The sequence below is a fragment of the Pseudopodoces humilis genome, chromosome 2 (genome assembly GCF_049639895.1).
Source record: "Pseudopodoces humilis isolate 2021_Gansu_Grassland_sample_001 chromosome 2, ASM4963989v1, whole genome shotgun sequence".
In the NCBI taxonomy this organism is placed as follows: domain Eukaryota; kingdom Metazoa; phylum Chordata; class Aves; order Passeriformes; family Paridae; genus Pseudopodoces; species Pseudopodoces humilis.
This window is the reverse complement of record NC_142201.1, coordinates 25070960-25196183: the sequence shown is the minus strand read 5'-3', so window position 1 is coordinate 25196183 and position 125224 is coordinate 25070960. Positions and strand designations below refer to the sequence as shown.

General features: G+C 36.8%; 1 protein-coding gene across 8 annotated transcripts; it reads right to left on the bottom strand.

Annotated features, from left to right (window-relative positions):
• Positions 1–7809: 7809 nt before the first annotated feature.
• ATP11A (ATPase phospholipid transporting 11A) lies at positions 7810–123477 on the bottom strand. Of its 8 annotated transcripts, XM_088067939.1 has the most exons (32): positions 123225–123477; positions 67388–67510; positions 56306–56395; positions 55109–55189; positions 53514–53621; positions 50593–50721; positions 49979–50082; positions 47336–47386; positions 45839–45903; positions 45376–45457; positions 44004–44154; positions 43056–43253; positions 41378–41551; positions 39845–40008; positions 39495–39566; positions 37679–37752; positions 37331–37434; positions 35365–35546; positions 34622–34873; positions 32585–32759; positions 31256–31358; positions 30851–30996; positions 29827–29886; positions 28397–28524; positions 26566–26701; positions 25980–26003; positions 20803–20868; positions 20419–20522; positions 18470–18635; positions 11927–12033; positions 11223–11287; positions 7810–8848 (listed from the first exon to the last, which is right to left on the bottom strand). In XM_088067939.1, exons 1-31 carry the CDS (start codon positions 123261–123263, stop codon positions 11236–11238), a joined length of 3510 nt encoding a protein of 1169 aa, XP_087924065.1. In that variant the 5' UTR covers positions 123264–123477; the 3' UTR covers positions 7810–8848; positions 11223–11235. The 8 variants fall into 8 exon arrangements, 7 of the variants coding, with proteins under 7 accessions (XP_087924065.1, XP_087924059.1, XP_087924050.1 ...); XR_015774652.1 differs by having other exon boundaries at positions 11223–12033; XM_088067933.1 differs by having other exon boundaries at positions 7810–11287.
• Positions 123478–125224: the final 1747 nt, after the last annotated feature.

Genomic DNA, 125224 nt, shown 5'->3' with positions numbered 1-125224 from the left:
AGCAGAACTAACTATGGCAATATGGCATGAAATTTTCTTAGCATCACCTGTACCTGTTTCTGCCAGTTATGAAGTCTGGAGGGGCTACAAAATGACAACAAGTTGGCTTTCAGGAACAGATTAGGTGAATTGGGTCTATCAAAAAATCTGAGACCTTTATTGAGCAACTGATCTGAACCACAGCTTGTACGGAATCAGAAACTGTCTGTGAAATCATAGTAATGTACTGAGAAAAAAATAAGATAATTAAGACTCAAAGCTGTTATTTGCAGAAGTTCTCCAGGGTAAGTTAGGGAGATTTTTTAAGCACATCAAGAATAAAATATGACTATATGTTGACTATATATTGACTATATGACTATATAATCAATATATAATAATATTTTATATATAAATATAAATATATAATATTTATATATAATATATTATATAATATATAATTTATAGTATTTAACATATAATATGACTATATTATATATGACTATATACAGACAAGAAGAAATTCCTTTTTTTTTTACATAATTGACAATGAGTCTTTTCTTTATAATTATAGCAGAAATTAGTGAATGATGTAAACAAATTCTGATTAAAATTAAGGCAAGCTAAAAAAAACCCCAAACTGAGCAATAGAAATGAAACACAGGACTGAAAAAATTATTAGTGGCAAATATAGTGAAAATGTGAATAAACTGGGAAAAGGAAGAGTCAACACTTTAGAAAATCCCATTGGTAAGCTGCACAATTCCATGTTTTTACAAGATGTGAGCAAAATATATTACTAGAAAATCTAACCTGTCTTCTTATTACACCATGAACATTAACAGACATGACTCATAGGTTCAGGGAACACTATTGCAATCATACTCTGCTTTCTTGATGGCATAAAGTATCTCCAGAAATTCTTCTCTCTCTGGTATGAAATATTTACTTTAATACAAATCCTAAGAACTTAGTAAAAATAGCATCAGTCTCTCCATAAATTTTAGAAAGACTCTTGATTTCATGGTTCAGCTGAAAATTCAAGCTGAATGTGCTAGGAATACCAGCCATGGTAGTCCTTTTAGCCTATAGTAAGTTGGATTTTATGCGAAGAGTGCACAGGAACATTCAGCTCGTTATGGCTGGATACTCCTTTTGTGTCTGCCAGAGTTCTTGATGAAACACAGGACAATTGCCATAACAAATGGGAAAGGAATTGGCTTGGGCAGGAATCAAATGGACAAGACACTCAAATATGTGCAGTGAATAGGAAGAAAGCTAATTAGCTACAAGGAAAAAGCTTTGCACACCAACTGCTCTTTGATGCCCTCCTCGAACTCATTTTAATCAAAAAACAGTGTACAAGCTTGGGATATACGAACCAGATGGTCCAATGAGAGACTTCTGGTCACTACTTGTGTGAAGACACACAGGATTCTGGAGATTAAGTCATCCTTTGTAAATCTCCTACCATTTATTGCCATAATTCTCTGAACCAGTCACTGGGGAAAAAAAAAAAAAAAGTATAGATACACTCCAGTCTTGTAAAGATGTATGAGGAATGAATAAACCAGGACAAACATTATCTCCAGGGAATTGGGTAGTAAAAGGAGAATCCTTTGGTGGGACCTTCCTATTGGAAGGTACTAGGAACATAGCAACAATAGGGGGGACCAAGGGAAACACAGCTAATATGGAGAAAGTCTCTCATTTGCATGGCTTCAAAAGGGCAGATTAAAAAATTCTTCTGACCTTATGAAATCTGGAAACGTTTTTTTTTCTGTGCTTTTCCATTCTAATTGAGCCAACACTGTGGACAGCATTAGCAGCAAAAAGAAAGCAGAGTTCTTGCAGTGGATGTGCTGTAGCTACCCTGCACAGCAGAGCTTCCAGAAAGGGCCTGGGAGAGCAGTGCAATCTTAAATGCTTGTCACAAGACAGAAGGTGGTTTCATGCAGGTATAGGGAAATATGCATCTCTCCATATCTTGATTTAGCAAATACTCATTCTGGAAGTGGCCGTGGAAAATCTGTCCTGTTGTTTACCTGGGTGGTTGGCACAGAATCAGACTCTTTCACCACTCCTGGTGCCTGTAAAACATATCTGACATGTGGAGCACATGATCCTCTTTCCTCTCCTCCCTTCCTTCCTTTCAGGGTAACAAGTTAGACAAGGTCTCATTAGTGGTCCCACAGCTGTTAAATGTACTGGGAGGACTGGGAGATTTGACTGTAGACCCAAGTGTCTAAATGGAAGGAGGAAGATGCCCTGGCTAGAGATTTGGGACTCTGAAGGTGCTTTGGTCCTACAAAACTCTACAGCTTCAGGCTGCAAGGTCCAGACTTTGTCAGCTAAATAAATTAGTCCTAGAATGTGTACAGTGGACATGTCCACAAGCAACAAAATTCATATGGGAGGGCAAAGATCTAAGTCCATCCCGCTAATGGCTTGTGCAAGAGCCCCAAATTCTACCTTTGCTATTCACATTTCAAATTTTGTGTCTCTTTGTTGTTACAGTGACAGAAGGCACCAAGAATATTCGTTGGGTTTTTTCTTTGTCATGGATGCAGGACATCCTTTGGCATGTATGTTTTCTCTCACTCATAGTTACTTTTTTCCTTAGCTTTCCCAAGAGCTTAAAAAAAAATAAAATTTAAATAATTAATGGAGTTCACTATGGTTATGCACAGTAAATTATATAGTAAATACAAACACACACAAACACAATGCATACAAAAGAAGTTAGGTTGAATGTCATGATAAGAAATATGTTGCAGGTACTATTTGTTTTTATTTCACCCAACAGGAAATCTCCTGCTGGCTGTAATGGAAGCTTAGACACCTGCATTCAACAAAAACAACGCTAAGTGCCTGAACCTGAACCTCACATTTGGCTTCTTGGATATTTTGAGGTTGAGTTGTCCAAATACACAACTCCCACTTAATTCTGCTTGTGCAGAGAAGAGGCAGAGAGGGAGAGGGGACTGGAAAAGTTCCTGGGACCAAAGACATGGTGTGCTTTGGTCTGCAGTATGCGAAGCAGGGATTTCAAAGTCATAGGTGCTCCTGTCTTGTTCTGTGGGAAATACAATCTAGGTCAGTTTTGGGCCGTGCACCATTAAACAACTGAGATGGAACAATGAAGACTCATAGTAAAGAAAAGAAATTGTTTGGAATTGAACAAAAGCCAAGGACTTTCTTTAAAAATATTAGTAGACCATATTAGTTTTGAGTGCATCTGATGTGGTGGTAGAGAATAAATGGATTTGCAACCCATGAACAGAGTGGTGTGACATGGCAGTAAGATGAAATGTCTGTGAACAGTAATGTAAAAGGGTGAGGTGCAGACAAATGTTCAAATGGACATTAATCAGATTTACAGGTGAATCCATATGAGAGAATGCCTGAACTCTACTGTAGATCAGTGAAATTTATTTTTATGCCACTCTAATTAACTTTCCTAACTCCCAAGCTGACATACTTTCATGTAACACCTGTAGTGTCCACACAGGGATGAGAAAACACATCAGTGACAAGAGTATCATGGGATTTATAGTGCCTGGCAGCAGTAGCCTGGGCTTTTTGCACATCTTCTTTTCTCCCTCAATCAGTAGAATTCCAAACTTAGTGTCTTGGCTCAATACCTGGATATAAAATTAATTATATCAGGGTTGGTTAAGTATCGCATCTCTGTGAAATGTAAGGGGAGTGTAGATCTTCACATATTGAAACAGTTAAAAAGTTAGCAGTGTGGTTGGCAATTAACCTTATGGAAAACACAAGCAGCTTCTAGCAACAGCTCTTAAACAATGAGTCAGGGTGGAGCCCTCTGGAATGAGAAGATTCATTGGCAGTGAAATTAAGATAAATCTCAACATTCTGTATTTCAGTGTTCATACACATTTGGAAATAAAGTGTAGACAGATGGTTCTCATGAACTACATCTGGATATATGATGCCACAGTTGAGTGCATTATATAATCATGATTAATGCAGAACCAGATCAGTAGGAAATCAGAGTGAAATTTGTCTTTTGGATATGGGTAAGAATTTCCTTGGTAGCACTGGTGTAAGAATTTACACAGCCATTCCCATTCTGTGCTAGCATAAAGTCTTTGTGTATGTATGAAAACAGACCTTTTCTCTTGTCAAGACAAAAGTATAGAACACAGGTAGTTTGCAATAAATTAAGTGGGTTAAAAACTCCTTTTTTCTCCCAATACCTTCAAATCACAATTTTTTATAAGGAAAAATAAATTAGTAAGTCCCACGAGACCATGTATCCTTTCAGAACAATTTGAATGAATGAACTCAATAGGGAGACTTAATTTCCCAAACATACCAATTTCAGTAAAGAAAAAGAGAGATGAGCTTACTTTGAGTTTATTTGCTGAGAAAGAGGCCTGGGAAAAGCAGGATGAAGATGAGTGATTATTTCCCACATGAGATGGGGAAACAGTGTTTGTGGTGTTTATGTGCACGTGATCAAATACTTTTGTGTAAAAGCAACCAAGGTGAGTAACCATTGTGGTGGTGACCATGTTGCTTCAGATCTGCTGGTTTACCTGCTGAAAATTCCGCTGACAGAGCATGAAAAAGAGAGATCACTCTTGTTAAAATGCATGGAACTATGCCCAATCATAAAAGGAATGGGTTATTTTCCTTTCAGAATTAAGCATGGTATGTTACACAGACTTCTAGGGGAAAGGGAAGTACCCCAGCATGTCAGGTAAGAGGCAAGTAAGGGGAAATGTAAATGTATGTACACCATTTTCTACCTATAGAGAGAACGAAAGTTGAGCAGGCATCAAAGTTTGAAACCTTAGTTAAACTCCAGATGGACAATTTAAGAAAGGTGGATTCCAAATCATCTGCTATGGGTCATATTTGAGAAGATAGAGAAGCCTAACTCATGTTACAGTACAATTCACAATGGAAGGATCTTCAGCTTTTTTTCCATCTGGACTAGTTCCTTTCAGCACAATGATGCACAAACGTGGCTTTTGTGCTAAACTAATACATAATTTGGACTTTCTAAGAAGAGTCACTTAAAAGCCAAGTGAATCCCAGCTGTTACTGAGCTCTATCACTGCATCAGTGTTAAGCTTTGTGATCTTGTGCCTGAAACCGCTCAGGAGAAGAAATATTTCTTTCTGGGCTATAAATTAAGTCAGAATAAAATTATACACACTACCTCTTCATAGCTGGGATTAGATTTCCACCTCATAAATGCTGACAACTTTCTCCAGCTATGCAATTTTGTTCATCCTAGAAGCAACCTGTGCAGTACTTCCTAGAAAAATGCTCTTCTAGGCTGGCTACTTGGTTGGAAGTGTTTTCTGAAATGAAAGTCAGAATACCACCTGATGGCTTCATCCTTGGGCCAGGATTTGTTTTCCTTTTCTTTTAGACCCCAGTGTTTATCAGATGGCAAGATTCAGAGCTTTCTAATTTGGTTAACATTTCAGCATGGAGCATCTTTACAAAAGATGTCTGAAATCTCAAGGTAAGTTGTTGATGTACTTTTGAAAAAAATATTTACATTCCTTATCTTGTTAGGAAGAAAAACAGAGCAGTTTTTCCCACGTTAAATAAGGAGAGACTCAACAGTTCTCCCTGAAATAGGAAGCCTCAGAACCTAGCACGATACTGCATCCTATGTATTTTTAAAAGCATGAAGCACCATGAGATTTCTTAATTGAATGACCTTGAAAACAACAAGTCTTCTGGTGGTTTAAAATTGAAAACTGTTTGTCACCTTTAAATGGAAAGCCAACACTTAAATGATTAAGACTCAACATTATTAATTTACTGAAGACTTTCCAGGTAAAAAAGAAAGATCATGCAGTGCAATTTTCTTTTAAAAAACCTTTTAAACCTAGATGGGGACATTAGGCACCTGATAAACTGATCTGCATAATGAAGGAAGCTAATGGATTATTTGGTTTTATCCCTATCTTATCACTTCCTAGTGTAAATGAAGCCTTTAAATGGGTATATGGGTTTTGCTTTAGCATTTGAATAAAATGGAAATTAATACACCTGTATGTGCAGTGGAAGCACACAACAACAAAGCTTTAATAGAATATCAAATACCGTTTCTAAATTCCTGTAGAGTATCACCAGAGGAAATCAGAGTATTTGAAAAACAAAACTAAGGAACTTCAGTCTGTCTCTAACCTACCTCACTTCATATCAAGATAACCTTCAGGAAAGATTTTATAGAGCAGTGTCACATATATTGCAGAAAATATTGAGTAGCCTCACTGTAGAATATAAAAAAAAATTAATTAAAATTATGCTTACTAAAAGAGCATCATTTAAAAGATAATGGAAAATACATGGTATTTGATTGAGAATATTGTTCATCACTTAAATTATTTTTCTATCCTTTTTTCCTTTAAATAAGAAAATGTATTTTTATGTGCAAAATTAAGTTGTGGGGTAACATGTCCACATGGGTACTGTGTTCTTCCTGAAATCCACATACATCACCACATTATTTTTTTCAAAAACAGTTTCAATGTAATATTCTATCTAATCACAATTTATGCTTTTTTTTTCTTCTTTGCATGAATAAAGGGAAAAACATCTTCCATATTTACAAAGCCCCTTCAAACTACCTTCTCCGGAAGTTCATTCAGAAGAAACACAAAATTTCTTTATGTACAAAAAGGAGATGGGTACAACATTCTTGTACTGTTTAGATAAAAATTTCATATAAATACAAACCCATTCCTCTAAATTCTTTATTACATGAAGTGCAAAATCAATATAGAAGCAAAGGCCTAAGCATTCTACATATCCTCAGAGCAGCAGAGGGAGGGACCAAACATGACACCCTGAACTGCTTTGTGGAGGCTGTCTGGGATACCTTCACCCTGATGGAGCCAATGTACTTCGGAGCCTGTAATGGTTTTGAAACTGCAGGAAGTTCTGTTAAATTGTATCACCAAACAAAATAAAATCATGGTCTTTCTGTGCACTCAGCCTCTTCTGTAAGAATCTATGAACACTGCTACCAACTCAGATGTCAGAGCACAGTTTTTTAGTTTAGCTTCTTTAAATTGACAACACTTCAAAAGAAAAGAGAAATAGCTCTGGGTACCTCACACAGCAGAACTGTAAAGAAATGTGCTGCTCATGTGTAGCTTATGAGTTTACTTTGGAAAGAACCTTAGCACTGTGCAGGAGGAACAAAGCTCTCCCGGACTGGTACCAATTTCTGTTAGTTTTGGAACAAGCCCTCATCCCCCAGCTCATGTTCCAGTCTTCTTTAAATTTCTTTTTATTAGCTTGCTTTTTCAGCTGGATACATACACTCTGGAAATCGCAGAATTACAGAAGTGGTAGGGTTGGAAGGGACCTCTGGAGATCATCCAGTCCAACCCTCCTACCAAGGCAGGGTCACCTACGGCAGGTGACACAGGAACGTGTCCAGGTGGGTTTTGAATATTTCCAGAGAGGGAGTCTCCACAAGCCCCCTGGGCAGGCTGTTCAGTGCTCTGCCAATCTCAATGTAAAGCTCTTCTTCACGTTGAGGTGAAACTTCTTTAGTTTATGGCCACTACTCTTTGTCCTGTCGCTGGGCAATGACAGAAGGAGCCTGGCACCATCCTCTCAGCACCCACCTTTGAGATATTTATGTGTATTGGTGAGATTCCCTCTCACTCTTCTCTCCTCTAGACTAAACAGGCCCAGCTTCTGTAGTCTCTCCTTGCAAGAGAGATGCTCCAGTCCCCTTAAATCATTTTTGTGGTGCTCTGCTGGATCTCTCCAGTATGAGAAGTAAGCGTGACTACAAACATATTCAATAACCAAATCCAACACTTGTTCTGTTTTCTTTATATACTTACATTTTATTACAGACTAATATGAAACCATCTCATATTCATACTAGAATTACTGTAATTACTTGTGAGCAAACTTAAACCAGTCTTGAATGTTTATATTTATTGCAAGCAGATTTGTATTTCCTGCTTATATACTCTACATAAGGATTCAAAATATGGCTGAATATAAACAAGTTATATTTGGTTGTCTACAGAAATAAAAGTTAAAAACAGTACTGAAAAGAAACTTTACAGTAATGTATTCACACACTGACTCTTCAAATCAAATAAATGAAGTAGTATAGGATAATCTGAATATTAGATTTGAAGGCTGATTTATTTTCAAATAAATGCACCTAAAATTGTTCAATTAAAAATGTCAGTATTTGGTGCTGATGACTACAGACATCTTTAATGTTTAAAGCACAGATAACTACCCCAGCCCCACAGAGCAACTTTCGCAGATTCTACTTTACATTAGATCATGAAAGAACCTCTAAAATGCAAAGTGTACACAGCACAGAATTTTTGTCCAAGACAATGCAGACTGAAATCTTGTGAATTTTCATAAGATAAAAAATTAAAGCTATATAAACTGATTTTTTTATTATTCTGTAAAGTAGAATCATGTATGTTTTCACTTTTGCAATACTTTCACAAATTTCCATTAAAGCTTTTTTAACAGAGACAGTAGCATGAGCATAAGGATCCCACTGGCTTCCAAAAGAAAAGTAGTGCAGCTCCTCAATTAAGCTATTTTTTTCCTCTTATTTTTGCAAGCCAGTTCGGTCAAGACAAACAGGCTAATGCAAGCAAGAAAGTAAACTGTAAGCTTTTACATTAAGTGGCTGAACAAACAATTATTGTACATGGTAAAACAAAAAAGATCTTTTGCCACAAGCCACTGCAGGAATATATGAGCTTCTGTGGCCAAAAAGCTTAAAATACTTTCTAAGTCTTCACATACATTTGGTTAGCGCTTACCAGTTTCAAGACATTTTATAGAAGCAGTTATGGAGACGTTAATGCTGTTAAAGCTGCAACAATTTAAACGAGGCAAGTTAGAAGGTTACACAGATTTTTAGACTTTTCCTTTCTTTTTTTTTCTTCATACTTAAAAATCTGTCTCCTCTCAGTGTCCCACCCATTATCAATCACTCTAATGCATTTTGATCTAATTTATATTTTTTCATCTTTTTATCTTTTGCAGTAAAACTCCCAAGTTAACACCTGGTGCAGTGGACTAGGTTTACACGGCAATACTAACAGGGACTGAAGCAAAAACACATCAAGTGAAGCCAAGTTGATGTTTTATGTTCATTTCATTAAACAGTCTATTTTAACAAACAAACAGCACCGACTTTTAAAGGTAAAAGTATTGCTAAATCAAAGCAGAAACTTCCACTTAAATTCAAGCATTCTTTCTCCTCCAAAAAATGACATGTTGAACTAAAATTTCCTCAAACAGGTATACAGGTGTTTCAGCCTGAACAATGTTGTCAACAATATCTAAGTGCAGGGCTACATGAAGTTTGCAATGAACTGCTTTGTTAGTAGGTAGAACAGGAATGCAGCATTTTCAAAAACATCAAGCAAAAACTTCCTTATTTAAGGCTAAAAGATGGAACTCACAAAGTAAAAAAGCAGGAGGTTTTATTGAGTAAAAAAGCTAGCAGTTATAATATAGGACTGCAAGTACAGCGCTCTAATCGCTTATACCACAAATCCCAACAAAACATCAATAACTTGGGTGAGACTCAGAGCAACAGATCTGTATTTCTAATTTGACATTCATTAGAATTTTAACATTCAGCCACAACTCCACTCTAAGCTAAATTTAAGTGGCCAAAACTTATAGTTATAAAAAAAGCCTTCAAAACATATACTTAAAAAAAAATAGAAATGGTGTGTTAACAAATGTATGCGTAAAACAGATTTATAAATAGCTACAGTATGAAAAATATTTCAGTGCAAAGGCAATTTTAAGATTTCTAAAAAATACATTACAAATAATTTGTTAACTACACACAAGAAATTTGTCACTGCTACTGGTATAAAATGTATACCCATATTAATTTCTTAAAAATATATACACCAGTGTTTTATGTAGGGGACGGTTCTAACTGACCAACATTCAAGTCTGTAATGGCAAGTATATGTACACACACCCACACATGTGTATGTATTTCAAAATGCTACTGCTATAAGAACATTCTTTGAAACTTAAAAGTGCTATATGTTAAATGATAAAAAATCTTTATTTGTGGTGCTCACTGTGAGGCTTTAAAATTCTGTTATCTTTGGTATACTGAAGATTTCATAACTCACTTTACAATCTCTGCTTGACCCAGGGCATTTTAATAATAAATCACTGTTTAATACAAAAACTACTCAGAATACTCTGAGGAACATTTCCTAGTAAGTTAATTTCTCTTTCATTATAAAGTAAAGTAGTAAGTAAACTTATGTTGCCTCTGTTTTTTCTTGTTAAATCACAAAAAGGGAAATAACTTTTCTCTGCCACCCTTGTCCATGTGAAAGACAACTAACAATGTCATGGCCAGGTCTTCCAATAAAAGCTGCAGGTCTGATTCCAAATATTTTGTTTTCACACTGAAATAAATTTTTAGGTAATGTCCTCACAGAGGTGTTGAATGAGGATGGCTATTGACCAGTTGTAACCACTAAGCTGAAATTGACTGGAATTGGGTTACTCCTTCACTTATTTTTGCACCCCAAAATAAAACACTGGACTAAAGAAACAACACAAGGATGCAGCTAATAGTTGAATTACTGCAAGGTAATGTTTATGTAGCAGAGAACAGAAGTGCAAGTTGGCTGTCATTCTTAAGGGAATTCAAACAGAATCCTTGCAAACTAGTTTCTATATCCCAACTGTGGTTCAACTGTCAGTCAACAGTTGTGTGTCGCCTCGTGGGGTGCTTGCAAAAGCTAACAGTTGTATGCTTTGTAACACATCTACCAAGCCCATTAGCCAGTATCTAACCATACATGCACACAAAAAAAAAAAAAAAATTAAGAGGATGAATCAAGACAGTAAAGGATGCTCATCCAGAAAAACAGCTTTTCTTCTTTTAAGGAAAAAAAAACCAAAAAACTGTGTCAAAAAAATCTTAGTATATAATACTTTCTGCTGTATATATTTTACAATCATAGGGATATGAGGTGAGAACACCAGGTAATGTGCATCTTTGACAAATTCAAAGATGTTTTAGGCAAAATGCTTACATTCATTTTAAAAGTAGATACCAACATTGGTGATATTGACCTATTTAACAGCCAACTTGACTTCATATTGTGTGTGCATACTCTACACAAGGATTGTTTTGCCTATCTTGCTACAGGGGAAAACTAACCAAAACCATACATAGCCCTGATTTGGCCACTTACAAGGAAGTGAACATTAGAGAGTGTTTCTTGAAAGCAGATTTGCACAGAGGAAACACCAGTTTGTTCTACAAAAAGAGCAAAGAAAGAAAAAAGGACAGAGGAAGATCAGAAACAGCATTTGTTAAATATGCTTTAGGAGAATTCCATTTGAGATAACTGAGACAATTGCTCCTGGCTGAAAATTAAAACTGTTCATCTTAAAATGTAGGTCACTGACTGAAATTATGCACTTCAAGTAACAAAGAAAATCACTAAAGATGACAGAAGTAGTAAATACACAGAAGTCTTGACATAGGATGAAAATAATTTTTAGTGCTACCATTCTCACAGTACCAGACTGTGCAGATTGTTCATTGCTCCAGTAGTTCAAAACATAAAAAGAGGCCTATTGGCCTGGAAGGGTTCATACTTCTAGCTCTTGATCCTGTTTGTCTCAACACTACCTCAGACAGCGGAAGCCACATATAGTTTAATATGTTTCTGTGACATGTTTGTTTCCTGAAAAAATAAATAAACAAAACCACAGTTTTTAAAGGCTTGACTTGGTGTTCTTTCATATGGACGTTTCCAAACCTGACCCACTGTAGTGGTAGCCTGCACTGGAACGGCAATGCTTATTTGAGTAGCCAAAGACAGATGGAAGTACTGAATAATCAATGCCTCTCCACTGCGTAAACATCACTTTTTTAGAATGAGAATTAGACCTTCTTGCTGGGGAATTGCTGCAGTCACTGCTCCTGTATCTTGGGCTTTTCAGACAGGCAAGAGGTGTAAATTCTGAGATGTGCTCCCGACAGTGCCTCGATGCATTCTGTTAAAGGGAAAAAAAAGAAACAAGTACAGAGTAAATAGACAATCTTGGAACCAAGGGTATATAATTGTTTTCTTTCATAGGACCACTGTCCCCTTGGTGTAATAATACCTTTCCCTAGATCACCACTCTGGCTACTTGTTTCGTATGAGTGTATAATCCCTTGTGTTGCTTTGCAATCAACCAGTTTCAACATGATTAGTTTTATATTAAAACCTACAGAACAAGCCATGCTTTTACACTTAACTTCTAAACCTAATAATCAGCTCCTCAGAGAAGAGAAGACACAGATGCCTGCCTTCAAATGGAAGTGTTTTAAATCAATGTTATGTTTCATTTTGGAATTTCTGCCTAAACTTATGTAGAATTTTAAGACAGGACAGATTCAAGTACTTTGCCCTGTACTTCCAAAGAGAGGAAATTCTTTACAGTCAGTTTGTGCTAACAGACGAAGGTTCCAATACTATCTTGGTCTAATTACCCATTAAAATTTATCCTTCTCACATAATCACTCCACACTCTGGCAGAATTGCCACTTCCGCTCAGGAAATGCTCAGGACTACAGAACACCACAGCTGCATGACAAGAGTCTGGACATGTGCACAAACCGAAAACTAGCACAGCCCTTTCCCCAGTAAGTTTATAAAATTCCTTTCACTAAATGCAGATACAATTCACAGGTATAGAGGTCTGGAGGTTTTGTGATGGTATTTAATATATAAATGCATTATAAACACGGTTCAAAGCAATGTTATTAATCTCTCCATGAATGCTATATAAATCAGTTAATCCTCTATTCTTAATCATCACCTTCTTCCCTGTTAACCAGAACACAGTAGCAAAAGGACAAAATCACAAAGTAAATATTAATAATGTAACTTAAAGAACTTTGGCTGCAATGTAACATGACACTAATGCCAATCACAAGCTTGAAATACTACTCTTGCATAACCTAGAGCAATCTGAAAGCTCTCTTAAAAAGAAACTCTTGGAAAGGTCACGAAACTATACTAAACTGTTCACCACAGTGAGGCCTGGGTTCTTTCAAACACATATAGACCAAATAGCAACATTATTACATAAAAATCAGGTAACAGATTAGCAGATTTGCTTTGGAAATGTAAGAGGGAATAGTCATGCTGTCTGGTAGCTAATTTTCCTATTCTTTTAGCTAGAAAGTGAAGCATTTTAGTTACCATAGGTAGTTCTAAAAATAAAATGGTTTTTTCCACACATGGCTTTGAGACAAGAGCCTTTACCAAGCCTGCAGCAAATCAAGGAAGTTGGTGTTTTCTCCTACTACTTTGTGCAACAGTCATTAAAAGTAAATTGGCTATTTTAGCTATCTTTCAGCTACTTTAAAGTCCTACAGCACACAGAACACATGACATTTGTCCTTTCCACATACTGCAAACTTTGCACGTTCACTTAGTTCTTCATGTGCTACTTTTGGAGTCAGGAGAGCATGAAGGGACTGGAACAGCCACAGCATCCAGGTGGGAATCATGAGAGTCAAGAGTGTACCTCCTTAGTCGTTTGTGTCGTCAGTGGCATAGCAAGGAGAGGATGTAAAGCAGAGAACTTCATTCTGCTGGCCTTAAGTTTGGGGAATTTAGTTCACTGCTTATGCTGCTGTCCCAGATATTCAGCTAAACTATCACACTTCTCTCTTGATCTGAGGCAGTGAGACAGCAATGCCCTGGTCTGTACAGAACTGTGGCAGACACCGTCAGATGCACAGCCCCAGTCTTCTGACCCAAGGTCCTATTCACAAATAACTCGCTGTGATTATCTTCACATGTTACCATCTGCATTTGGTCTATATACGTATTCAAGAACATGAAAGACGATGGATAAACTGCTCGTGGGTAAGAATTACCTCTGACTATGTGTTCTACACTGTGGTGTAATGTGAGAACACACTGCAATAATGACTGCAGCTCTTATAGAAGAAATGTCATACAACACCTATACATAACACAATGTATTTATAAGATATGAATATGGGTATATCTATTTATTGGCTTGCTTTACATGATTGAGTTTCTGAGACAAAAAGATCTTACCTGTAGCATGGAACATCTCTTGCAAAATCTAGGCTCTCCAAGTAAAACAATGATTTTGTATCAATACTGATAAAGTACATCAAAAACTCTGGAGGAAACAGTTGATTTTTAAATAGCACCAATAGAAATTAATCCAAATTGGCAACACAGACAGTACTGTTACCTAGCTTTGATCTAATTATGGCTCGGAAGGTGAAAGATTTCCTTCAAGAAGTGGCCCATCGCAGTTCGTCAGTGCATTTTGGGCTGTTTTATGTCTCATACTCTTCTGCAAGGATGAGGAAAAACAGTGAGACTCTTGCTGAATACAAGAAATGTGAATGAATTGTACCATTTGGTAACTGTTATAGCAAAGTCCTGTAAAAGTGATGGATTTTCTGACAGATTTAAAAAGGAAAGGTTATCCAGGTGTAAAACAAGGTTTCTATTTCTGGATCCTTAGATTAATCATTTGAGGGTGTTTTTAATTCCATTTCAAACTCTGTTAGAAAACTACTCTCAAAAGCACTAAACTGACTAAGTACTGTGGAGTGTGTGTCCTGCCCCTCTAATAACAACTTGCACTGAATGGGAGAGGTGGCTGTGATACGACCAGGCCAAACTGATCCTACGTGAAGGTGGGGACATCCCGCTTCACTACTCCCCAGAACTCCGGCACACTGAAGGGAGTGCCCCACACAGAGGTGATGGAGCGGTGCTAATAAAGGCTGGCTTACAGCTCAGTCATTACACTATGGGCAGAGAGGGCTGGGAGTTGCCAAGGAAACCTCTTCCATAGCATTCAAATATTGCAACAGCAAGATCCATTGCTTTGTTTCTACAGAGGAGGAGCCTGACACGTGACAAAGGCAGCAGTTTCCTGGTGAACACTTTTCTAGCGCCCAGTGCAGTTGTTCAACAGCAGCTAAACCCACTGAGGAACAGAAGAATTATGAAAACCCAGAGAAGCTTCCCCAGGCAAAAGACCACTTTGGGTTTCCCCAGGTGCAGAAAAGGGTAAAGATCTTATAACATGGTTGATGGCCCAAGCTTGTGACTGAGTGAAAGCGAAGTTAAGAAATCATCAGTCAAAAACAAAGAGAAAAAGAAAAATCTTTTGTAAAAAGGGATGAAAATACAGAAGTCATTTGCAGCTCAGAAATTAAAAACCTGGTATTTCAGCTACCAAATACTTGGAATTGCTGAAACACTGTCAATCAAAGTGAAAATTATAAAAATGGAAATAGGATTTAATTTACATTTTCCCTACAGAGTGGCTGAAATTCTGCTACTAATGAAAGAATAAAGTAAAAGAAAATATAATCAATGTAGATTGGATATATATAAAAAAAAATACTCTATTGCTTTTTAAAAGTTAAAGCTGAAACCTCGCAGCTGCACAATCACCAGTTAAAGCACAAAATTCAGTTTGTGTCATTGCGCCAGAGTTGCAGAGACTACAAGAAATAAGCAGATTTTGATCGAAATTACCAAAAGGCAACAGATTCCTCCAAAGCTTTTGCAGAAGTAATGTTTTAGCCCAAGAAAGACAACAGTTCATATGTGTGTATATATATATCAATATACATGCACACGCATATATATAGTTGTATGTACATATATGTATGTGTATACACATACATATGTCTATATATATCTATATATCTATAAATCACAGAAAAGCTCTCTGAAGAAAAACCCAGAGCTATATTGTGGTATGTTTAACAACATCTGAATGTTAATGATCTTAAACAATCGCTCACCACACATTGGAATGACTCTCAAATAACTGAAAAATTTAGAAGTATAAGAACTGCTTCAAAGGCTTTATGCATTCTTCTTGCCTGAGTAGAACTAATTTAGTAACTTGGGAAATGGTCACTAGTTCTATGTTAATCTTTTCAACTGTTCCCAAAGCCCTTTTGTTATAAAGAAAACAGTACCACTTTTAGGAATGCAGTAAATTTAAAAATAATTACTTATAAGCTCAGTTCAAATCAAGCCTAAGGCACTTAAGAGAATTTTAGTCAGAATTATTGATAGTGAAAAAAATGTATTTTCCCTCTGATTTATGTAAATGCAGTATTTTATTTTATTGACTATATATTTTTGAGGGGGAAAGAAGGAAGAAATACATTTTTTATCTTAACCATTTAAGAAAGAAAGATATAAGATCTGCAGTGAAAACCAACAGTCTCTGAATATTAAGTAAAAAACAGTTTTCTTGCAGACTGTAGGGGAAACAAGATTTACTAGCATTTCTTCTACTTTTATATTAAATAATGTCATAAACTTTCAGATCTTGAGCTGTTTTCTTTCTAGAAAGAACATGGAATTTCATAAAAGGGAACATAAGGAAAGCTCAAAATGCATGCTTGAAAAAGAAAAGAAGTTGCATTTTCTAGCAGCAGAGAAGATACATTAATATATTACAAAGACTGCTTAAGTGGTTTCCAGTACCACATTTTGTGTACTATGCTAGCAACATCAGCCTAATCAGAATTATCACTTGTTGGTGTGGCCACCATCCTACTTATTCAGGTGCGCTGGAAACACAACATGCATTCATCTACATACAGACCAATGATTAAAATGGGGACATAAGAGTCATAGATTCCTGAGGCAGAAACTATCTGTAAAATGCAGCAAGAACAGTGACAAAAATTGATATTGACAGTGAGGGACTGTGACAACAAATACAATCTTTGAGAAACACAGAAGGAAAAAACTATACTAAAAATATTCCTCAATATATAGTTGACATGAATCACAAATGGAGATAATGACTATGGTAAAAACTTCTGATGATAAACTTTATAAAGTCCTTTGAATGAAATGGCCAAGCATGCAGAAAGGCAGAAAAAAGTCACCTTTTGTTCCTTTAGAAACTTAGACTGCTTGAAGTCTGAGAAAGCATAAAGATGGTGGACTGCTCAACAGAAAGGCACTGATGTTTAGTCTGATTTCCCCAGAAGATTGTAGGAAGCAACCGAACACATCATTTATGTTTAAAGCAAGGTAGCAGTTATTTAGACAAAGCAGATTGGAAGACAGGCAGAAGCAAAGAGAGGGAAGAAGAAACACAAGCAATATAACTGGTTAAAAGTCACAAATCTTCGATTAAATATTAAAAAAATTAATACTGCCAGTGTAGAGCCCACAGTCTGCTTTACTATTGGTTCATTTTACATACTAATACACAATGTCTGTAAGAAATGCTACAATATCTTTGTTAGGGCTTTTTATTTACTAACTTGTTTCTTTACCTTAACCCTTGCTCATTCTCTCTCTTTAGACTTTTAAATTAACTATTCAGAATCTATACTGAGGTCAGCTCCTTCCACAAGTAGCACATATGGCAAAGAGACATCTAAGATCTCCAAATGAAAAAACATTAAATACTAATCTGCCTAGGAATGCTTTCCTGCTATTCTTTATTCTTTCCTGAAGTGAGGCATTATTACACCTGTACATTTTAGGAATACGAAACAGTGACAGAGGGTTTTACATTTGACACAGGGATATTTTTTTTCCTTGGTAGCAATGTTCTTTATTCCTTTTCTCTTCATGCAAAATACTTTAAACATCAAAATGCTACCTAATCCCATCTGTTGTTGGTAACTCATTCTTTGAACCTACTGGTGGCAGCTGATGGGCTGAAAAGGGCAAGGGCAGTTACATTAAAGTTCAGCACTTCTACTGTCTTTCATGTTCTAACATAGATAATAAATAAAAGTTTACTGGGGTTAAAATACTAGAAACATTTTCTATTCATGTCCCCAGCATAGTACCATAGTTCCCCCATAGAACCTGGCTTCCTCTCCAGCCTTAGAAGAACTTGCATGTATTTACACAGTCATTTCTCCTTTTGGGCTGATCAGATGAAAGGAGAGAATAGATACTAAAATCCTCTTCCCATTGGAACAGCAAGGCACATTTTTGTACAAATAATGGATCAGAACACGCAAAATGTAAGTGGAAATACAAGAGGAAAAAATTATTAATAGGATATGAGTAAGTTTTAATGCATATGTTTTTATAACAGGTATCAGTATGTTATGAGATGGAAGTGCCTCTTAGCTACCCTTATGGAAATCCCCTTGCCCTTCTCCTCAAATCAAAAATCACGTTGGGCCACATAGCTGTCTCCTACCATCCTCATCAGCTGATTTCCCTTTGGTTGCTAGTATGGAGGCACAAGTGTTGCCCCAGGATTCAGGTTAACACCACCATATAAATAACAGGCAGCTTCTTTCACCATATTGCTCAGACACCAGAGATGGGGAACCTCTGCTCTAATCTTATCTCTGATCTTGGCCTAGGTGATTAGACACTTGTAATACCTAACCTAGGGTAAAAACCCTAACTTCACAATGTAAAAGATTATTTACCTGGATTCTTTCTGTTGCTGTAGGCCACAACTGCCTGCAAAAGACCTTCTTCAGAACATCTGGAAGAAGGCTGACAGTTATGAGCAGAATTATACCCAGCCACGCAGGACCACTTGACAGCATTTGCATGAACACATAATACATCCTCTGATAATTGAGAAAAGGCCTGTGAGGAAAAAAGATAAAATAATTATTAAACTTTAATACACAAAAGAAAGGCTGACAGTATTAAATACAAGAATTATACCAGTGATAAAATACTTCAGGTTCAGTTTCCCAGTTAGTGGGAATTCATCCATCCCAGTCTTCTCAAAGAGAGAGCTAACCATGCACCATCTGGAGATAACTACCTTCCTTTTGTCCTCCAGACTGCAGAAAATATCATTCTGTCCCCTCCCTGCCATAGTGTCTCTCCCTTGCAAAGATACATTAAGTTCATTCTTAACGTGTTTATGCTCTTCCATGTATCTTGCTCCAGCTATTTTCCACCTTTCTTCTTAGTGTCCCACCCACCATTCCCCTGGTCTTTGCTAAGGCACACTGCTTTGCATGTATCCTCAGAGTAAGGCTTGTTAGCCACACTTATTTTCATACCTCTCAGGCTCCCCTAAGCATCTCTAATGCTTTCATGTTATGCTCCCCATCTTATTCACCACACAGTTATCTAACCACACTATTAATACCTTCTCTTCCCTATCTCCCTGTATCCCATGCAGTTGCATGATCATTAAAATGCCATCACTGTATGGCACTGGGAGCCAGAGGCCATAATCACTGAGAGCCAAGATCAAGGGAGTTTGCTATAACACTGCACTGCAAAACCAGTAGGGCAACTTCCTGGCAGTTTTCAAAATTTCATAGTATTTGCATACTAAAAAGGTAACTAAGACAAAATACACTTTTATATGCACATAGTCATATCTCTAATGCACAGCAAGGCTGGTTGGATAACATTATCTGGGCAAATGTCACTTCTGCAAACTGATGCTGAAGAAACTGAGATTTGACCTTACTAGAAAAAAGAAGAGTCAGCTAAATATCCAAGGACTTAAGAGGTAGTTACTCATTTGCAAAAGACAAGCTAAATACAAATCCTTTCTCTAAATTAAATGGCATCTTAAACATCAAGCAATAGTAAGCCCCCTCCTTCTCTGTCCCTCAAAATACCCTGTATACAAAGCAGAATGACTCCAACAGTAGTTAAAAAGATGGCCTTGTAAGTGGGAGCTCTACAAGTGTGAAACAAAATTTCCAACTCCTGATGGTAATCAGGAACACCAATGAACTTAATTTGTTCCGACTTGATTTTCTTTCCAAAAATTTCAGTTTCAAGTACACAGAACTTTTAATAACAAAACCCCCCAACACTTTAAATTAGCTATGCATAAGAGTTATACTAATTCCTATAAAGCTTCTTACCAACATGAATAAGTAGATGATCAGACACATACAGTAACTCCCCTTTGCTAAGTAAGGAGGCAAAACAATGAGCTCAAACACAGGACTCTTAGACATCCACATCACTTCAATTTTGAGTTCTGCTCCCTGTCTCTAGTTTTGACTGCTACAGCTAGCTTCCAAGACAAGCCCAGCAGGTAGGTGGGTAATCACCAAGTGCACAGATGTCACCTGTTCTGTGACATTTTGACTCAGAAAGGCAACACTGGCTCCTTGAACCTGCCCTTGGGCTGCTTTTGACTGACACTACTGAGATAAACTCAGTGGTAGTCTGGGGTCTGATATATTCTTCTTGTACTCTTCTTTAAGAATATTTTAGCAGACATTCATTGATAGAAGAGCTGAACACTCTCCATTTAGCAATTATGATGGGTTTAAAATAGAGTTCTGCATTGTATAAAGGCTAAATTTAATTCTGTGAGAAAAAGGTGAAATACAACTTTATGTTTCTGAAACAACTTTTGCAATGTAATTAATATTAAAGTTCATACCAAATAATTCCTCCCCAGAGCAGAGAAAAGACAATGTAGAATACCAGTGATCCCCAGATCACAAAGTGATTAATCCACGTCCAATAGTGTGTATCTAGTGCAAGCTGGAAAAAAAAAAATATATGATGTTATTACTAACTAGACCCAACAAGAAATCCCAGCAGGAGATAAAAGAGAATTATACCTTTTGAAAATAGGTAAGATTTCTACATATTATTAGTTAAAAAGATCTTTCAAGTTTGAGCACAGTTAAAAGGCAGAGATAGCAAACTCCCTATTTAAAGTAATAAAACAATGCATGGTGATAGAAAGAAACCAATATAAGTAACAATTGAAAAACAAGTTTTAAGAAAGTTTCAGCAGATAAAATATAGCATACCTTACCTTAAATGTAACCGTGAACACAAGCACAGTAAACACCACTGTTCCAAAGGTCCAAGTTCCAAACACCTATAAAAAATGGTCCAAAGCAGTTATAGGCAATATTGTCCACTATGTTGTGAATCATTCAGAATAAGTATTTTAAAACTTAGTATTACTTTGTATCATGAACTGACACTTGAGCAAAAACTGAATTTCTACATGATCTATCCAGTGCAAAGTGCTCTGGTTTCTTGGTCTGGTATGTACATCCCTCAGATTTCAGACAGACAGAAAAAGACCACAACCAATGCTCTGAACGTGAAGTTCACACATATATTTCCTAACAGAAATCAAGGGTTGCACAATTAAAAAATCACTGAGATTGGAAAATGAACTGTAGTCATATCATCAATCTTCTTGGATGTCATCTTTTTTCTGATTTCCTTTCTCTGATGGATGTCCTTGGCATCCAACAATTTCTTGGAGGTTCAACAGCATGTTATACAGATAAGCATAAGAATGTTATAACCATACAAGTTCACAAACGTCCACATATGTTTTAAGATAAAACACTTTTAACTTGTGTTTGATTTTCTTTCAACTTGCACACTGACATAAAAACACCTCTGCTTTTCAAGTGGGCAGAAATGACCATCAATGCTGATTCAGGGAAGAACTAGTGGTGAATACTGTCACAGAGGATTTCTTGGACTTCAGTAGCTATCAGATGACCAGGTTCAGGATCCAGAGAAATACTGGGAAAGTAAGCAATAGTTAGGACACTGGATTTTAGAAGAGACTGTGTTTGATTCAGGATATTGCACCCACGAAAGAGAGGGGTCCAAGAGATCCGAATTACTTTGAAACATAACTGTCGAGATCTCATGAACTCCCTTCTGCAGTTACAACTTCAGGAATGAGACAACTTCCATGCAGGCTTGGAATTTCAGCAGAAGATCCAGCTGCCAAAGGATGTTACTGCATGGACAAAAAGGCAAAATGGAAGCATTCAAGAGATGACCATGTGGGCAGACAGCAAACAGCATAAAAGCAGATGAACAAATCAGACAAAACTCAGCTCTAACTAGGATTACTAGGGGGACAAAAAGGATATTTACAGACATCCTTTCCTCAAAGGAAGAATGCAAGTCTGCTGATGGAGTGGGATAAGACAACCTAGTGGAAGGTTTCAAAGAAAATGCTGAATTACTCAATACTCTGGATATTAGTCTTCACAAGCAAAACCTGCTCCTTGCAGTAAGCAGCAAAGATTGGGAAAGAAAGGAGCAGGCAACAGTGCGGGACCAACAAGGATGAGTTTTTTTAAGGAGGAAAAGCAGTGGATGCAATATATTTTGAATTTAGCAAAGCATTTGACACTTGGACAATAAGGAAGCAGGGGCTGGCTAAATGGACTACTAGTACAGTTGAAAACTGGTTGAACCACTCGACTCAAAAATCCTTGATGGATGGTTGGCTTCTGGTAATCAGTCAATCACACTGGAACAGCAACTGGGCTGGAAATTGTGGAATATCCCTGTCAGTAGCTGGATGGTGACAGAATATCATGAGCAAACTACCAGGTGGTATAAAAATAGAGAACAGCTGAAATAATGAATGACAGTTTCAATCCAGAGGGACCTTTGCTGATTTGAGAAGCAGGCTAACAGATACCTTAGGGAATTAAATAAGGAGAAGTGCAAAGATTTACACCTACGATGGAGTAGTGACTGGCTGTGCAATGGCCCTGCTGAAAAGGAAGTTGCAGTGGGGTTTTAAGGACTCCAGGCTGCATACAAGCCTATATTGTGCTCTCCATATACTCCATAAGGTAAACTGCACAGCAACTGGGAGGAACATGGCCACTGAACAAAGATATTTATTCCCCTGTTGACTCCTGCTACGGTGAGGTTGAACCTGGAACACTGTGCTTGGTTTTGGGCCCCTCAGTTCATGAGTGATGTGAAAAAAATCGGAAATGATCAGTGACAGGCAACCACGGTGTTTAGCAGCCTGTAACTCTCCTGCAAAGAGGGGTGGAGGAACTTAGTCTGGTGAAGAGAAGGTTAAGAAACTGCCTACAATTAGCAGCTGCCTACAAATACCTGAAGAAGTACAAAGATGAAGAACTGGAACAAATCCCTCTTCAAAAAGAAATATTTTGCTTAGGTATTGTGAGAAATTTTTCCATCATGAAGACAGAAAAACATTGGAATAGGTTGTCCTGGAAGGTTATGGAATCTGCAAGTTCAGAGATACTGAAAACCTGAAGACTACACAAAGCCTTCAGCAAATTGATTTGAATTAGCCCGGCACAATGAGTTGAACTGGATCATGTCTAATATATACTTTTCTGTATGAGCTCACCCAACATTACATGACAGGTGGGAAGTTGATCATACAGATATGCCGCTGTGCAAAATATTTTGAATGAAGACCACGGCCAGCACAGGACATAAATCAGTAGAAAGCTAATCTAAGATAATGCAATCAACTGGGAATGAAAAAAAAAAAGAAAATAAACAAATGACTGGCCAAAAGATTAATTATTCTCAGTAATCATTTCACTATTTTAAAACTACTTACTGTGTGACTGAGTCTATTGAACACTAGATAAAATTCAGAAAACCTTCAGCATTTTGATCTTTTACTTTGATATGTAATAGGCTCACGTCATCATTGTATTTTCTGTGCCATATAAACACCTATGCAGTTAACACTGGAAAGGAATCTGGATCAACAACGTCCAATCATGCTGTTTACCAACTTTCTTCTTGCAGTTAAATTTTACAATGTTCTTGTGTCATATGTAGCATCTGTTACAGAACCTACTGTCAGTCTAAGTTTCTGCACACTGAACAGATTTGTCCGTATCTGCAATTAAAGCTGCTAGATGAAATTAAGAATTCGAAACAACCTTCCCCTGTCTGTTTGTTAGGCTGGATAGAAAGCATTTGTCTGCAACCAAACCTCTTATCCACCCATCTTACTGACTCAGAAAGTGAGGTCCCAGCACAGGGACAAAAGCTGCTACTTTGGTGCAGAGAAAGGTAAGTGAAGTAATATGAGAAGGTGTGAGTTACATAAATTCACAATGTCTTCTTAGCACTGAATGTCTCAAGATACATGATTCATGCCTTCGGGAAATGAATCATTCTTTTTAAGTCTGTTAACATCTAGTTTATTCACGAGTATTTTTCTTCCAGCCTATCCAAAACTTCCTCCTCCTGTGACTGTATTTGTGGATCTTCCATGTTCCAATTCAGCATTCTGCTCACCTATCTTCCTGCCTGTTGTTTTGTATTTCTCATTCAGTTATTCCTTTTAACTTGGTCTCCCTCAATCCAGCTTAATTGCATTTAATGTACTCTGTATCAAATGTTAAAATAAAGAAAATTACCCAGGAAATACATTTTATTATATGGGTAAACTAATACGATGTTTGCAATCTCCTATGACTTATACAGTGCCTCTCTTTCTTCTTACTTTTCTTCTGTAGTTGGTTTCTAACTGTATGTTTTTGCAACACCAACCATGATGTCCTATCCATAATGGAACACCACACAAAGCAAAATATCACAAAAACCAAGAATCACAAATTAATAACAATAAGAGATAAATCTTTGTCATCTTAGTTTTGCTTACCAGAAAATGACCAAGGGAGGCATTTATAAAGTAGATCTCAGCGATTAGAAGTACACTTTTCCGTTATTCTAGTAATATCACACTACAGGAAGCAAATAGTTTCAAACTAATTTCAAAATACTGAGAAACATTTTGGGGGGAACTGTGTTTGGAAGCAAGCTTAATGGTATGTTCATTTTAGTCTGACAGGCAGAATTGTATGGGAAAGATATTGTCTTTGTTCATTTTTTACTAGTTTTGTGACAATAGTGATTAGGTCATTTGTGGGGAAAGGAAAAAAAAATCATATTTGCTTCAGTATCCGTTTTAAGAATCTGGAACCTGACTTACAGCATTATGTATCACTTATGGCATTAGTGTTACTGTCAGCTTTTTTATGTTCTCTACTGCTTTCTATTTTTCCTTGTTCAATAATAACATTTTGTTGCAGTAGCAAACCTTTCAAACCTTCAAATTCTTCACTAACTTTTTCCAGATCTAAGCAAAATTTTAAAACTGGGAAATACCTATCAACACCTATTAGCATTGACGTGTGTATAAACTCACATAAGTGTCTCTGGCTATTCCTGAACACTTGAAATTTTCAAGCCTTTAAATCTAAAAATGCAACTCAATATCTCTCAAGTTTTATACATAAAGACAGGCATGCATCCTCAATAAAGACAAATTTTCTAACGCAGTCACTCAAGACTCAGAATGTCTCCTCAAGCAACACATTATCTTCAAGTATTAACATGGGTATCTAGTTGTAGACTTCAACATCTGAAATTTGAGATTTAGGCATTAATCTAGCTTTAAAGCCTTAGAATTAGATTGAATGCGTGTAATGGAAGACAACTAGAATTTCATAAAGGAACCAAGTCAGAATATTCACAATACAAACTGTTTACAAAATTGGTACAGGTATGATAACTCTAATTTTCAGCACCCTAAATATATGGTGATGAAGAATTTTGGACATCTAACAGAGAGCATAATGGTATCAAAAAAGCTATAGTGCAGTATGTGTAGTTCTGTCTAGTGGAAGCTCATTCTGTCCTTAGAAAAAAACGTTTTTTAACAAGTGTTCTCTCTCTCACACTTGAAGTTCATTTCCCTGACAGATGTCACAAAGGTGGTTTTCAATGATATCTGAACACTGCATTTGTAGCAAATGTGCATGTCGCATACAGGCAAGAAAACCATGTAGAGTTTATTTGCTTTCTCACTTTGAGGACATTTTCTAAACCCATTAAAGCACATTATAGCATAAACTGTAAAAAAATTTCTATAGCAGAGAGTCAGCAACAAAATGTAGGTTACAGAATAGCATACAACAGAATAACAAAATGCAAAGAAGCAAAAAGCTTTTTTAAAGTTCATGATTCTATACCACACCTCATATACCTCAATATAATTTGTATAAAGTCTTTTTTATTTTAAATACTTATAGAGTAGCTATAAAGAACATTTCTAACTGTAGGCTTAAATGATATTGTACTGCTCTTTAACAGTTTAATTTAAGAACAGTGAAAGATGAAATGGATATCATGACAAATCCACAATAGTCTTACCATGTGAGTGCTGGTTGTCATTAGCTGAGGATAGGAAGAGAAGCAAGTAGCAAAAAGAAAAAAAGCACACAAATAAAATAGACCAAAATATCAATGGATAAAATAAATAAAATGCAAAAGTTCATAAAATTTGCATTCATGTGACTGCAAAGCAAGTAGAGATAGATTATTTTAAGCTGCTATATGTCAAAAATAATTAAACTATTAAAAAGCTTTTATATATTTAAAATCTTTTATGATCATTCATAACTACTCTACCGAGAGCATTTTGGTATGTTAAACACATATTCATCAGATGCATGTTAAGTATGAAACTGAAAAGTTACTGTATACATTAAGAAGACATGGAATTGATGTCATATATTTCTCCTAATTAGTATCCAATCTTATGTCTCTGCTTACTAATACACAGTATGTTTCATTGAACTGTTCAGATTTATTTAAACAGATAACCCATCTATCTCACCGTAACTCATAAAAAAGTTATCATCTTGCATAAAATATTAAAGAAAACAATTAAAATTATGTTCATTTCACAACTGGCATTAAAAAAAATTACCATTGACTGATGAAATCCAACACTAACCTGTCCATTGCTGGTCACAATTGTGTTGTCTAACAATAAATAGGCACCAAAGAAAAATACCACAGCATCAAACACTCCTAGGAATGTCCAATAAATAAATGCACGCCAGCGCAGCAAAGCATTCTTGGCAACATCTCTGTGTGAAACAAGAAACATATGTTCATTATCAACAGGTCTGAAAATCCCAGATAAGTGAGATCATTCATACTGTTTCTTGAAAACCACTACATTTCCACATTACAACTGTCCACCACTGCAAATCTAACTCCTACCTCAACATGTCCTCTTTATTTTTATTTAATTGTTACTAAACCCTTTTTACTGATCCCTGTAATTCTGCTTATTTCAACAATGGCAAACTCTATGCTGTACCCGTTTACTTTTCAATCTCTTTACAGAAGGTATCTCTTTTCTAGTGCTTGCTGCGCATGTCATGATCCACTGCAGATATTAAATGGAAACACTAGAGGTCTCTGGAGACTTCGCTTTATTTCCCCTAGGATACTTATATACAGACTATTGCAACAAAATAAAACATTAATTTTATGTGGAATGTAAAACGAGGGGTTTGCAGTTGACTTGAAGCTTCAGGTCAAATAGAGTTGCTTGAATGTTTTTCCACAAAAACATACAGGGATTTGTAAACTACAGTACACTTCACTAGTATGTATTTTCTTACTACAAAAAATTGTTAAATGTTACAACTTCAGTTTTTGTCCACATAATGGGTATGCATCAACTTGGCATACAGTATAGAATGCATCAGAGTCAATCAGGACATAGTTAAATGAAAACCCTGAGTTACAGAAACATTTACTACCAACCAGTACTTCCATCATATGAACTTTAAAGACTGTCTGATGACCACATAAAGTAATTTCTCCCCAGAGATTAACAATATAGAGTGCAAACCCGTATTTGGCCACGAATAGCCTCATCTGGCCCAGAACAACCACTATTGCCCTAAACAGCTTAGCAATAGTCTCTGTCAGGTATCAAAACACACAAGTTTCTGACAAGTAAGCTCTGCTAGCTTTCATAAACCAGAAAGAGGCTTCTGAATTACCATTTCTAAATTAAAAACATTCAAAACATCACAGAGAAAATTAAAACATTACTGCTGAAACTCAACAGTATTCTCTTGTATTCTTCTTCAAATTTCATTACTGTTGATTAATGCTTGGGCAGCCAATATTACTTGTTTCGAAGAATGTTTTTTCTTTGATTATCTCCTGTTACCTCTCCCTGAAATGTACTGCTTTTGCAGCTACAAGGATCTAAACTGAGCACTGTTCCTAATTTAGACGGCCAAAAGCAGTTCTGTATTTCAAGTGGTTAAGAACCTAAACAAGTCAATTCCAATGTCCAGAAATGAGTCAACAATACGTTGGACACCACACAGAATACATCCTCTGATACACTGTAACATTCAGTCATCTTTTCTTACAGAATAAAACATGTATCTAGAAAAAACAGCATGTTTTCTTTTTTTAAAATACTTCTGTTCCCCGTATTTCCTCCCCATGGTTGGAGGAAATAAAGAGTACTAAAATAAATCTCCTAATATGATTTTGTTAAACAGTGATTACTATTTTGCTTTCATTCCCTCTGTAGCAAATGCCTGGTTTGGTTTGTAAATGTGCATGTAAAAACACATGTTTATCTGTTGTAACTTCGTAGGCCATGCATCTGGTCTTCAGTCTTTCTGCTGCAGTGTATCTGATGTTCTGCTGTATCCTTGTGGTATAGAAATCTTGAGGACTTCCACTGTAACAGACACAGATCCCACAACTGAACAGTCAAACTTTGGGGTACAGTGTTTTAATTTTACCTGTACAGGGAAGGCTCTCTCTTGAGTGTGTCTGGACTGACATGTTGTTCCATTAGACCGTACAAGAGGATAGGAAGGGAGGTGAAGCTGATATTGTACAGTGTGAGATACGCAGTATCGTATAAAGTCTGTAGATGGAAAATAATTAAATCAGCTACTTTTAATTTAAAATCAAATCATAGTTTAAAAATAAATCTTCTGCATGAGACTTCATTTGAAATGAATGCATGAACTTCTGCAGGAAACCAAAGTTATATTTCTTCAGAATGGAGGCAAATACCCATAAACTGCTGCTGACCGGTATGGGATACAACTCTCCACTTGTATCCCATTTACCTGGAGGAAAAAGATCAGCAAAAAAATCCATTTCATGGACCAGTGTGGTCCACATACTGGCTCCTCCTATTGTTTCAGCTGTAATACCAGCTCCAAATTACAGATTCCTGTAGAGGCAGAAATTTTTCTCTGACACAACACCCATATATCTCCTTCCCCTTTTATCTCCTCAATGTTTATAAAAAAGGAGAAAAATTCAGCTAAATTTTCATACCACGTTTTCATACCTAAATCCTAAAAATGCCTTATAAAAACCTACAAAGTTTTCTGTGGTTGTTTGAAACAGAATTCAAAACAGAAAAAAAAAATAAACTGTTATTTTAACTTCTCCTGGGCTTTCTTTCAACAAATTCAATAGTGCTGTTTTCCTCCCAATTAAATCCAACTCTCACTCAATTTAATACTGAAAACATAAACCTTTTTTGTCCAAATCCAGTCAATCATTCCTTTGTTTTTTGCTCCCTCATTCAGAAGAAAGAAGAGGTAGACAGATCTTTTCTACACAAATTAGATGAGAACAAGGGAGAAGAGAAAATAAACAAAAAATTAGGAAGGCAAATACTGAATCATCTCCTGAATGATGGCACTTCTCTGTTGAGTAATAGTTCACTTTTCCTCCATTTTTCAGTTTTTATATTTTCTTTTCAAGTACTTGGATGCTGCTATTCATCTGAAATTCGTAATTCATATCTGTTTATCCTAGAGAAGACTACTTTATTCTCTCATTTTCATTCTGAATTCTAAAAATGAACAATTTTCATTTAATTACTCATCTTTCAGGATTTCCCCTATTCACGTCCAGTAGGCTTAAATCTAACTGAATGCACATTTCCCACAGACACTTCACTTTGCACTGCCATTTCCAAATATTGTATTTCTGTATTCCTTGATTTTAACATTGCTTTTATGATAATTCATAAAAACAGTAATTCTGTAACTTAAATGCAATTGCCACTGAATACTGTATGAACCAAAAGTGATGTTCTTCTTTGTGTAAGTCAACACAAAATTTTTAGGAAGATCTTTTTTTTTTTTTTTTTGTTATAAAAAAAGCAAAAGAGATAACATGACATTGATAGAAAAAGATAACTAACCTGTTGTGAAAACCCACAGAAGAACTGATATAAAAACTGAGGAAAAATGAAGCAGACATTCTGAAAAACAAAGTGAACTGTTGTAAAGCGAAATGCAAGCGCTAATTTATATACAAGGCTATAGATGGGTGCATCATAGTTTTATAACACTAACAATAGTGAGCATGGCAGGAACAGTAATAAAAACTACATATATATTAAACTCCAACAGTCACATCATGCAGTAATACTGTTAGAAAAAAAACACTTAAAATATTTTCAAAACAATCTTACAAGGCTACAGTTTGAAAATTCAAGGGCAGTGAAATTTGGGATCCAGGAATACAGTTCACTTACAGCAAAGCAAAAAAGGGACAATCCAAAGGAGGAGATAAACCATGATAAGCAAGCATGGATACTCTGATTAGCATGGTTTCCACAAAGCAACTGAAACATGTTTCTAGCTGTAACCCCAAATGTCATCCTCTCCCAGTTATAGCTACAGTCAAACATGAGATCAAACCTGTAACAGTTCCTTTCTATAATACTCCATTGCTTACCAAAAGCTTGGATTAGATGCCAACATTTAGAAATAACAAAACTGTCTAAATAGGGGGATGCTCACTATGAACTTTTTCCACCTACACTATTCTAATGAATTTAGTCTAACTTAATTTGCAGTAATGTCTAAGTTCTCAAATACTATGTCCAATGTGATTTAAAAGTTCACGATAAAGACAACCTGGATGGTACTGGAAATAAGCAGACCAGTCTGAGATGGAATTTGTAGGATATGAAAAAATAAGATGGAAGTTTTGGTTTTAAGTGCAACATCTATTACAGAATCTATCTATATAAAATCTATTTCACTTCATGTTCAGAATAAAAACCCATTTAAAATAATCCCATTTAAGCACTGCATCTGGTACTCAAGAAAATCTCTTTATGGAATTGCTGCCAGTTTGTATCATTAGTTGCAAAAACTTTATATAGTCAGATATTTAAGTTTTTGAGGCTTATGTAATTAGAATAAGCATTCTCCTACCTTATAAAAGAAGTATTGCACAAGTTCAGATATCCTAATGTAATATAAATGCCCATGAACAAGCAACATTTTTTTCAAATGTTTAAATTTAGGTATTGCATAGTCACTGTTTCTTGCTGCTTGACGACCTTCTTTGCCAATGATTCCTTAAAAAAAAAAAAAGAGGTAGAGCTATTTAATAAGTAAAGAACCATTAAAAAGACATAATTAATTGCAAAATTATATAATAATGATATGGTACTGACAGAATGGGAGATCACGACTGTATCTCATACAATTCCTAGGACAAATGCACTAAAAGTTGTCTGTAACACATATAACCTGATTCTTTGAGACTGCCTGTTTTTAAGAAATGCATGTTTTTTGTCATTTCACTTGAAATAATATACTACAGAGCAGGCTTACCTATACCAACATGTGCTTCTAGAATCATACTGACATCATTTGCTCCATCACCAATTGCTAATGTGATAGGATGTTCTTTTGATAACTTAATCAACTTTACAATCTGAAAAAAAAAAATAGTGTTAGAAACTCTCCTCTGTAATGGTTTGCTATTTTGCATAAGTGTAACATTAAATAAAAATTACCAAGACAGTTTTATAATAAATTCTCAGAAGGCAGGGAAAACCAACATTACACATTGCAACAGCTATACATAAAGATCACAGTTTGCTCATATTATAAAGTATTTATTCCAAACATTTTTTTTAAATATTTCCAAACTACTAAGAGAGAGATGGGATGGGAGGAAGGAAGAGCTGAATAATGGAAGATACTGTTAAGATTGCTTAATGCAGTGCATCAGTAAATTAAGAGTATTCCAGAGAGTGCACCATTTCAAAGAAATCCTGAAATGAAAGACTAAAAACCTTTTATTTCTAATCTGTGTTGAACTTTTTTCCTACATTTAAGAAAATATATCGTACTCTATATACATATAAAAACTATTGATATAGAAATTGTCCAAATATGTGACTTCAAATCTCTCCATTACAAATTATTGTCTCTGAAAACTTGGTATTGAGTCAGCTGCAACTAAGAACTTCTACAAACTTCCAGATAATTATAGTGCTGGCTACATACATTTGTTAATGTGAATAAGGGTTACACATGCTATACCTGTGCACTGAGAAAAAGACATGACAAACTGAAAGAAAAAAGAAATACATATACAAGTACTTCTTTCCTTTAACAGCTCTTCAGCTATCTTGAGAGGTTTCAGTATTGGAAGGATAAGTTTTTACTTGATACAAATGGCAAATGCAACAGTCAGGTATACTAAAACATGATAATGCACACTTTTTTTTGTCTATTCTTCTTGGCTTTCCACTTATGTTAAAAACAGAAAAAATATCACTGCAGTAACAAGTAACACAGGTTCTTATAGTGTCAAAAGAGTAGACTATACGGAGTTTGTTAGGTTAAGAAGAGAGCAGTTAGTTCATTTATTAAATATGTTCATATTAGCATATACCAACCATAAAATTTGAACAGTATGCATGTAAATCAAATTCAGGTGCACAGCTGGGTGCTGTTGTAGCATACCCTTATCTAAATTGCTTGCCAGCAGAAATTTTCACCCCTCCATTATTTTTTTTTTACTTTTTTTATTTTAGAAGATGAAAAAAATTAATCGTAACATCTTAAGTTATCCTAAGTCATACAGAGCATTAATCGTCAATATCTACATATGTGCATAACTAATGAGCAATTATGAAATTAAACACAAACCTGTGCTTTTTGCAGAGGTGCCATTCGACAGCATAACACTGCACTGCAGTTCCTGCAAATATTAAGAAAGATCTCTCTGTAGTTACCAGAGCTCCCATCATGTCTTGGTTTCATTATTAATGATAATGCTGCTCCATCAATAATTAAGCCGTAATCTTGCGTATCGGTTGAAAGTCTGTTTGGGGATAAAATATAAACTAAGTGCTACTGTAAAATTCTCAGACACATTTAAAATCTGTCAGCAAGAATTACGTGAAAATTAATTAATGAAATAGTAATGCGTATAGAATACCACAAAGTTAATATACTTCTAAAGGAAATTCCTTGTATAAGACTTACAACATTTTAAAATTCTGGATTATGTTGAAAATATTCAGTGCTTCACCAGGTTTGAATACATAAATCTGATATCTAAGTGACTTCACCACTGAGTATGAGTGTATAATTAATGACTTTTCAGTTTGGTTTGAAAAGGTCCCAGGAAGTGCAATGAGCTAAACCAAGCTGCAGGAAAAAAGTTAATTTTGTGGCACATTCCATAACAGAGGAAAAGTAAGTTAAAGGGAAGGCCTACTCTGATGAGGAAATAATTTTTTTTCCAAGGGTCTACATTTACAGAAGTAAATAGTGCCTTGAAGGAAATGCCTAAAAGAAACCTCTTGGCCCAGATGGATAAGGCCACTGTCTACATCTACAGTATGGATATTTAGCCTTTAGAGTAGTGGCTAAGTCAAATACAGGTTTACTTTCATTTACAACACTAAAATGAAATAACTATTTATGTTTCCTATAATATTACAATATATTCTTATCCATAAAAATCTATTAGCAGTATGTCTGTAGTAATTTGAGCATTGCTAGAAGTGTAACCATAGTCACAGGAAGTAGTTTATTCACTACTTTATCATACAGTGAACAATGGGAGAAGGTAAGATGGTCTGGACTGCAAGAGCAATTTTCTGCTGCATCCAAATAAGTTATTTCAGAGCACCCTTACATCTGCCTGCATTACACGGCAGCCTCAGGCTCTGGGTCAACAGTGAACGTTGTATAAATGTACACGGAGGTTTATTTTTACACTCTTTGCAGTGTTCCAAGGTTACACACTGCTGTGCGCGGGGTTTCAACAAACATGGTTTCACCAAGACCAATGTTTGAGAGAAAAGCATATTTATTAATACGTGTTTTAGGCATCTCCATAATTTTTACTAGAACTGAAGCTATTTTTGGCAAGATAAAATTCTGTAAACTACATTTAATAACAGTTCCCAGATATTTTCATCACTTTGCTACTGCTAGCACAAACAGGGCAATGCCATCGGTGTACAATGATATCAAATGAAAAGCTGTCATTAATGAGGTCAAGTAAGGTACTGAATTTTTGGTGTATTATAGTGAAGCATGTTTAGCTTGAATTTGAAAATACAGGCAGAATCCTGCTATTACTATCTTAGTACTATTCTCCAGCTCTGGAGATAAAGGCAAAAAAAGATCTGAAGAGTTTAAAGATGTAGAAAATTGGCATTGCACAAAAAGTTAAACAAACATGTTTGATCACACCTTGTAAGGCCTGTGGTACTTAAACAAAATGGTACAGATGACATGGAGAAAAATTATTTATTTAACTGATTATATAAATGTTCTTGATTAGACCAATGGGGTAAGGAGAGCTAAGAAACATTACCTGGTCCAGACATTTAAGCTGTAAGGCTAAGAATTATAGAAAATCTCTGCTAAAATACTGTCACAAATACTTGTTAACTTATTGCTAACGGTTTTATGGTGGAAAAATTATTACAGTATCAGTTGTGATTTTTCTTTTAAGAGTCAAAGTAGTACCAGAAATGAGATAAAGAACCATGACTGAAAACCTAAATTTCTCTAAACAATCCTATACTTAATTGCTATACAATAATTCACACATTGGCAACAGAAACTGAAACATAGTGCTGTTCTTAAGGCAAATGGTCATCATTTCATTGTTTGCAAAATGCCCAGAAGCCCATTTCCAGGTTCAAAATCCAACTTTTGCCTTACCCTGAGTAGGTATCCCTGGTTAAGCTGCCATTTTGTCTTATGACAGTTTTGTTTAGGTCAAAAAGCACATCATGTAAACTCTGCTCCTCAATTTTCTTTGTGGTTAGCTCAAGTATTTGTGTATTTCGTCGGAAGAGTTTGCAAGCGTAGCAAGTAGCTGCAGCAGTCTCCATTTTGTCTCCTGTCAGAACCCAAACTTTAATTCCTGCTTTCTGGAGCGCTTCGATTGTGTCAGCAGCTTTTTCTTGTAGTCTGTAAAGTCAATTGACAACATACATTGATGGGCTACTTGGAAATGAGAAAGGTCTTTATTGAAAGATTTTCATAAACAAATAAAAAAATTTCAATAGAAATTAACAGATCTAAGAATTTTCCCCGAAGTATGACTCCAAAAATATTTAGGGGACTAGTATACGTTTTTGAATCCTTTTAAGATCTAAAGATTCTTCCTTCATTTCCTCAATTCCCATTTTGTAGTCCTTTCCTCCAAAACTTTTGCCTATAACTGGTTCAATAATTACATGTATGTAAATGGTTCAAAGAATACACTCATTTTTGTACACTTAACTATTATTAATTGCTTACTAGGATATAAAGTTGCTGTGTGTAACTTCAGTAAGATAAGAGTCTGAAGTTGATTCAAATAAGAGATTTCCCAAATAAATCTCTAACGCAGAAAAAGAGTCTTCAATTACTTTGTCCCCATCACTGAACATAAGAAACTAAGAAATGTACTAACTAACCGATCTTCCACAGCTGTAGCACCAAGTAATATAAAATCTCTTTCTATCTTCTCATACACTTCTGCCAATTTCTTGTCCCGGTCCTGAAGGGCCAACTTTGCATTCTGAAGCAGCTTCTGTACATTGCTATATTCTTCTGCTGTGAGCTTTTTATATGCAACACACAATGTTCGCAGTCCCTCCTAAAGACCACAATCAAAAGCAACAAAATGCATTTTACAAAACTTTTCTTAGACCTCTTGCTGGTGTTTATGCTGGAGGATTTGAAAAAGGAACATCACGAAGTGACTAAGTATAGACTGGTACAGTACAGTATAGACTAGGATATGGTTCAGCTTACTTCTGTTCTGCTCTGGAAGCAGTTACAACTTGATGAACCAACCTCAATTTCCCAGAAAATAAACAGCTCAGTGATCCAACTGGATATATGAGATTACAAGAGATGGCAAAGTCAAGGTAAATGTTTCCTTCCCTATGTGTATAATTAGGCAGAATGAGTCAGAATAATAGTAATATATGCAGAACCTGATTTTGTTGCTGTGTTGTAGCACATCCACAGAGACCAAACATCACAAAGAGAACTGAAAGTGAAAAGCCAACGGTACCAATTTTGGTCAAGTGAAAACTAGAATTTAGCTGTGAGTGTCTCATACTGCATCAAACTTCTGGACTGTGTGATGAACAAAAAAGGGAGTATATAAATTGTGTAAGGTGGGGAAAAGTTATTATAACACAGAAAAGTTTTGCCATCTGAGTTATATATTGCATCTCACAATACCATTTAACTGGCACTTCAGCTTCCTTAACTTTAATCCATCCAGTAGGTCTTTGTATAGTTACTTATGACCAAACCAAGAAGGAGAATTAAAATACCTCCCTGACTCTTGATATTGATAAAAGCAGGTGCCAGGTATTCTCTTTGACAGGCTTCTGTGTGTGTAGCCTGGAGCCAGTCCTATTTCTAATTATGCAGGATGAAGAATTAGGTGCTGGTCTGGATTTCTTTCCAGACACTGAATGGATATGATATCTAAATATATTTATATATATATATATATATTCTAAATATATAAAGTTATAAATATATAAATATTGTTATATAATATATATTTAATATATAAACACATAAATATAAATATATATAAATAAAAAAAATATATATACTTTTCAACTTCATTAGCCTCTTTTACTTGTAACTATCAGACAGCTGTCCCATATAAAATGAAGCTTAGTAAAGCAATTTGAGAGTTTTTCCCTTCAAAACAAAAGCAGGTGACACTGTGGCTTTTTTTTTTCCACATATCTGTAATACTTCGTTTTCAGTTTGAGTACTAGAAGTCATCAAATTATATGCTATGAAACACTGGCAGCTACCCTGCAGCGCAATGAGTTCTGCATATTTTCAGACACATCAAAATTCAGTACAACTCCAAATAGTATTTTTAGGTAAAACCAAGTTCTGAATTTCTTTTAAAGGTGATCAGACAGTTCATAGCTGATTTTTAGCAAGCAAAAATATAAGATATGGATGATCACTGCACTGTCTCCCCAGAGCTTGTAAAACAATCAAAGGCAGAAGATCGTAGTTGCTTAGGCTGGGGACTGAAACTAGCAATAGTTTTTACAGAGATGTACACTTTTCTTCTATTCAAAAATTAATTCAAACCACAATTGTGAAAATGCCATACTAATGAGCTAACTGATGACCTCTGGTTTAGCATACAGTTGTGCATATCTAATGCATTCATATTGCACCACAACTGACATCTGGAAGATGAGATGGAGGACAGATGCAAATAAGGGAGTTACACACACTGCTACCCACAAAGCCTGAGTGAACCTTGGCATGGAACAACCTTGGTGCCTGTAAAGATAAATCTGTTAGCAGATAAAGCAGGAGATCAAAACAGTTAATTTCTTTTTGACACTGATATCATGTGAACAGATCAATAAAATGGAATCTTACCACTGCATTGCGTTCTACTCGGGATCGTACTTGCTCAATTTTACCTTCTTTAACCCTAGGAAATATGGATGAATCTGCTCCCTTACAAAACAGAAATATATCACCTAAAAGAGACAGCATATGGAATTCAAGATGACCAAATAGACTTTCTTCAAAAAACAACCAAATTAATAAGTCTTCAAAACGTTTTCTTCCAACTTTTCTCTAATATTTGTAGGCATATTTGTAGTACCTAGTCCCTGATTTTATAAAGAAAGGCATATAGACTGTGTTTAATGCTTATCTCTGATAAATCTGAAACAAATCCAAGTGAAACAAAATATCTAACAGAATGTGTGACAGCCCTACCTGTTGAAGATTTAACAATTACACTCATTCGCCGTCTCACAGAGTCAAAACTGAAAACCTCCAGTAATTCAAACCTGAAACAGAAACAAAACTATTTTTCACACAACTCTATTTTTCCTGATGCCTAAACTGGTTATAATGACTTCAATCATATAAATTAAACACCATTTCTAATATGGAAGATTACACTGAGTACTATGGAATATGGAAGTAGTAGAGAATGAAATATCAGGTTGCAAATAATAAATATGGAAAGCCCTTAGCTCCTAATTACTTGAAACAGAACTTGTGAGGTCCCTAAGTATCTTTGGATGCATAGTCCATCTAATTTATTTAAGTACAAGACAAGAAAGCTTGCACCAGAGAACTGTACTGATTATAAAGTTTCTATGTATAATACTTAGACATAGCCTTAAAACTTGAAATGCATGCTTACACACAAGTCTTTATTTTATCTTTTTCTAATTTTTACTATTCTGTTGTTTGAGATTTCAGTCTTTTTAGGGCTGATTTCTTTTAGGATACTCTTTCACGGGGAGTTTTGTTTATTTTGGTTTTGTGTCAGGAAGAATACTTTAAAGGCTCGTTAGGCTTTTGTTTTTCATGTTTATTAATATATTATTAAAAGACGTGGTAGGTCTTCTCCAGACTTTGTTTAAGTTCAACTTACTACTGTTTGTTTTAAATGGTACAAAATGGTATTTTATTTAATTATATTTATTAAATTGCTCAAATATTGATAATTCAAGTGAAAAAAAATAATTTATTTTTACTGGTTTTACACTTGTCATTATTTCTAGGATTTGCTTTTATCACATGTTCTTTTCCTTTCTAAGTGGAAAAACGAACACCAGCTCTTGTTGCACTGTTTTGGTTTCATCAGTTTATATACTGCTTTCATTTACTCTCTTATATATTTCCATGAATTTAAGAGAGCCTCTCTTTTTCCAGCACAAACATAACCAATCCAATCATTAATTCCAACTTTTTCAGGATTTGTCTATGTCCAGATCTGCTTGTTTAGTTAGATTCTTCAGTCCTAAGTCCTTTTAATGCCCTAGAACTCCGACCTGTGTGAGCTACATCAGAGGCCCATGTCTACAAAATGTGATGCATTTGGGAGAAAATTCTCAATAATTATAGTGCTTTCTTCTGAGTCACCAAATGATACTCACTCCAGTTCTTATGTGCTGATCCAAAAAAGTCTGAAGTAACCTTTGAGAAAAATTCTCCGTTATTATCCTAAAAGGGGGTAAAGTAACAGCAAGGCTCCTATATTTGTGTCCAAGAGTCCCTGTGTAGTTAGCAGAGTACCCAAGCAGGAAGATCTCGATATACAACAGACTTAACCAGCAGACATCTACATAAGTGTAAGGTACATTTTCAAGGGTATGTACATACCACAGAACAGCTATACTATTTCAGTGTTATTGAAAATTTGACTGATATTATGGTCCACAAAAATTATTCTACAGATATTACCCTCCTGTAAATTCCATGGATTATTTGTGAAAAACAAATTGAATATACATCATTTTCTATTAAGTATTTACCGTACATGAAACCATCAGGACCTATTAGATCAGGTCATGAATCCTACATCACACCTTCATTGTCATACCAGTATTTTATACTGCATATAATATTAAAAAAGTGAAAGTAACTAAAATTACTATAGTTTCTTTATTTTTCTACTCAAACACAAGGTTCCTGGCTTTCCTGACTTAAAAATTCATGTGTAAGGAAACAATGGTTTATTGAACACATCAACAAAAACTCATCATCAGTCTATTTTGTTTTATTTTTAACCACTCACTTTTCTATGTTATTGTCCCGATTTAAGATCTCCATATAATTGTCTTTCAGCCTTAGATAGGTGTAACCAAGTCTGTGAAATGAAACACAGAACAAATGCAACAAATATATAATGATCTAGTTTAAGCATGTCATAAAGATTTAAGACTGAGGCCACAACAAACCAACACCAAAATCCCAAACCATTTTTAGTTGATTTTAAGCTATGAAAATTCATGAATTCATGTTAAGAAACAATCATCTGTAGATTACTTGGTGTTCGTTATTACGATTTTTGTTCTGGAAACCATTTTGAGCGTCAGTGATTAAATCTGTAGTTTAGAAAAATATAGCACCTAAGTACACACATACCTCTGTATTCCTTCAACTAAAGCAACTTCATCAGGTGATGATGATATATATATACAAGATCTTCTCTGTGCCTGGCTTTTCTTCAAACCATCTACGCTATCATCATCCTTCACCTGAACAGTGTGGCAAAGACAAAGAGCTCGGAAAAATAGTTCCTCTCTCTCCTGTAAAGCAAAAGGAATGGTTGTGATTACGTGTTATCGCTTGAAAACTCTTCTTTTGGGAGGTGATCAGTATCACGGATTACTGCTGATTATTAATCAAAGGCAGGCTCCTTGAGGGGGAGCCAGGTCTTTCCTTGTGGTAACCACACAATCATGTCACAGCTGTTTGTACACTTAGGAGTGCCATACAAGTCAGGTTGCTGGGATTGCCAAAGAAGTCAAGTTAATGATGCAAAAAAAACCCCAGTGCGCAACTTCTACCTCCTCTGCATGCCTAGATGTGGCTGAAGTTGTTTTTTTATTTTTTTTGCTTAAACTTTAACAACTTGTATTAATTAACCACTACTCGAGGTATAATTCAGAAGCCCTGAGTTCACACAGAAGGATGCAGTACTTGGAGCACAGGTCTTAGAAGGGCTTACAGATTTCAATCTCTTGAGCAACTTGAACACCCCTCAAAACTAAATAAATTACTGAAGTGCACATACTTTGGCAGCTCCAGCCAACCACTTCCTATAAAATTTCAGATGGTTTGGAAATGACAGCTCCTGGCACCAGAAAGAGATTTTTATTTCATGAATAGCTGTCCATGTCATATCTTTGTGTCTGAAACCTATTCTTGTGTGTTGTTAATTACAAACTGTCTGTGCTGTTGTGATTCCAAGACAAAAATTCAGCATACCTCGGGACCAGATCCTGAGGGCCATGGGTGAGAGATAAGGCTGCTGAACTACAGCAACATATTTTAAGAGACCTCATTTTGTACAGTGAAGGGTATGATATGAAGTGAGTGTGAATGATACGATACTGCACTGATGTAATAAAAAATTGTACTTTGGCTGTCATTATCCTGCCCATATAAACTCTTTTCAAACATAAAGCCTCCTGAAATTTCAACTAATTTTGCTTTACACAGCAAACAGCCACATGCTGTAGGTAGCACACTTCAGATGTGGCTACAATAAGTCACATTTTAAAGTAATTTGATCATAAACCATTCTGTGGCTACATTTTCACTGAGTGATGACTAAGTGCTTACACTAAGCCCCCATTTTCCCCTTTAAGGATTTTCTTGTCTTGCTTTCCCTGTTCTACCTAAAGTTAAATGGAAACCAGTTATCTGTGTCTGTAGCTATTAACCAGAGAAAGTTCTATATCTGGATTTTAACTCAGCTTTACAACTGCATTGAAATGAGAAACTTCCCATTAAGTCTCTAAATCTTACACTTAACTAGGATATGAAAATGTATATGCAGTTATCTACTTTGATTAGTAAAATTCAAGAATTGAATTTCTAATATTCCCTTCATCAGTACAGTTCAATTTTCATGTTTCATTGTAAAAAACCAAGAACATAGAGTTATCATACCTTTCCACTACCTCCTGGAGATGAGTCAATCATATCGATTCCTGTACAATCATGGAGGATTTGTCCATTGCAGATAACATGTGGTACATAAACATGCCCTTCAATGCAACATTCTACAAATTCCATATTGTTCTCAGTTAATGTTCCTGTTTTATCTGTGAAGACATACTCAATCTGCAAATGAGAACAAAATAAAACCAGCAGAAACATGAACAGAGATTTTCCAACATCTCTGAACAAAACTGAGTTTATTACTGGGTTACACTTTCCTTTGAAAATCCTTATGCTCTTTCAGAAATGGAAGACAACAATTTCTTTTGGCAGTTATCTTCACAGACATACAGGCCCTTAAAGATTTTATCCTACAAGAATATCAAACAACTCTATCTTTTGTCTCATAATGCATGTAAAATGATGTGTTTAACCTACTTCCACTCTTCTCTCTAGGTCCTTTTTAGTATTTAATGTCTTTCTTGCTGTAAGACAGCTATTTATAGAAACAAAATGCATACAAATTTAATTTCCCAGGGATTATTATTTAATGTACGTGCCTGGATTTGGATCAGTTACTGTCAGAACAGTCTTTAAGGTAGTATCAGAATTCTCCACTACAATTATGATAGTTTAAATGAGGATTGTGGAGACATACAGTTATATCCATGGGCACTGTAACTGCCCTGGAAACACTCATTTTTTTTCTCAATATTGAATTTTTCATTAACTTCATCTTTTACAGTGAGTCCCAGCGCTTAAGTCTAACAACACTAAAAAAACCCCAAAATCTGAATTATTAACTAGAGGACTAGATTGGCTCAATTTCGGATCTTGGACATAGATATTGTAGACACACTACATGTCATGTTTGATAAGCTAAGAGAATGAAGTAAGGTAAGGAATTAAACACCGAAAATAAGGCTATTATTTAGAATTCATCAGATTGTTTATCAAACTTTACCATTTATGCAGTGCATAACAAAATAAACTGAAAACCAAATAAATTTTTGGTCAGTCTTCAAAAGCATCCTTAATTATGCACACTTTCCACTGAGACCAACTTCTATAATATTTCCTAATCTGAAAAGGCACATGCCAAATTTTCCAGTGGCTTTTTATGTGTGGACTAAATACCCACAATTAAACTTTTTTCAGAGTGGATAGGTTTTATTCATTTGAAAAACCTATAAAAACATTTTTAACTGAGATATTAAATATTTTCTCAAACAAAATTTATCTGTTTCTATCTCAAGGTGATGATTTTCTTAACACAAAACAGAATTTATTTTCAAAAATTACACTGGCAATTGATCATGTTAATGGATGAAACTTGTGTCTGGAGATGCAGTGTCAGTCTAATCAGACAAAAAGAGCTTTTTCCATCTAACTTTTAATCTAAGGAAGCTAGATGCTTATAATTGATGGAGAGGAAGTGTTTATCCCTTAATACTATAGTAATGCTAATTGAATTTTACTGAGTGGGTGAGAAATCAGAATTTTTGAATCTGAAAATAAAAATATCTCAGGTTTTATTTTTAAAATTAATCAGCACTAAGGAAAATGCACATGTAGCTGCAAAAAAAACCAAAATAAAACAAAACCAAAAAACCTTGAAGTAACAATTTTAGAATAAAAACCTACAGTAGAAACACTTGAAAAAATACTGTCATTCAATGAAATTTACCTGTCCCAACTCTTCATTGAGGTCAGAAGTGTTCACCAGTGGTCCTTCACCTATATCCTCATCGAACATTTCCTCATCCCATGCAATGAAATAAGAACCAAGAAATTTCTGCATTTCCACAGTGACATACATGGATACAGGAATAATGTAGTTGAAAAGAACCATGAATGCAAGGAAGTCTGTAAAAGCTTGAAGAAACTGCCAAAGAAACAAGACGAAAATACTGCTTTTTCACATACCATTAAAGACTGCAGGATTACTACAAGTATTTACAATTTTGGTTTTTTCAAATAACTTTTCAACAGAAAGCAACACCTTTCATACCTCACACAGTTCAGCACAGGATGCAAACCTTCATGATATATAACATCACAACTGGCATGCAATAGAGCTTTTTCTTTTAGATTTGTTTTTTTTCTTTACAGATATACAGGTGTAGAATAGTGTTGCATAGCACTGTACTGTACACAGCATTATTGTAAAGTTCCAGAGCAACTAATGAGCATTAGTGACTGATGCTCTCTGAGTGCTCGTAACAGAGCAAAATGAAACTAAGCTTTTGAGAGCCATTTTGATGGAGATTCCTACAGTGGATTATTTTGAACATGTCTCTTACAGGACTGCCAATAGCTGTGGGATTCCTTCCAGCCCTTGTATTTCTCGGCAAGAGGTCAATTCTTTAGGAATTTATATAAATAAAAAGCTGCTCCAAAACACTTCCATGAAGCTTTTTATATTAAACCAGACATTTTCTCATCACTTAAATTCACAAATACAACTTAAGGGCAAAAATTTAACATACAAGGTTTCTACAAGTATACTATCTATCACCACAGTCCGCAAAAAAACATGACTGGTATGTAAGCAGGCTGTGTATACTTTTCAGTAGAATCTCTATAAATTAAGGGTTTAGGGAAACTTTCTTGGTATTATAATTTATTTCCATACCAAATTTCTTTTCTTTTCAGGCTCTGTTTTCTGATTATACCATGGCTCATCACGAAATGGTTCGCTCTGCCAGGCGTACTTCAGAACAGTATTTATTAGTGCTTTACTGACAAGAATACAGAGGTATACAACAAGAAATACATTCATTGATCTATAAAAAAAAAAAAAAAGCCAGAATAAGAATTCCATTAGCATCTAAAGTACAGAGTTTATTAGAAAATGTTATACATCAGTCTAATATTTGCTGCAAGTCTAACAATGCTCAGATGTTAAATAGCCCTTCCAAAGTGCTTTTCCAATGACGAAAAAAATTACTGACATTCTTTTACATTTTTCTATTATCAAAACTAATATATTAGTGAAAACAATAGCACAGATAGAATCACAACAGAATAACTGGGCTTGTATCTGCAGACCTTTTCATGCCACTTTGCTGAATCATTATAAGATCACTCACCTAAGTACTTTTATAGAAATATAAAACCAAAAAAGAAGATTTTGCTACGTAGCTGTAATGTTTTAACTCTAGGCAAATCTAAAAAAAGAGCAAGAACATTTTGCATTTAAAATTATATTTTCATTAATGATTAATTAATGAACTAAAAGCCATGGGTTATAAATCAATAACAATAGAAAGAGACACATCATCATCGCTCAGTCACTGTGTAAGAGAGGCTGTCAGCTGGTCAGTACATCTTGCCTCAATCAATGATATCTTGTTTTTCACAAGGCTGGACACCTTACACACAGCTGATGATTTCAGATAGCAGAGTAGGAATAGAAAATAATCTCTATTTTAAAAATAGTAAGCAACCAATGTCAGTTCACTCCTTAAGGACAGCATTGCCTTACTTTCCCATCACATGTCTGGACAGAACTTGTTAATTTTAGCTAAACAATGGAAAATATGCCACAGACAAGCACTGTTACTGCCGCTGATCCAAAGTGAAGTGATAACATTAAAAAAGTTATTTTTACTGAATTCAAGACTTACTTGCGATGAAAAACATTGAATGCTAGGATAATAAAAACCACAACCCTGGAAAACTGTCAGTAAATATATTCTAAACAGTGAAAGAAAGTCTTATGACAAAACATCGTAGCTTAACGAGCTAAGCATTAAATCAAAATGGCTTTATTTTTTTAAACATCTAACAAGAATAATTCAGTATTGGGAACCTCATTTATATGGTGTTACATGACTTGCATTATGAGTAAAAAATTATTTAAAAAGAAGCAAATTTTATGTCCCTCTACCTCTTTTCTTTGTTTAAATCAATGACACATATACTTTCAGAGAAAAAAAAAAATCTGATTTGCACCATTAGAACACGCAGCTTTCAAACCCCAAAATAAGAATTAGAAATCATACTTCTCTACAGCAGATCGCTTCTGTGATTTTGATTGGTAATTTAATGCCATCTTAGTTTCCATGCCAGTGTAGATAGCAACACCTGAAATTAGACAACTTGTTTTATTAAAAATTGCACAATGCAGTAACGTCAAAAGAGCACAGTTCATTAGATTATTATCTCTGTAATTTCTTTAATTCTTTAGTCTGAAAAAATAAACCACAGATTTGGATGATAACCCAAAATTAGAAATGGCTTTATTATCTTGGTACTTAGAAATTTTAAGCAGCATTTAAATCCCATTCCAGTCACAGTTTCCAATTGCTAAAGTGCTTGTATGTAACAACATTAAACATTATAAAAAGTTGTAAAACAAGTTACCCAGTAGAAATCATAAGCCCAGGCTTACTATAGGCTTGTAACCTTGTTTGGTGTTTGTTTATTACTTCAGGGTCCATTAAAATAATCCATAGAAATATTTACCAAAGATTTTTTCTGTGTTCTTTAAAGTGGCTCCTCTAAGAAGCAGATTTTCAGATCCTAATGGCCTGCAAAAGGTAAGTATTACAAAATGTAAATGTTTAGAGAAAACCATCAGTCCTTAGTGGAAGTCACACAAACCAGGAAATTAGATTTACTAAAAAACTTGTATTTTCACAAATTACAAGGCATATTTAAAATTTTAATGTGAAAATTAAAAATCGATAAACAGATGCCTAAAATTAAGCTCACAATTTCACAATTCAAATCTTAAACCAATGCACCTAAACCCAAATAAAGACTCAAAATTCTAATTGTACAGTACTTATTTTCAAAAATATTAATTCTCTTAGTTTTTAGGCTTATATAAACTATGGTGTCCTGTGTGTTATTACTACTTAAGGACAACACACTCCTCCATTTTATTTTAAGTATAAATGGCATACAAGGTATTTTTGACACTTGCTGTAAACATTTTTTAAAATGCCGATAAATACAGCTAAAATAATTTACTGAAGAGTACAGGAATTAATGTAAGGACCTCAGTGAAATTTAAATAATATTTTGGAACACAATATATATACTAATCAACATAAGAGTTCAAAACCTAGGACTACTTTACAGACAGACCACATGCAGAATTCAGATTCTATCTATACAGCAATAAAAAAAACAAACCAAGAAGTACATTCAATATTTCCAAAGGTTATTCAAAGTGCACTTGTGGTATGAAACTACCAAAAAATTAAGAAAATACAAAGAAAGGACCACAATTCTGATGTAAAACTTAAAATTAGTTTCAAGAAACTAGTGGAACAATGTTACATGAATGACCCAGACCAATGGACAGTTTCCACAGCAGACTGTGACAGAAAACAACGGATCTACAGACACACTAAGGTTAGGAAGGCACTTAGCCAGCACTGAGTAACTCCCCACATGCTGGGATCTAGGGTATCACTCCAGCAAGCAGCTTTTCCCTCCTATTGCTTTGCCTCTTAGTGGCAAGAACCAGAACAGTTGCATGCTGCCTTTCTTGAAGACACAGCACTATGGAAAGTTTTAGACAGAGGTACAAACCCACTTAAAAAAGTTAAACACAAAAAAACTACCTGACATGTTCAAACCCTTCCAATCTAAGAAAAATGGAATATTTAAGTGACACTATTTATATTGTTTAGTGCACTACCAAGATCTTATGCTAATGGGGCAGTATTGTACAAGTGCTGTCAAGATCATATCAACATCATTTACAAACTAAATAAATTTCAGATAAAAGTGAAGTCTGTATAAAGACATTAAAATACTAAATAAGATAAATATGATTAGAAGATGAAATATCAATTATTTATGAAATAGCAGGCTGGAATCTTCTAAGAGAAAAATATTCTATCACTAAATCAAAGCAGCACAATGTTGGTGAAAAAAGGGTAATTCTCATTATTGATACTTATTCAACTGTGAAATATTTGAATGCGTAGAAACTCTGGATTTCCCCACCTTGCAATAGGCTCATTCCTATCATGGTAAACATTTATTCGACCAACAAATCTGAAAGGGAAATATACAAGTAGTTTAACAGTACTACTAATAGAGTATTTAAGAAATATTTTCTAGAAAGTATGTATCACAGAACATTTTCCAACTGAACAGGCTGCAATTATCCAGAACATGAACATAAGAGATACATATATATTTATATACACACACTTAAAATATGTAAATACAAAAATACACAGAATGGTAACTTGACATAAATTTTGCATATAAGGAGGTATAAGAGATTATAAAATTAGGGATAAATATTCTAAGTAGACCCATGAACAAGAAATAAAAAGTGTTACTCCCTAAACTACCCAAGATAAGTCAGTGCAATTACTATCTTTTACAACATCTAAAGCCTGCTACTAAATTAAAACCAAAGCAAACACCAAAGCATGGAGCTACTAAGTAATTCTTTCTCTGAATATCTGTCAGTGCATTGTATCTGTATGTGGTGGCTTGGCCCTGGATTGCAGCTGAGCACCCATCAGCCTCTCACTCCTTCCCTCCCCAGCAGGATAGGGAAGAGAATTGAAAGAGCAAAAGCAAGATTTTGACATTTTAGTAAGTGAAGGGAAGAAAACCAAGTGACACAAAGGCAACCACTCACCACCCCCTATGAGCCTGCTGATGTCCAGCCAGTCTCCAAGCAACAGCTGCTTTGGAAGACTGCCCCCTGCTCCCTGGTTTTATTGCTGAGCATGACACTATATGGCACAGATCTCTCTGGTCAACTGAGGTCAGCCATCCTGGCTGTGTCCATCCCCAGCCTCCTAGCCACTCCCAGCCCATTTGCTGGAGGGGCAAAATGCGGAACAAAGTTTGACATTGTGCACAAATTTTGCACCTATAGGTAAAACCATGGTGTGCAATTAACAGTGTTTTAGTCTCAGAGCAACAACACTACACTACACTGGCTGCTATGAAGAGAACTGACTTCATTCCAGCCAGACTTGGTACACTGCGTTTGCCATACCACAGTCCAAGTGGATAACCTAATGCAAAGAGGATTAAGCTGGACATTAGGGTTCTCAAGGGTAGAAGAAACTGGGGAGCTGGTGGGCCTGTTACTACCTCTGAAGCTCAGAGGAGTGGTAACCTGTCTGCTTAAAGAACATGCAACATGGTAGGGCCACATCTGAAGACAGTAATGTACAGTTGGTTATGATGCATTATGATATACAATAACCACATGCCTTTGGAAGAAGATTTACTGCTGTGTTTTGTTGAGAGGTAAAGTTTCAAGTAGACATCAGCAGAGATACAAGCTGATTACCAATAAACATTTTCATAATTTGTATCAACAGTTGTCCCAAAGAATTTCACCATCTGCAATAGCATGAGTTTCAACTTGCAGTCATTCACTTTGAGACCCAAGTACTTAAAAAAAGGGTCAAGCAAGTGATGGACTTGATGCTTCCAGAACCTGTTCTCAAGCAGAGTTCTAAACCAGCTTCTTAATCACCAAGATCACAGAAAACACATACCTTCATACCTCAGAAATAAGCAATGTTTTTTCTGCATCTTCCAACAGCATTTGCTGTCAAAAAAGTGTGTTTTAGCTTGACATCATATTGGTTTTTGTGTATTATTTCAGCTACTTTTTACTGTGGCAGAAAAAACCAAGTGTTCTCTCAATGGTATAGGACTTTCTGTATTACTATTAAGAAAGAAACCTCAAAAGAGGCCTCTCAAGATTTCTCATTAGGTTTAGTGGAATTGTGTACAGTTCTTTTGTTAAATTGTATGACTTTATACAACTGTAAACATTTTTCTTCATGTTCTGCATTAAAGTGTTTTCCTAATCATGATGGTTTCATGCTGTCATTAGCCAGTATTTCAAAGTCTACAGTGTGAGGCTCATGGTTATCAACAGCAGATGAAAATCTGTGTTTCAAATAGTCTTGACAATTTAAATTTAGATCTGATTAGATTAACAGTGGCTTTACTTCGTTATGTGACTAATGAAGATCTCTACCAGGACTAGAAGTGCTTGCCATTTACTTACTGTTCATTTGTGCTAGCATGTTACTATTATCTTCAATCTGCAATATCTTTGCAGGAGTCTTTTTAGGCCACTTCAGCATTTTGTGAGTGTTATTTTAGTTAAAACTAGAAAATATAATCTGTACACCCATTTAACTAGGTACACATAAATGACAATACTTTGCAATACACTGAAAGCAAAGGACTGACTGCCACAGGCAACACCTCCATATTGTGGAACACCCTCTTCCTCTAGAGAACCTCACAAACTGTATGTGACGTACAGAGAGGTGTGGGTGCCTATATCAAGAAGTGTACTAAGTACTAGTAAAGCTTAATTTCTTTCTTATTTTTGTATTAAAAAAAAAAAGAAACTGAAGGTCTAAAATTTTCACCACATTCCTCAGAGGACTGCTTTGTGCCATCCCACTTTGGAAATCACTACCCCAGAGCACACCTAGAGAGCTACCTGCACAAAAGGAGTATGGATGAAGACCTACCTGACTTCAAGCTCACTCTAACCAGAGACATGCAGCCAGTATCTTTTCATTATGATATTTTTACGACTTATTGCTCAGATACCCTAAATTAAACAGGTAAGAATTACTGTCTTACTTATAAAGGTCAGGCTGAGGTTGTTCACATTCAATGGTAGCATGTAGTGCATCGATTTCTTGTTCATTGTGAAATGCCTTTGTGTCTTGAACAGCATAGTAAGTCTGGAATTAATAAAAACATGTAAATAAAATAAAAAAGAACAGATATACAAGACATTAATCTGTACATACACTGCAGTTCAGCATAAAATTTACTAACTTTTATATAACAGCTCGTAATTCAAAATAAGAAGCATCTCTGAAGGCTCCTATTTGGGCATCTTCTTACATGGTCTTTTCCAACCATTTTTTTAATGATTCTACCATGATGTGCCTTGAAGTGTATTTATAAATCAGGTCACAATGAAAACATTTAAGTATAAAAAGTTAGTGTATTACCACTGTAATCTGCATGCCTTTACTGGACACAGACAAAATCACAAACAAACATCTTCAAACTTCACATAAAATAATATTACTTTTAGAGAAATTAAGTCAGATGGTAGAAAGATAAATTACCCAAAGGTACATTAGTGTACCTGCTTACATATAAGCATGAAGTCATATCGTGATCTGTGTCAAAAACTAAAAGCAAACTTGGCCTTAAAAAGGAAATGTAGAGCATTTAATTACTTTGTGACTAGATTCACCATCCAAACCAGTTGTTGTAACGAAACATGTTCCATCTCCTCTACTACTTGATAGGAATATTAAATCACATGGGAATTTTTCATCTTCTTTTACCATTACAATATCTCCAACCTAAGGAAAAAACACAAGAAAATAAAATGCATGTATGTAGCAGCCCATATTTCAGAATTCAAAATTAAAACCTAGATTAACACAAATATTTTGAAAATTCAACAACTTTTATTTACACTAGGATTTTACCATAAGAGTAAAGAACAACAGAGATATCTCTGGAAAACTGAATCATACCTTGTAGAATGACTGAGATCTACTGTTTCTGGCTTTCCTCTACAGGAAACCACCACAAAGTACTGTCTTTTTGCAACATTATTTGAGAGATGGAAGATATTATCCTTATTTTAAGACTAAATACAACAAAACTGTTTCAAAACCACCAAGAGATGTGAGCTGCTCTTAAACACAGCTGAAAAAGCCAATAATTTCATCTGCTGATGAAAACAGGATACATTTTTAGCAGAATTTTTGACTAGAAGTCCACCCTATTTTTATCTGTGTTTAAAGGTGAGCAAAATAATTTTTATTCATGGTAACATAGGCAATATTTTACAGCACGTTAAAATGTTGCAACAGAACAGCCAACCAATTACAAATTCAAAATAATCTTGTAAATCATTCAAGAAGAATGTTTTTCAATATTCAAGAAGAATTTTTGGAGGTTAAACAAGTGGCAAAGACATACTCCATGTTCTAAGGATATCATGGTTTTAATAAAAAATCCTATCAAAAATATGTAATATTTGCTATTTTTCATGTAAGTCAACATCTGTTCAATATACTTTTACATCATAATTTATTGTAAGACTTAGCTTAATCATTGTTCTTGTTATATGCTTATAAAGCTAAATTCCACTATCCTTAGCAGTTGGCAGGAGTCACATAATTCCAGTTAAGCAAAACAGTCTGATAAAAATCAGAAATAGTAACATCTAAAAATAAAATTTTAGAATGATTATAAAAAATTAGTTTTATCTAACTGTATATGTGAGAAAGGCTTTTTTTTTTCCTTAACCAATAGCTATGAAAAATTGCAGATTGTACACACGTCACAGGAGAACACAAACTCTAAGCATACCTGCAACAATCAGGTACGAAATTCTCATTTTCCTCAACTCAAACCAAATAAAAGTACTAACATATAGCATCTTCCTAGAATTTAAAGGTGTTCCAGCACTTGCTGCTGTCAGCTAAGGATGCAAAGAGGACAGGGACAGGTTCTTCCTGGTGGAAAGTGACAGGACCTGAGGCAGTGGGCACAGCCTGGAATATGGGAGGGTTCACCTCATTTTCATTGTGCTGGTGATTGAGCACTGGAACAGTTGCCCAAGGGAGGTAGTGTAGTCTCCATCCTTGGGGAGTCTTAAAACCTGTCTAGATAGGGTCCTGAGCAAACAGCTCCTGGTTGTCCTGCTGGAGCTGGGGGATGGATCAGAAAATCTTCAGAGATGCCTGCAAATCATAGCCGTTGTTGAGCTTGTGTGATTATGTGAAATAGAACTCAGGGTTTCTTCTTTTCCTCCTTTAATCAAGTGTCCTGAGGCTTTAGGTGCAGAGGGGACTACTTTTTACAACCTAATCTGTTTTCTCATGTTATATAGATCTGAGAATTTCACCCATTTACAAATACACATAGATATCCCTTCCTAAGCAAGTATTTTCAAGGTCTGTCTCTCCTATCATTTAGTCACTCAATATGCACCCTCTGAAAGGCAATAAGCAGGGGAGAAATTAAGAAAATATGATTAACAGATTAACCATTAAAATTCAAAATCCAGTTGCATGATACTTGACTATTTTTGTTTGGAATATTTAACTGGATAGTTAACACACCTGGAATTCTCAAGCATGTGATGTCCTGATTTTTATTACCAGGAAGCCCTAGGCAGAAGCTATCCCACTCAAATGGAAGGTCACAGCAGAAAGGCTGTGAACACTGTTGATACACTTATGCCCAAAAACAGCACAGCACAAAAAGACATCCAAACAAACAAAAATAAGAAAATTCCAAACAAATATCTATCAAACTTTATGAATTCTAAAGAAAATAATGTGAAGTTCATCTGCTTACAAAAAAACCCCACAAATCAAGCAGCAAAACTAATTTCTGAAAATATACTGAAAAGGGAATATAGCAGCATTCACAAGGTCAATGAAGAAATTGTGATTTGATGGGTTTTGAGAAAATACTTAGAATGCGTTGTATCTGTATGTACGCATGTATCTCTATACATAGCACTGATTGTAACAATCAGCCTTAATTAAATTATAATGTGCATAATAGTAATTATACCCCATCCCAGAGAGTGTTGAAGGCCAGGTTAAATAATGCTCTGAACAATCTGGTGTAGTGCAAGGTGTCTCTGCCCACGGCACAGGGTTTGGAACTAGATGATCTTTAAGATTACTATCAACCCAAAGTGTCCTATAATTCAGTGATAATCACAGTGGACAGGAAATAGAGGAAAGATAAATTATGACAGAAATTACAAGTTAAAAATGGAAAATGCAAGTAACATTTACGGAAGGAGTTAGTTAATTCCAGTTAAGCAAAACAGCCTGATAAAATCAGCAATAGTAACATTAAAAATAAAATTTCAGAATGACGATAATAAATGAGGTTTATCTAATCTCATTAGACAGGTTTAACTCATTACGAGTTTAATTTTATAAAAATATTTTATTCAGAGGCATAAAACTAAAAATTAGTATACTGTAGGTCTAATCATTAAATTAAATAAATGCTACATCATCATCCTACACTTCTGTAGAACTTGTTTTATGTGTGAAGTGTACAAGAAGGGTGAAAAAGTCTGACTTACAAAACCTGTTAAGTCATAGTTACTTACTCTTAATTTTCGGCTTTGCTTCCTAACCAGTTTACCGTGCTGAATGAAATGAACAGGGCAATGATTTATTGCATTGTCAGCTTTATGTCGGAGCCAATCTTCATAACCCTAGAAAACAGTGAAATGGAACAATGCAGTGATGCACATTTGACTATAAAGACACAGAATAGCTCTAGCTCATAAGAAAAATCTTAAGAATAATCCTTCATTACTTTAAGGGAAAAAGTATTCTCACTAGAACAGATGAAATTGTGATACGTGTCAATACTAGAGTTATGCTGGATATCTATGAAAAAACAAAACCATCTTTTAATGAAGACATTTGGATGAACAAGCATTTTGAAAGTGTAGAACAGTTTCTGGTATTGTTTCTGGCATGAGTTTCTTGCTCATGCTCTATTGACTCAAGTAAGTGCACAGTATTTGTAAAAGCAGACAAGGAGGTAGTAGTGTAGGCAATATATTTTGGAAGAATGGAACTTTATCCTGCAAGTTGATAAAGTGATGACATGACAAAAGGTTGTCGTATTTGATGACTGCCATACAATTAAGCCAAACCTTTTAATTCTATATACAAAATATAGTTGTGAAGAATTTTATTTCAAGAAACGTTGCAGAGTACCCTATTTTTAGTGCTCATTTACCCTATGAATTTGTGTTTTATACAAGCAGACAAACTAAAGGATAGGGAATCTTCAACTTTCTATTGAAAAAGTCCTCCCATATGACAAAGACTGAGACTGACAAAGTCATCAGTGCTTAAGAGACTGAAAATACCACTGTGTAGTCCATAGCATTCTTAGGTCTAACTCTCTTGAGCACATTTGAAAATTCAATGCAGAACAAAAGCATCACTACCTTGGATGCTCTCAAAAATAATCTGGGAACCCACCGAGACTTTAAAACCTTAGTGTATATTTTTCCAGGGGTTGGTACAGCTCCTCAAGAAGGTCTCAAAATCTACAAAAGTTGTTGGTAAGAAAAATCAAGGAAATACACAGAACTGCAGTACCAGGCACAGCATTTATAACCCAGGCTTTGGTAGGTCACTACTAACAGTAAGACTTTAAAGTGTAACATTTTAAAATCTTAGAAGTGGGAAAGCCACACTAAAATACTAGCTCTTGCATATATCACAACTTTCGCTCAACAAGAAGTGCTGAATTTAACTACAGAATATACTCAATTATGAATAGTTACCACTGTAAAGAAACAACTCTCCATAGCTTCTTGGAGACTCATGAAGGAAAAGTCTGTATTTAGCATAAAGACTATGAAGGTAGTAAGTTATATGTTATATACTAATGGACAACTGAAATCTTCCTCTGTTTTGGGTCTATGTGGGGGGAGTTAACTTTCTTCACAGCAGTCCTGTGCTGCTGTGCTTTGTACTTGGGGCTAAACCACTCTTGGTTACACCCCAGTGTTTTGGTACTTCTGAAGTGTCAGCATCAAGGCTTTCTCTTCAACCTTCTCCCACAGCAAACCAGCAGGCTGGGGGTGGCGAAGAGCCTGGGAGGGGGCATTGCTTGGACAGCAGAACAAACTGACCCAACTCTCTCTTTAGTTTTACTTTTGTTCACGACATTACTCACCTGTTTGATAGCTGTGACAGTGATGACAAACAAAAGTGGAAGTCCACTTGTAACTGGACTAGTAGGTGTATCAATAATTAACTGCAACAAAAAGAACAAATATTTTCTGGTTACGTTTTTGTGAATGTAAGCAGTCAATCCTTCAAGCAAGATCTCCCAAGTTATTTCATCAATATGTAACAGGGCATATCAAGGGATTTTATTTGAAAAAAACAGTACTTCAATAGAACTTTAAGCATGTGTACTAACTACACAGACAAAAATTTGAAAACTGGATTCCATAAGAAGATACAATTCTGTAATTAGATCACATTAACATCAGATGTTAATGCCTCATAAAAATATTTGTTTGCAAGACCTTAAGGTAGTATTAGACTGGAAAGCTGCAGCTTTGGAAGCAGAATTACGGAGCACCATTAGAAATTAGCATGGCACTGGCTTTACATGTTATACAATAAAGCTGTTCTTAGGCATGCAAAGAGTAAATTATGAAATACTGAGCTGGGGCTTCTGCAAATATAAACAAAGAGGCAGAATTCACAGAGGGAGTACAAATGACAAAATATAAGTTGTCCTGGGAATCTGCACTGCTTTTTTTCTGCAGAATCTGGTCTGCAAAGCAATACAGCTTTTCACTTAGTAAGATTTTTATTATTTAACACAATAAGTGACTATGACAGGTTTAGAATCAAGATACCTAGAAAGCAGTGCACTAGGTATTCATGGGACTAATTTCAAAAAAAATTATTTTTGTACCTCTGTAAGCAAGCATCATATCAATACCTATTATTTCAGTTCTCACAGGCTCTGATCACAGTACAGTTGGAAAATGGCTATTGAGACATTATTTTGTTATAAACTAAATTATTTTTGCAAAACAAATAAAACTGTGTCATCAACAGATTTTATGGGAACAGTTTTACTGATCTGGATGTTTATTACAAATTAAAAATTACAGACATTCTTTTCATTTTTTTCAAGACATGTCTTGCCATCCAACTAGTGATGCTATCAAATTCTCTTCAGATGAAATTCACATTGACAACCTAGAAATTAAATAAAACCCCTTTTATCACAACATCAGTGTAAAACTATTTACCTCCATGGTCACCAAAATCAGTTAATTTTAAAACATTTTTCAATTTCTCCCTATTTTAGAAAGAGCACAGAACTTACTAGAAAATGGGGATAGCTTACCTGAACAAGGAAAATGATGAGAAAATAGAAGTTAGCTATCCTTCTGAATTGCTCAAACAAATTTTTTGGTATAAAGTTCCAAAACGTGTACTGAAAACAAATGCACATATTATGAGTGTTTGTGAAGGCAATATTATTCACATTCAATTTTATAACTCACTATTTCAAGATTACAACAAGAAGTAAGAACAAGATTACAACAAGATTAGAAGAAGAAGCAGGAGTGTTTTCATTACTTAGTTTAAAAATTTACTGAATTTGAATCTTAATTGACAATCACGTATTCTCAGAATAGTATAGTTTTTCTGAACCGTGATAATCTTTGTACTAGGGATTGTAATAACTTTTAACTAGTAACAATACTTGTCCAGAGTTAGTTAGTTATGGAATGGTTTATTTAATGGCACCTTAGTGATTTCAAAGAGCAGTTATAATTCACTTTTATGTTATGTTCATGACTTGAGATAGGTGGCACTCAGAGTTAACTACACAGTAATAGGAAAACAACCAAATAAAAGCTGTCAGCTCCTCTTTTGTTCCTCGGCAAGGACACAAAAAATACTCTTGAAGATAAACTACAGTGGTGAATAAGAGTAAGTGGCTGCATATTTCTGTACTGATCTTACAAATTGCCACAAGTGCTTTAAAATGACATAAGAAACAATATATAAAGCTGCAAACAGAAAATGTAAAATCTTCAAATATACAAAGTCACGTAAAAGTGGAAAAGGAGCTTAACATCATCTAGTCCCCATCCCCTGCCCTGCAGCAGGTTCAACTACAGCCTTTTACACAGCTCACTCTGTAGCTTCAGAAACACATTGCAAGGATTGCTTATTGGAACACATGTAAAAAACATCAGCTAAAACTCTGTGAAAAGGTTTGAAAAATGGCTTGAGAAAACTAGCACTGCATCATCTTATTATCCAAATTATCCTTTGACACATAATAAAATGACAACTCCAATAAAACTTTCATTTCAAACGAGATGGGCTAAGAAGCTTATCCTAATTTACTTGCTCTGTTACAAATGTGCCTTGTCTCCTCTTGGCAGATTGCACTTATACTTGCTGATAACCGAATTATTCCATGAGCTAGACATCTTCTGAATTTTGCCCTGAAGGCAAACACAGACAGAGCTCCAAAAGGAAAGTACTTCTATTATATCTAAAGACAAAAAGTATCCATGAGAAATATGCTTTAAATGTATATGAAACCCCATTATATAGAGCAATCTTTTTACCTTATAGGAATTAAAGCCTAAACATGTGTAAGACATAGGAATGAAATGTTCTTCTATTGTGTCCCAAAAATCAGTATCTATCCTAAATATGCCCTAAGTTACCACTTAATCCTGCATAATAGCTACTTCAGCATTAAATCACCTGTGAGCAAACCAAAACTCAGGCAGGCAGACATGCAACAGTTAGAAAATCAAGTGTTCTAGTCTTGCAATCAGAACACTTTTCATCAGGCAGGAATGCAGTTTGCACTACCCACTATCCAGCTACGTGGAATTTTCAAAGAGAACAAGTAAGACTTGATTATTTTTCCTTGCAAAACAATGCTGATCATTCAAAACTGCTATTATGATAGATGACCGTATGGATTCTATTAAATGACAATAATTGCGTATTTTCATCATTATCAGGTAAGTTACCTTTGTTTTCTAACTTTATCCATTTATTTTTTAAGAATCTCTACCTGCTGGGATAGAAAAATGAAAAGCATTTGTTTCCGTTTTCCTGCTTCGATTTTTTGATAGAAATACTATTTTTCCCATGGTAAAGGGTCATCTTTAAAAGTTTGATGATTAAGACAAGCCCCTCAAACCACCATTCATTAAATAAAAATGTAATCTCTTATGTAGTAATTTCCACTTTGTATCTCCTACAGGGTTATCTGACTAAACGTCTGGTAATAGCATTTTACTGTTGGACTAGATATTTAAAATATCTGATTAAGCAAGTAAATCAATTAAAACAACAATCTTTGAAAAGGTTGTTCATCTTTACACTTAGTATCCAATCCTTCTTATATTCTAACCTTAGCTCACTGCTTTCCCTGCCAAGATGTGGTCTACCACAGCTCCACCTTTAATCAGCAGCCCTCTTAGGTGAATAAAAGTGAGTAAGATGAGAACAAATCACTTTTATGGTTGAGAAGTGCTTCCTAAAATGGATGCTTCTTTAACACTTCTTAAGATTTTATTTTCAATCTGACAAATTTTTAGCACTTTATGACTCTGGGTTTTGGGGATACTAAGTATGTCTTTATTCTGCCCATTCATCTTCAACAGAGCAGTAATGATTTTTGCAGTTTAGGCAAGAAAGCACACTAAGATGTCTAGACAGACCTTCCCTTACCCAAGCCATTAGTAGCTCAGAGCAGTATCTACAAATGGGCAAGTAATGTTTAATCAACATAATCACTCCCCAGAGAAGCAACAGAGGGGCTGCCACTCAGAACAAGATTTATCTCATGACTGCTGCATTCAAGGTAGTTTCTCTATCCTAGTTAGGCAGGAACAAACCAAAAAATTTTTAAAGGAAAGTCATTAAAACCGATGATATTAAATCCATCGGATTACTCTGCTGAGAGTTAATATCATCTCTCTTCTTCAGATAATTTCTAGTCATGCTCTTTGTAAACCCTTGAAAAGTAGTTTATGTATATTTAACTACCTTTTTATTCAATATAATTCACTTGAAGGATATGTTTATCCCAACAGTTACACACTATTTAGATAAGCTTTCAAGTTGGAGATGACTTAACTGATCTTTTCCAAGTGCAACAAAAGACCTAAGGCCAGAGCACATGGGTGCTTTTTGCATAGGGGAAGCAACACATCAGACACCAAGCAGTAGTAGTTATGCATGCAGCCAAAAGAACAACACACGGTGCCAACAGATGCATCTGAAGCACTGTGCAAGAATCTGTAAGATTAATCTGGTGTCAAAACAGCATCATTCAAGTAGATTTGCTTCCCACTTAAAATTGCAGTAGCATTTGCAGTGCTGGCACATTCCTGCCTACGCCCCTGGCTCCATCTTGCTCTTTACTGATACCATCTTGCTTTCAGCTACAACACCTCTTTGTCAGAGCCAGTAACACTAATTCAAAAATGTAAAATACAGTGCTTCTTCACACTGTATTTTGACCTTTTCATCTGGCATCTGCATGCCAGAATTTTGGCTCATGTTTCAAGCTTCTCTTTCCACCCTAAGAGGCAGATATTTTCTTAAAAAAAAGGGGTGAGTTTCTTAAGTAATCACTTTACATCAAAAGCTGAAGCTGTATGAAAAAGCACTTCATACTGAATTTTGCCAACACCTCAGTTTCTTAGAGATCTGTTTTAAATAGTCGCCACCTCTCTTCTAACACACCCTGATTTCACTCTTTTCACTCAACCTTTTTTACTGTTTCTTGTAAATGTTTTAAACTATTACAACAACAAAAAAAATCTACTATATTGGTTTAGCCCTGGTTCATAGACATCTTCCTATGATGAGTTTCATCCCTTCTGCAAAAAAAAAATCCATCCTGAGGATAATAAAATCAGGATAGTAGAGAGAAAAGCTCATCTTTCAGTCATTTGTGTCCTATTGCATTACAGAGGCTAGCTGCAACTGTGACAGTGTCCATGGTGACTTCAATAATTTTAATATACACATTTTTGTATCAATTACCAAGAAACAATGTATTCTTAAAGCTGTAGTTTAAAAACTAGATTGCAGGCACCTGTGCATATCATAGAACATAGTTTGGGTGGAAAAGGACGTTCGGGATCTTCTCAAGCATCTAGTGCCAACCTCCCTGCCATGGGCAGGGACACCTTCCACTTGACCAAGTTGTTCCAAGCCCCACCCAAACCAACCTTGAATGCTTCTAGAGATGCAGAATCTACAACGTCTCTGGATAGCCTGTTCCAGTGCCTCACCATCCTCAATGCAAATCTGAACCAATCCTCTTTCAGCTTCAAGCCTTTCTCTCTTGTCCTTTCACTTAATGCCCTTGTAAAAAGTTCCTCTCCAGCTTTTTTTGTTGTCTCCTTTTAGGCACTTTTAGGACGTAACATTTTCTATATAACACCAGCTTACATAGCATTATGTTACTAAAAAAATATAAATATTACACATATTATATATGTACAGGTAGCCTTCTTCAACAGAAGAGCCGAAAAACGCCTGATCAAAAGTTTCACTGTTTCTTTAAAGGCAGTTTTAGTTATAAAAGTATTACTTTAAAACACCATTTGTCTATCAATACAGAGAACTGGTAGAGAAAACTATAGCAAAGGGTATATAAAAAAACAGGAAATCAATAATTATCTGAAACCATAAAAAATGAGTTGAGAGTATGCCTTGTCTAACTCAAGTGACTTGCTTATACACATACAGGAAGTTTGTAGCAGAACTCATCTATATTCTTTAATGTATTAAACTAACATCAAGACTGTGACTCGAAGCAAAAAAATTCAGACTTCTGTGCTTATATGCTACTCAACAGAACTGTAATATTTTGAAAAGTGTTGTGTCATATTTATGACAATTTGGAATGAATGTAGAAAGACACAGTATTTTAACAAAAGTATTAACATCTGCACAATCTGCACTGTGTTTATCACTCCATTGAGGGAGGAACTCCTGTTTCCCCACATCACAAGGTCATTCACAACACAGGGATCAGTGAAAGCTCTGCTACATTTAGGGCTTTTACAAGCAAATAACCATCACTATAGGTTCAGAGAAAGTGAAAAAATTAAACTGATTTGGGGAAGTTAGATCAAATGGTACACTTGATGAATAAACATACATATTTTGGCATAGGATTTCTTAAAAACAGTTGGTGATAAAACAGGACTTCTATTATAAACAAGTCTATCTTTAGTAGTTCCTGTTCAGCAACTCTCAGTCTTATTATATAGATGCTATTAAACTCCAGGAGCTCCTCTGACAAAGAAATCCCCCAGCATCTGTAATTATGTAATTATAGTTTTCAAAAAGAAAAAAACCCAAAACCTTACAGCAAGGATGACTGACTGAAGACAGAAGTCACAGAGAATCCTAGGAAAACAGAAGAAAGAACATGTGCAAACAAGCAAGCTTCACTTTCTCACTAGTAAGGAAAGAAGAATTATACCTGTCTTCCCTGGCATTAGGTTTGGACCTGTTGTTTTCCTTCCTTATTTTGCTTCTCTTTCACTACACGAAGTCTCCACACTGATACAAAAAACTTAAAAGGCTCTGTTAGGGGCAGTACCACCAGAAGATAAAATACTGCTAATAACCCGGGACTGAGCCATGGGAAGCGTAAATGGCTTCTCCTGGGAACACAAGGGAGGTTTCAAAGAGCCTCTGACCTGGCAATCCCATGCTGAGCAGGATCATCAAGAGCAAAGAAGAGCTTTTCCTTGCTCTCTCTAGGCACCGACAGTTATCCCCAGAAGGAAATTGTATTACTGTGCCTGGAAGAAGTGCACATTCATGCACTCCCATCGCAGCTCAGACATTGAGATCTCCGAGCTGGCCCCTTTGAGAGTCCAATTGATTCAGAAGCATTTAAGCTTTAGTGCTAGCCAAATCCATTTACTCTTTTCATCTCTAACTCCTGCCCCATTCAGTCTCTGGGCTGGGCACACCTGACTCTTCAGCCCTTGCAGCATCAGATCTGACCTCCTGCTTCCCCCTGTGGGGCTGGGAGTCGAGGGATTACCCAGGCAGAAATGGAGAGCTCAGCATTACAGCTGCTTTCAGAGTAGATCAGTAAAAGACACACACAACACTCGCAGCATTAGTCCCTGTCCCATACATATTTCTATCTACCCACCCTCTTTGCCCCTGCAGAGTATGCTACACAATTATTTATCAGCTTCATAAACACATGACCATGCCTCTTTCCATTGTGGGTTTTGGATGCTTTTCTGACGTTCAAATGTCATTGCTCAAGGCTGTGTTGGAACTCATCTTGAAACTGCTATGTCATGGCCAGACAAAGCCTTGCAGTTGTGAAGCATGACCTTGGAAAGTGTGGGACAGCCTAGGTCTCTGCTGGGTTCCAAGTAGCTCATCTTGATAGAGGTGGTTTAGTATTTCCTTAAGCTTCAGTCTTAACATTTCTTCTAAATGTGGCAACAAAATGAGGAATCAGAGCATACCCAGTCTTTGCATGTTTATAATAGCACTATGAGCAAGTGATGCAGGGAAGAGGTACAGTACAAGGGCATGAATCTCTGCTGAAAGAAAGGAATATTTCAACAACATCTGCTGAAACATGTCAGAATTACTTAACTTTATTAAACTGTTAGTCACTGTGATTAATTGTGAGTCATCTCAATCAGATTAGCACGGAAGGTAGCTAAGGTTTCCCTTACAATGTATAGGATTCCCAATACACAGCATTACTGTCTCAGGCCACTATCACAGAAACCAATGTTTGAATCAGTATTTGATGAAAAGTCCTAAGGAAACAGGCAGACAACAGAAGACTGAATCACTTGTGCAACAAACCAGGATCATCTAGGCTCCATTAATATAGCTTACAGCATTACAAAGTAGGAACTAACAGTAGAACTGTTTTCCCACCAGAGTTCAACTTACTGCTTTTCTATAAGGAAGACCAGGAAATAAAGCTACAGCACAAATGAGCACTTTATAATTTCATGTGTAATTTACTTCTAGTAGCACTTCTTTAGGGCAAATTCTTCAAGTAATAGTTCTGCATCCACTGTAGAGTCAATCTCGTATTTCATGCAAGAGTCATATCCCACTACTCTTCAGTAGCATCCTCCAGGAGCATAACCCCTGCTTGCCTCCAATTATGTTGGCGACTCAGTCACAAGTGGGTTCTGTAGCTGTAAAATTTCTCTTTATTAAATTATGACAGTAAAAGTTTGCAGCTGGACAGGACCACCAAGGCAAAAATACTGTGTGTTGATTACCCACAGACTGAAATGAAGAGTAAAAGCCTTTTTAAGTCTCCTTAACCCAGCTTCCTTTATTGGGTGGTATTGGGGGGGAGGGAAATCTGTTCTCCTGCCTAAGGTTTGTGAATTTTCTAATTTTGCCAGGTCAGGTTTGTCAGAGACACACAAGAAATTCTTATGGCTCTCATTAAATGGGCTAGAACCATCCAGGAATTTTTGGAATTTTTGTCTCTTTATGTTTTTTTTGTTTGGTTGGTTGGTTTTTTTGGAGGGGGGGGTGCTTCCAAAAGCCATAAGCAGCTGTAATTAAACATGTTCCTATGAACTCCATGTTGATGCCTAAAAAAAAAAATTATTTTCAGTACAATTTTTCCATGTGTTCAAGGGAAATGTACACATCCAATCAGTCTTCAATTCATTGACTCAGTAGAACAAGAAGTGCAAATCCCTACTTTGTCAACAAATGAGCTCCCTCAAGCATATTAATTCTATAAAGGTATTAGATTAACTTCAGGAAAAGGGAATTTGGATATTGAAAAACATTAAATTAAAGCAAGCTAAAAACACCATCATGCCACTACATAAATCCATAGTTTGCTATGTATTGAATGATTTGTGCATGTTTGTACTGGCTTGGGAAAAGGTACAGACCAAACCTGAGCAAAAGCATGGAGCAGCTTTCACACAAACAATTAATGAACAGGCTAAGGCTATTCCTCCTGGAAAGGAATATGGTGGAACACCATCAACAGAAACAAGTTCATGAACAGGGAATAACAGTCATTGTTATGTAATGACTGGATTCAATAATTTGGAATATGAACTCAAATTAGCAGTAAGATTTAAAATGAAGCCTCATGATTTCTTTTGGCAAACATTTCTACAACTGAACTATTCTTTATTCTGAGAATTAACATGTACTTAAAAAGTATTGAAGGAATTCACAGAGGAGAAATGCATTAAAGACTACTAAATACAAAATCATACTCCCAGCACAATAATATGAAGCCTGAACCTTAAGGGAGTTTTGTACTATAAAGTTATTTTATAATTTATTCGTTTTTCCAAAAAGTAAAATCCTGTTTCAGAAATAAGAGGTTGTTTCTCACTGTGTTTTGGTAGCTGCTATTGCTGCTATTCCTTTTAATCTGTAAATTCTACCAAAAAGTAAATAGTATCAGAATGTATATAATTTTTTTTCAGAAAAGATCAAGCCACCTCCCTGCCAATTCAATTACTTTCTTTCTTCTACCTTTGAAACGTTAGGGTTTTTCTACAAGCTGACATTTTTCCATTCTGCAGCACCATCATGTGATAAATTCAATCAAGGGCACATAACAGCCACTTCAAAGGCCAACACCCAAGGCAGCTGAAGTAGCTTAAAGTTAAATCAACAAAAAAATACATGGTGCAAAGGTCACTGTCTCTAGAATGTAAAAGGAACTTCATGCACAGCCCAGAAGACATGAGATTTTGTCTTTTACTACTTCAACCTGCACCTTTTGCAATATATTGTTAATATCATAATTGAATTAACACATCAAATCTTTAGAACACTTCTGTCTAGCCAAGGTCTGCCCCTGTATAATTTTTCACAATCATGGATGTATCATTAAGCAGACAGAGCATTAATCATATTCCACAGTGACACTGCAACGTACATGAAATATCTCTCTGGACTTGAATCAAAGTATTACCTTGCTGACAGCAGGAAGCCTCCGGTGAAGTATAGCAAAGTGCACCTTTGGAAGGACCAGTAAAGTCTAAGGTTCATATTACTGCTAGCTGATGTCTTTTTCAGAGCATATGACATGACATTTTTTAGTAAAGCAGCATACAGACAGACTAATTAATGACATTTCCTCATGCTTTTCAACTACCCTTTTTAGAAACTCAGTTTGTCTTAAACTGGTAAAGTCTATACTTGGAAACTTAAGAGTTCTTCATCCTTGAAGAGCAATCATACACCTTCTTACATAAGCACTAAACACCTATAAAAGCTCAGCTGAAAGTTATTGTCTGTATTGCTGATGAAAGATGAAGGAAGTATCCTTCATGGTTGAGGTAACATTATACAGACATGTACATTTACTCTATTCTAACAATTATGTACTTGACCTCTTAATTTTGCACATTTGAGCATTTAGTAGGAAATCATGTCTGCTTTCCCTGAATTGTAATAGGTGCCTCCTCCAGAGAGTTCATGAACAAGCAAAGGACTAGAATGGGTGAAAGGGTAAGAGGTAGCAGCTTACAGAACCAGAACAAATGCTGGTCAGGCCACAATGGTGCTTTATTCAAGCTGTCTGGGATGCAGCATGGGAATAACAGTTTACTTGAAAGGGACAGCATAGGAAGTTTTCATATACAGGCAACAGTCATCAAAAACAGCTTTCAGCAGTCTAAGGAACTGTTAAATATTATAAAGCATTTATATGAATTCTGTTCCCTCCTGAAATATCACCACTGTATTTACTTCCACAAAGACAACCTATATTTTATTTTTTAAATGAGGTAAAGTTTAATTAATAAACAGAACTAAGAAACATCATGTATATATAAAATGTCTGTTTTTCCACTAATACTTTTTGTTTACGAAAAGCTATTTACAGTTACAGTTCACAGCTAAATAGCTAAACATTTAAAATATGTAACTGAATATGCTTTATATCCAAATAAAAATATAGGGAAGTCTCTGTTCTGAACTCATTGAAGTCATACATATTTACCAGTTGCTGGCAAGAATTCCCTAGTTCAATGCACATTTAAGTCATACTTAAGAAATCTTACTCTGAAAAGCAAAGCAACTTGCAACTTCCACTAACTTAATAATCACAAGATGTCAAAACATAGTTGAACAGGATTTTTTTTTATTTCAAGAAAAGTATCAGCAGTAAGTTCAATGGCTTTATGTACATTCATCTCAGATGAGATCAAAAAAAAGTAAGAAAAATGTCAGAGTACAGAAATTTGCATTGTGTTTTCCCTTCCATAATTCAAAAGGCAATACCCTGTGTAGAGCACAGGATTTGCCACTGTATCTGACTGTACCTCAGCTGTACTTCCATGTGCCTTACTTTGCAAGCATTCTATCTAATTAAAAATGCCTAAATACTACACTGCTTCTTAGCACATTTTCTTTGAATGAAGTATGGTAATAAGCAAGTAAATAGAAAATCTCATATGAGAACTGACACACCATTTGTGAAAAGTCTGGTTCTCATTATGTTAATGGCTGGCAAGTGTTCAGGTCCATGAGGGTAATAATCACTCAGTTCCTTGAGATCAAATGCTACCAAGGTTCTTAAAATGGCTGGGGATTTGAGACATATTCAAAAATAAATTCTCAGTAAAGGAGATATTATTTTGAATTGATTATTTCACATTAGCTGAAGGTATGAGCTCATGAAGATTAAAATGTGAGTATATTGCAAACTTGGGAGTTATTGAGTTGTTAGCCATACATCATGTGCAAGCATTCAAATTTCTATACCACTGCAGTATAAACCTTTGGCTAAAGCAAGCCAGCTGGAAAGTGCCAACATCCCAACTGCTCACAAAAAGCTGCTAGAGTTTATGGAAGTTAAAACTTACTTAACAAGGTAAGGGACAAATGGAAGGTTTCTAAACAGCACAAATGTATTACATTGCCAAGACTTCAAGTAAAATGCACTTTAAAGTGAATAACAAAGATTGTTGACAAAGCCCCACAGAAACAGTAAGAGTTTTGGAAGGCAATGACACTTATGGTAGAGAGAGTATGATGAATCTAAGTGTTCAACAAATTAAATTATTTCTAGTACTTTGAGGTATTGCTTTTGAGTACAAAGGATGCAGTCTTTCTTTAGGAAGATTTTATTTACTTCAAGATTGCCTCAAATGAAAATTGCTTTTTTCTTTGTTGAAAGGCTCATTATTACTCAAAGACTGTACTATACTAGGTACTAGAGTAAACATGGAAGAAATTATTCTATTTCTGTTCATTTTAGAGGCAACTTAGCAATTTGTCTACAAGAAATCTGAGATATCTTCATTTTACCTTTGCTGGTTGTGGAAAGGAAAAATATACAGGAAGCCTAGGAAAAATCTTCAAAGAAATTAACGGAAAGAATAACTTCAGCTGATTTATCTAAAAGAATAAAAGAAAATATTGGTACCTTTGATGAGACTATTCTATTATCTGGAAATCTCTGTGGAATGTACGCTTCAGCGCCTGGAGGTGGTTCACGATGCCCAACATAAATCGTCCGACTGTCCACCCAATTCTCTTCTCCAGCACACTACAGGGGAAAAAATACAGTTACTGTGTTAGTTTACTCTGTATTTCTGCATAACATAAGTCACACTTTCAATTAATTAATCACATGCCTGACCATCAACACATACACAGCCACCAGCACATGACCCCTCACACTTTTCTGTATCATCTCAAGATCACCAAAACACCTAAAGCCAAGTCAAATGTCAAAACCCTGCCTTAACTGCACTTCACTTTCCCAAAATGCAATGAGAGAGCATCCATGAAAATCACTATTCTGACATTTTTGTTTATAACTGAAAAAAGGGCAAATGGTTTAAGATTCTCAGTAAAATTAGGTATTTCGTAAGTACTTCTATGTTTGTCTCTCTTTTTACCACTGACAAAAATCTGTGCTAGTTAAAATAATGTATGACAAACACTTCACATCTTTGAGACCAGCAAGCCATAACTTAGAATTTCATTTGCAGCGAAGTGAAACTCTGTCCTTCTGAAATACTAGTAGTAATCATTTCTCCACACATCAACAAGCTTAGAGACTCTTAGGTTGCCAGAGAAGACCTCTTCTTGTCAACTCAGAGCACTTCCCTTTCATAGACAGCTGTAGAAAAAAAAGTAGGCGCATCAAATGTTCACATTCACATCAAACTCTACCACACCTATAGCTCCCCCAAAATTAGTATTTCTGTGTTCTATTAATGGTAAAAAAAAAAGAAAGTACAAATCACTGTAGAACCAAAATAAACATTTTTTTAAATTTAGAAGTTAATTTTTTTGGGGGGGGCATGAATTATAAAATGACCATCCCTTATTCACAATCTAATTCACACCTACCTTATGAAAAACATTTTTGAAGCACAGAACACATTCCTAACACTTGAGAAGCCCAGGCATCAGCAACTTTAACATCATCATATGGTCAAACCTGGAGTAATTTTAATATGCTATAATTTAAACTCAAAACCTCTGGTTTATGTTGTACTGATGCATTTACACATACTCTCATTAATTACATTAGAGGGAAGCCTCTTTTCTGCATCTTCAAAAGCTATATTTAATTAGTACACGAAATATGTCCTGGGCATCAGTGTATAGGTGTCTGTATAGGTGAACTGTCAGACTGACACTGAGCAAACTAACTCCAAACAAACAGTGTGACTTTAGTCATTTACACAGCCAAAGCATCATTCCCCAAAGCAGCTGGATGTACCTGTGCAGTTCTTGACAGAATTTAATCATACAGACATGGTATCTTCTTTTCTAGCCAGTCTTAATGTCAACAGTTATAGTTCCATTTACTCTACTAGTACACACTCGGCTAGGAAGCCTAAAACGAAATCTAGTTCTCAAACTTAAAAAACATTCGCCCTAACATTTTGTTTATCAATTCAAGTCTATGTGATTTTTCCACTGCCTTTAAGTGCATCACAGCTGAAGAGCATTTTCTACATAATTTATTGGGAATAGATGTATAAAATCTTGCAATACTCTGCAGATTTAGAGCAGTTAAGCTAATAAAACAATTATCTCTGATGTGTGTGACTTGATGTTGGAGGGAACATCAAAAATATAAAAAGAAAACCTATTGGACTCAGACTATTAACCACAAAATAGCTGAGTAGAAGTCATCAAGTAAAAGGTAAGGTGAAGCAGAAGGATTAAAGAAAAGCAGCTTCTGCCATATCAGAAGTAGATACTAGAAGCAGACACTATGGACCCAAAATCATTACTTGCTTCTTACACATGACAGACAAATGAAGGCATTATGTTCAGAAGGATAGGACCAAAGGACAAAATTGCAACACTAGGCATAAAACTAAAACCAAAAGTAAACCCCATGTTTTTCTTGTGTTCAACTCTCAATAAATTGAGTCACTTGATACATTATATTACACTGTTCACAAAGGAAGTACAAATGACAGCCCTTCTTAAGACACTGAGCCAATAGCTCAGTGAAGGTTTATGCTAAGCCACGTAACTGCCCCTGGCTCAGTGGGAGTGCACACACAAAATTTTTCCCATGCCACATCTAGCACAGACTTGAAACTGAGACGTGGGACAGTATAAAAACTGCACTGATTTTCCAGTCAAACAACTTCTCCCTTACTACCCAGTGGACTTGTCAAAAAGTGAAGTGTCATTCAGCCAGCCCACTTCTTAAGGCCAAGTAACATTCTTTGAGCAAGCCAAAACATTTTGGAAGTTAGTAAAGCATGATGATGTTTCCATAATTCACCTTACCTCTATGGTAATAACAAAACATGGTATCTTTTACCATTTAACCATTAATACTTTATCTTCTCAGTGCACTAAATGTACAATGCACACAAATAATCTACCAACACTTGTGCCACTTAATACCCCTAGGAATGCAAGGGAATGTGAGATATTCGTGTATAATACATCAAACTGTACAACGCTTTTTAGTTTTTCATTAAAAAGGGCATTCCAGACATGCAACACAAACATTACTCCCGATAAGTGAAGTGCCTTAGTTCAGAAATGATAAAGGGCTAATGGGAATGCCACCTAACCTTTGAAAGCCAAGAAATCCCTCAGCTTCCACTTTCCTCTACAGAGGCCCAGGTCAACAATTTATCTCACAATTATTATGAGCCAGTCCAAAACAGCATGACAAGGCTCTTAGCTCAAAAAAGCACTTTTTAAAGTTTCCCTGTATAGATTGAGTCTTTATCATGACTCAGTTAAAACAGGCCTCTGAAATTACCTATGAACCTGGGAAGACAGAGCTCTAAACAGCACCCTCCTGCCACTACTGCCAGTATTTGCAGGTCTGAGAGCCCTGTACTGTGTCATGTGTACATGTGCAATGTACTGTGTCAACACTATGTAAACCAACCACTCTGGAATGTGTATCCTTAAAGCAAGGTATTACTTTAAGCATCGATATAAAATGAAGACAATCTTTTCTATTAGCTTAATTTCATCTGGTTTTATCACAAATTGCTAAATTTACCACAAATGTATAAAACAATATCTAACTTAACTATGAGATAACACAGAACATTATTTATTTTTCACTATGTTAATAGGTGCAGAAAATAAATGTACTTTAGCAACCTAATTCAACAACTTCAAACCTCCAAACCACTCACAGTCCAAGCACAAATAACTATGCATGGAAGAAGGCTCTCTTTGCCAGTGAGGTAGAAGAACTGCAATGCACAGAGCCATGTGCACTGTTCAATGTGGCAACAAGGCAACTCACTTGTGTGAAGCAGAGAAAGATACTTTTAGAAAAACAGCACTGTAAGTCAGGACATGAGCCACATAAAGAAATCAAACTACAGCACCTGAACGTCTGGTAACACCAACCTCCAAAGCCAAACACCCTCATCTGACAGTTCTTTTAGTGTTCTGGTATTACAGCTTAAAGAATGACACCAGAGTCACCAAAAAAAAGCAGTCTGATGCCACTGCCAGAACAATGAACTATATTCACTTTTTTTTTTTAAGTTCCATTGCTTAAGCCCATTAAGAATATGTCCAAGAAACCATAAATATACCTTAGCATTATCTGCTTCTATTTATAGTGTAAAGCTCAATGTACTGAGCCATAGTTTTATTAGCACATCAATGAAATGTTACACAGTTTTTACTCTTTCAAGCAGTGTCAGCAACCATGAAAGCAAAGACCAGCAAAAGACAAAGACACAGAGAGACAGTTAACAGGATGTTGTCTTAAGAGTTTAAGTATTTCTGAAGCTCATTTTTTTCTGATTTAAAAAAAATCAAACAGAAACCAGCTTGAGAGTCACCTACATGCTACTCTGGTAATTTTTATCTAGATTTAATTTAAACAAATGTACTGCCTAAAAAGACAAGGGACTTGATACTCAACAAGCTTGATACTTACTGGTTTTTACAGCAAAAGGATGATAGGAAGATGCTAGTGGTAGTTGCTGGAAAACTAACTGACTTTGAAAGATTTCAATTCTTCGCATGTATTTTTAGTAAAGGGATTTTAATGTATGATTTTGAAATCAGTGGAAACACTGAATGACATTTCCTGACTCTCCACCTGAACTAATAACTTGGGCATAATTACCGGCAACAATCTTCAGTTCAGTATTGTATTTTCTCTCCAAATAACATAAATACAAACACTACTCAAATAAATTAATATGCACTAAGTACAGCTGAAAACTCAATCAATCTGCCCTGGCCAGGTTCTAAGTACATTTTGTTGAACAGTATTCTTCTCTTATATTTTTTTCTAAATGCTTTTTGATTAAAAGGGATAGTGCACTCTAACCACACATTTGACAAATTCTCAGCATCAGCCATAGCCTTGTTCACCCAAGTTGTTACTCCATTCCTCCACACAGAAGTGCTTTATATAGACAGAGGCAGGCTTTCCTAACAGCCTGGTGTTTTACTGAATCACGAATATTTGATGTCAATTAAGCAATTAGCACCACTGTTAAAACCGTACACCAAACACACAGCTGCTCAACCACTTTGGACTTTTAGAATAACAGATACTGAAAGCCATTATCACTCACAGTTCACAGGAAGAATTAATAGTGCACAGTGTGAAAAAACATTCATGCATTGCAACAGCTTTGCACTAAAGGCTCTCAGTTTTCAATTTTTCATTCAGTGAAGAGAAAAAACTTCAGTATCTCAAAGCTGTAATTCATTGAAGTGAAGAGAAAAAAGAAATTTTCTTTTGTAGTAACTGTAAGGAAACTATCCTTACCATGCACTATTTACCAAACCATGATATCATATAATCTCATCTTTCTCTTAATTTGTCAAATGTACTGAGTACCTGCTCTTTTACACTTGATACCATTCTGAAGGAATAGGTGCAGCCATCTCCCTTTGCAAACAATAGCACAGAGTGCAGAGTTTTACCTCATTTTCCAAATCCAGTCCTTTTAAGGGTAGCTTGATCTACAGATAACAAAAATCCATCTAAAGAAATAATAATAATTTTAATATTTAATAAATAATTTTTAAATATTCTACATTTCCTGATATTGCTAACCAGTAAAATAGATTAAGCTCTAAAATAGTCCACTTTTGCAAAAAAACCCCTCTAATATTATGTATGCATTTGTGGAGATAAAGGGTGAAATTCTCATTTATTTAAAGTATCTTAGATTTCAAATGACAGGCCAACTCACAAATACCTATAGAGAGAACACTTAAGCATTACATTTTGTTCATAGCATTATACCAGCCCTTCATATGAATTTGCCAAACTCAGAATGAAGAGTATAACTTTGAAAGCTGTTCAGATTGTCCTGTTTTGTATGAATATAGACTAGCACAGATAAAAAAAATCATATAATCAGATTAATACCCCATTCATATTATCAGACTAACTCCCCACTAGGTTTTATATTCTGAAAAAAGACTACCTCAGTATGAGACAATGTAAACAGAAAGTAAATTACTTCATTCACTACAAGTCATGGACATATGCCATTGAATAACTAATTTAATGGAATACCAAAATGCAGCTCTTCAGAGGCAGACACAAAAAAAACCCCCAAAAAACCAACCAATCAAAAAAAAACCTCACAACAACTATCTCCCAGAAACTTCTATGACTAATTAACACATTTCCTATGGGTCACTCATAATGGGATCTGTCACCACAGAATACTACTGCCTTTCATTACAGCAAATGAATTTTAAATCCTTGGATGATGATTTTTGTCAGAAATAACATCTGAAATTAAAACTCTCCCCAATCAATTGCCTACAAATCACAGAATATTGAACATAAGTGTATGCAGAGGGAAATGAAAGAAGATATTAACATTCTTTAACTGCAAATAAATTATTTTATTTATGACTCTTAGGGAAAAGATGTGATTAGAAACAAAGGCAGGTACATCTTAACCTCAGAAAATGGTGCCAGGCTCACAAATTTCCCAGGCAAGCCATATTCTCCACTATTTGGTGCATCCTGGTTTTCTGATCTTTCCACCTCTTGCAAAGGTCTTGTGCATGCAGACAGAGGGGGAAATGGATTTATAGCATAGGCTGAAATTAGTTTTTGTGACATTTTTAAAGAGGAAATGAAAAAGTATAATGATGAAATGATGCAAAGTTCTGCAATTCACAGCTGTTAGAACAAACATTGTCACAACAGCAAATGTTCCAAGTTTCTGTAAAATACCTAACACTTTTGTAAGTGTCCTTAAAATAAATTTTATTTCAGCCTTCCAGTTCATGCCTCCTTGAGCACTGTACCTAAGAGTAAAACATTTCTGAGGCTATCCTAATAAAACTATATTCCAGTTGTGTCACATGAGCTGGCACTGGGACACTGCAATATAGCACTCTGAAGACAGTGTAATTCTCCTTTCTGACTTCCAGTTTGGAATATAATTTTTAGCTGAATTCCTCATACTCTGTACTTTCAATGGTTGAATAATTTGACCTCCTGGATGACAAAGCCAGTGATCCGTGTTCCTCCTAAGAAGGTTTGCAGTAGTTCTGTTTCACATACATAAAAACTCACCTCAGTTATTCAAGGCAGATTGAGATCTTTTCTAAGCAGTCCATTTAAATTCCAAATACTGCTGACACACTAGCCTGTTAGGTATAGCTATTTCTCATGTCTGTGCTTTCTCTTTGGGTTAATCTTAAGTTTCCCTGTTTATTTCCATGAAAAGTAACCATAAAAGTGATAGAGATAAAAGTCTCCTATTCCATCCACATATGTAATCTTCATTGAGTTTCATGGAATCATTGCAATGATGGTAAGAAAGATCTGTGACATAGTGAATTACTGGGCATCTGGAAAAATGCTTTTGCTACATTTTCCTTCCTCTCAATGTACCGGTTCTGACACATTTTGCCCCTTGTTGCCAGTGGGGCAGGGACACCCTGCACCTGGTGCTGCTCTGCCCAGATCCAGTCAAGGACCCCCTCTACACGGAAATCCTTTCAAGAGTCTCATTTGCAATTAGAAAGGCAAATAAGAAAAAAACTACACTGCAAAGCACAGTGGTAAGAGAAACTACAAGGGAAAGTGTCACATAAGACAGAGGATATTTGACAGCCTCAGTACTTAAATTAATTAAAAATCAAGTTTATTTCTAAGTAGCTCCAGACCAACAGCTGAAATTAAGGTTTGCAGAGGAAATTTACAGCTTCCTTAAGTGCCAAGAAAAGCCATAAAAGAAGAGAAATTTCATTTTTTAAGGCAACGAAAAGCCACTAAGATCTACATGCAATGCCACAATGTAGTTTTGATGTCAAGAAAACACCTCCCCCCATCGCTAACCCTTGTCATCACATTTAAATCTGTACAACAAGTTCACTGCCAAGTAGTAACTACTATCTTAATGGTCAGCGTCTGTTAAGGCTTGAAAAGGATTTTCATTCCTCAGTGGATACAGAGCTAGTGAAGCTATGATTCTAGCAGATGGAAGGTGAGGCAACCTTCGTGTATTATATGATGATACTGCAAAACTAACAGCTCGTAAAATGCTGGTCTTGCAGACCACCTAGACAGGGACCAAAGAACGTCCAAATGTTATTACATGAACTGTCCCATCCATAATAGTCTAAAGCTTCTTGTATATCTGTACTGGAGAATCGTAAAAATATTTACTCTAAACTCATCTCTATATACCTTTACATATTTAATTATTTATACTTACTTGATACTCAACTACAGTTTCTTAAAGAACAATGACTCTAACCTTTTTGAGGTTGATTTTGCTACACTAAGGCTACTTTAAAAAAAGTCTCCTGGTATATAGCTGTAGCTGTGTGAACACAAATACCTGAGGTCAGGCTGCAACCTTATCAGAAGTGAATAACCCAAGATAAAATTGAGAGAGAAAAATACCATGTGGGTGCTACTGAACACTGTACTAACTAAAGCAGTTGCTACCTGTTAATTTTCCACATCTATAAGGAGAAACCTATATCCTCAGTAAATATGGCAGGTGCCATGTTTTCACAATTCTTCAAATTAAGGTCTTGCTCTTGTAGGCTGGTCCTGAACTTACTCCCCATTAAGGCCAGACTACATTAGTCTGCAGAACTATCCACAGAAGTAAACAGGTATAGTACAAGTGCCAAGCTCTCCCTGCATTACTGGTAAATTTATCAACAGCCTGGAATAAGTCAAAATGACAATTCTAATAGCCAAATGTCCTATTATGAAGAATTATATTTTGCCATACTCCCTGCAGTGTAACATGCAAATTCTCTCTCTTATATGCAATTGGTTTTGAGCGCTTTTTGAAGAGTCACAATATAACCCAGCAGCCCCATGCTTCATCTTGAAGAAATCTTGAACTTATAGTTCAAAAATAACTTGGCTGTACAGAATAATAGACTAATTATGTAGCATTAGAAGCTACCTAGCATTTTCCCTCATCTGCATGCTTTTTGTTGCACATGGCACCAAATCTGATGTTATGCAAATACAGCTTGGTGAACAGAGATGCTTTGATAGAAGGAAGGACCCTAATTACAGATGGCTGTAAGGTTAATGAAATATTTATTTGGAGCAATTTGAAACACTCACAACATATACAATAGTATTCAAGTACAATTCTGAAACATTCAAGGAAATTAATATAAAATTTTAAGCTATTACTTCTTCCTATATTGCAGAGTAACATCAAGCGTTGAAGTATTTCAGGCAAAAAGCCATATGTTGATTCAGGTAAGTGGTCACAAACTGTTTGACAGTTTTACTAACACACAGGTATTGCTGATGAAATGCCACATTCAATCCTCATGCATCACAGCGAAGATTAAATTTTCCAAAACTAGCAGGCATCAGGATCATAAATCTGACTTCAGTTAAAGTCTACATTGATGAAAGACAAGAATTTTAAGCTCATAAAATGGCATAAAGGACATTCAATAGCTTTGAGTGTTCACATCAGGAGTATGAGTAAATTAACTCATGATGCACAAGAAGTTTATGACACCAATAACCACAAGATTTTAGATCACTTTCGTTTTCATTGCACTTAAGGAATGGGAATTCCATTAAGATTAAACATTACTTTACAGTTCTTTTGATGCAATGAGCTTTTTAATATTTACTTTTACTCTCAAAGAACAGATTTAAAGACTTGCAACTGAACAATCTGAAGTACAATAAATATTTCACAACTCTGTACTTTTACAAACATCAAATGACCTGAAGAACTAACCAGTTAAATATTTACCAAAAAAAAAACTTCATCACCATTTGTTCTTAGCTGCATTTTATAACTTACAGATTCATACAAAACCATTATTTTACAATAGAGCTATTTTCTTTGTTATATATAGTCACATACAGAATAAGTTATATAACGTTTTTAAAAATTCATTACAAGATATTGACTGCTTAGTTAGAAGTTAGTTGCCAATTGCTAGTAAAAAAAAATTCTAAAAAGTCCAGAACATCTGTTATGCAAGTAATTAAATCAAAAACTTGAGAAATCAAAACAGTCAATGTTTAGCATTTGAAACAGTGAAAATGAAGGTTTATAACTAAAATCTTTGGGAACTGAAGTCGGAGAAACTCCAGTATCTAACTAATCCCTGAACAAGCAGGACTCAAGGAACAGACTTTCAGTTTTTATCATCTTAAACAGTTCAGGGAAGACAGGATTGATGTTAAACCAAGATATCATTAATAATTCAGAGGAAATTTCTGATACAGCCAAGGTGGGGAACACTTAAATAAAACACTTTCTCAACATATAGTCAGTCATCTGTAAGGTACTACAAGGTGATCTACAATGAATGGCCACCCTAAATAAACACTTTGTACTTGTAAAATACTACTAATAAAATCAATAATAATAGCCAGAGAACTCAAAGTAAGGTCAGCACAGTACAACATATCTAAGTCCAACTCCAGTATACTAAGTACAGTATGAAAGAGCATCTCTTGGTCAGAAGCAATGATGGTTCAAATTGTTTTATTTTGGCAGAACTGTAGCAACTTCCCACTTTAATATGCTACTATGAGACTTGTATCAGTATAATTATACAATATGGGGGATGCTATTTTAAGCTTTAGGCGATCCATATACCTCCTTTTATTTATATGTGGAAGACAAGATATCCACACTGCACTTCAATATATCAAAACTGTTCTGTGTCCTTCATGCAGAAAATGAAAGGTATTTTAAAATATTTTTCTATCAAGCCTAGAACTGTACTGTAGGTTGACATTAATATATTCTGACTTGCAATGATTTTGATAATAAAGGCAAAGGAGGTTATGCAGGTTTGTCTGGGATGAGATGATAAGTGTAATCTCAACCTCCACATGTCTTTCTTTCAGTGATACAGAGAAGAGGTTTAACAACCTTTTGACGCTGCTGGTTTCTATGCAGCAAAACCAAACATAAAATGTAAGAGAAGTCGCCGACTTTTAGGTTTTGATTTACTGCTGTGATTTCTTTGATGTGGGGAGGAATAGAAGCAAATAGTTACGATACATCATCCCCTAAAAACAACTTGTAATGGGATAGCTGCTTTTTGCCATAAAACTCTTTCAGGACTCTAGAATCTGAGAAAAACCACCAGTTTTTTTCCCCCTAGACAAACGTACTCCACACAACATCAACTCACGTATTTAAAAATCTCCCTGAAGAAATGTTTCTCCAACTTCAAAGGCTGCTCTGCCATTCCTTCCCTTTTCAATGATAGGCAAAGGTAAAAAAAAAGAAAAAAAAATCTAACCACATTTTCCCCACAATAAAAAGAGTTTCTACATCCTACCCACATTTTGGGAAATGCAAGTAGAAGTAAGCTCCTAGTACATGCTGGCAGGAAAAACCTCTATTTAGCAAATTTGAACAACCATATGTATACCTAAGGGCATCACAGGCCCACAGATCCTTCAGAAACCAATTTGAGTATACCTGGCTTTTGGATAGCCTCTGTGACAGATTCTCTTAGGAAAAAAAATCCAAGAAATAAACAATTCACCTTCATAACAGAAGAATGACACCTGAGAGATATTACTTCAACAAAACAAGTATCAAAAAAATACTGAATCAGAATCAACAGGATTATCTATTTTAATCTGCTGTGTATGACAGGCTGAAGAACCTGCAAAGTGAAATGGCTAAGATAATCATAAAAAGCACATTTGCTAACAATTTGTTTCAAATGAATACACATACCTTAAAAATGGAATTATTACAACAGGAAAGAAAATATCTTTAATAGATTTTCCCTAGTGTTCTTTTTGAAAGCAGTCCAATAGACAAATGTTCTTTTAAAGTTTCAGCTTTCATGCCTAATAAAACTAATTCCCAGAAAACAGCGTGCCCCTTCATTTGTCTTTTCCTGTTGGACTAGAAATTCCTGTAATCAGTCCAAGTGAAAAAAAAACCCCAAACTGAAAATTCTCAGTTGCTGCAAAATTGGGTTAGAAAAAGCAATGAGGACTTTTGAACTAGCTTGTCATGCATGCTATGTTGTTTTTTTTTTTAATATCTGTGTGAAGGAAATAAGAATTAAGTATAAAGTGAACATCCAATACTGTTACTATACTGTAACGTATATTCAGTTCTGTACTTTGTAATCATTTGACACTACCTACAGATAAGGAAGCGTGAATCAGGTTTGACTGACTTCAAAGTTCAGTGAACTGTAAAACTGTCCACATTCTGCGCAGAGGTTTAGATCAAGCAACTTCCACAGATCAGATGGCTGCATAAACTGACAAATGCCTAGAATTCAGTGATTTTAGGAGAGGCAATTCTGTGCTCTCTCTAAACCAGCTAACATGAGTTTATTGATTACCAGGCCAATTTCAATCACAATTGTGTTTGTAAACAGAAGTCTAACCATTCATGACATTTATTCTATCAGGTAATTATTTACCTTAAACCTTTAAAAAACTTGAAAGCCAAAGGCAAGCCCTAAATCAAATCAGAAATCCTTGTTCTTAGACTAACTTCTTTGTTCCCCCAAAACACATACAGGATATGTGTTATATATGTTATAAAATAACCAGATTCTAGAAATCCTACTTCACCCATAAACAAAAATACAGACTTCTAATGAATAAGGCATGTTTGATTCCTGCAGAAGAGCACATGACCAGTTTTGTAAAATGCACATTTCCAAATGTGCTTTGATGACATGGGGGACTCTTCAGGACCATGCATCCTATAGGCAGGATCAGCTGTCCTGTAGGCAACAAAAATGGGGCAAGATACCAAAAGGATAGTGCCAAAAATAAAACTTCAGGTGATAGCCCAAGGAGTATTACTACAAATGAGATAAATAATCCTTGGCAGAGCCCTGGTTGGTAGTACAACGTCTTACAGGAGTTATTTTTGTCCACTTCCTAATACTTTCCTTTTTGTCCCTCCTCTAAATGTAAGAAGATACAATTCGTAAGTAAGAGAATTTCAGGAGGGGAAAGTAATCTACCTTTGCCATCTAGAAACAATTAATCTTTCTTGGTTTTAGGAGGCATTCTATTATACAATTCCTTAGAAATAAAATATAACCACATTTAATAAAGACAGAGGGAATACCAGGCATAGATCCCAACTTGAATCATCGTAGGAGGCACAGTATGAACACTAAAGGAAACTCAATATTTTTTCTTATAAATAAGCAGCTATGACTAAAATCAAGCAAAGCAAAAAATATTTTCACATTTATTTTAGTTTTTAAAATATGACTGTGTCTGAGGCCTTGCCACAGCAGCCATATCAGTTACCATATCCAACAAGCACTCCTCTGGAAGTAAATAGCTACTGTAGGTCGAGTGCAGAGCAAAACTGAGTCTACCAGTTAATCTGTTAGTTGTTTTTCTAGTACACATGGCTCCTAAGGGGTCAATTATACATTGTACATTGAATTCAAATGGAGCAAGTATTCTGATAAGAAGAGATAATGACTTACTTTGTTTCTTAAGGTAAGTGGATTATGTGCTTATGCAAGAGGCTATCCGGTGGCAGCTGGAACATTTTACTTCAGCTGAGCCACGGCCTCTCATCAGTGGGGGCACTGTGAGGTGGAAATGGCACTGGACCCACCATTACAAGGAAAGCAATGTTCACACCAGTTTGACAAGTTCTGGCACATAAAAGGAGTAAGGATATTATGCATCAAATTCATCAATCTGCTACTGTTAAGAAAGCTTACTTTTAAGGAGATATATTATGGACAATATTAAAATAGCCAAGAACACTAGGGTTTGCGTGAGGGGTGTCTGGTTTTTTTTGTTGGTTTTGGTTTGGTTTTCTTCGGTGAAGATACAACATTACAGAAGGAAGAAAACTGAATTCAACTGCAAACTTCTAGAAATGAAACCTCCAGATGCTTTTGGAAGGACACTAGCTGGAGGGTATTAAAGAGATAATAGTTTCATTTGCAATTTGGGTAAACTTTTATATTTACAGAAACAGTAAAAGGAGAGTATAGAAGCTATGCTGAAATGTATTTGCACTTTCAAATGAGAAGTATTGAAGTCCTACAAAAAAGTCCTATCAGAAAACTACACCTCCAAATAATCTTAATAGGCTATAAAAATATTTTCTGGAAACAAATTCAGATTTAATTTACACATCATACACAACATCCTCTCTTGACTCATAGTACTAAGCTCTATTTCAAAGGTACAAACTGCCAAAGCTACCAGAATTTCATTTGTATATATTAGTTGAAATCCTGAGTGAAAACAAAGCAAGTACTGTGAAACCTGAGTACATATGTTAAATCATCTGTATTAGAACCTCTATCATCCCTCCAATAAACTCTATAAAAAGACCACAAAATGATGCCTCAGCTCTACATAAAACTGAAACTGTGTCCTTGTAACAAGCAACACTAACATTGCACTGTTAATGGTAAGGAAAAACAATACAATAAATTGCATGTTTTCTCTTATTCCAATAAAGCTATTGTGAAAAGAAAGGCTTGCTAACTCACAAATATAAAAGCTACAATGATTATGTCCCTGTAAGAACTGCAATGATCTTCTTTGTAAGCTGCTTAGATTTCCTTAACAGTAATTATTTTTACAAGGCACTTTGCTATGTATCTCTTAATCCAGTATCTTATCTAAACTTATCTAAACTTAGCTGGTTTAGAAAATCTTGATTTTGGTACTTGAGAAATAACTAGTGTTTCACTCCAGATCAAAAAGAAAAATACCATGTCTCCACAACAGTGCTGTGTCCAACTGATGAAGCTGCTTGCTTCAGCTCTGCTGAGAGCACAGAGGTTACAATCACATTTTCTACTTTGTCTTATTGCAGAAAAAAACCCTACAGTATCACCCTCTCAGAGAGCTCTTCTGCATTTGCTAAGGGAGATGAAATATGATAAACTTTAGAGAGCGCTTTCTCTTTGTGCGTGCAAAGTGAATTGAGCTAGACCATGGAGATGAGAGGGACAAGGTGTCATAAAGCAACTTTTGCTGGAAAACCACCTATCATCTAACAAATACCCATGTCTTGCAATTAATGCTTAAGCAAGTAATTTTCCCTCGCCTTGTTGCTATATGCAGCTGACCATTTTAAAGGTCCCCATACTTTAATACCAGCAGAATCACAGAATCATTGAATATGCCAAGTTGGAAAGGACCCACTAGGATGGAGTCCAACTCCTGGCCCTGGTCAGGTCACCCCAAGAGTCACCCCTGTGCCTGAGAGCACTGTCCAAACACTTGCTAAAGTCTGTCAGGCTTGGTGTTGTGGCCACTTCCCTGAGGAACCTATTCCAGTGCCTAACCACCTTCTGGGTAAAAAACCTCTCCAACCTAGACCTCCCCGACTCAGCTTCATACTGTTCCTTGAGTCCTGGTCACAAGAGTAAAAATCAGATTTAACACTCAGCAAAAATTATATTCAAATTCACCCTCTGGAGTACAGAGAACAAGTACTTTGAAGGTTGGTTTTTCATTCTAAAGTTTTTAATTCTAAAAGAATTTAAATCTCCGAGTAACACAGAACATGTCTGAAAAACACTCAGATCTAGATTTAGATATGGCATATAAATTTTACTAGTGTCAACACTGATGTAACTTGCTTTTGGTTATCCATTATATGGAATGTACATTTGTGATGGACAGCTTCAGCTGTCTATGGTTCCATGGTATGAAATACTCATTTCTATGCTTCTCTCAATTCAATCAGTATAAGGTAATTCTTCTAATTCTTAGACACTGCCTTCATTTCAGTACTGGAGAGAGAGCAATTAAAAGCCAGATTTCCTACAATGTAGATACCAGAACAAGGAAGAAATAGCATACTGGTTTTGTTCTTAGTGGGGTATAGTAATCTGCCTACTCCTAATGTTTCCATTTTACTTTTACATACTTACTTGTAGTAAATGAAATTTATAAATCTTTTTTTGCTTTGTTTATACATCTGCACAGATCTGAAAGTGGACACACAGAAAAGGATTTTCCTCAAATGTGATGTTAGCTGGAAACCTCATAGGTAAAACACAACCAAATTCCATCTCTTAAATGTTTCGCTTTCTTTCCCTTTTAATCCCTCACCTTAGTATCAACATTCTCATTGATGTCTCCACTGTGAAAGTCTAGGTATTTTTAAATACTATAAAGCTAAATATAGCATTAGATTTAGCAAATATTCAATAGTTAGGAATACTCTCATGAAAAAAACATGGCTTTGACTTGATGTCTTATGAGATACAAACTTGGTGTACCTCAGGTACATCCTAGAGAGAAAGGAACACCAAAGGCCACACCATGATCCTTGAAGGCCCTCCAGGAAATACCTACACTTCATATTTCTTGCTTACTTATTCACAATGGGATTTGCTAAGCAAATTAAACTGAAGACTGTCTGGTAAAATAGGTGAATAGCCAGCAAGCAGAGGGGTATGTACTGAAAGAGTTAGACTTACTTAACAGGGGGCAAAAAATAATTTGCATGTCCCTAGAAAGAAATCTAAAGCTCATAAAACCTTTGCTATCTGTAAAGACACTGAACTCCATAATACTCTCCTGTACTTACAATATAAAATGAAAATAATTCTAGATTATAGGAACTGTTAAAAAAAGGAAATATTAAAAAAGGGAAGGAGCATGGAGGAAGTCTGTACAGGCCAAAGGACTGGAAAACAAGTACCACACTAAGGCACTGGCTGAAAGAGGCCGGGCACAAGGATAAACCCACCTGGCGATTCAGCTCCAGGCATGGGGCACGCAGGGGGCCGCTGGCCATGGCTGTGCCAGGCCGGCCCCTCAGGGCCCCCCGCACGGCCCTGTCTGTGAGGGCCCGGCTGGGAGCACCAGGACAAAGCCAGAGCTGGACTGGAAATGCAGGGCAGGAGCGCCCAGCCACTGCAAGGCCCCACACTCGGAGAGTCCCCAGAGGCCGGGCAGCACGTGCAAGAGAGCAGGCTCTCCCCATAAAAGCAGAGGTGCATGTGAATAAAGCTGGTATGTTCTGCTCTCCAATGGCTGCAGAGACCCTGCTCCAAGGCCGAGAAATGAGCAGACCAACAATTCCAGCTCTAACCTCACAAGGGACCATCCATACACTCTCTCTAAGCATCCACGTTCCACAGACAGTGTATGCATGTGGTTGAAGGTATTTGATTCATATGATATTCAACTTCCTAATCTTAAACATATTTTCCGAACACCTTATTTTTAAAGTCTAGCAAAACCAGCAAGTTCCACCCCAGCCATACCCACACAGCTGTCACCCTGTTTAACAGAGAACGTGCTCCTAAAATCTGGCCTGCCAGACAAAATGGAACATCACTGAAGTTTCCAGTCCCCGGGGCCACCACTGCTGTACAGTGTCAGAACGCCATGACTTGGCAGAGTCTGCTGAAACCCCGGACTTGACCCCACTTACAGCAGATCTAATCCTTGTTTGGCAGCCCCAAGCACACGAGTAACTTAGTCACCACTGCCTCAAACATGTGACAGATGCCAGTGTACAGGCACATTCATTTCATGAAGTGCCTCTCAGGGGGAAAAAAAAGACATGGAAAAACTGCATCTTCAGTAAAAAACTGTGGCACACGATAAAATTCCCCCTTGTGACAGTAGAGCCACCTTAATGGCCTTTCTGTAGCTAATGGCCACATGGCATTACCATTGCCACCAAAAGGGTTGAGCAACACAAATCAGGCTGCTTATTCCATACCTTGTAAGATTAAGATTAGTATCAACTAAGACAGCTTCTTCACCACATCTCCATAAAATGCTATGAAAGCAAACAAAGAATTTCTAAAAAAGAATATAGCACTGAAGAGAGAATGAATTTCAAACTTAATAAGCATGGAGATAGGAAAGTCGTCTACCTGAGAAGTTCTCATCTAGTGAAGCACAAAAAATCCCAGTGAGACAACCTGTATGAGAAATACTGATTTGAATTGGAGATGCAGTCTTGTAGAATGACTGTCACGACAACCTCTTGCTGCTGAAAGACAGAAGTGTCTTCTCCTTTGCCATTCTGATCTTCTGAAGACAGGTATTTTCCCATATCTAATTCCTGGTATGACTTCATCTCTGGAACGATACTTGCTCTGAATTATGTATTCTATATTATCTGTTAAAACTGAGTTTATACAGAGTTGCACAAGATAGACAATACACAATCTAATCCCTTACTGCTACCCTGTTAACATCCTAATCTATTAGTGTTTTCAGTTCGAAGCTTTTTTAATACTGTGGATCAGTTCACACCACTGAATAGGTTAAATTATCAGTACTGTAAAAGAGAATAGGAAACAATGCAGCTCCCTCTCAGGACCTGAAAAAGACAATTCCAATACTAGCTGTTGCACGATTTAAGCATTTTTTATTTCCTATGGTAAAACTGGGGAAAAATCAGCAACTACTACACTTGGAAAGTCCTTTCCTTTAAGAAGAGTTATAGTTAAGTCAACTGACAACTCTGCAACTTGGTTTGTGTTTTAAAACAATACATTTAACCTGTACTCACAGCCTTTTAAAACTTCTTTACACCATTCTTCAACAACCATTGTTTTTTGTACTGATACTCACATTTCCACAAGTTAATGAACTCCCTCGATTAAGGCTTGAAGGTAGTCTGGAATTGTGTGTTACTGTAAAGTACTATGTATGTAACTGTGGATAGCATCTTTGATCATGTTGCAAATATCTTGTATCTCTCCCATTTTATACAGAACCAACATATGGCCAGCCTTCTGATTTGATCTATTCAACATTAGCTAAGTAGTTCCAGTGTCTCTGAAATTATCACACACCAGAAGATCTAAGAACACGCTTATTCTTTTGAAATACCTCCAAAAACGCTATTCCTCTTTTATTGCTAGCTTGTCATTATTGGTTCGTGCCATTTCCTTTAAAAATGAGTGGCTCTAATGCTATTGATTTAAGAAGTTCCACTCCAGGAAGCTCACATTAAATTCACTCAGATGATGTAATGTATTGGATTGTCCCATCATCTTAGTTCAAAAAATTATCTAGGTTATAGAGCAAGGCTAAGTTAAGAAAAGAAATCACCTTGGCAATTCCTTGGAATTAATAAGTGAGAAGGCCCACACTTTTCCTTCAAGTTACAGCAAGTAATAAATCAATACACATCAAATCTACTACTTATTTTTTCCCATTCTCCTGTATGTCAGTAAGAGAGCAGATCACAGCTCTAATTACAACAATTACTTCTAGTGATGCTAATAAGATCAGATCAAAGTTATGTGAGGCTGTTTCAAAGACATTATTACTACTTTTCCAACACCCAAAATTGAAAAATCAATTAGTAGATGTCTATTTTGCAACATTTTAAAACTTGCATCCTCACCAGACATCTTCCCTGTTCCAGTTATCTAAAAATGTTCACCTTTTTCTTTTAACACCCCTAGAATGACATTCAATATCAATATACCAGGGTTACAGGTCAGCACTGTCTTATGGACCAAATACGATAACAAAGGTGATTTCACACGAGTTGTTGCTGCTTTTTCCTTTCAGAAAAATGGAACAGAAAAAAAAAAAGCACTATAAAGAATGTCAGTTTGATCAGAATTACACCAAGACACAAGGTAATTCCTTACAAGTGCTTTCTATGATCATTTAAACACCAAGTTCCAAGCTTTAGTAGTTACTGTGTGAGTGACATGATACCTTGTTTTAATCCTAGGAAAAACTCACCAGTTTCATCATCCCTTAGATCTGCCAATGTGAACTTTCCTGTGTTTCTCCCCCTCCCAGAGAGAGCCAAGAACCAATACTGCACATCAGTTTATGCCATTTGAAACAAAAAAATAACTTGCTCAGCCTATTATAAATGCTTCCTTCAATATAAAACCAAACAAGCAACTGAAGAGAAATGAAATGTCAGAACAAAACAGGAACAAACAGGAAAAGAACTACATGCTGAGCAAGTAAACCTCAGAGCAGGATCTAAAGGTCCCCAAGCTCAGGCTCTAGGGAATTCAAGCAGATCAATTTCCAAGGTCAGAAGACCTTCAATATCCAACTTTCAAGCATAAACAGAAATCCATCAGAAAAAGGCAAAGGGGGAAAGATTGTCTGGTCACAGATTTCTACAAAAACACTGCTAACCTTGTAAATTCAGAAGGGTAATGGATTTTGTCAAACTGTCTTATGCTGCCTGGTAAATCCTGTCTGCTCAATGAGTCTATTTCTACAAAGCTTTGAAGGTTCTGAACACATTAAGCATAACAAACATATCTGAAGTTGACAAAATCTGGGTAATCATTTTCTTCGTGACCCTTTGAGAATAAACCTACCATGACTTACCAAACATAGGTGGAAGGGCATGTTAGGTCATGCTTCCATAAGGTTCTTGCATTTGGCTTGTTACTAGAACCCGGAAAACAGTAACAATAAAGAAAAGCCCAAATCACAGAAAAAAGCCTCAAGCACAGAAGAAATGTTTGTCTTCCACTTATCAGCACCACTTCCAACTTCTACTAGGAATCTGCATAGTACTAGACAAAATTAATTCTGATACTGTTCTTCACTGAAAATTACTGTAAGGCCAGTCAGTGACAGAATATTCATCCTCATTCCTCACTGGACCAGAAGACACCAGAATGACTTACCTGTGTTACACCCTTTCCACAAATCAAATCTGTAAAGGCAACTTTCTACTGCACATCACCAAAGGCATAAAACAAGCCATGTAACTGTTACACTTTTCAAACCACATGTAAGTTAATAAACTAAAGAGATAAAAAAACAAGTAATTTTAGGATAAACAGTGACTTGACAACCACTTTATCATCACCAAAACCTTCCTTTTACGTAGCACACGTACCAATCAGCAAAAATACTTCAGTCTTGAAGTCAGGTATTTAAGGTCTTCAGAAATCTTACACATCTAGGTTTGTTTACATAAAATAAACAATTACCACATCAATTTCCCCCCCATCATTACTTCTCTCTACATAACCGATGGTTGCTCTTAACTGTAACAATCTTCATTTAAACATGGTATAAAGAAGCAAAAAATAAAAAAAAAATCTAAGTTTCTCTCAATGTGCCTAACCCTACCCATAATGATGTAAAGCAATCTGCATCTCAGATTTTTCTTGCTATATACATGAATGAATTCCTCCCTTCCTCAACAGTTAAACTACTACCTCTGAAGCAGTAAAGATACAGCCCATAACCAAAAATTTTTAGTGTAGTAACTGACTTTCATATATTTGTGATACTATTGAAAAAGCAATGCTCTTCCTGAGAAGCCTTCTACTATCCCATGCCCTGCCATCCTTCACTCATGAGACTGTAGCTTGCCTTATTAGTCCAAAAGGCAGAAGACTGTCCTATTTCAAGATACATGCAGTGCTATTTTACTGTGGATAGAGTATTTCCTAAAATTTGCTCCATTTAGAAAACTAAAAAAGTTTCTACCCCATCACTGTATGTTAATTCAAACAAAATAAAGATGTTCTGTTATGGGACTATGCTGGCTTTTTCTTCGTGGGAAAGCAAAGTACTTGGAATAACAAACTTCAGTTTCTTGTTCTGCTAATAAGAGATTAGAAGTTAACAATGCGCACACTGTTACAGAAAACAAGACTTACTTGCTGGAACAAACAAGATATCTACTAATATCCACTAATATTAAAGCCTTAAAAAACATCTCCCAAAAGAGAAAAAGCAATCTACTGATCTGCAAATTGCAAATACTATAGGTTTTACTCTAGGCATCACAAAGGAAAACTTGAATTAGATTATCATATTATCAGATTATCATATAGTGCTACACATTGTGAAGTTTAAAGAAAAAACAACAAAACAGGGTTTGAGTTTCCTATATAGCTCTGTTCTTAACTGTATTCAAAATAACATGATCTAAACAACAAAGGTGGGAATCATACAGAATTATTCTAGAAGAATATGTTTTTATTAATTAAAATGGCTCCTCTCCCATGAAGAAGAAGTAAGTCATAGCACAAGCTGTGAAGTCACCCAGACATAATACAAGCAACATCCTCTTATGCAATGTGTCTCTTGCCCCATCTTTAACATAGTTTGAATTGCCACAACCTGGATACATGGAAGAGAAAATAAAGCAAACACCATAATCTAAAAGAAAAAGAGATTCTTTTGTAAGACATATGAAAAGATCTTTAAACACTTCTTGTAGTTCCATCTCTCAAGGTTGCCATACATGACAACACTTTTTCCTAAAATGTATCAACATTTTAATATAATACTTCTCTGCTTTTCCACTTTTTTATATTGCCTATTTCAGCTATGAAAAGTTGCTTTCTATTGCCTTCCTCCTGGGAAAGCTTTTTTTCCTCCCCGCATTTATACCAACAAAAGACTTCCATTGAAAAATCAAGTCTCACACTGTGCTCTCAAAACTCATCTGGCTCTTCCTGTTCTTGCTGACATGCAATTCTAGCAAAAGAACAAAAAAAAAAGTGATCATAAACACACCTTACCTTGAGAACCCTCCCAGTTGAGATCAGCGTGCATCAACACAAAAGTCGGTTTTAGGCTATTCTTTATTAAAGAGAAATAGAACCATGCGCTAGGTCCAAGATCAACCCAATAGCAGGACCACACAGTGCACTGCAGCTCAGCGTGTTATTTCTGTAATAGTCCCCAAAAAATGATTAGTAATGTTATATAGGCTGGTGTGTAGAGGAATGTGTGTGCTTGTAGGAAAGGTGGTGTTTATACTCCACAGAGATTCTCAAATCTGTTATCTTTTCCTTTGAAGTAGAACAAAAGAAATGCATATATTCAATGTTATGTGGCACTGGGTTAATGTCGGACTTTCCAACAGGGGAAAAAGTTCTAACAACTCTTGAACTTGGTAAACTGGAGAAACAAATGCTGGCTGGCTTCCTGAAATATGGAACTTTATATGGAAGAATAAAAGCCAAAAGGCATCTGGGAGAAGGAAGGCACTGCTCATCATTTGCTCATAAAAACATGATCTCTCACTGAGAATTTTTTTAACTCGCCACCAATCCGCATATTTCTTACACTGTTAAATGTGTTAACATTCCACTGAAGAATGTTAAATCCTAAAATACTTTTCATTACAGAAAAATACTTGAAATAATAGACTTTATTTTATTAAGTCTATTAAGAGTATTTCAGAATATGGCTTAGAAAAACATCACCTGCCATCTGTTTTACTAGAAAGTTTCTACCAACCATAACATATCACATTGTTCATCTAGTCTAAACTTAACATGTTCTTTCACCCCAGAAGACTTTCTACTGACAAACATAACACAGATGACTACACTTATACCTGTGTATTTATTGGATATATGTATTGTTCAGTCAACAGAACTGGCAATAGTCAGAACTGAAAACTAATACACACTTGCTAAACAAATGGAAGAAGCTCAGACTTTGTCTATTTCAGTTATCTAACCCTTGCAGCCTGTAGCCTCAAAGCTGAAGATCAGTACACCTACATTAACAAAATTTCAACACTAAGAAATAGGACAGCCTTTTCTAATTGCTATGGGTCAGCTTTGGAAACAAAAATAGCAAAATACATTAAGTGAATAGTACAAATCTTAAAACGTTCAAGCTTTCAAGCTGCAGTACAATAAATAGAGTCAAAATATCACTGCCTATCATTGAGTATACTCCACTGGGATAAGAGCCACCACATCTAAATTTAACCGTTTTATAGAAATTATTTTTAAGTTCCTTAGTAAGAGGCAGTATTTAACTGAACAACAAAGCCCAGAGTCAAAAAAACAAGTGCGAGTGGTATGGCTGTTCTTTGCTTAAACAAAAACCTGTGGACTCCCGCCTAAGAAAACAGTGCCTGAAACTGGGAGTATCCCCTTAGTATTATATGAGGATGACGTATGCTGTCAGAAGTCTCATAAACATCTTCCTTAATTACACTTACACTGTAATTATCTTAGTTTTGCAATAAGATTTCTACAAATCATATTTAGGTCTAAAAAGGTGACGAACTAGAAGCAACATGCAAACAATCATCACTGTCTTTAAGGGAACCTGTTCTTCCCTCCTAATTCCCTGCTAAGAGCATTCATAGCCTGCAACACAGGTTAAGTGAAGCAACTTCTGTTCTCACTTCAGCATGATCAAATCAACATTGTCACAGAGTCAGCAGACAAAGTTATCTTGCTTCTGACTACACAGCTGCTGCCCATATATAGAGATACATATATATATACACATATACATATAGATACACACACACACACATATATATATTTATATATATGTATGCATGTAGAGATATTCCTTCTACAGATAAGGAATAAGAAGCTGAGAGCAATTCCATTAAAGTATCTTCTGCTTCCGAAGGTTATGGTGCTTCTTGGAAGCACTTTGTGTGTGCTGTACTCACTGAATTTTCTACATATAACAGGTCATCCTGGTGAAGAAAATGACAACAAAAAAAGGCACAGCTGTCTAAACTTCCTAAACTAGTTCTAAACTTCCTAAGCTATGGCTAATGGAAAACTATCTACTTGGAAAGACCCATAAACAGTATTTTGGGGGGTTGTCACAAAAGTCTCCACTATAATAACGGACTAACAGCAAGCAAGAAATATAATCAGTGTGCTAGAAATATTTATAGCCGACTTAAAATAACAGAATCAGAGAATCCTTAAGGTTGGAAAGGACCTCCAAGATCAGAGTCTAGCACTTTTTATCACCATGTTGTCAACCAGACCACAGCACTATGTGCCACATTGAGTAGTTTCATGGGTTCTAACAGCGTTTACCCCACCGACCAAACAACAGCTATCTAGTGGCTGCAAGCAGCAAGAGCTGAAGTTTTAGTGATCCTTTAACTTCAGAACCATACTTGGTAAATGCTAACAGAATCACAGCCAGGCATCCTTGATGACTCCTTGGGTATGAGGCCCATACTGCCAAAGCTGAACTGTGATCAAGACTGAAAGGCAGACAACTCTTGGGTCATAGGAAATGAGGGGACGAAAGAGAAAGGAGATTAAGAAATACGAGTTTACACCAAAGCATTACCTAACATGAGGTTGACTGCACACTGTCTCTGCAAAGCAGCTGTGTCAGAATTTGTCTTGAAGTGTTAAATGAGGCTTTAAACTATCTTAACTGCAAACACAAACGTAAGTACGTAAGGCACCCGGACTCTTGGCACAGTACTAACACATGTGACAAAGGCAGCTGGGAAGACAACAAAACCATGCAGAATTTACTGAGAGGACATGGCAATAAATAGAAAAATTCTCTCGATACATTTCTACAGAAGATTATTTAGTACTCAAATGAGACAAAGTTCAAAAAATCCTGTTTGATTTTATTAGCCCTGTAAAGCACTTTTCAGACATGACTGTTCACTAGAGATTGACATCAGAGCAAAGAATTTCACTCTTCTGAAACAACAAGAAATAGATATGACATTCAAATCCAGCTTCAACAAAATACATTCTGAGCAAAGAAAATAGGTTAGCATGGGCACAGGAACAAAAATACATCATATGTAGAATGAGACAAAAGAATTAATGTCAAGGAAGAAAATAATCTCAAGAGGTGAAGTGTGCCTGAAGTGAGCATAAGAAGATCAGTATATTCTCATTTTCCATGAAGCTCCTGAGCCCTTTCAGGCAACAGAAATATGTGCAAGACTGCACCATTTAACTGAGTACAAGAAGGAAGAGAGGATGGAATGAAGAGGGGAAAGAAATTACTAAAGGAAAAGAGGAGTCGTGAAAATGAAAGCAACAAATAGACAGAAGTCCTCTGAAAAAACATGTTTCTTCTGAAATAAATCTGATACACTTCAATGTCACTAAAATGAAGTTCCTGGTAAACATGATTCCACATTAAAAAGGGGGCAACACACAACACATGTAGTGAACCTATTCTATTCCTGATGGAAATCCATTTAAGAAAGATGTGATATACAAGCAAATTGCTAACTGGCATTGACACTGAAACAATACACAGATAAGGTACTTATTTCATACTTCATAAGCAACTCAAAGATTATCTGTCATTTTCCACGGGCCTTTTCTGTTTTGTTGGAATATGCATGTAACATGATTTCTGCCACAATTGAAGAGCTTTTTCTTTCAGAAGCACTGATACAAATACTGCAATCCACTTGCACAGAAATTTGTGTATCTTAATTTTAAAAATAGGCCCTGGAAGTTCCCCGAATAATCTGAAACAATGTTCTTTCCACACATTAAAGAGCAGTGATTTCAGCTTTGAAGTTATATTCTCTTAACTGGGAAACACTAATCCTTCTATGAACTACACAGTACTCCAGACAATTTCTGCTGCACTGGAATGAGCAAAATGTCATAGAAACCTCCTTTCTCCAATAACAGAGCCACCTAAACTCAACAGAATCACCAAGACTTATTCTTAGTTATAAAAAGAAAAAAAGAAGTTTGACCTTTGTCCTTTCAAGAGGATATTTTAAGTTTAAATGTATGCAATGTCTTAAGGAAAAAAATCCCAAGCATTAAGAAAGCAAAAACTGGCAAACCCCTACTTTTCAGAAAGTGTACCAATCTTCCTCTCTACAAATCATTCCTTCTGTTCAGATAATTGAGTAGTATACATCATTTTAGCCAGTGACCCACATTACACAGCATTAGCCGGTTTAACAATACTTAAGTAGAAAAAGGGCTTTAGTAGCTTACTATGTAAATGGTAAACCACAGAAAAAGATAGTCAAAATTAACAGAAGCAATTTAGTGGTCATGTTTCAGTATACTATCAGACTTAGCATATAAAATGGTATGAATTCTAAGTATTTAAACAGATTTGGACATTTCCAGCAAATGAGGACTTATCAGGAGTTGATTAAATGAAGCATTTTGCCTAGAGAGAAGACTGGCTTGTGCATACAAATTGCAAATTAAGTCAAACATTTTTACCTTTAGAGAAATTATTTTCAATAGTCATAGTCCCTAAAGGAGAACCTGTTCCTTTCCTCTGCAGACCTAATCCTGTCATAGCTTATTTCCACCCAAATTCTTGCACAAAGTCTTTCTATAAGAATAATTTTTAAAGTTGTAATTGCAGAATAACAATGAACTCTTGAACTTACACCCAGAAATATTCATGAATCTTTTCAGCAACAACAACAATCAGGACTACAATTGCAAAACTTCATTTTTTATCCAAAAAATCTGGATCCAGTATGGATTGGACTGTTTTAAACTGAAGTTGAAAAATTCCTCTCTACTGAAAGCCTTGAAGAAATTCTATCCATTAAATGACTCATGAACAGTGCTGTGGCAGTACCAGTCCTGAAAATGCTCTGGAACTCCAACCGTGACTACTAACAAGAAACATTTGATAGGGTTTTATAAAAGCTGTTTGCTTTATATAGAATAATCTTCACAAGTGTTCACAAAAAATTTAACCTGATAGCTGCATTTAGCTTGCTTAATATTTAGGTGACTTTCACTATTAAGGTATAGAATCCAGTGCATCAGTCATTAAGAGGAGAGGGTAGCCACTTCTCATCTCAATATACAAAATTTGACTATTCTCTGTTCAACAAAAATTTAAGTGAAAAAATAGATTTACAGCATTAAAGAGACATCCAATTTAATAAAACTAGGTCAGAAACTTATACTAACATTTAAAAAAAATGCAAAATCAAAAAAGCACGGTTTTATTGCTAAATGATTTATACTGAGAAAAGCTAATATTTCACAGAATTTCAGATGATCCTCAGTTCTAGTAGATTCAAACCTACCAGAAGTCTCAGTCACAATTTTTTTCCCCCACAGGTTTTAATTTGAGGAGAAAAACCACTATCTTTCAAAAGCAGTTATTTTGTGATTCAATTTATAACTCAGTCAATAAAATTCTCCATTTGCATCAATTTCCCTTTGTAGTATGCCTCTCAGCGTAAATTTTAACAACAAAAAAACCCCTCACAAAGAACCCATGTGCAAAACCAGCATAGTTATAGCCAGACTGTCTCTGATAAGGTAAAACTTAGGAGCCTTCCTCCCCCCCACACTTAAAAGAGACCCTCATTTTATCTCCTTAATTCAGAAATTTCTATTAGCACTTTGGGGAAATGAACGGAAGAGTTAATAACCTCAGTCCTTTACATCAAATTTAAAATGAAAATTAGCCCTGGCAGCTCACATTGGATGATCAGCTTTTTTCCTCTACTACCCATAATACCTGACAGCAATTTACAGTAGGTGGTCATCAACCACAACTCACAGGGAGGCAACTATTCTTCTAGTTCATTAGGTGAGTCATTCAGGGTGACACACAGGAATATTTTCATAACTGAATTTTAACACCTGCATTCTTCACAAAATCAGCAGTGCTTTAACCATTACCCTGACCCAGAAACACTCACCAAGGTCTCTGAAGAGGAGACCAGAGCTGTTACTTAGGGCCTGGAGGAAGGTGACTAAATTAAAGCTGCTCTTATTTTAAAGAATTTTCACTACTGTTTCTCCTGAAGTAGACAATCAGGGCTGTAGGTGATTAATACCTCTATTAAGAATGTAATTTTTCAGGTTTCAAAGTTCACATGTCCAAGTTAGTCCACATTCTTACTCCTATATGTAGTTAATGGAAATCCAAATTGCTTAAGTTTTATCAAGGACACAATCACTCAGAGACAGCAGAATTACAGACACTCTACATGACAGCCTTGGAAAGTCAGCTGTATTTGCAGTGATTTATATTTTTATATTTAGCATTAATTCTTAAACCAATCAGGACACTTCTCTAAGATCATCTGTGACCTTCTCCATAAAATTTCTTCTGCAAGGCATCTTTTAGTATCATACAGTAATTAATATACTGGAAATTATCTTGAAACAAAGTGGTGGGTCTTGCTAGAGAAAGGGAAAAAAAAGGCAGAGACTCATCTTTTAGGTCCCTTTTCCAGAAGAACTTCATGGTTAAGTTTAACCCACAAACTTTCCTTTTACCGCTCAGTCCTGTTTAGCCTTCTCTCAAACAAGCCTGGCCATGGTGATTATCCCTGTCACCATTACTAGTTTTACTCATGAACTGCAACTAAAGACAAATACAGCATACAGTACAGCAAGGAAGAACAATAATGATCTTTTCTATTCTACTTCCTATTCCTTTCCCAAACACTTCTGCCTTCGAAGTTCATACCTTGAAAGAATCTCCCAGAAAACAGCAACATTTCTGCCAAAGGTTCATAGCTAACCAGGGTTCTATGGTATAAAGCAGACATTATCAGAACTGTTTTCATCCTCCTGCAGTAGGCATCACACTACAATTAGCAGATATGGAATCCCATCAACTATTTATTGTCCAGTATCGGTATATTTTGAAATTCTTCTGGAACATATCACAATTAACTTTGCATTGTGTGATTTTGCATTTCTAGCTGAATGTCAGCACACTTTGTTCCTTTGTCTAGAATATGTATGAATTTGCTGAGGGCACATATCCTTGAAGATCCCATTGGAAAGACCTCTGTGGAAATTGATCGTTTAGTCTTACTTTATTCTCTTCTTCTGGCCAGTTATTAATACAACAGGAGGTGGTTCCTCTTAATCCACAGCAGCTGATTTCCTTTAAAAGCCTTTGGCAGGAGGTCTTGTCAAAGGCTTTTTATAAATCGAAGTGCATTACACCAGCCATATACTTATTCCTCTCCCTCCCTGCACCCTCCAAGGATTCTAACTGCTTTATGATGCATGACTTGGAGCGTTAGAAGGCCATCTTGTTTTTTAACTTGATGTGTTTAAAAATTTTTTATGGTGCTCTACTTTCTTGAAGCACTCAGTTCTACTTCTTTCATAAGTCACTGTGGCATCACATTTGCAGCTTCCAGTCTTCTGGTACAACACAGCCTGTTCTAAGTGATGGATTACATCTGACAAAAAAATTAGACACATGTCTGTGGCATTTTACAACCTGAGTAAATTTTAACTGGTTTGCATGATGTCGCATTAATTTATACTGATTTCCTCTCAACATATTTTAATTAAAAAGATCTTGTTGACCGTGCTCTTACGAAATTCTTCAGTGTGAGAATTCATGTAAAGTCCTCCAGCAGTGAACACTTATGCAAAAAACTCCTGTGGCTTGTCTGTTGTAATAGCACCTTCCGTAAGAATTCTCTGATGTGCTGGCCACTGAACAGACCACAGCCTTCCTCACATTCTTCCCATTGTGAGTGATGTCAGTAATTACCTTAGGGTTTTAATTTTAAACCTGTCATTCTTCAAACAGTTCTGCTCTTTGGAGAACTACTATCATCAGCTTTTTTCATTCTATTTAACCTGCTGGGTTTAGGTTTTTTTTTAATTTCTTGACACATGTTACTTCCAAGTCTCCAATCTGTTGTCTTGAAATGCAAAATTCACCTTCATAGCTCTACCTCTTAATTTCTTCTTACTTGGCTTCACTGAGTCTGAGGCTTGACTTAATTTTTGGGAAGGGGAAGAATAAGTCTTATTAAGAAAATTTGGACTATTTTTGTTCATACAGGAATGCCATATACCAATACAAGACAGGTCATTTTTTCAAGATAACTGCCAAGTAACATCTCGAATCAGGCCTTCTGCATTGCCCAAGATTAACATTTCCTCTTTGCACATCAAGGTAGACGATCAAAAACCATCCTCAACAGCTGAAATAAGTATTGCCTCCACCACATTCAGTAGTAAGATTTGTTCCTCCTCCTCTGTCCTGAGTAAATGAACTGTACTACTTTTACAAAAACTTCTTCCTTTTGTTTTTTTCATGCCTTCTAGCATTTTTGCAATTGTCAATAATCTGATTATGTGCCTAAACAGCACAGCTACACAATTAGTCAACAAAACAGCAACTGTATTAACCCCCTTCTTTTGTGTATTTCAGTCCATTTAAACTAACATTTCTTACTTTATCCCTTTCTCCTTAATCATACAGCATCTTTCTACTAAAGCAATTGATCTGTAATGCAGTTCCTACATATTCACATCCAGATATTGCAGTCTCTTTGCTTATCTCTCTTCCATCCAATTTCTCTAAACACTTACGGCATGAATAAACTCATTTTAAAATAGTTATTTCGGTCTACTACCTTTTTCAAAAGGCACACAGCATTTTGGCAAAGGCATACAAGATCCCATGCTTTATCAGCTTGTCTATTTTTATATACCATTTAAGAGGACTTAATTTGGCTTTATTTTTCTTAAAATTCAGAAAAGAGGCAACAAGAGAAAAGGGACAGAAGTATTTTCCTTGGCCTTTCATCACTCAGTGAAGTACTATCCAAAAAAACCCTTTTCTTCTACAGCTTTCAGTTTAAGGAACGATAAAAAATTTATTACAATAAAGCTAGTATACTTTTTAGATTTCGTTACAGATTTTGACAAGGCAGAGTGCATCTCCAATCCCAGAGACTAAAAGAGAATCCTTGCATTTTTAATTCACCTGCCCATTCACTGTTCATTCCTACACTTTCCAGTAGCTCTCCACTGAAAAACCTTTCAGCCCCTTTGCCAGTTCCAGGGAGGTCTAACAGCAGACCACCATTGTGCAGCAATCCTTCTTCTCAAGTCCTGCCCTATGACAGCCCCTTCTCAGCCATGGTTCCATGAACCATTCCAGTGTCACCACCAGCTCACCATACCCAGGCACTCTGCGTTCATCCTCTCTGACACTACTGACACTGTTCTCGAGAATGCCTAAAAAGCTTCTTCCTCACCTGAATCATGTCTTTTGCTCAGTAATGGCTTCTTTCAACTCCCCTTTCCTATCATCGTTGCTTGACCCTTCTCTTTGGCAAGCTGAGACACCTGTCTGCATACTGGTCTATATGAACTTCCTGGGGTCTGGAAATTACTAACAGTATGGCAATAATACAACCCAACTCTACTACAGTTGGATTTGGTAGTGTACGGTTAATCACTGGACTCTATGATCTTTTCCAGCCTAAATCATTCTATAATCTCACATCTTACCATAATAATCCTGAGAAACAAAAGAGCAGACAAAGCTACCTACACTGACAGCAGGTGTTAACAAATGCCCAAAGTTCAACAAGAATATGGCAGCTGGCAATCCCCACTTATGGTCTCAAAATTATTTTGGCTCAGATGCTCTCTGGGTGGGATTTGCTTTCTTCATATTTAGATATATGCTTCCATTAAAAATGTTAGCACACAGCAAATTACTGGCATTCCATTTATTAACTAGTGTAACCTTTACATTCTGTTAGACATTTCTGATGTAGCTCACTATCTGTCAAAGTCTGATGCCTTCTGTTGCATCCTCTTGAAATGTCAAAGTTTCATAACCTGCAGCTATTCTGCCACTTCATCTGACTTTGTATATGAAATAAATGTAGTGGGCATCAGATCACTGCATTTGGCCTGCTTGAAGGGTGAAAATTTTAAGTCACAGCTCAGGAACAGAGTAATATAATGTGGCAGCCTCTTATTAATAGCATGAAAGGAAGTAGAGCATGGAATAGCTTTCTTATTACACCAAAAATGACTATTAGATTACAGCATGCTCATTTTTTGTCAGATTATACAGTCATTGCTCCTAGAAGGACAGAGAATTAGAGTATTTGTCTAGTTTTTTAAGCACAATAAATTTTTCCAAGAGTCTGGAGGCTTCTTGGTTTTATTGTTTTCAAAACTATTATGACTAACAAATTACCTGTAATAAATATGCTGTTAAACAGAACTAAATTTTTTAACCATAGTTTTTCATTTGTGTCCTATTTCAATTGTCTTGTGATTAACAGAAACACTGGACTATCTAAAGGCATAGAAAGCAATCAAACAGAACCCTCAACCTCAAAATTAGAGGCGTTTCATTGCTATTCTGATACTTATTCAACCCTGCCAGTCTCTGCTTTGCTCAAAGCAATGTCTTCCCTCCCCTCTTCTATGGAAAAAAACACCTTTGTAAGCATAGCTGGTGATACACATACTTCAGCATGACCCAACATGCAAAACCTGCATTTGAACTAGTGAAACAATGAACAGTCATAAGAAAAAAAAAGATGAAGTCTGAATAGCACTACCTAAAAGGTGAGAAAAGCCAGAGACTGCTCAGCACCCACACAGAAGAAACAGAGGACTGCTTCCCCAACCAGTGAAGACTCCTTAACTGTAGGCACTACAATTAAAACAACAGATTGGATGACTCTCAGGTGCTCACCTAGCAGGGAGGTCTCTTAAGGAAATCCATAAGCTCAAAGATATGCCGCTCCCCCAAATAAAAACAGCTAAAAAGTAGTAGCTTGAATTTGCTTTCATTTGTTAGCCAAAATCAACTACTTGATTTTGGAGAAGGGAAAACTTAAGTATCTTCCATACTAGCATTCTCTGCTTTTCCCAGGTTTTTTCCACATGACATCACAATTGAGCTGTGCAGTACCTTATCACCAGCCACAGGAGGTATCACATTCAGGTAGCCGAGTACAGTTGGAGAAGACAAACAAATAATGTGTGAGATTAGAATGGTGTAGTACTTTGATACATTGATGCAAGTGCAACAAGCAATTAGAGTATCACATCACTTACCTTTGCAAACCTTGGGAGTCAAAGCTAGACATCCTATGCTTAGGCAGTGTTACTTGCCTGAGCCTTTTAAAGAAAATTACAATAGTAAACATGAGAAATTAAGATACTTGAAGCTGATCTGAAATCTCAGCCCAAGCACATTGAGTAATTTGACAACATTAGGCAAAGATACGTCTTTTCTTAACTTGTCTTAAGTACAGACTTCTCAATGCCAACATCTGGATAATGGCTGAATGGAAATCAGATAGGGAGAAACTGATAGCAGTAACTGCACAGTGCTTTCAGTGCCACCAGAGTTCCACCCACCCTGCAGCACACCCAGCCACTTCTGCCAGTCCTCTCTATGGACAGACCACTTGCTGCTGCCCTGCACAACAGATGGTGCTGAAAGATTAAAACCTCCATTTTAGGTTATGAGTTTTATCTGAAAGCCTAGCCTTACTGAGAGCATTCACCAGACAAATTCTAGTTTTCACTGTCACCACCAGGTTTGAGGGACCCTGGCAAAGCTGTTTATCCTATCTAGGACTCTGTTTGCATTGCATATGAAAAAAACACTCCTTCAGTTCAACCAGATCTGGAAACAGAGACAGCAATTCACTAGCACGTATTCCCCCGGTAAGTCTTCAAGCATGCCCAGTACTGACCTAGCTAATCTCCCAAGGCCAAAATTACAAGAATTCTTGAATGTATTAAATGATTTACATATTGGACTGGGGTGGGGCACCGCACATGTCTGTTTCTACAAAGCTGTAATTCATCTGATATCAACTGCATACATAATGGCTGATCCCCCTACGAACCCAGCATGAATAGCTAAATAGCTGCCTTCTCACAATTTAGACTACGAACTTTGACACAGTCAGAACGCCAAAATAAACATTAATAATCTTGTTTTGTAGCAAAATTACAGTTGCTACCTAAATATCTAACCATTTTATTCTTTTAGTCATTCTATTCTTCAAGCTCCCTTGGGAAAGTAAAGCTATTAGCTGTATGCCATTTTCAGCTCTAAGATGCCCAGATGACCTATACAATAACTCAGTCTTTGTTTTTGCCATTTACTCTCAACATTTAAACCAGTATAAACTCGTTCTTGAGAGGTATAACCTGCATGCTAGACCCCACTCAGTGTCCTTCCTTCACATTTCTGGTGTCTTAGATTTGTCTTAGACCAAAAAAAAACCCAAAAACAACAACAAAAAACCAAACAAACAAACAAAAACCCCCCAAAAATACAAAAAACTATTTAAAAACAACTCAGGTACAGACCCAAAAATTTCAGTGAACAAATGTTTACTTGCCACTGGGAGACACTTGTTAAGCTCCACTTTCTCAGTAACAGGCCTGATGACTGAAGAAATGAGAGCAACACTTTTCCCTTGAAGCAAACTCAGCTTGTGTATAATACTAGTTAAAAGGAAGGATGCTTCACAGATGTATCGCTGCTGGAGAACACAACGGCAAGGCTATTCCGTGAGACATTAGAAAGCTGTGTCAGTAATGGAGATAGTGAAGTTGCTCTCCACAATGCATAACAGCAGCATACAGGATGCATTACAATATAAAAGCTTCAAACATGCACACAAAAGAAGCAGACATTACATCAGAGTCACATCCTGAAATCGCAAGAGTAAAAAGGGATTTTATTTTTTCTTTTTAAATACACAGAACTAGGGTAACGTCTATATACCATTACAATACATTGTGAGGGATTTATCATCTCAGATTAAAACACAGGGCTTTTTTTCATAAGTGAAATAAAGGGCAGTAACTGCACAAATCACCAAAGCTCCATCCTAAGATCAAATAATTTACTTCACCATACTTGAGCAACTTTATACCTCTTATTAAATGACATGGTAGTTCACAATGCTACCAGATTCAGAAAATACAAAGGAGTGGAAATCTTGAATCGATTTTAGAAAATATTTTCTTTATGTAGGCAATGCTTTCTTCCTTCCTCATTTATATCCATCTCTACTGCAGCAATATCAGTCCAAGAGTCACATTACTCCGGGTCATCAATGTTATAAATATGGCACTGGAAGGAGTCATTACGATCTGAGCAGTTGCTTCTACTGATTTGGCTTTTATCATATATTGCTGTAGTAGGACAGGAGTCTAATGTTAGCACTGCAGTAAATGGCAATATTGCTAATCAAGAGAACAAAACACTTTACATCAGGGAGGCATCCTTCAAACCAACTGTGCTGCAACAGGAGCCTTCAGGAACTTCTGCAGAAATAAACAGAAAAACAATCCTTACTTCTCTTAGTTTCTCACACTTCCTGATGCCTCAGTTTCATAAAGAGTTCTCTTCATACAGGGAACAGCACCTCTCAGTAAGGTTCTTAACAACCAATCTATGGAACTGGGTCTAAGCATTCTCTCGGGTTTAATTTTTAAATGTACACTTAAGCTGATTAACACTGCCAAGTATTTAATGCTTTCAGCATTTTAAACAGTTGAAGTATGAAATTAAAGTCCAAGTCCATGACATTATATCCTCAGATAAACAACTATTTTGTACCATTTTTAAGGTTTTACTCCCTCCCTGCTTCCCTTCCATATCTGTGTCTTCACTTACCTACTACTTTTCCATGACAACTGTTTTTATTACATCAGAACTGGTAAATGCATGAGCCACATTAGAACACAGAAAGCATGTAGGTATCTCAAGGACAACACAAGTCTGCATGCACCTGCAACTAGTCAAACAAAAACATTCAAAAGTACTAAGACGTACAAGAAAAGCATTTGCTAAATGGACAATACTGTTTATAGCTTGAAAGCATGGCTTGTTGATTATTAACCATTTTGGAACAATCTTTGTTACCCTTTCTCTAGGATGTTTTTTTAATCAGAAAGTTATCTAAGCAAGTAACTTTAACTCCTTGAAATAAGAAGAGGGGAAGCCTAGCAAGAACAGTACTTTATTTCAGTGTTCCTTTTTTACCACCGCCATACACACACAAAAAAATCCACACTAATAAAAACCACAAATAAACAATCAAACAAACAAAAAAAACAAAAACAAAAAAAAACACCCAATAAAAGCCCCCAAAACTTCCACTGAAAGAAGCGCGTATTCTGAAGTTATTCTGCATGTAAGTAGAATAAAACTAGCAGGATTTATGTTTGGCTCAATATAATGAGTTTTTCAACATAAGTCTCTACAAGCAAACCCATTTTGGCATTTTGAAGAATGACATACACAAAGCATACACAAAGTTGTTTCAACAAAAGCAATCCACTTAAGGCTTAAAGTCAGACAATTTCTGCTATTACTTTACCAGGTGATAAACAGGCTTTGAGGCAGTCCTGAACAGAAAGGCTCCTACATAAGAGACAGGCTTTTCCTCCAAACTGGAGGAAATAACAAGCCTTCCAACAAAAGGACCAAACTAATAGAGTATGCTACAAGCCAGGAAGAGGTCACAAAAAAAATTCAGACAAGAAAGGACAGCAGAGAACTGCAAACATTTGCCTATAAAAGACTCTTGAGCATGAAACTGAGGAAAGAAACAGGTTCCTCAGAAGTTCAGACACAGAAGCAGAAAAACCCAAATGTGGATTCAACCAGACACGAGTGGGAAATTGGCTGTTTCTTTTGTAAAAGCCATTTGCTTTTTCTGCAGTAGACATGGGAAGCAACATTAAAAAAATGCATGCAAAACAAAACCAAAACCATGTTTTTTTCACATTGGGAATCAGAGAAATTATTTACAGAAGCAAAACTGGTGCATTCAAATAAGAGAAATGGAAAGGGCTACTTAGAAGAGGAATATGGAGACTTTAAACAGTGACAGTTCTCCCATTTCATTTTCTCCTCTGAACACTTACATCCTTGATATCTACAACATGCATTTTGTTTCCACAAGAAGTTTTAGATGTGTGTGTTTGTATACACATGAACTTGCAGTATACAATCACATCTTTACTGCCCCAAAAGGAAACAGCTTAAAATAAATTGTCAAGTCTAATTCATAGAATATTTCAGAAGACAATAAGTCCAGTAAGTCTCTCCAGGTCCACTAATATTATCATGCAGACATCTACTATCATGTCTTTGATTGAAGATACAGCATGTACAACAACTGCAGAAAGTAAACTCACAGGCTCTACTTCAAACCCCTCAAAGACATCAAGACATTTTAAAGCAAATCACAGTAGATTTAAGCCAAACCTAGTGATTTTAAAAGCCCGATCATTAAAGCCTTTTTAATGTTTCAGTAACATATATGATAATAATCATGTCTATAATCATGTCTCATACTCTAAAATTAAAAAAAATAAATCACTTGATAGCAAGGATTTACTCTATCTTGCCCAAACAAAAAACTCATAATAACTCAAAACTCAAAACAGGGTAATCATCTGCATTTTCAGAATGTTTGTGCCTTGAACTACTATTTTGAAAGCTATCCTTCTACAGAAGTGGAAAACTGCCAGTCAGATATAAGCACACACTAAGGGCTTTAGAATGGGTTTATTTTAACAGAAAACAGAAGAAAAGAGAACTGCAAACCCACTGAGAAGCAATGTAAGAGCAGGAACTTTGATTTTTTTTTTTTATGGAGCTTAACTTCCATGGGTTCTACTTTGAATCTCTTCCCTCATTTGCAAAGTGAGTTTGGATAGTTTATATTAAAAGTTGCAGAACATACTCATGTGTTTTTAAATACAACAATGTGTTTTCATGCCAGATACACTCAGGCTTATAAAAAATGACTTTGTTTCTTGTTTGGAGCATAATAAGCAAAAAAGAAAATTAATACTAGGAACTAAAAGAAAATCCCAACATCAAAAGTAAACTGCAAAGTTGAGGTATGTTAAAAAGCATGTTTGAACTTTTCATTTGAAAGAAGTATTATTCCTCTCACGTACAGCCCTTATTTGTTTGCCAGGCAATCTTGCTCATTCTTTTTCCTTCAATGCTCTAAAAACTACAGGATCTTCTCACCAGACCAGAATTACATTTAAAGTTCTACAGTGAGCTGGGTAAAGGCCATTTCAGTACGTCTCCCATCATTAGCACAGACTCAGTTTTGAAATAAATATTTATTATCCCTTAGAAGAGCTGTGGTCCCCAGGGAAAATAAACAAAAAGAAAATCCAGGAAACAAACACGCACAATGAAACCAAACACCTGTAAAAATGGTAATGCTGAAAGAAAGCCCACTCTTTCCAGAGAGCAAACTACTCAAACACTGGGCCCTTACTGTGAAAACCCAGCAAGTCTCTATCTCAGAATCTTCTGAAATTTTCACATTTCTCCTTTATTTTAACACTCTTCATTCCACACATCAGAAATCAAACTGTGAGGGAGGGGAGAAGGGACAGATACAGGGTGTCTCAACTGACTAAACACCCAAGGACTTGCACTTGAAGCTTTGTGCCTTGGGACAGAGGGATACCCACACTGGTTTTTTTTTTCTTCTGTAACAACTTTAGTCTTTCACCTTCAACACCTCACTGCTTCTGTTCACATCTTCCCTAGTCCCTTTTGCATTTGAACAAAGAGGAAAGAATACTTCTTGCATGTTTCATTAGATGCCCAAAGTATCAACCACACGTGCTTCACTTTCTTTCCCCTTATACTGAATATACCAATATAAACATTTCTTTTTTAATACTAGTAAAGCACAAGGAAAATTCATACTCCCATGTAAGTTGATAGACATATCTGCCATCTTAAAAAATAATTTTTTAGCACAAGTGACAGTTCTATTACTAATACCTTCAAGCAAATAGTTCACGCTTTTCAGATAAAGGATTACAAAGTAAGGTCTCCAAAAACTGAGTCAGCTGAAGTACAGAGTGACAGGAGAATTTCACCATCCAACCTGTACTACAGCTACCATCTTGGATGAGAATGTGCCTCACAGCCATAAAAGTAGGATTACTTAGGTTTTTATCATGCATAAAACCCACCCACGCCACTTATGTCTTAACTAAACTGAGACCTTTACTCCTGCCATCTACATATAATAAAGCAAACAAACCTTATCTACTTACGTGCAGCATTTCATAAATAATTTAAAGTGGCAATTTCACTTCCTTTGGATCAGAACTTAGCCCACTGAGAACACAAAATCTTTACTATTCTTATTAAATATTTACTATATGGCTGTTCTGGCATCCTCACAAAAGCCTCTACATACAAATGTTATGCATTAGAAAAATACAAAAGCTACATTTAAAACATTTAAAATATGCTGGCAAATGCACAATAGCAGGGAAATGCTAACAAAGCTGACAGCCTAACTTTCACTGCTGATTCTTTCCAGGACAAAAAAGCAGCCTCGTGAGACAGCTTAACCCTTTGCTTTAAGGTCAATATGCATCAAGTAGTTTTCCATAAAAAGGATATTTGTCACTACCTGGAAAAAAAATTTAAGAAAACATTTTTCGTGAAGCAAAAAGACAGCCAATGCTTTCCATTGGTGTACATTACAAACCTGGAAAGGTCACAAGTGTTTACCAACTCCATGCAAGCAATGAAAGTATCTGTCCTCTGCCAAAAACTTTTCTATCTGCAGAACAGCAAACCTAACAAACCTAACTAGGTGTGTTACGCCTACAAAAAAAACAGTAAGGTGAAGAATGCAGGAGCCTTAACATAACACTTTACCTGAATAGCCCATCCTCTGTCATGCAAGGAAAGTTTCAGATTATACTAAATCTGTTTTTTCACCAAGCTTTTCACACAGCTGTGCTGGTTGTAGTCATATAGCCGTGTGTCAAAGCAACAGGCACACAGAATAATCACTCAGCAATCCCACTGCAACTTCCAGATTTATTGCCATCAAGGAGACACAACTTGCACTGCAGCAAAAACCACAATTCCTGGGGTTTGGCAAGCCTCAGCACACACTGCAATATAACCATTTTTCCCTGTGAATCTCTAGTAAGAGGCCAAAGGAACATGCTTCCCTCAGGCTCTTGCTGTCTCTATAAAACTGCTACAAGACAGCTTCATATACCACTGCTCCTGCAAACCATGTGCCTGTAAGAACAAGCTTCTAGATTTTAATTTTATTTGATGTGATCCAGTGGCAACCAGTGTCCTCACAAAAGCTTCCTAGCCTAAGCATCAGATCATTATTTAGATAACCCAAAATCTAAACCAGACCTGGACATGGTGGTTGGGAATTTATGCAATGCCATTATTATGGATTTTCAGGTGGTTCTTCCAGGTACAAAACTTGCTTCACAGATAGTAGGCCAGTCGAAGTTCCAAAGCCTCAAAGACAGCAAGGCACCTATTTCAAAATATACCTTTATTTTCCAAGTCCTTCCAGCAACAAGCAGCTGCAGCACTGACCATCCTGCAATCCATTTCTCTGAGGGCACAGGGTGAGCACACTAACATTTCCCCTTTGTAGAGAATGAAGTAGCCCTGAGCTACCATAAGCTAAACCCTACTGTGCTCAGCATCAGCTTTCCATCCTCTTTTGCTGCCAGGCTGAATTGCCACTTTCAAATGCATCAATCAGATACACACTAAATTAGGAACTGCACTTCTTCCTAGCACAGCTTGCCAAGACAGCTGCAGCACTGTTTTCTGTAGTAATGACTTTGAAGGTACTAAAATAAAGCTCTGGCACTGATGTCCACTAAAAGAAGGTACTCCTGTCATTACTGGAGATAGCTATCATTGTGTTTTTCTTTTCAGTGTAAGAGTGCCATGCAAAAATATATTTAGTAACCTGGTGTGGCATAATCCTTTCAGTCATATGCTTCAGCTCAGTTTGAGGGTGATAACAAAAGCAGGCATTGTTTGCTGTAGTTTTCCAAACACCCAAAGAAGTAGGATCTTCAAAGGAAGCAAGGGTCAATTTATCTGCCCTGTATAAGGCCCCAGACAGCAACAGCTGATCTGGTCAGCTGGGGATCAGATGACCCAGAGCAGACTGTGGGAAGGAGGAAGAAAGTGTTTCTGTCAGGCCACAAGAACTCATTTGGAGTTCACTGTGTTGTCTCCTGTAACTTCTCAATGGGATGTATACAAGGAGATAGACAAGGCGGGCAAAGAACTGCAGAGAGACCCTCCTGGCTCAAACTGGGCTCAAAGAGGATAATGGGCGTGGAACAATGAACCAGGAAATCTGAAGAGAAAAAGATCTTTCAAGAAAGCCTTTACAGAAAAAGCAGGAACCATATTAAGAATACCTGAGGCAGCACTAAAAGGAAATTGAGGCACTGGAATATGATGCATCTGGACTTAAAGATTAATTCACTATTCTGACATAGCACATGGGAAAACAGAACATCCTGAACCATCTGCAGAGGAAGCAAAAGCTGGACAAACAGAGCTTCAGCAAGCCAAATGAGGCTGAGAGATACCCTCCAGAGCAAGGGTTGTATACTTTCTGGTATCTATTCTGAGCTTAGGCTCAGAATTAAGCCTTTCCAGGAATGTCTCCAGTATTTTAAAGGCTAATGGAAACATAGCCTTTATGGCCACAATGGAACAGTGCAAAATAAGACCAAATGTTTTAACACATTTGCTAAAAAAATAAACATTTTTAGCAAAGACTGTTTTATGTAAATGGATTGTACTGGACTCAGCCTTTCCAAAGGCCTTTCCATCACTAATTCTTCAAAAGTCTGCTCCGAAGAGAGGAAAAAATCTTCCTCCTGGAATAGTGTCTACCAAAACTTTCAGATCCTCTTTTAGAACATGCCTCTTAAAGAGTGCATCCCAATTTAAAACACTTAGCAGGAACAGGTAGATTCACTTTGCCTTTTTTTTTAAGGGTAAACTCAAATCAGAAGCAGGAAAGCTGGCTTAATTTGCCAATTTAGTGGTCAAGCTCTAAATAAAAGTTCAATCGAGCTTCAACTGACCACATAAGTGGAGAACAGAGAAGTATTTATAGCCTGCTTTCCCTGCTCAGAAACCACAGAAGGACACATTACAACACGTGACTTCAAGCACATGATATCAAGTACTCAAGTTTCTCTTTCAGCCAAGGACTCCCAGTCTTCTATGGAATATTCTTTCACCATTCTTTTCTCTCTGATATTTTAAAAGAGACACAGAAACCCATTGCATTAGCCCAAATTATTTTAAGAGAACATGTCAACTACACTGAGATCAAGGAGGTTTTACTTTCATATTTTCCTTCCTAAGAGTCAAATACTCTTCACCATCTCTTCCTCAATTTAAGGTCTGAGATCCTTTCCAAAACTTGTCATCTCATAACCCAGTAAGTCTTTCAAGAACAGCTTACTGTTATATGCCCGTTACCATGATCCAGTATTTTTTCTATATTAATGGCATAAATAACTCTATAACAATGTCTAGAGCTAATGCTATTTTCTTTTTACCATTCCCCAAACTAAACACATGTAATTTCAGCACCTAAATGGAGCTCTAGCGTAACTCCTCAGGGCACATGCACCCATCATTGCTCCATGGTGACATGTAGTGAAAGCTGAGACAGGCCAGCTTAAGTCTCAAGGGCACAAGCATTTTCACACTATTTGTTACTAATTAAAGTCTAGTAGCTTTTCTTTGCCAGCCTCTCAGGTCACACTTACACAACACCAGTTCCAAATTAAGTTATAGGCATGTAGCTCTCAAAGAGTTTCCCATCCACAGCTACCTCTCCACCTAGCTACTCAATAGCATCAGGCTAGGACTTCCTTAGATATTATGAACATCTCAATTAAGGTACATGAATCAGACAGCTTAACAAATTACTCACTACTTTGAAAAAAATTCCTTTTTGAAGGAAAATGGTTTTGTAATTGACACATGAGTCAAAGCAGGGAAGGATGTTAATAACCATGTATAAGCTGACTGCAACCATTTTTCTTTAACTAGAAGAATAGGAACTAGGAGAAATACTTTAGCCTGGTCAGGTGCACAGCTCTGAATGCCTCAGTTCCACCTACAGTAGTTTTCACTGAGCAGATAAACACAGGGAAGTTGCTGTGAACCTCTATTGTAGTGATCTTAAAGCAGAAATGGACAAAGGCACCACACAGCCTAATTACTGCTGTGGAGACTCCAAGTTATCACTCAAGGGTGTTATGCAGCTTTATCCACAGAGCCTGTTTTAAACTTTAGAATGTCTTATTACTACCATAGGCTCAGAGATTAAAACCAAGATGGCTGCAAAAGAGGCAAGAGTATTTTCTCCTTTAAATTAAGCAGAAGTCACTAGTTCTTATTTTAGAATTAGAGCAATGCAGGTTAGAAGGGATCTCTCCAGATCCTCTTGCCACTTTTTATTGAGAGGTAAAGAGCATGAAGCTTTTTTCAGACTAAGATAATATTAACAAATATGTTCTGTTGCTTGTTTTAGAAATGCTGAGTCTAAGTAATGATGTTCAGAATTAATTCATTCCAAGTATCATTAGTGAAATAGATTGTGTACACCTTGTCTAGCGAAGAAAACCTTGATTTTTAAGCATTTGACACTGGTCTTCACATTAAACCAGATACCCGTCTCCCACAGGTGCCTGTGCTAAAGACTTTCATAATCTTGAAGTATTCCTGCACTGGCATCTTTATTTCTATAAAACATGCTCGCATAAACACAGGATGAAACATCAGGCATTTAAGGGCTGTTCATTTCTGCCACAAATCATTACATTTTGACTGCACTTAGAACATAAGAAAGGTCAAATCGTATGACACAAGCACTACAAGACCATACAGGGAGTTAGTCTAGAGAGAAAAAGGTGGAGTTATTTCCTGGTTGGTTTATTTTTAAGTAAATTCCCTCCAGCAGTCCCCCACATACTTCTCCTCATTCTATAAATCGTCAAGCTTCTTGACATTTACACAAACTGTTAACTCCCACCCCTCTCCCAATTAACTTCTCTTCTGGTGCCAGCTGCTACTCACAAAACAAGGCAGTGTTCCATGGATGTCAGCATCTTGCCAAATCAGCCCCTGACTCATCCATCAGCACTCAGGGATGTCACTTCATTCCAGTTAGAAGCACTACCTAGAGAACTCTGGCTCTTGGCAGCACTCCTTCCCTCACAGCAAAATTTGCTATTGCTTCATCCATTTCTGCTTCAAACCCAGAGGGACAGATTTGCCTCTCCAGGAACGCACCCACACAGTCACTGCCCAGTGGTTTGTCACTCAGCAAAGTGAAACAGATGTCTCTATGAACAAACCGACAGTACATCCCGAGAGGAAAAGAAAGCACAAACCTGTCTTTGCAGCCAGAGTCCCTTCTGACAGCTCTTGCAAGACTCCAGGAGCTACACACCACTGTCTCAGCTCACTTAACACCTCTGCTTTGGTCTTTTCCACACACTGCAGGAAACTGAAGGGAAGTCCAGATCACACCTTTAATCAGTTTAAGGAGGAAGTGACAAGATGCAGCTGCCTGCAGCCAGCAGCCCCACAGCCATGCTTTTTCACTCCTGTACTGACCTAACTGCCCAGTGCCAGGTGGGAAGCTCCCTGTGCTCCAATCCACAGGGCTCGAAAGACCACATTCCTCCTTTTCCACTCCACATCTCCAGGACAACTAGGAATTTGACAGTGTGGTAGCACTTTTCCCTTTTATCATATACTGTCAAGGATCAGCTACAAGCCACATAATCGAGCAGCTGCTATTCTGCAGCAATAAATAGCCATTATAAGCAGAATTAAGTGATCTGACTGCAGGCAGAGGGAGAAAGCAAGAAAAGCCGATGCTACTGCTTTAGTAACCTTAAAGGTTTTCAAGTATTTGCAGTTCTCTCAATGACTCAACTATTACCACAACTCAAGCATACTTTGTTTGGCTTTTGCCACCATTTTTAATATTCAAGAAAGCAAATGCCTGCGTAAAAGTGTTATTATTTTCATCTTAAAACACCTTAAGAGTTTGCAAGGAAATAGCAAAGGAATGCTGATGTTTTAATTCTACATGCCCAGCAAAAATCTAGCATCAAGTAATTTTTTGTAAAACTTATTTTTGTATATATGCTGCCATAAAAGGTCTTTAAAAAAGTTACGGCAAATATCACTAACAGTAAAAATGCTCAAGGTAACCACTTCTTAGGAAGTAAGTCAGAAGCTTAAGAACCTTTAAGAAAAAAAAGATAAGCCTTTTAAATTTGAGACCTCCTGGGCTCAAAGAGGCAGGAGATGCAAAACCACAATCCAGACTCCCTTTACAAACATGTCTTTATACCTGCCCATGCTCACTGTGCACTGCTCCACAAAAGCATGTGAAACTTTCCTACTGCTTCTGTGTCATTACAGCCAATGAGTATGGAAACATAACCTCCTTATGTCAGAGAAAAGCTTACAGCATCAAGAAGTCAACATATTCATATTCATAAATCAGCTTAAAGCAATCATGCCGTTCTGGGCTAAGGAGAGAGCTTTTATCCCATTTTTCTCTTCATTTCTTCCCTCTTAGTGCCAATACACAGGCACCTCCTAGCAAACTAGGCCATCTGTAAATAGCAAGCAGACAGTTAACATTGTTCAGGAGACCTACAATACCACAGTATTTGCAGGTAAAGTTACAATAACCCTGTGGGTTAGTTTTGAGTTTTATTTTTTAATCTTTAGAAGGTGAAAGAATTGTGCAGTTGTGCTCAATAATTGTCATTAAATTTCTTAGCCTAGCTTTAGCCCACCTGGACCCATCCTCCCCAGCATGATATTAACTACTGACCATATATTCAACTAGCTATGTACCTGTTGTACCAACAATATACAAAGAGCTTAAAGTCAAAAATAAAAGGAGATTTGTTTAGAACCTTGAAAACTGCTTGTTAAGGTCACCAGGAATTGAAAATCTGATAAAAATTTCTGGTTAAAAGGGATAAAAATACTATATATTCTTTAAAAAGAAACAGTGTGAGACATTTAAAAATCTCTATATTGGATTTTAAACATTGAATTAACTTGGAAAAGTTTTTAATACTTAAGGTTACCTGAGAAAACTTTGATTTTTTTTTTTCTTCTTAGCCTAGGCGAGCAAAAAGTTTGGATTTATCAGAGTTAAGCTTTCCAAAGTTCATACTGATGGTGAGAACCCTAGAATATGAAACATTAAGGTAACTCTAAACATCATGGTTACTGTTAGTGTAATTCCACTGGAAAAAAAAAAAAATCAAAGAAAAAGGAACTACACAATTTAATAGAAATAAGTTTATGGCTGTTCTGTAACACACACACAACACACCAATAAACAACAACAGCAAGCCAGTGTATTCTGTTTACAGAAAAAATGTTGAGTATTAAACTAAAGGACTAACATTAATCTATCAAAATCTGCTTACAGTGTAAGAAGTCTTTTCAACCAAAGCAAAATGTCTAGCCTGAACTTACATTATACTTCTGCAAATATCAGCATAGAAGTTTGTTTTTAGCCATGATTCAGTCAATAAACTGTTTTAAGCTTACATCTACAGTAACTTCTTTTACACATATTGTATTTCACATAATAAAAGAGTTTATTTCTATTTTATAGTAAGATTTTATATTTTTTATATTTATATAAAATATATAAAATATAAAATTTTTATATTTATATTTTTATATTTATATTCATATTTTATAGTAAGATTAAATGGCAGCCTGGTTTTTAAGAACTTTCATGCAGCTAAATTTTAAATAATGTTTTCCCCTCTGAAAAAGTAATCACTGAATAAGTAGATGTCAAATCCCCAATAATGTTTCCTCCACATTCCCAAAACTCATCCAGCGCCTGGCATGCCCTCTGTTTCCATAGCCTCAAGCCAAAGGCAAAGACACCAGATACATTTTAACAGAACCCAATTCTCCTTGAGTGAACTTTGGGATCCCAGAGCCAAACACTTCACTCATTCATGAGCCATGGATAACGCCAGCCTGGGAAATTACAGTTTATTTGACTCACAGTCACCTCAAGAATAAGACCAAGTAAATAGACTTTAGCTTTTTCCTCGACAGCCCTTCTTCAGATACATTACCATCCCAAAAATAGGATTAGATTCAGCTCTCTAGTGGTCTGCAGGAAATAGACCTAAAGAAACTAGGAGTTTCAGTAACCTACCTAAAACTGCTAGTAATTAAATTAATACTATAAGTGCAATTTGTCAGAGGCAAGTGTCACTCAACTACCTTCTTTGTAGCTTCACAGGATACATGTCCATGCCTCATGATAGACTGACAGAAATCATAGAACCAGTTCTATTATTTATACTGTGAAATTGTTAGCCAAACTTCGCAAAAATACACACAGCCATTTTTCCTTCACATTAATCCTTATACTGTCTTATGCACATCATTTATGTTCCAATAACAGTAGCATTTTCCAGTTTTATTTTCTAATGACCTCTTGACAAATATAGAAGTTTCATGCTAGCCATCAAATGCCACAGCTGATTCAGATTCATCTCAAGAGATGCTACTTACAATGAACATAACTAGCATAAAATAGTTATACAAGCACAGATAATGGATAGTGTTCATACTTCATTACAATAATTTGTGAAAACAACTCATTAATAGGACTTTGAAAAGAACTGAAAAACTATATGAAATGCTAAGCATGAACTGCAAGTTACTAATGCAATTCAGATAACAAAAAATCCATTTTGGTTCATCTGCATGTCTACTCCACAGTGTAAACTAGAAACATTAGAGAGAAAAAAAAACACTACGGGGCAAACAGTTCAGCATTCCCTCCCTCTCCCCAGTCCAGCCATACAATTATCTCCAGACAAGTACTTCATACACAAGGGGTTTTTTCTGCATACAACTATTTTGATTATTAACATTAATTTTGCAAAACTTTTAATGGCACATCAGCAGATGTTCTTTTCAGAGGATTTCACAACATCCCATCTTAATGGTGAAGCAGAGGAAGAGCCTAATTGTCCTTAATCCTCTATTCAAAATAGGTTAGATGAAATCCTCTTTTGACTGAAGCAAAGAGATTAGTGAGTGTCACCAGGAAAAAGAAACACTATTCCCCCCTTACCCTGGCCCGTATCTAGATGAGTTTAATGATTAATGAAGGAAACAGATTCTCCTATTTCAAAAAGGGAAATTAGTTTACAGGGAAGAGCAAAATAAATGGAAAAATGTCTCTATGAAATATCCAAATTCTTAAGCTTCCACGCTAGTAGTAACGACCATGACAATATAAATAAGATGCATACCAAAAAACACATTCCCAGTATACCTCAGTAACCAGAAAAGAGCTCATGTGAAGACCGTTTCTTTAAATAGCAATACACATCTTTATCCCCGGTAAATCTTGGCACAATTTTTGACATTGCTAAATGAACAGCACACAATCTAAGGAAGCACACGAGCACCCATCTGCACATGAATGCATATGAATGCAGATAGGAATAAAGAGGGAAATAGATGGTATCAGGAGAACAAATGCAGAACATTTAGGTAACAAGAAAAAAACCAACCCCAAAACACAGACACTACAGGCTTGTGTTCACACCCAGTTTTTCCTGTGACAGTACTTTTCCTCTCTGGAAGCATTGAAGTACCCCTACAACTTCTCTCTCTATGGAAAAGGTAGACAGTACTCTCATCCTTGTCCCAAGAAGAGATGAATGCACACAGTAATTAACATCAGCAAAGATAACTAGGTGATATATCAGCCTGTGGTCTTCTGTGATGTTCGAACAAACTCCAGAGTCACTGGCTCATCTCCCCAGTCTCCTAGAACAATACCAAGCTCGGCTGCAGTTTCTTCCTAAAAAGAGTGCATTTTTTAGTATAGTATCACAAATACTCGATACTTTCAAAATTAAAATCAAAGTTTAATTGAAAAAAAAAACCCAAATAAAACACTTTTATTAATGATGACTCAAAGAGTCTGTGCCACAGGCTTCTCAGAGTCATTACAGAGAGGGAAGAAAAACAGCTTGTGTACGTATGAGATAGAATAAGAATCCCTGGTTTGTCTTGTCTACCTGCAGCTGTTACCATGGTAATTATAGCAGAAAAGAAAATAGCATTCCAGTGTGATTTTGCTTCACAGCTCAGGATGGATGAACTTCAGCTGAAATGTCCCTCAACAACTATACAAATAAAAATAATACATTAACCTGTGTAATGGTAAACCATTAGAATAAGCAGAATTATTCTGGAAAAAAATATCAACTGTCTAAAAGACTTCTAAGAGGAGAGGCAGGCTGTTTTTCTCAAACATCAGCAACAAAAAAACCCCAAAAAACCCAGTCAAGTTGAATCCAGTTGCAGAACAGGTTCTAAAGCATCTGCTTGGTCTTCTCTGTTACATGTTTTTCTCTTGTTTCTGCTCCCTGACACACCTGCACATGAAATGCAGCAGGCATCCCACTGTAAACCCCATTGGAGCACCTCAGAAACCACAACAGATTTCTAGTCACACTTAAGCCTAGTTCGATGGACTAAGTTTTATTATGCCCATCTCAACACCACAAACAGCAGCCAGCCATGGTATCTGCGGAATGCTTTACTTGCCAGCCCAGTCACTGTTTTCTAAGTATTGGGGGTTTAAAAAGCAGGCTCATTAGAAAATCCCATTCCATCTTGTCACTTTTCTTGTTTCAACCACTACTGTACAACAGAAGAAAAAATTCAATGAGAAACAGTGATCAGAGATGGTAAGCTATAAATGTGCTGCTATGTGGTACTTTCCATTCCCCAAAATAATTTTCAAAAGGCTTCCTGCTTGCAGAACTGATACTCAGTGGTGCTTGAGAAAGCGCATAGAAGAGGAACAATATTAAACTTTTTTTAATCAAACAACATGTTATCAAGAGACAAAAGCAACTATACAGTTTTTGGATTTTTGATGCTAAAAAAAGATCAAAACTTCTCAATCTATTTTAAGTCATTGAAACAGTTCTAAAATTTAGATGCTCCAAAAACAATGTTTTCTACTATCACAGAACAGTGAGTGCAGATGAGTAATATTTTGTAGTCAATAGCAACCAGCATGTAATATGTACACTGACTTCCTGTAAGTTAACTGTTTTACATACGCAATGGCCTATTTTCATTTGTTTATTCTCAAAAGAAAGAGGAAGTTGTTTTTCTTGTGTAAATTAGTTAACTGATGAAGAGGGGGGAGGGAGAAAAAACAGAGCTCATGCAATTCTCTATGTTTATAGAGAATTGTTTCCTTCAGCAATAAATAATTCATGGGGGAAGGGAGAGTTATCTTGGAGCTTTTTGAGCATCAAATAATACTGAAATATCTTTAGAGTACATTACAAACCAGAATGAACACAAGACTCACTACCAGTATGAAGAGCTAAATTTGCAGGAGTGACAAATTCTGTCAGCCACACTCAACAAAATTAACTTCTAAGTAAAGCTTTGAAACTTTTTGCCTTTTTAAAATAACTTGCTGAAAAGTCAGCAGGAAGCACTCCATAGAGTAGATGCATGCCCCCCACACCCCCCAAAAAATAAGAGAAAAAGGCAATTAGGCAAATAACAAAGCAATGGTGCTTGGGGAAACAGAAATTCAAAAGTTATTCATGCTGTTTGATGCCCTCTGTTGAACCTTCCACAGCAGGAAGAACTGGTGGTACCTGCAGGGAAGCAGAGCTGAGAGATGGGAAGCATCTCAAGTTTCAAAAAAAGCATTGTGACACACAGACTTGCACAAGAGATAACAAAAATGGATTACATATCAGGAATAGACACAAACCCTTATGAGCTTCAAGTTACTAATTGTTGACCCATGAATACATACACAGATTCTACGGAGAGCACTTTCTGTACACTCAATACAGCTAGCAGAAAAGGTCTGTCATAGAAATATGTTTATATAAAGCTTAAAACAGCTTCCGATTTTGTCAAATTATACCTCTGAACTTAAAACATAACACAACACTTTTGACTTACTTGACAAGGAATAAAACTGTTTATCAGGAACCCTGACTAAGAAACAGACTACACCAGTTTAATACTCATCTGCAGGAGTGCAAAGGAAGCTGAATAAATTCAGAAGCAAAAGCAAGAACCAAACACCCTCAAATGAATTAACTAAATTTAGATTAAAAACATTAGGTCATCTGAAACACTTGACAAATGGATTGTCCTTTAAGGCACAAATGACTGTAAAGCACCAAGGCTTACAATTTCACTAACTTTCAGGTCAAAGCAGTTATCAACCTCTACTACATCAAAGTTAAGATAAATAAATAAATAAACTCAATATTAATTTATGTCTACTAAAGACTACATACACAAGCAAAGTGCTTAGGAAATCTAATCAGAAAACAGTTTTAGAATTATAATGCAAATCAAAAGCAACAAAAACATCTAAGTCAATGACAGAAAGTCACAGGCTGGCACAAAACTTAGTTAAGACCTTGCTAAAAATCCCTACCATAACTTCCTGGTTAGGCTAGTCAAATGTCTTCTCAAACTACGATTAAAGTTGACCCACTTCTACAAAAGTGAAAAACAGAGCTTCCATTTGTAAACTCAATTTATTCTAGCCTCCCAAAAAAGATTTTTCAGAAATACCTGCACAAGTAATAGGCCAGCAGCTCCCCAGAGACCAAAGCTGTAGTAAATCACTGTTCCTTCTGGAAACATGTTTTACCTGCAACTACATGCATTTAGACATAGTTGCACAAGTAACAAATACTTAAGATCCAGATTTGTAATCCTGAAGTAACAGGAGAGTCTGACAGAGGAGAAGCAGTAAAGTAGCAAGATCTCTAAATATACTACATAATACAGGCAGAACTCCTCAGTAATACAGACCTCTGACCCAGTAGCATTTACTTTACAACCTAAAGCCATCAACCTGGGCAGGAGCTTTTAGTGCCCAGGGCCAGCTGTCTTATAAACCCAGAGCAGACTGTCACCATAGGCTGCAAGATGTTCAGCAACCATTTAGTGTCCAAACAGGCATATGCTGAAGAGCAACATCTTCCCAGACTGCCCAGATATATTCAAATCAACAATATTCAGAGATATCCAAATCCATGTTCAGATATAAACAACTACATAAGACATACACCCATGTTTTATTAAGGAAAGTGTTCATTTTGTGAGAGATGTCACCAAAACCTGTTTAAATATTATTAATCAACTTTTGACTATGATGAGGACAGACTTCAGAAGTCCTCTCACCAGCAAAAAATAAGTGATCATAGAAAACTAAAGCAGCTACATTAATATGGGCAGAACAGATCACTTAATGTGTCATCACAATGTCCCAAATAATTTAACTACAAAATAGAAGCTAATCTTGTATAGAGGCAGTTTTAATTGCCATCGTATCCGGTTTTTTCCCCCTAAATAGTGCACTGCTTAATATTAAGCTAACAAGTTTCTGTTGTTACTAAGCAGGTTCTGCATGACACTTACAGGATACCCCATGCTAATTCTGTATTTTCTGTCTATGCAGCTGCCCTCCCTGGGGTAGCACGTATCCTCTGGGGAATGCATGGAGAAGACAGAGAAGCATTTTGTCTGATGCAAAAGCAACATCTAGAAAAAAGGTTTATTTTTATAGAATATGTGACAAAAAGTATAGTCCCATCAAGTAATGTTCATACTACCCACACACAGCCATTATTTGCATTATTTGGGAAATAATAATAATTTTTGGTGTCAAAATGTATCTTATTTATCTTAATGTAGAAGACTTATTCATTTCCTATGATTCCATGTAGAAGCAAAGCTGTATATTAGGCTTTATTTCTATTTTGTTACTTAAAGATGCCTCTAATGTAATTCATACACATTCTAAAGCAGTAAAATGCACAGATGAACCTCAACAGACACAAATAAGAAAATTACAACACTATTTATCAGCTTGAAAGATCACAAAGGATATGGAAAACTGAACTTCATGTCAGCTGTACTGCAGTGAAACAAACACCTTTTCTGTAAAAAAGTTATTTTTCACCATCAGTCCTGTAAATTGAGTATGGCTACAGGAAGCAAGACGTGAAATGAAAATAACCCAAAATTTGCAGGATGATCTAAAGAGGGGGAACAAAAGGATGTCAATTAAAAAAGTAAGATAAAGACAATTCCCTCTTGTACTTCTAAGTGACTACAACAACCCTTGGTGAAGAGATATGGAGTACAGTATGACTAGCATGCTGAACAGAAATTTTATTCAACCAACATCACTAAACTCTTCAGTGCCTTGAAGATAGAAAAAGGACATTCAATGCAGGTAAAACAGCAAATATTTGAAAATGCTAACCAGGAAGCTGACAGCACACAGTCATTACTATTCTTCCACAGAGCTTTGGAAATATGTGCACCGATTTTGCACTGCTTCAGGACAGAAAATGACCAGTTAAGGAAAAAGGAATGGGAGGGATCTTCCCAATCAAACAAATCCCCTAGTATTTAACTTATGCCTTTATGTCCTACGACAGGACTGAGAAAGAAAAGTGATGACACAGAACTGTTAAAAACCATCCTATTAGAAGTTTCCATTAGTCCATCATATCATAACTGTTTGTTTTCCTGAGACTGTACCATAAGAGCTCCCAACTAACCCAGCATCCCCAGATGCATCAGCCAAGGTTCTCAGCATTATCCAGAGACCAGCCTTCTCTAGGAAGGACCAGCAGCTGAACAAGTCCAGGAGACTTGCAGAACAAAAATTCATAGTTCTAAGACCCTGATCAAGAAAAAGTTTTTGTACCAAGTTTAACTAAACACAAGCTTAAACTTACTTTGGAATAAACACAAGATGTAACTATCCCCTCCAGCTCTCCCACACAAGAGTCAGTGCCTTGTCTCCCTTACTAAAAGTAGTTTGGAAAGTGGCAAGCACATCCACATCTGTGCCTGGCTGGTGCGTACAGAGCTTTGGTGAACAACTCTGGAGTGATGCCCCTGACATGTACATCTGCTACTCATGCAGAGCAGTCAGCTTCGGGCCCAGCAACCAACTAAAACTAGTACTTTTAATTTTCACTGCTGTAGATGTACAAAAGTAGTTGAACTGTGGAGATATAAAAAGACTAGAAAAACCATGCAACACAGACGTAAGGTTCTCAGACCTCAGCGGTCTTACTGAATTGAACACAAATTTACTTACAGCACCTTTTCCTTAAAATTACCTTTCTGTGGAAGAAAGGCTACGAATTTAAGACACTGAGTGAAAGCAGAATAACAAAAAACAACAGGTGAAAATACACAAGGCAGCATGGACTATCCTAGGCATACACACATAACAGAAGGTAGTGTGACCTAGACAATAGGAAGCCTTCTTCACATGGGATATAATAATGTTCCATTTATCTTTTAGACTGCTGCATTAGTCTCATCAGCAGAGCAGGAGAGTGGCGACAGTTCACAATTCAAGAGCTCAAGCCCTTCACTTTCAGCATGCTGTCTTCTCATGTACCTTTACTGCAGCTGCTCTCAAGCCCACTTCCATCATATTTGATGCTTAAGCCTACTTTGAAAGAGGTTAGCAACAACGTTATGCAGAAGAGATTTAACAGTGTGCTTGCTCTGTGCAAAATGAACGTGCCATTTGTACAGGCTCCAGAGGTGAGCACACAAAGAAAGAAAACTTAAACTAAATCCAACAGTTAGATCAGCACTGACAGATCTCTACACCCAAAGTGATCTGACCTCTTTCCAAACAGACCTCGGCACAACTCACCTGGTCTTTATATCCACAGAGATCATTATCTCTCTTATACCTCATTATTACTGTTGCTACACATTATTTGGAGTAGTCTCTTTCTGTTCTTAGGACCACTTTCTAAAGATCCATACACACATAGTTGCTTTCTATAATCACCTCTCCACTCTCTCCTCATTGCACACATATCCTATTGTAAACCAGAAGAAAAAAAGAATATAATTTTTCATCTCTACTACTTTTCTTTGTTTATACTTCAAAAAGACAGACTTCAGCCTGTAGCCTCCACCTGTAGGTGGACACAGCTCTTGGCAGACACAAAACTAAGTGTATTTACCGTAAGGGAGAAAACTTGAGTGCTCTGACCAAAACAAATGTACTTCCTGCACAGAAAGAAAAGCTGTTTGTATTCAAAAATTCTTATTATCTCTCCCTATCTTTTCAAAGTTACTTCTATACCCAAAAGCAGAAATCCACCATTTCCTGGTATTGGTGGTCCCCATGACTTGTGCTAAACCCCACACTTACAGGCATTCTGCTAATCTACTTAAACCATTATCCTAAGCATTTATTAGGCGTTCCATGGAACTGGAGCCGCGCTCACTGACGCACCTCAGCCCACACTTGGACCCCACTCTAATGCGCTGCCGAGTTGCCCTCCCAGGCGATGCGGGTGGGTTTTCACACGCTGACCAACAAACCACATCAGCCGTCTTTCCCCGGAGCGCTCTCAAGTCTGCCTCGTTTGAATCTTACTGCGCACACCTACAAAAACTTGGGATCGTTCTGCCCATTCGTCAGTATACTTAAATTAGACAATTCCACAAAAAAAGTCGCCTGAGTGAAACAATATAGGTAACAGAAAGGGAAAAAACAAAGCAAAAACAAACATGTCAAAAAAAAAAAACAACAAACCAACCAAAAAACAGAAAAAAGCTCGAGAGCTAGAGGTTTTATTTGCCCTGCTAACTACGTACACTGTACTCTCAGGTCAAGCCGCTGAGGTTCAGCGAAGGACAGTCCCGTGGGGCGGCCGGGCTGCGGGGCGCGCACAACACCCGGTGCCGCCGCTGCTGCATCCCCGCTCGCACCGGGCATCACGTGCGGCGGCCCCGAGGCTCCCCGGCCGCCGGGCCGGTCACGGGCCCGCCCAACTCCTGACCGAGCCCCTCCTGCGACCCGAGGCCACGGCGGGGGCTGCCCCCGCGCCCCGGAGCGAGCGGCACCGGCGGTACTCACGTATCGGCTCACGAGGGTCCGCAGGAGGCTGCAATCCATGGCGGGCGGGCGGCTCAGGACCGCGCCGCCGGGTGCTCGCCGGTGCCGCCGGGCTCCCTGGCTCGCCTCCTCACTTGCCACATGCAGAGAGCCGCGCTCGCCCCGCCGGACCCGCTGTGACGCCGGCCCGGCGCTCGCCGCCGTCCCCCGGCTATGCCATGTGCTCGCCGCCGCCGCTGCAGCGCGGCGTCCCGCGGCCCCGCATGCCCCCCGTCGCTGCTGCCGCCGCTGCCGCTAGAGTCCCGCCGAGGGCAGGCGGAGGGGAGTGCGCCGCCGGGAAAGCTCTCCCGCCCCCCGCCCGCTGCGCTCTGCCCGCCTCGCGCACCGCCCAGGGCTTTATCCGGCGGGCGGGGCCGGGGCCGCCCCCGCGCCGCTCCCCCCGCCTTTCCCCGGGCTTGGCGCGCGCGCGCGCGGGCCCGCCCGGTACCGGCCCGGCCCCCGCCCCGCGCGCGCCGCTCTGATCTCGCCGGGCGGCCCCGGCGGCGCGCACGTCACGCGGGGCGGGCACGCGCGCCCCGCCGGCCGTGCCCGCGCCCTGTCCCGTCCCGGCTCTCGGCGGGGGGGGAGGCGGGAAACCTGCCCGTGCCTGGGAATGGGCTGGGAACACTGGGGTGAGCCCGTGCGTTATGCTGGCAGCACTGGCGGGAGAGATACTGGGAGGGAAGACATAGGGAGAAGCCAGAGAGCAATATCGCGTGCGTTGGGAGGGAACTGGGAGCACTGGTGGAGAGCCAGGGAGCGGCACTGGGAGCAGTGGGAGGGGAACTGGGAGCACTGAGGGTAGCCACGAAGCGATACTGAAAGGACTGGGATGGCATGAGAGCATGGAGTGGAAGCCAGGGAGTGATGCTGGGAAGCGAGCTGGGAGCACTACGGGGAGTCAGTGAATGATGCTGGCAGTACTCGCGACTATTGAATGGATTGGGTTGGGTTGGAAGGGACCTCAAAGATGATCTAGTACGAACCCCACCGCCATGGGCACGGGACGATGGGGGGACGGGGGTGGAGCCAGGGAATGTTGCTGGGAGCACAAGGGCGAGCCGGGAAGTGACACTGGAGGTACTGGGAGGGAACTGGGAGCGAGGCGGGGAGACAATGGGTGATACTGGGCGGACACGGAGAGCGCTGGGAGCGCCAGGGAGTGGTGAACCTGCGCCCCGCCTTCACCTGCGCCGCTCCGCGCCCCGGGCAGCGGGGAGCGGCCGCCGCGCCCTTCCGGGGCGGAGGTGCCCGCGGCAGGACGGCGCCGACCCCCGCCCGCCCCGGCGCCTCCCTGGGACGCTGCCCCGCCGTGCCTCCTGCCGCCCGGGCTGCGGGACGGGCTGCCCGAAGTGCTGCCGGTGGCCCGCGGGGTCCGAGCCGTGCTGGAGGCGAGCCCTGCTCCGCCCGGCCCGGCCGAGGAGCGGCAGCGCTGGGGCGCAGCACGGCCGGGAGCCCGGCGCGGACAGATGGGACCCAGTCCCCTCCTAAAGCGCGGCATGAACAGGTTCAGAAACTTCTGTGCGGTGGCGAGCCTAAACATCACAGTCCTGCTAAGCCCGCCAACAGCAGAAATTATTTGGTTGTAGGTAAAGGGATAACCAGAACTCGGCAAAAAATGAGCGCGAAAGTAGAAGCGTATCATTATCCCCTTCTTTTTTTATTTTTTTCCCTTCCCTAAATGCCTGAGACAACACCTTTCAGGTATTTAGGCCTTTGTTTTCTGCAGCTGTCGTTTTTTTCATGCCATTCATACCGAGGAGCTCACTCAAGATTGTAGGAATCTTGTATGTAGTCTCAGATAACTCTGTAGAACTTTGTAGAAAATGAAGGCTCTAAACCAAATACGCTCTCAAAAACTAATTGAAAGTTACTGATTTAATAAAATTCAATCTTTTACTAAAAAAGTCGATCTTAACAAAATAAGAATTTTATGCTTCTGAAAATCCATTCCCTTCTTTGGCAGCAATCACATAAGCTGT

Bases quoted from the DNA above. Each gene is read 5' to 3' on its own strand.
- ATP11A (XM_088067924.1), bottom strand. From the start codon at position 123,263: ATGGATTGCAGCCTCCTGCGGACCCTCGTGAGCCGATAC. The intron at 37,435-37,678 runs GTAGGGCTGTCA...TGTCTCTTTTAG, and splicing joins AATTGTTAAATCTTCAACAG to GTGATATATTTCTGTTTTGT. The intron at 12,034-18,469 runs GTAAATAATCTT...TCCCTTTAACAG, and splicing joins CAGCAACAGAAAGAATCCAG to AATGCATCGAGGCACTGTCG.